The following is a 144,179-nucleotide window of genomic DNA, read 5'->3' as shown; positions in this document are numbered from 1 at the left end:
ACACAGTTTTGTTTTTATGAGCCTCTACTAACTGGTCGAGTTGGCCTTTTATGGTAAAAGTGCATTTTCAAGAATCATCATATTATACAATATTTGTACGCATCAAACTCAAATAAAACACAAACTGAATTTGTTTCTTTTATGGAAAATGAGCAATATATACAACCAGATATATTCATAAAAGATAATAAATTATAATTGTAAAAAAAAAAAATTGAAAAAAGTAATGTAAAGTGTTTTTCATAATAAAAAACAGACTTGCTCATCTTACTGTATATGCTGAATTGTCCTAACAGCAAATGTCTATATCCTGTGTTGGCCTAACTTGCTCATCTGTGTGCAACTTTGGGCTGAATGCCATGCATGAAAGGGGCTATATAAATTATTTTCACTCTGAGACTCATAAGGCAGTACTAGATGTAGTAATATTACCATGAATCTAGCTATTTATTTACCATATTTTATTGAAAAACATCTCTGAAACTCTGAAAAAGTAATATTGATAGTTTACCATAAAAGGCCAATTCGACCGATTGGTTGAGCATATTTTCAAAAAAATAATTACACCCTTGTTAAAACTTTTGTTGTGCATCAAGTTATCTAAATATGTTCAGTTAGTGCTCTGACACTATGTCAAAATTGATACCTTACAAAAGTTGACCAAAAAGAGTGATTTCTTCAGCAGTGATTTTTAGCATTGCCAACTTTCTCAGTGAAAGCTAGCTGAAAGGCTTTCTGTTCGAACCACCGTGACATCTGGAGGTTGTTTTGTGCATAACACGTCAACCAGATGGTAGAGATGGATCAGATGGAGTAAAACTTTTTATTTTTTTTCCAACGATATCAAGACACAAAATGTGCTCTACCAAATGGTGGCGCTGGCAGTTACAGTACTTCAGGGTTACTTTGGGAGCATTGAGACCCAAGGAACGTGAGGACCAGCAAGGACCAGTGTGAATATCAATATTATTTCCCTTTTTCGGCGGCCGGTGAGTCCCTTCTTTTTGGATATTTTTCTTCTTTTTAGCAGTGTTTCGGGTGACTTGGGTTATCTCTTTTGTGGAGTGACTTTGGACTTATTATTTTTGCTTTCATTGGGATTATTCAGCTGTATCATTAAGACTGCATTTTAAGTTGGACATTGCATGAGAATTACTCTAGTTATCATTTGTGTTTGTACTTTTGTTGGGGGTGTTGAATGTTTTTGGGCTAAATAAACTGTCTTGAGATGCCAGACCAACTCTGTCTAGATCACATGTGTCAAACTCAAGGCCCGGGGGCCAAATCAGGCCCGTGGTGGATTTCATTTCGGCCCGCAGGATAATTTTTTATTACTATTAGATCTGGCCCGCCGGTATATTGCACGCACACCTTCACTCCACCCTGAGGGTCTCCTCAGCTCAGAGCCTGAGCCCAAACATTGATGACCTTGCATCCAAGATGAGATGCCAAGTATCTGCTTGAACTAGCATCACAGAGCAGCAACACCTTCTGCACTTTCTCTCTCACGACAACAGGGCATGTTTGGTTTTTTCTTTGAGGGAAATTGTTTTATTGAAGCTGTTGTTGGCCTGTGGAAAAATGTAATCATAAGAAATGACTCCAGAAAAGCTGCTGATAGAGCCATAAGAAATGAATGCAACTGATTATTTAATGTTTAATGTTGTTTTTATAGGCAATCATTTAAGCTTTGTTAGTTCCAGGTTTAATATGTGCAATACGTTCATTTCAATAAGTTCTGCAATAAACATTGAACCAGTCCGGCCCTCGACTAGTACCGATCTTTTTATTTTTCCCCACTGTGTATTTGAGTTTGACACCCCTGGTCTAGGTTTTAGTTTGGGTTGGTACTTCACTATTTAGAGGACACACTACTCATATCAGCCCCTCTCTTAGCCAGGTTAAATAACCACAGTAGCTCCTGAACTTTTGCACTGGTAACTACTTTATATATATAAGCTGATTGTTACAATATTCTGTGATTAAATCTACTGTGAGTGACCTAGATGTGACAACAACAACCGTTGAGATATTATGCCCTTCGTTCTTAGTGTTTGACTTTTTAACATGCATACATCTTCTGCATTTCACATTTGTGACATAATTGACCACACAATTGATGACCTAAGCTCCATTCATAAAAAAATAATATCAAATAACATGAATCGTAGTGTGAAGTTAGAGTTAAGAAAGGCATGAAGACATCATTATGTGTCTACCAAATCCCTCTCTACCTAGTAGGGCACTACCTCAGTGCTTAGGGGCCTAGAGCTGGACCAACGTCACTCTGGTGCCGTCTGGCAGAACTGTCTGTGCTTATTCAGCAGCCAGAGACCCGTAAATCAATGATCCTTCAACTGTTAATCAATCACAACTCGCTGCTATTCTCATAAGACCACTGTAGCTTCATTACTGCTCAACAATTAACACTGCCAGGAGAGTGATTGGTACACTCAATGCCATGATTAATGTGCCTATAAAATGAATATAATTTAGATGTTAATTAATTACAGGATAGTCACTTAATTATAGGATAAGGTCCTAGTGTTGATTTCTCGTAACACATATCAACATGACTGACAGCAAGGAGGTGAGATCAGGAAGTTTATTCAGGATAAAGCAAAATCTACTCTCTTTTTTGGTGTATAACATTAACTGAGTATCGACAGGTGAAGTTGTCCATCTTTTTTTGTAGATGTTGCTATGCCTCTGCGAAAACTCAAACATCACAATAGTGCTGGATCTGTCCTTTTTTTCCTTCTAAATCTTGTTGAAGTCTGTCACAAATCAGTGAGCCTGGTAATTGCTATTTGTGCTCTCTCGTGCCGGGTATTGTACTATTTTCAATCTGTACACCTTTGGAAGCACTCCACTGTTGCACTATGGTTTCTTTTAGAAAACAGTTGTGTGTATAACCAAACGAATGTATGGCTCTAATTGAGATCATAATTAAAAAACTATTATCAAAGAATAGCAGGAAGCAGGCAAATGGGGAATTGTGTCCAAAAGATGAGATGATTCAAGACAAGATCACAGCACCTCCTACACAATGTGTCCCAAATGACACATTTACATGCATAATCCCTGCACTCTCCATCTGCTAGCGCTTAGCATTTCGTTATGAATGCTTTCTTTATTAGACAGTGTATTTATTTACAGCAGATCAGAATCAGAAGCAGGTTTATTACCAGGTAGGTTTACACGTACGAGGAATTTGACTTGATGTCATGTTGCATACATAAAAGTAACATTTAAAAAACACACATGGAGAACTATTTTAAGAAAACTATAATAACATTAAAAAAAAATCTAAATAAAGTAAAATATTACAATATTTACATACAAAATATAATGGAATAAAATCCGGCAGTAATAAAAAAACAGATATTGTGTGCATTAATGGAGCTTAGCATGACATTGAGACTTGAGAGTCAATGAAATAAATGGTGTATCTAATCAGCCGTCCGATGTCAACGTAACAAGTTTGGCTTTACCTTTTTTACTTTGGAATGAAGTCTGCGGAGGACAGCACGGTGGAGTCAATAAGTCTGGCTCTGTTTATATCGAGCATCCGGCCTCAGTTCGTTGGCACATTTGAAAACTGACATTTGCATATTTGCATCCCTGCTCTGCCAAAGAGCTAATCAGATGGGGACCTGTAGCCACGCTCCCAGAAAAACACTGAGCGTTCATTACATTTTAATACAACAACCTGCAACAACACATGTAAAGGCAAATGCCAAATAATACAACATCCATTGTGACCCAGAGCTGCTACATTCTGTTTTAATCCGGAGCAGAAATATGTTTCTTATTACAGATCTTTTAAATGCCACTTAAACATGCCAAAATACAAAAACTCGGACATATTAACATTTTCTGAATTTACATTTTGACCCTCTATTCCTAGAGGTTTGGGCAATTGGGCAGATTTTAAAGTCTTGAGTCATTGTTGAAACCAAAAATACAAAGCTGAGGCAACTTAAAGGTGGGGTAGGTAATTCACTTCAGAAACACTTGTTGTTATATTCCATGGAATGCTCTTAACATCCCGATAGCAATGAATATCTTAAATGCTTTGACAATAAATACATACAAATATGTAATCTGTGGAAGCTGTAGCGCTGTAAAAAGCACGACCAATCATTTGAGCCGGCCCGGCGAAAATAACTGGATGGCCTACCTGCCTGTCAGCCTTCCATCTGGGCGCGAACTTATCTCGTGCCCTCATTGGTCATATGCGCGTTCCTGTGTGTTGGAGGAGGGGCTCTGTAAGGAAGTCTGAAGGAAGAGGCAGACTTTTTTCGGTTGTGTACTTTCAAATTCTAGTGCACTCAAGCTGGTTTCTCCATTCTTACCTACCCTACCTTTAAAGGAGTACATTTGATACTCCTTGGATCTGTTTAGACAAAGAAACCTCCAAATATACCCGTCTTTACTTTAGCACTTCTTTAGGACATGAAATATTTAAGACTGAAATAAACAACAGTCAGTTAAAGTTGAAATATAATACATTCTTGGTATTGTTTGTCTCGAGTTACAAACCCAGAAGCCTCATCAGGGATGTGTTGGTGTTTTGACACCAGACAACAACATAAGCAAAGAATCCAATAGCTGTCATCAGATTTCAATCAAATGTTGAAATTGGTGCTCAAAACTGAGCCCCTAAAACCATGCACACAGATATGTCTGTTTGAAATATCACAAATTGCCTGAACTGCAATTCAATCGGATTCTTGTCGACCCGATTGTCCTTTTGTAATTATCTCTTTGATACATTTGGTTTTCAAGCCGTTGAGCTCCAAAACCACTGTACTTCATATCAACAATGCAACTCAATGGTCTTTTATCAGAAACTTCCTGACTAGTGAACCTGCTAAAAAAGAAAGGTTCAATCCGAATGTATGGGAACACTTTGTTTGGTCTAATGGTACGTCCACACGGCAGCATCGCGTTGAAGCTTGCCGGTGGGCGTGTCTGGACCAACAACCAATCACATTAATCTCCCGCCCCGGACACACAAGCACGCGGTTTGATTGGCTGGAGCTTGTAATGGCAGATGATTTGATTGGCTGGTGCTTCCGTCTACACTTGAAAAGTTGAACTTTTCGCAACTTTCGAAGCGAGCAACTGAGGCAAAGCGACGCAACGGAACCACAATGTAGTTCGGCAAAGCGTGACGTCACCCCATTCAAAATGGGAAGCGTCTCCGTTGAAGCACGCGACGCTGCCGTGTGGACGTACCGTAAGAGTAAACCACAAAGCATTTAAAAATCTAAACTTCTGGGATTCCAGAGAATTCCTAAAAGACTGTCAGCTGCTACAGACATGTTTTTCAAACTTACTGTGATTAAAAACATTTTAAAAGCAAATGTTGATGGTGTCCTACTAAATACAGTTTCAAGCATCTCACCAACCTCTTCAACCAATCCAATAATGCTAGAGATGATGGTTGAACAACTTGATGCCAATTTGACAAAAGAGAAATAACATTTGTAACGCCGATGAACTCTTATTCAGCCTTATTTATTAAACCAAGAATGCTCTCTTCAAATACGTTTAAGAGTTAATTCAGTGCAAATAACATTCACAGACAACAATAGAAACATAAATAAGGTGGTTTCGTTAAAGCTAAATCTAGAAATATGTCTAGGAAAAGTAATTCAGTTTATATAATATCAGAAATATAATGAATTTGTTTCTTATTATCTACCTACTCTTTCACCCATCCATCCAGACTGATCACACCTGTGGCCATAGCGATTACATTTATTCATGAAACATCATGTCGTCCATAGCAACGGAGATCAACCTTGCACTCTCAGCTTCGACTACCTACCAAAAGTCGCTCTCAGCTGTTTATGTGAAAAACTGTTGTGAGGAAAAATCTTTGTTTTAGGAACTGTTATATCCATTTAAGAGAACTCTATTGGAAAAGCAAACATCCTCTTCAGCAGCTTTTTTAGTTGAGTTCAACTTTGGTGTCCTTTCACGGAACAATAATAGGGACATAAGTGGTGAAAACACTTTATTTCGTATAAAGGAGAAATTGTTAGCTATATACCAAGAGATTCAAACCGTTTTCTATTTACTTCCCTTTAGCTAAAGCTGTTTTTGGAACTGTTTGTAACAAATTACCGGTCATTCTCAAAGTATCTATCAGTTCTGCTATGTGTTTGCATTGCCTATGCTGCGGGAAGTTTGCTCTGGCTATTGCTTTACAACAGGGCTCTGTGGAGATTGAACACCCTTTTATCCCTTAGCCTCAAGTCGCAATCAGATAATTGTTTCTCATAGCAACCATTTGAGACTGCAAAACCATGTAATCCCCAGAGCTGCTGTGATGGCGATACAATAGCTGGAGAGAAACTCTAAGGGTCTCATTGTTCGCTTGTTTCTGAGCAGGAACGCTTTTCAGAACTGCTTAGGTTAAGGAACAACAAGTACTTAATTCATAGTTAACTTTCACAAAAACACGTTTTTTCAGATTCTAAATGTTGCTGGGGTAGGACCAGATTGTGTCGAATTTTCCCGTTGCTATAGTAGCTTGAAATGGGTGAAGAGCATAGTTTTTATCATTCAGTAAGGGACCAGAAATCCTGCTTCTGTTTGAAATCCTGTTTTTACACAGAGCGTCCCCCTGGCATTCATCATCACTATATTACCTGTCAGCTCTCTGCCTCTCTCATGTCCCCCCCGATGCCATATGGGAATTTCTGTATGCATGTTCTTCTCTACCAAGACAGTGTTGTCCTGTGTGGGCTGCCTTAAAGATACAAGTGTAATACTGCTGCTGATGGAGCGCTGGTTGCAAGATGGCCAGCAATATGGTGGTGTTTCTAAGGAAGGAATACCTGAAATAAAGAAATAAATTAAATACCCTTTAGTTTGACCTTTGTAGACAGTAACTGTGAAATCAGAGCCATGGCATTTCAACTAAGCCAAATTATATTTAGAATTGAAATGACTAATTGCAATAGAGAGCTCCAATTCCCACCTCTCATTATTCATTTCAGCCAAATCATTACTCCGAGTAAAGAATTGATTGAAATACATCAAGGAGTGTTTTTTTTTGTGAGTCTTAGAAACAGCCTCAGTGATGCATTCTGTTTAGCATTCCCTCAGTGGCTCTGTTTTATGACTTTGGAGGGAAATAAATGCGAAGAGTTTTGCATTCAGGTGTGATTTTCCATCGGCCTTGTGCTATGGTGAAAGGGCTATCTTTAAACCAAGCAAAAATGGCTACTTTTCATATTTTTTTCTGTTTACAGTGTTGTTGTTCCCCATGGGTAATTGTTCAGGAGAGCTTTTTGTTGCAGCCCCATAATGCTTCTGAAAGCATAGCGGGACAAAAAGCTTTTTTTTTTCTTATTTAAAATTTAATTTTTTAAGGGGGAAAATGTGCTGACTACTTGCACAACACAATTTAAGGCATTAGCAAAGATAGGAAAACAGTACTGGCATAACAAATAGCTTGTTTTTAAATGTGTGTCATTGAATTTTACAAAGCAGTAAAACACAGTACTTTTGTAATTTACTCAATTAGTCTTTTTCATTTCAGATCTTTGAGAGTAAAACCTCCTTGTCAAATTGGATAGTGATTTCAAATCCACTTTTTTCTGTGGATCAGACAAGGCCACCGCCGGCAGGTGTTGGTCTGTCTGACAGCGATGATGAGGCGCATGTTCTCTTCACATGTCTCAGAGGTATCAGTCATGTTAGAGAAGAACTGCTGTCTGTCTGATGCCCCGGCCACACGAGGACGAAAACGGTCGTTTGCGTTACTGTTTAGTGTCATATAGACCGTTCGGCCACACGAGGACGACCGAATACGGCACTAAACGACTGCGTAAACGATAACGGGTCCCAAGGTGGATAGAACGGCATACGCAACGCTCTGGGGGGTCCAACGGCTCCGTGTGTACGCCCTATACGATCATTTTCTGATAATGATGAGGCAATAGCCCCGCCTCTCCCCACCTCTGCTGCTCACCCCCGCGTCAAAGTAAACTGCACACTGAATTCAGATTATTTATCTTTCTCTCGATATGGACCTAAACGCGAGTGAAGTCTAATCTGACAGGACGGAGACACGCAGCTCTGCTCACCTGCAGCTCCTCCCGCTGTGATGCGGCGGTGAACGGAGTAAAACACACACTTCATGTCCGATCATCACCCTTAGCTATTTTAATTACCTCTCAAACTACCTTACTAGATATAAATATGTTTATTTTTACTGTCGGCCGGGTCACTCATTACTGGATCAGCTGCTGCATGAGACAGACACTGGCGCGCTGTCTGAAGAGAGGGAGGAAAAAGAGAGGCTCCGTGTATTTTATTATTATATTATATAGATTCGTTATTCATTTGTTTTAAAGCTCAATAAATAACAAAGAAGACACTGGCACTTTTATAATTTTGTCGGAAGATTTAAACTTTAATTCACGTTGACTGGGGAAAAACTCTGCCCGATTCCCTCGGCCCCCACCGCGGAGAATAAACAGAAGGGCAACCATGACAACCATGCTTCTTCGCTGCTTTTGTGGAGGAAGTTACAGCGCCACGTACAGGCTCCTGCATATGTACTGCAGCTTCTCCAGCGGTTGGAGCTAAACGGAGCGGTCTCGTGTGGACGGACACTATCCGGATGACTATTGCGTGTGGACGGAAGCTTTTTTGCGATTGCGTTTGCGTTAATCCTATGCGTTTAGCCGTTTTCGTCCTCGTGTGGCCGGGGCATGAGTGAGAACCGTTCCAAGCCTGGAAGCTTTGGGCTCTGTGAGTTCTACAGACAGCTGATCTGCACCTGAGACAACTCAGATGGATGTTAATGAACTAGAAAAAAGACAGGAGTTCTACTTAGAGAGATAACATGTCCTCTTAATTACCTGTAGCTCAGGTCAGAATAATTTCATTGCCATTTATACACTGTAGCTTTGTGCATATGACAATAAAACCTTTGAATCTTTTAATCTATACACTGAAAATACTTGATTTGGATCAGTACAATTAAATGTTTATCAATAGGAAAAATATTTGAAATACAGTCCCAGCATGTTTACTTGGAATGACTCTTTTAATATGGTTGGTTGCACTTGCATTAACAAAAGTCTTTCTGCTAAAAAATGTATATACAATTGTGGTTTTAACACTTCATTCTGGTGTCACTAGTTGATATGTTGTGTGTCCATATGAACATTGCAGTGACATCTGGATTCATTTTCATAATTGGTCTACCTAAAAATGTACAGACTAAAGCCTGTTTTGACACTAATGAGATTACATATTAATACGAACCAAAGTCTTTAATTGTTAGCTTTCTTGGTGTCTGAAGGACCAGGAACAGTGAGAATGAGGGGAAACAGTGGAGAGCCGAACACATGCTTGTTAGGGACCAATTTTTACCTAAAAATCACTTTACGTTAATCTGTAATTTTGTGTTACCTGAAAACCGATAATTTACTGCAATCTGATATTTCAGTGGAAAACCAATCAAACACATTGTCAGCGAACATATGACAGAAACATTTAGTATCAACATAGTGTTAGCAGTGTTAGCAGTGTTAGTGTTAGCAGTAACAACATTTTTTTATGATTCCAAATTTGCAGTTGGAAATGTATTGTAGGCCACCATAGCTCAACACACTGACATTTAACAAAATATCTTCATCAGCACATGTACAATATTTAGAAAAAGTGCTCCAAATGCAAGAAGCACAACAGAACTAAACACAGGGTTGCCAACTTTGGGTACCTGGCTGGAGTGAGATTTTGATATCATGGGTTTAATTACACATATGCGCACTAAATGACTGCTATTGTGTCAGTAGCGGGACCTTAGCATATAGGATATATATACAATATATACAAATACACAATATTGGACACAGACTATAAAGGGCACAAAGTTTCATTCACTAATGAAAGTCAAACACGTTTGTTTCCACTGTTTTATTGTGTGCCTGTCGCGATAAGCAATTAATTGACTTGTCGTACGATAAATAAAAATGAACTCGATACATTTCCATTTACATGAGGATGTGACTAGCAGTTGGAAAGGATGTACTTGAATTATTATTATATATTATCATTATGTCAGTGGTCTAAAATGGTCATACAACGGTGCCGACAATATTATCGTTTATCGCAATAATTTACGTGAAAATGTATCCAACCAAATTAATTATCGTGAGAGGCCTATACATGAAACACACACACACACACAGACAAATCTACAGACTTACTCCAAACTGCCAAATATATTAATTAACACACTCTCACTCTCATATACTCTTTGACTCTATTTTGGCCTAGTATAGTGGTTTTCAAACTGTGGGGCGTGACCCCTGGTGGGTCGCGGAGGTACTGCACGGGGGTCGTGGGAAGATGTTGCCTTTTGCAACACCCTACTTATGTGAATAGGCTTTTTCTGCTGTTGCTGCCATCAAAACGAAATACAGATCAAAGCTGAATGAACTGAGAGGGGCAGTCTGAAAACAACAGCCCCGGTTTGAGAAGATCTGCGAGGGAAAGCAAGCACACACAAGTCATTGATGAGCTATGTGTGGAATAGGAATGGTAAAGTGATGTGATCGTTTGCAACCTGCAGTAGAAATAGTAGTTAATTCATATATTTTCCTTAAAGAAATTTGAATTTAAAAATCTACTACTCAGGGAAGAAGGCCAACCAGTTTTAATTAGGCCAAATTAATTCACAGTATCTTACAAGCACTTTTGTTCATGTGTAATCCATAATAAAATATAAAATTATAGTTGGATCTTTATATCTTCTTATTATCAGCAGAGAAAAATGTAATGTTTTTACACCAATATACAATGAATCCTACCAATATAGATGGGAACCGGGTTGGGGGGGGTCCCGAAAATATTTCCAATTACCCAAGGGGGGCCCGACTGAAAAAGTTTGGGAGGCCTAGTAGAACAATAAGCAGCAGACTTTTACTTTTTTATCATTTCTACTGGATCTTGGATCTTAGATCTGCGCATGCGCAATACGGTCGGGGATTAACCAACCAGCTCCCACTGCTCTGCTGTCTGTTAACGTTGTTAAGAGTGGTGGGGGCGGAGAGGGAGCGGATCGACAGCTTGAGCAGCTGTCAACTCAACATTGTAAATAACCAACCAAAAACGATCGCCGGTTCATCTTGTTTTTGGCGTGAGAATAGTTTGGGCAGCGTGAGAGTGTGAGATTGACAGTGAAAGCGTGTGTCACACCCCAGATGTGTGAGCGTTGGCAACCCTGCTAAACATGTTTTCAGGGAACATTAAAAGTGATGCACACGGCTTGTTGTTTTCATGATGTTGTCTTTCAGTTTGAAGTGGACCATTTGTCAGTAGTGTCGAAAACAAGTTAAAGGGCTTCCTAATTGTCATTTGAGCTATCAGAGCCAGCAAACAGGCCATTTGTAGGAGACAGGTATAAACTAGCAGGAGCCGAAGTACTTCTTCACATCAGGAACTAATGTGTCAGTTTGCCGGGTCACATTTCACACTGCCACACTGCAATTATCGTGTTGTACTGCTTGTACTGCAGGAACAGAGACAGACAGACCCGAAGAGACTGACTGAGAGGGAGTGATAAAGGAGGGGGAGGGAGTCTCTGGAGAGACACACATGGCAAAGGTACAGGTACAGCAGTTAAAATGATGTTTCATCACCTACACATTATCAGGCTTGGGGATTACATAATCAGGATACAAAAAAAAAGGTAATTACGACACGATAATACTTTAAAGGTCAGATCAAGTCTGAAATTTGACTTGCATCACAGTAGCTCCATAACATTCACATAGACAAATATCAAGACTCATGAAAAACAAACAACTGTATTCTCTTACATAAAATAAGACGTAATCAGATTACTGTTACATTGATTAAAATGTGGGATTACTAGCAGGATCACAACGTTACTAAAAATGTAAAAAGGGCATTTTGTGTTATTAATAAAATGAGCGTATATTGTCTAGCGCTCTTATACATTGTACGTGATAGGTTAAGGGGCGAGACATCTCTAAGCGGTTGACCAATCACAACAGAGCCAATGAGAGCAGACTGGGCTCTGGTTTCAGACAGAGGGTGAAAAGAGATGCTGCAGCACAGCAGGATGAGAAAAATAAAGAGCTTTTTGAACATTAAAACATGGAGACATGTCCCAGTAGAGACACTACATACAACTGAAATGAAACCTAAAATGAGCATACAGTAGTAGGGCCCCTTTAACTAGTAATTGTAAAATAATACATTTTTTAAAGCAACCCTGCGCATAATGCACGGTAAACAAAAGCTTCCACCATTCCTTTTTATACTGACAGGCTAGAAAGTAAAGCTATTTCTTTTTCAAGTGCATTCCTCAAACCACCTGCTTTCTGTCTACAGCTTGTAAAACACAACTCTATTATTAACTTCTCAAACCATACCTCACATGTAAAATGTATAAATTCAGCAAGAAATTTAAACTGTTCCTTAATGTTTGAACTCTGCTCTCTAATTTATACTGTGCCCTACTTTTGAGTGGGCTGTGATTTGTATCACTTACAAATAGCACCAGAGCAATATGTGATTTATATACAAAAAACATCTTGTGAGGAAAACGGTTCAAACACCGACCACCACACTGGGTTGTGAGATACAAACATTTGATCACAAGTGTGGAGGCTCTGAAAATGTTTATTCTGAGTTTTGTGTGGGTGAGATATTTGAAAACCACACTGCGAAAACGAGTTTTGTGTCGTGCTTGTGATTCATTCCAGGCGGGCATTTTCATTCAAATCTGCCTATTGAGGCACATTCAGATGCTAAAATGAATCTTTCTTGTTAACACAAAACAGCATGCAACCGTCATGAACATGTCAGTGAAAGAGATTTGGCCCCAGGAAAAAATATTCACAGGTGTTTAATTTGTCTGGAGTTGTGACAGGCCTGGGGAATGTATATTGCTTGTTCTGTGCCTGATGATAACATCGTATCTGAAGAACACTGTCAAATGATTATACTGTCAGAGATGTGATTTGTATAATATTGAAGTGTATTCAAGACAAAAGATTTGAGATGGCACAAAAACAATTGAGCTCTGCTTTGTCTGGAAGTCAACCTTTGGGAGAGTTCAGGGACAGATTTTGAAGCCCAGGGGTGTTTCTAAATCTCGAGGAAGGATGCTCCAGAGCCACTATTTCAAGTAATGTCCAGCATACTTGGAATTCTACCAAGCCCGGCGTACTTTGTTTGGAGAAATTTCGAGGCTGCACATGTTCCATTCTTCGTTTTCCGAGGCTAGGAAGTATTCTTGCCTCGCTTCTAAAGCAAGACGCTCGGAAGACATGTGCTACCAAGCAAGCGTACTCGACATTGAGAAACACCGCTTCCTTGGTGGGACATGAGGATCAGCCATCAGAGGCTAGGCAAGAATCCTTCCTGGCATTCGGAGAACGAAGAATGGAACAGGTTAGCAAGTGTGCAGGTGTGCGTCATATGAGAGCTTACATTTTCCGCCACAGATTTGGGGAAATTGGTCCGTGCGCAAAGCATTGTGGGGATTTTAAGACCGCGGAGTCTACACATGTGCAGCCTCGAAATTTCCCGCAACGAAGGACGCCGGCCTCGGTAGATTTCCAAGTATGCTGGACATTGGAACAGTCCTTCGGCGGGACTCTATGACGTAGCATCCTTGAAATAGTGGCTCTGGAGCATCCTTCCTCGACATTGAGAAACACGATCAGATTTGAGCCTTCCATCTTGATCAAAACATGCTCCTTTCTGAGTCTTATGTCTCTACTTTTTTCAGCAGTTTCCTCTTTTGTTCCCAGCAGTTAATAATGCAATGGGTTGCTTGTCATACCTTTTTTTTTTTTTTACCTGCAAGCTGAACAAACCAACATTTGGACATCAGATTCATTAAGTAAAAGTAAAAAGATTTGCTTTGCTATTCTGTTCTTTGCCATACAACTATTAAAGACAATTGGATATTGTATGCCTTTTTAGAAAACCTTTATTAGTCCCATATGTCTTGTTGTTTGAAGTAAATATGTCAGCACTGTTCTTGTTGTCCTTAATTTGAATCTTTATGGTTTATTGCACTTATGAGTCGCTTTGGACAAAAACATCAGCTGAATTCAATAGCACATAAGGAGGTTAAGAAAGTTTGAGCCATTTAGAGTTGGCACGTTTAAATTGCTACAACAAAACCAACCACATCACCACTGCTTTTAAAAGTAGATGGTCAGTGTTAACAGGTTATACTCTGCTTAAGTTCTCTTTCTGAAATAAGTGTGAGCAGCTTTGATCATCTCAAGCTGATCATTTTCATTCCTGGCTCAAATCTAGTTACACAATCTCTCTTTTGTATCCTCTGCTCACGATTCTGTCCACCCTCGCACAGATTTAATTGAGCTCTCACACATTTGGAAAAACTCATTTGTTTTGTTGCCAAATATTTTGTCGTCAGTGTCCTCTAGCACAACGACAAAGCATTGAGCAGGTTTTCATATGATGTGGTATCATTTGCTTTCAGGTGTGCATATACCTATAGATGTTTCTTTACCCCATTGTGTTCCACCCAATGCATATGTTTTGTCGAGCTGAAATTGCAGAGCTGTTCCTCTATTCCAGCTTTCACTCTTGTAAATGAATGTGCCTGGATCAGGAGGCTATCTGTCCCGGGCTCTGATGGGTAAGATTGTTGTCCGGGCCTGCCAATCTAATCCGGGCCATCTACTTGTTGTATAGGAAGAGTAATGAGCAGCTTCTTGGCGGATGCTGTGGGCATGCCAGAGGCAAATATGCCCTCCATGTGTCTCCTCAAGCATTATTACCGTGAAAAGTGAGACCCCAGAAGTGCCCGAGGGGTCGTTGACACAAGGGAATAGGATTGAGTTTGAGACACCAAACACAGTAGGAGGCTGTTACCGAAACATTGCTGTATTGTGACATTGTGCTGAGGAGTAACATCCAATGTATGAATGTTATCTTCTCCATTGTTGCAGATATGATATTTAAAATGTCATAAGGCAAGTTTATTTATATAGCACTTTTCAACACAAGGCATTTCAAAGTGCTTTACAAAAGTAAAAGACATTAAGAGCATACAACACATTAGAAACATTAAAAAGCAAAGATGATAAAACATGAATAACACAGGTACATGAATATAAGTTGCAGTGTAAGATGTGAATAGTTCAATTAAAAGTAGCGGCAAAAAGAAAGATTTAAAATAAAACATCCAAATGTTCAATAACCATGAAACATTAAAAGTATCACAGTTTTTAATTCCACAATCTCAATAATAGATTGTTTTGCCCAATACTGTATTGAAATGTAAAAGTCCCGTTTTACTAACGGATCTTCTTAAAGGTACAGTACCATGTAACGTTTAACCACGATTATTACATTACATTGCATTTAGCTGACGCTTTTATCCAAAGCGACGTACAATAAGTGCGTTCGACCAACAAAATACAAACTTGAAGAAAACAGAATCATATAAGTACATCAGGTTTCATAGAGCAAAACATTTCAAGTGCTACTCAACTGGCTTTAGAAAAGCCAGCCCTTTATTAGTATATAAGTGCTTTGTTAATAGTTCTATCGCTCGAAGTGGAGTCGTCTTATCTCTTTTCAGAGTATGTAGACACATGAGCAACCAAATGAAAGGATACACATTCCTGCTGACACTTTCAAGCGATTACCACTGAGCGAACCACAGCCACACAGTCCTGATGGAGCAGATTAGCTTCATGTGTGTGCGATATGTGAAAAGAACATACTGATGGAAATCTTAGCTTTGATTGTTTAATAAACATTGTTTAAATGGTTAAGCTTTGAATCTGAGTTTTCTTGGGCGTGTGTGTGTGAGTTCAATTGATGGAGAAACATAGGCGGAGAGGCTGATATTTCAACGACTATCAAACTATTTTATTACCTATTTCCTTAACTATTTCCGTAGTATCTTAATAATAGCAATACCATGAACAAAAAAATAAAGCACCAGGCGCTACACAGGGCTGGATTGTTAAAAACAGGTTGTAATACTTTTTTTGACGCAACTAACAATAACAACTAGCCTGCTAAACCACGGGAAATTAGATGTAATGATCCCTGGATATGATGCCTAATGTCTTCTGCACTCTTTTGCTATTGTAAGATGATCTAGTCTGCAATACAAGTGTAGAACCCATGAAAGTTCTGTTTTTGCACAGTGCACTCTACCGAGAACACTAGAAATCAATACAGAAATATCCTGTAGTTCATGCATCCAGCTAAGTCACTGTCACCTCCAATAACGGTGCAAGATGCATGTGTTATTGCAGCTGGGAAATCAGCTATCTCTGTCAATATAGCAGGAACTGAGGAATCAATTGCTTCCATCGACTTCCTTTACATTCACCACTGATTGGACATCGACAGAAGACGTGCCATTTTTTCTCTTTAAGATGGTGTGGGACACTGCATGTCAGTATGGTAGGAATATTAATTGAAACATCCTTTATTGAACATTCAAATAAATAGGGAATGTAAAATACACAGCATTGACTGGTTGTCACACATAATGTAATTGCATGACAGCTTGTTCTGCGAAAAAACCCGTAGAGAAAGACTCCGCAGATAGATATTAACATATAAAGATTGCGGCACTCCTACACACCCTCACACATGTAATAAAACCAGGAGCTCTCACAGTAAGATATGATGACAGAGCTGCAATCATGCGATCGTGGGAATATGTTTTGAATGCGCCGCCGGGGAGCCTGAGGTTGGATTTGACGTACGCTGGCTGTGATTGATTGTGTTGTTATTGCTAAGGACTCTCTTCCGGCTGCCTGCGGGACCCTTTTCGATCCATCCACTGTCTGTTTGTACTGCTGCTCATACATTTTACAGCCCGTGCTGGAACCTACTGGGAGCTTAAACAATTGCTGTATTGATGAATTTATCTCATACAAGGAAGAACACCACATCAGGCTGGCATGGGACCTTTCAACACACCAAAATGACAACTACCACTGGTCTTTTTATCAATATTATTTAAAACCGATAGATGGGAGGAAGTTGGATTGCCCTTTAAAGTGTTTTCATGCTTTATTCTGGTCCCTAAAAATTAAATAGATCATTTTATATGGGGAAGTTGAGCCAAGGTTTATGTTGTTTGCAAGGCATAACTTGTTTCATTGCCTTCCCTGTGGAGAAATAAATCTAAATCTGCAACATTAGAACCTTTTGGAATTTGCATAAGAGGCTTGTTCATTATAAAAGTAACCTTGCATCTAGCTGTAGGAAAGACAGGGAGCAGTGCTGCTGTGATGTAGGTGTTGTGTGTGAGTGAGGAAACAGAAGGGAGTTTACGGTGCGATGTGTGTGAGACTATTTATAGGTGCAGTGGGGGGATATTATGTTAGTCGGAGGATTATTGGTGTTATCAGTCTTGGGCTACTAACCTATATGAGATATCCGGGAAGATGTATTAAGTCATTAAAGTGAGCGTCCCTTAAACGGACACCATGCCGCACGAACCTCCTTAAAAAATCATCGCATCAGCAAGGTACTGGCAGTTTTTAAAGAATAACATTGCATGGGAAACATGTTTAATTCTGGACCAGGATCAGCTCCAGTCAACTGGGGGTTGGAGAAATTGAGTATTGAAATATTTATCAAAGCGTTGCATATTCAGCTGAGGGTCCTTTGTGCGTGCCCATGTGATCTTTCACAACACGTTTACAAATTAAATATTTATCGCATTTAAATAAAAAGGCAAGTAGCGGGGTCTCGTGAGTTGTAGTGTACGTGTGAGAGTGTGTGCATGAGGGGGGGAAGGACGAGTTGTGTGCTATGGGGGATGATGGGTGTGGAGTCCCGAGAGGAGGGGGTGTGTTGAGCCTGTCAGGATGGAGATACGAGACTCACCTCCCTATCTACTCATTCACACAGACGAATCAGACTTAACCAGTGCGCTGTGGCTTCTGAGGGGGCTGCAGCAGACAGAAACAGTGTGTGTGTAGAAGAAAATTACAGCATCAGGTCACACACACATATGTGGCTCGCTGACAACAAAAAACAAACACAGCATCACATTTGTGTTGACGTGTAATTTTTGGTGTTCAAAAGTAATAAAATACACCCTGTACATTTGTATCTGGTTGGTACTGTAATTAAAAACGGTAATCAATTGAGGAAAGAGATTTGCATTCCTAATTTTTAACAGATGACACATTTTTTACTTTCAGTGACAAAAAATACAACTTTTAGACCTATTAGAAACAGAAAAATACAAATTCAAGCAACATAGATATTAAAAAGGAGTTGGAAGCATTTATACTGGGGATAATAATTGAATAAAGGATAGTAAGGCAATTGTTGCTCCTGCTTTGCAGCACTGTAGCATAGCAACTGCAGTTGTCAAAAAGATTGTAAGCTTATATATATATGTACAGTTGCAAGAAAAAGTATGTGAACCCTTTGGATTCTCCACACATAGCGTTGTGTGTTCCTTCCAAACAACTCAACTTTGGTTTCATCTGTCCACAGAATATTTTGCCAGTGGATTGCTGTGGAACATCCAGGTGCTCTTTTGCAAACTTCAAATGTATAGCAATGTTTTTTCTGGACAGCAGTGGTGTCCTCCGTGGTGTCCTCCCATGAACTCCATTCTTGTTCAGTGTTTTACGTATCGTAGATTCGTCAACAGAGATGTTAGCATGTGCCAGAGATTTCTTTAAGTCTCTAGATGACACTCTAGGATTCTTCTTCACCTCATTGAGCATTCTGCGCTGTGCTCTTGAAGTCATCTTTACAGGACGGCCACTCCTAGGGAGAGTAGCAACAGTGCTGAACTTTCTCCATTTATAGACAATGTGTCTTACCGTGGACTGATGAACATCAAGGCTTTCAGAGATACTTTTGTAACCCTTTCCAGCTTTATGCAAGTCAACAATTCTTAATCGTAGGTCTTCTGAGAGCTCTTTTGTGCGAGGCATGGTTCACATCTGGCAATGCTTCTTAAGAATAGCAAATTCAAAACTGGTGTATTTTTTATAGGGCAGCTTTAACCAACACCTCCAATCTCGTCTCATTGATTGGACTCCAGGTTGGCTGACTCCTGACTCCAATTAGCTCTTGAAGAAGTCTTTAGCCTAGGGGTTCACATACCTTTTCCACCCTGCACTGTGAATGTTTACATGGTGTGTTCAATAACAACATGAAAACATATAATTGTTTGTGTGGTATTAGTTTAAGCAGACTGTGTTTGTCTATTGTTGTGAATTAGATGAAGATCAGAACACATTTTATGACCAACTTATGCAGAAATCCAGGTCATTCCAAAGGGTTCACATACTTTTTCTTGCAACTGTATGTACGTATACATGTATGTCTTGGTTGCGGGGGGCTCTTAATGCAGTGATGATCATGATTGGAGGTACTGAGTCACCATGGTGTCCTCCATTTGTTTGTAGATTCTAGTCTTGAAGTCTCAAATTTGGCGGTTTGAGCTCTATTGGGCTTCTTGGGGTTTTTCCCTTTCCTGTAGCATTGTATAGGTTTTTGAGCATTTAAATGGTCTGCAAAGGCTACAATCCTAAAGTTCCCTCCAGAGTTTCCTTCCCCAAGCTCTCCCCCTCCCACCATTAAAGTGTGAGTACCAAAACAAGGACTGTCTCTGTCACAAGCTATCCACGACTTGCATGTTCTTTATCATCTATTTCAGTCTAAAAAGGAGAACGATTTACAAAATGAACATTATGTTGTATTGAAGAAGACTAAAAACTAGCGGTTGAGACCATAAGCTCATCAGGACAATGTTTACTGAGGGCATACATCAAGTGAGAACTATGGTCATTTTCTCATAGACTTCTATTCAATTGGATGAATATAAAGAATGTTACGAATGTTAGATTTGTGTGCATGCCATCTTTATACATACGTACATATACTAGGGCTGCACGGTATTGAAAAAAACTGATTCAGCCGCGTTTTTTCTTTCTCGTTTTAATGCCATTGAACACGTCTTTTGATCAGATTGACAGCTACGGTGAGACGATCTCCCGTAAAAGCTCCGTAAAAGGTACGTGTTGTGATGTCTGTGTTTGCTTCCCCTGTTGCGAGATCGGATCGCTTAGATACTATACTTAAATAATCTGTGGAGTCTCAGCTTTAATCGGATATATTGTATGTGCAGTTTCGATAAGTAATAAGGGTATCTTTATTTTGAATTCTGTGCTAAAGTGCGTTAGCATTTTTAAAAAAAAAATGAATAAAACCGCACGTCCCTGCGGTGTGAATACCGCGCATGCGCATACCGCGGTTATCGCCATGACACGGTATATCGTTCAGCCCTAACATATACTGTACAGAGAGTAAGCACAACAGACCAACCTTTCTCCCCAAAGCAAGAAAAGCTTAAAAGAAATCCACTAATTCTCTTTCCTGGTACTTGCAATGGACCGACTGTAAGGTTGGTAGCAAAGTCAGCATATTGCCAACAATGCCAACAATACAATTCACACTCTTTCAATTTTCCAGCTAATTGCCTTTTACTAACAATAATCCCTCACAAAGCAAGAGTTGTGAAGACGTCTCGATATCTCATCCCCAAGCTAAATTAGAGCTTTATTAAAGAGTCTCTATAGCTATCAAGAACCAAGGACAAGTGCCTTGAGCATGTGGCAACTTGAATGAAAATGATTTAATTATGTCAATCGAGCCTACAATTAGTTTTTTCTTTCGTTGGCTACTTCCGTGCTCAAAATCAGAAAAATGAAATGTTCAAAATCCAACAACATTTGAGGAAGAGACAGCTACGATGTGACTGTGTGTTTTATGAACACTTCCAACCTTTACCAGGCCATTTGAACATTGTGTTCTGATTAGATTGTGTGTTCAGAGTTTCAGTGTTCAGTGATACAAACAAATACACTTATTACACACCTGTACCACACTCCACTTATAGTACACCAAATGTGTTTTATTACCACCTATGCTATATTTGTTTGATTACTTCAATAAGTGGAGATGTTCCATCCTGTATATGGAAGCATATGATCAAATATAGAAAGTCAACCTGAGAACGGAAACTATGTAAAAAAACACTATAAATGTGTGTGACAGCTCACCTGTGTGAAGTGTATTAAGGTACGCAATGTCATTTAAAGGTCCCATGTCATGGCCATTTCTACTCTCTGATCATAATTCCATTGTTGAGGTCTACTAAAATAGATTTATATTGTGCAATTTCCCAAACTCACGTTGGTTTCTCATACAGCATCTCTGTAAAGTATGTGTATTCACTCTCTGTCCTAAACGGCTTGTTGGAGCTCCTGCCCCCCCCCCCCCCCTCCCTGTGAGCCCAGTGTGCTCTGATTCATCGGGACGTTGCGAGGCTCGTTGGTGGTTTCCGGGTCGGCGATACAGCGAGAACAAGCTAAACTCATCCTGAGCACACACAAACACTCACAGCCGAAGTAAAAACAATAAGTGTGGCTTGATATTGAGAAAGAAAAAGGTTTATAACGCTGTGAGTCAATGGGTCTGCGGAGAGCATTTCTCCGCCATCCCAACTCGTCTATTACCAGCGTTCAGGGAGCTCTATGCAAGTCAATGGGGACTCCCTGTTAGTTGAAAATGGACGCTAAAAGTCCTGGTGTGTGAGGAGCTCCGCGGATTGGTCCATTTGGGCCAATCCGGTCATTTGTTGTTGATTTGGGTGTTCACACGTCACAGAACCCAGGAAGCAAACAATGGAAAAAGAGAAATCACCAACGAGGCGTTCTGGGGTAGCATAGACAGGTATTTTCTGTGTTAGAGTTTTACTCGCTACAGGGTGTACTTTGAGGGTTTGTGACTCTGCAGACCATTGACATGCATCAAAAGCTTCATAACACACAAGGGGACGGGTAATAACCGGAAAAGCATGACATGGGCCCTTTAAGAAAACAGGTCACAGGCCTTTTAAAATGTTTATTCCCAACCGTTATTTAAAAGGAATTTTATCTCTTTGATTTCAAATAACTGAAAATATCTCAAAGTTATCTCAACCTTGTGTTCTACTTGAGTTGTGAAAATGAAACCTGTCGATATGGCAATTGAAGCCACTTCACACAGTATCCAAGGCAAACCTCATATAAGACATAAAACTCAGCAAACACTTGTTTTGCTGGCCTTATCAATTGAGTACAGATATACAAGGATTCAATAAAACATAAATATTGTATAACATCATTTAAAAAACTATTTCTTAGCGTCTATTAATGTACGGTACCTTTTTAATTTGGACATGTTGAAGACAAATTCTTTCATCTAAATTCAGATTTTCCCCCATTAACATTCTTCCAATTAGGAGCCATAATACCTTAAGCTTGTAAAAAAAAAGGGAAAAATTCCTTCAAATCTAAACTCTTTGCTTTGTTAATGTGGGCTTGTTCAATATTTGCCCAGAATATAAAAAGCTAAGGGTCTTACAAGCATCTTCTAAAGATAGTTCCTCATCTATATCCTCCTTCGTAGTCTCATATTCAATTCTGAGGATTCATTAAACCCAAGGACGTTATACAAAGATGAAATCAAACCTTTGTTATAACATAACAATGTCCTGTGATATCTACATCTAATGAGGAAATTAGATATATATATATATGAATAGATTTTGACACAAGTATATTTAGGTCTTAAGTTGGAGATATGAAAAGAAAAAGTGTCTTAGGAATATCATAATTGGTTGATATTTCTACCAGTAAAATGTCAATAATTCACTATTCCCTGGTCTAAAATTAACATTACGCCAAATAGGACTGAAGCGTGAACAGGAGAAACATATTCAGTTATAACGTAAATGTAAATCAGATTCAATACAATAGTGTCATCTTCATTTTTTCCTCTCAGGTATTTGTGATCTGCTGAATACATGAATGAGTGAATACATGAATGAATACATGAATGAATGAGTGTAATGGTAAGCTTGACATTACCGAACGGTATTGCAAATCCATCGAAGCTGGAGGGCTTTCAGATGAAAAATAAAGCGATCAGTGTTGAGCTGCTCAGTTTCATCATTGAATGTTTGGGCATTTAAAGGTAGGGTAGGTAAGAATGGAGAAACCAGCTCGAGTGCGCTACAATTTGAAAGAACACAACTGAAAAAAATCTGCTCCTTCCTTCAGACTTCCTTACAGAGCCCCTCCTCCAACACACACGAACGCGCACATGACCAATGAGGGCACGAGATAAGTTTGTGCACGAGATGGAAGGCTGACAGGCAGGTAGGCCATCCTCAAACATGCTTTTTACAGCGCCACGGCTTCCACAGATGAAATATTTGTATGTATTTATTGTCAAAGCATTTAATATATTCATTGCTATCGGGATGTTAAGAGCATTCCATGGAATATAACAACAAGTCTTTCTCAAGTGAATTAACTACCCCACCTTTAAGGCCTCCTTGTTCAGACAGTAAAGATAACCAAGATAGTCTATTTTAGTAATAAATGTTCTTTTATCTACTAAACAAATACGAGGGAGGGGTAAGGGGCATATTTTGGAATACATAGCTAAAATATATGGCTGTACTATTACTGAGTTTCAGACATGCTTCAAAGTCAGTTAGGATCTACCAGTTCTGCCAAATGTTTTCCCAGTGACTCCCAGTATAACCTCCTTGTGTTTTTCTGTTTTCCCGCCAATACAACTCAGCTGCTGATCATCAACCTGATTAACATCTCTCACCTGCACCTGTATAAAAACTTGTACCTCACCTCCAGTTTAGTCTTGTTTTCATTCATGGTAAAATGCCAACTCAACGTTTGCTAGTTTTGCTTTTTCTCTTGATCTGGTTTCGCCCTAATTATATTGCATTACTTGTTAGACGCTTTTATCCAAAGCGACATACATACATTCAGCACTGTGGACAATCCCCACAGAAGCAATTTGGGGTGAAGTGTCTTGCCCAGGGACACAACGACATGCTGACTGCAGTGAGACTCGAACTTGCTATCCCCTGATTCAAAGTTCAGCGCACTAAGTTCAGCGCACTACTCCACTGAGCCACAGCCTCCTAAATCGCTTAAACTTGTGCTAACCAAAGATCTTATTTTAGGCTTTTTACCACAAACATGTTCAAAAAATGTTGACTTCATGACAAGTGGTCAAACGCTAGGTCATTTTTGGGCGTTAGGGTTAGCGCTCTAATTTCTGCACAACTCTTTTAGGACAACAGCAGCTGCACACAATGACACCATTCAGGAGGACTTGCAGTTACTTATTTACTGAAGTTAAAGTTAATAATAACAACAAGAGGTCTTGGAAGAAGGATTTTTTTTGGTTTGTCTGTTAACATCAACAGCTTTCATCGACTAAAATAGATTCAAATTGTCACAGTGTTTTTTGACGGCCTAGATGTTCATTTAACCAAAACCTGTAATAAAGGAAACGCCAGTAGGTTGACGAAAGATAATCAAAACTAACAAGGACAATTGTGACAGGATTCAGACCAAGAAAAAATTAGACAAGCACAGTGTACCTTCCTATAATAATAGTAACAATGTACCTTGTTAGACAAATCACAGCCTATTAGCTTGGCGAAGTTGCCATGTAGGCTCTGGATCCATAACACAACCCCCAGCAACTAAAGAGTCTAAAGAATCTTGAGCCATTAAGGGCAATGCAATGCACCATTATGTTAACCATTGCCACAGATAGGGTATAGGCTTTAAAAAGAATGAGTGAAACAAATATTGGAGACATAAACCTGTTTCGAGCTAATCAGGTAATGTTTGTGCATACAGAGTTGGCTCGCTCCAGCTTGCTGCTAAATTCCAAAGGCCAAATGTCAATGTGAGGAATTGTACTTAATGACACAACCTGGAGTCGGTTTAATTGCTTTAAAACACATTCAAAAGTCCAACAGCAGCAGGGACATGTTAATCCCAGCATGTTCAGGACACGTTCTTTCAACTGTGGCAAATATAATTTAGTTTCCGAACACAGTGCTCATTCAAGTCAGGCCTTGAAGTTACCTTGAAAGCATAACAAGTGTGGATTGTTCACTGTTTCCTGGGGTGAACTTGAAGGATGGGTCAGGGCGTGCTGTGAGAAGTCCAGCTGGCGAGAAAAAGACCCCGGTTCTGCTTTCACAATGGCACCGCGAGCCCACTGAGAGAGAGAGAGACATCAAAAATGAGCCAAACATAATTAGCATTGAAATAGTCAGCATGTGGGGGTGTTTTATGAGCAAAATAATACCTCATCATCATCAACAACAGCTATTACAACATGACAGAGTGGTTCTATTGATGAGTGTGGCCCAGCACGGAGCGCAGCATAAATCACTCCCTCTGAGGATGAAATTGGCCTTTTTTTCAAAGAATAATGCATGGTTACGTAAAAACTGTGTTAACTCGGGTACAAATTCTCTTCATATCTTTAAAGGTCTCCTATTATGCATCTCAGATATATAAAAATATATAAAAAACATGTGTTTTGCTCAAAACACCAAACAGATCATGCATTGTAGACATCTCTCATACCCCTCTATTTCAGGCCTGAAAATGGCTGATTCTGGGTCCTTAGCTTGAAAAAAAAAAAGAGGAGGGGGAGCTTGTGCCTGCTCAGAATTGTACCGGCTGCCGTGATTAAATGCCATATCACGTTCCAAACGACATCAAGGATTATTTCTGAAACAGTATGGAGCACCACAAGGTGAGTTCCGTTTTGTTTCCTGCTTTTTTACAGATACTCTCTCCATTACAGCAGTTAGCTCTGAGTGTTAGCGATGTTTGCTAATGTAAACAAAGACCATATTATGTCCAAAACCAACACACTCTCACTCCCTAAGCGTCCAGGAGCGACGTTTGGTCAGTGTCCGTGGCGTCCAGTTGTGACGCTCCTAGGCTCCTTCAGCGTCATAAAGGGACGCAAATAGCTTTCAACTGATTGCAATGTATTCCCATCTGCGGCGGGATTTGACGCTCATGGAAGCACGGCATTCGTTTGTGTCGGCTGCCCTTAAAGGCAATGTGAGCGTCCATTCCCATTGTCCATTAAGCCCCTGTCACACTGTCCCGAAATTGACACCCGATGGACACACAAATATGGAATTGTGAATTTCGCACGAAGATGGCCCCGAACCACACACGAAGGCAACATTTACATTACATTTAAGACATACAACTGCAACGAAAGTACCAAAAACAATTATGTTACAGTACTATGATACTGTACTGATATCTTCAGACTTTGTTCTTTACTTTATCCGTCGTTATATGTAGAAAATATTACGTTTTCTCCGTAATGTTGTTTCCATAACAACAACAACTTCCTGTCAACTGTCCTTCAAAATAATATATTATATCCTTTTTAGTTTCACAGAACACAAATTGGGTTATTTACATAATATATTTACATGATTTTGTTGTGCAATAAAAAAACCCGATGGACACACGATAAAGGAAATGTTCAAATTCGGCTGTGATCGTAGCAACATCGGGCCATTCGTGAGGGCATCTTAAGCCTTCGTATGACCGCCGGTGGAGTTTCTCAGGCTCCGGCAGCAACTTCGTGAGCGGTGGCAAAATCTTTGGCATGCCAAAAAATTGCCGAAGGACCTTGCGAAGGTTCATTTTCGTGTTGAATTCGTGTGTCAATTTTGCCCTTCGTAAGGCCATCGTGAGGGCATCTTGTTATCATCGGTGCCATCGGGCATTCGCCCCGATCAGAGTGAGGGTGAATGCACCGATGATAACACGAAGATGACACAATTTGACAAGATGCCCTCACGAGTGCCTTACGAAGTTGCCGCTCACGAAGTTGCTGCCGGAGCCTGAGAAACTCCACCGGCGGTCATTCGATGGCTTAAGATGCCCTCACGAATGGCCCGATGTTGCTACGATCACAGCCGAATTTGAACATTTCCTTTATCGTGTGTCCATCGGGTGTCAATTTCGGGACAGTGTGACAGGGGCTTAACGGAGAATTGTACACCCGGAAGTAAGTATTCCTCTTACTGTCGATTGAGTTTACAGTGATATCGGCACTACTCATCGACTAAAAAACACCAGATTATCCTTGTTAATTACACAACATTGATTGGTTTAAATTGTGTGCAATGCTTTTGTATTTTTCCCCTTCAATTCGGAGAAACAAATGTTTTTTCTGAGTAAAGGATGGCAGAAAACACTACACTACCCAGAATCCCCAGCTATCGTTTGGACTACACCATGTGCTCTGTTTGACAAACCCCGTGATAGTCCTCAAGCTCTGTGATTGGAGAGTGTGCTCCGAGGGTTACGCCGATTCTCGAACAGCACTTGAAATGGGATGGAACCACGTCAGACTGTCCAAAACTGGATTTGAACGGGTCCACCGCGTCCCCCCCTCCCCCACCCCGTCCCCAGAACTACACATGCTGGCTATTCTGTTTCGCAACATGCTCTCTATCTATGGCACGTCTCTACTGGGAGTTGTAGTTTTAAAAGACTGTGTACATCCCTGGAGGTTTAGGGGATAGGAAACACTCAAATGTAAAACATATAATTAATAAATGGGTACAAATTGCTTGTGCCCATAATGGGCAGCATTAATATATATATACACACATGCCAGCTAAGGTCAGAAGAGCTTTATTTAACAGCTGGTCTTATGTTTTTGACCCCTCCTGTTGTTAATAGATAACATTACATTACATTACATTCATTGATAAGCCTGAAACATGCACTTGTTAAGGTTCAGAGGCAAATTTTGCAAATATTGCAGTAGCCATCGATCAGCTTAAGATAAGATATACTTTATTGATCCCAAGTTAGAACATTTGCGTTACATCAGCATGTGTAACAGTTGTAAATATGCAGTGGTGTTTATTTGTAAATCATTTAGTATAATCACACAAATTCTGTGTTTTATATTTAACAATTCTGTGTTCTTTATGTATTGATTGTTCAATACCTGACAAGGCCGGAGATGAAATATCTACATACATCTTATAAGAGTATAATACATGATGTATAATATCAGTTAAAATAAGTGCTTCAACATAGTTAACATTGCTGGAGGTATGCACAAATATTGATAGATGTCTTGTAATGCACTATTGAGGAACCTGCGACCCAAGTTTTTCATTCAATGCAGAACTACACCATAGTTGTGTAGGCCTATATGATATGTCAATAAACCTTAGAAAATCTTGAAATCTTGAAAGGGATGTGCAAAATAGTCATTATATACAGTCTTTAGTGAACTATTAGTAGAGAATAACGAGTAATTAATATACTTTATAGGGATCCTATTAATATCTAATAATAAAAATAATGAAATTCAATAACATGCTTTAACCACTAGGTGTCCCTTTATATCAGCTGTGCACCTTTATGGTGTAAATACAGCCTATCTACCAATTGGATCAAATATAAAAGTCAGCCGAATTAGTGTTGATACTGCAAGGAGACGTATTGTCTGAAAAGAAATGTAAGATGTTGTTTAATTGCTGATATATTTATGATCCACGTCACGTTTTCAGTTCCTCATGTTTGTCTAGAAGTCTTCTCATCAGGGCTCTATAAATACAGAACTACGGCAGATATGTAATATTTAATGCAGCCGAACCGTGTATTACAATGCCGTTATGTGATGACTTTCAAAGAGAAAAGCAAGCACACTCGGAATAAAGTATTATTTTTTTTTTTTTAAAGTTTTCGGTCTGTTTCCGGTATTTGTTAATGACGATGTGCTGTGAGATGTGAGACTGGAATTGCACAGGGGAAAATAACGTAGGCTATCTTTAGATGCGGATTTTGTTAAACTAATATGTTTGCGCTGTGGACCAACACTATACATTGACGGGGAAGGGGGTAGCAATAAAGATAACACCATTAAACAGTCATACAACATAACAGAAATAATATCGATAGCAGCGTCCCTAGCAACCACCTTGGTAACAATGAAAACGTCGCGATTTCCTGAAGTAATCTTCGTAATAACTAGCAAACTAAAGATCATGTACATCCACTGCACACATAATCTGAAATAACAACTCATATTTCTCGCATCAAATGACATCAAAACGCATTTTAATGGCCAAACTAACTTTAAAATAGGCATTTTCCACCGAGAATAAAACGAAGTTCGGCCATGTTTTCTTTTTCTGCAGGGAGAAATTTGAAGATCACGTGACATAGACGCCAGCCATTGGAATGAATAGTGAAAAAAACGGGGTTTGTCATACAGAGCACATGGTGTAGTCCAAACGATAGCTGGGGATTCTGGGTAGTGTAGTGTCTTCTGCCAAAAAATACAAAAGCATTGCACACAATTTAAACCAATCAATGTTGTGTAATTAACAAGGATAATCTGGTGTTTTTTAGTCGATGAGTAGTGCAGATATCACTGTAAAATCAATCGACAGTAAGGGGAATACTTACTTCCGGGTGTACAATTCTCCGTTATCCAATGGGAATGGACGCTCACATTGCCTTTAAGGGCAGCCGACACAAACGAATGCCGTGCTTCCATGAGCGTCAAATCCCGCCGCAGATGGGAATACATTGCAATCAGTTGAAAGCTATTTGCGTCCCTTTATGACGCTGAAGGAGCCTAGGATCGTCACAACTGGACGCCACGGACACTGACCAAACGTCGTTATTGGACGCTTAGGGAGTGAGAGTGTGTTGGATAGGTACCCTTTAACTCTTTTGCTAATGCAGAGTCAGGCAAAGTTCTTGTTGACAAGGACAGCCTAGAAGGAATTGACCTCCAAGGAAGGGGAGTTGCAGAACAGCTCTGTCTGGAAAATGTAGCACTAGTTCATTAAAGGTTAATGGTGCATTGATGATAAGTTGCATCTGTCTCCTTTCTTCTGGACTAATGGCTCTCTGCTCGTATGGCGGCTCCTTTCAGATAGGATGGATGTTCCAGTGTTTTGGGTTCGGTGTAAAAGGGTTCGCTGGTGGCCAATGCAGCAATACAGTTCTCTGCAGGGAAACTTCGAGAGTTCTTCCAGAGGATTTACAACTCAAGGCACCTGTACTCTCGTCTCACAAGACAAGCCAGTAAATCCCCTTGTATTGCAGGGATAAATCTAAGACACTATGATGTGTTTATAACCCTGTGTCTCAGCTTGCTCAAGGCAATAGAGCTGGGTATCATAATGTTGCAATACTGAGACATTCTCGATCTGAAACAGATGTCTTAAAAAGGCAAAAGTAAGATTATAAACTTAAAAGTTGGCCTGCCTACTGGGCATAAGGCATGAGATGGGAGGCCGTGCCATTCATATTTCAGCAACTGCATTGGCAATGATTACAGAGAAAAATTGTGCAGTAAGAACTCAGATGGATTTCTAATATATAACTCATGGAAGCATTTTGTTATCTGGAGGTAGTTGGGGCCACTTCGCCATTTATTTCCAAGCATTTTAAAGTGGAAAGTGGTGATGGATAGGAGTTTATAGTGGTTATATATTAGCTCTGAAAGGTGACTGCAGTAACATTTCCGGCTATCTGCGAGTGTGATCCAACTTTTTTATCAAGGAGGATTATTTTGAAGGATTGTTTTTATAAAGATTGAATTATACATGGTTAATAACTCCAGCTGTAGATGTGTTAAACAATAAATGCTCTAATAAAATGCGGCAGCCAATAAAAGTATACCCAAAGGGCAATGCATTTATCCTTCTTTCTGCTAGATAACATGTATTAGTGTCATTCATTCGGGACTTCCATGGTTACCAATATTGTTTTATTTTTATGCAATTCACATGCCTGTTGGTGGATTTAAATGTTTGAATCAATGGTTGACATTCTACGGAAGAGGATTAAAGCCACATGTGATTTTTTTTGGAGATCTAGCAATCGACAACGCGAGGGCTATTTCCTTATAAAGTCTGTTTCATTCATTGTCTGTATTAATATTGCCTTGAATTAGTAGAATTAAAAAGAGATCTAACCAAAAGTCTGAGATAAAAGTCTGAATTCTAAGAAATTCTGACTTCATGCAATCATTAATCCAGAGTTTCGTGCTCTCCGAAGTAAAAAAGATGAATGAAAAAGTTACCCATGATGTTTTTCTAATGGATGAAACCTAATGTTTGTTGTCCACAGCTGATGTTGAATTGACTGGACTTCTTTTTGTGGATTGATATGACTGCACAGTCCCTTGACCCGGGCATGCTTAGCAACGGTTAGCTATTCTTAGCAGCGGTCTGCTAGTGGAAAAAGAACAGACCGCAGAAAGTATTCATCAAAGCTGTGTAATAATTTAAATTGATGTTGCCCCATGCATGATGGAGTGTAACTTCTGGAGGTGCCCCCATGTTTCAGAAAGCCTCAAGCTCCGGTGTCAAAAGGACAGATACAGGAAAACATTCATGCCAACTGCAATAACCCCAAATAACAGCTCACTTCTGTCTGGCAGAGAACTTACTGCATCATAACTTGTAAAGTGTGTATTGCACAAATCAGCTATTTGCAATTATAATGTATATTCAATCCAATGTGTTTTCTATTGTGAGTTTCCATATACTTGCTGTTAGTGTCAATTTTAATTTGTATAACATTTGTATCTTGTCTTTTAAAAATATGTGACTAAATAAAGTATATATCTATCTATCTTCACAGTTTTTTGTATTTACCTGGGGCTACTGTGAACTACTGTCTGGTGATTTTAAATATAAATGTTCATGAATCTACTGCAGCTAAAGAAATACAGCCTGTGGTCCAACTTTCTGGTCATTTGCAAACTTTATTTCTGTGGCCACGGGGCATAATCATTTTTGATTGCAAATCCTGCCCATCTTAAGCAAGCACACACACACACACACACACACACACACACACACACACACACACACACACACACACACACACACACACACACACACACACACACACACACACACACACACACACACACACACACACACACACACACACACACACACACACACACACACACACACACACACACACACACACACACACACAAATTCTCACTCCTTGCATTCTATTATAGTTAATCCACAAATCTACTGGCAAAAGTAGGACGTGTGTTGTGCAGTATGGAAAACAAAGTGACGTCTTTCAGGTTCATATTTTATTTTGTGCCTCTATTGTGACATTTGCAGACCATGTATGCATAAAAAGCTAACACACTACAGGAAAGGGAAAACCCCAAAAAGAATAATAAGGCCCCTTTTTAATTCTATAGAAAATCAGACATTGTGCAACATCAAATATCGTCCGACAAAGGATGTTTCCGACTGTGTGAATGGCAGTTGATCCAGGCTCATAACTTTAAGTCGAGTAGTAGAGTTACTTTCTGATATCAGGATACAGAGTTCCTCATGTCTCAGACATCCAATAATACCTCAAACACCGCCACCTATGCCAGGTTACGTTCACACATGGTTTCACTCCCAACCCTCCAAGTGCAATAACTAACTGTGCAATCTTTATCTTTGTATCACCATGCATTGATTTGTGTGATATTATTTGCACTGTGCCTCAATGTGACTCCTACTTTAAATAGCTTACGCACCACTGTCACCTTCCACAGTCTAATGCTGCTCACTCTTGGATTTTTCTGCACTAATTTGTACACATCTGAGTGTGTGTGTGTGTGTGTGTGTGTGTGTGTGTGTGTGTGTGTGTGTGTGTGTGTGTGTGTGTGTGTGTGTGTGTGTGTGTGTGTGTGTGTGTGTTTGGCAAGCTGCACAGTGTGCTCTGCCAACAGTTCAAATCTTGTGAACACTCTCCAGGCTTAGGCTTCTGCTGCCATCAATAATGGGATGTTGTCAATAATGGAAATTAGAGGGCTGGATTTACAGAACTCTTAAATTATGTAAGTATATTTTGAGCGAGTTAAGCTAAAATGCACAAATGGGAGTCCATGCTACGCTAATACAGCTCCATCAACGGTGCTGGGGCGGTCAACAAGGAGCCATTTGTGCTTAACGCCACACAGGATTTGTGTAGTACTTGTTTCCCCAATTATGTTATAATGATGATCATACTAACATACAATGAAGCGCTACATTGATGTGCTTAACTGAACCCGTGGGGATGTGGTCAGGGTAGATGGTGGGTGGCATTACGTTTCATTAATGCTACTGTTGCATATAAACACATTTTTCAGTGGGTTGCAGTGCTATATTGTGCTGTGTGCTAGTCTCTCTCCATGATAATGTGTGGAAATGTAAAGTAAAAACTTGGCTTGGGAACCCAAGGGTTGCTGGTTCGAGTCCTGATAAGACCAAAAACACACAATAGGAGTAAAATAATAAAACACTCATTTAAAGTATGATAAAAAGCACAATAACTAGAAACATAAAAACATATTCAAATGTCAAAATGTTATGTTCAACTAGTATCCATTTGTGCATGTCTATAGGTCCTGTTTTTTTATATGTGTGTATTTCGGCCCTATGACTTTAATGGTAAAATAACACCTGAGTGAAGAACTATATTTGCCCTCAGGGGTTAATAAATGTGATCTTAATCTCATTTGTACTTGTTTTTTTCTTATATAGTGTACAAGACAAGACATATTGATTGATTTTTGAGTTTTGGGTAACATGTTGGGTTTACACGGCCACTGATTACACTTTTGAACAATTCTACAATAACTCCAGAAAGTGTATTTGTAGTTGTTGCAAAGGCATTAGCAGAAGTATAATAATAAATACTAAGTTCGTCACCAGAATAATAAGTTCCCCTAATTTCTATACAAATCCTCAGTATTAAATCGCATAATAAGTCGTTTGTGCATGCCTTCCAGTACGAATCGTAGAAGTGTTTTCTGATTTGATGCTCCTATCAACAGGAAAGCGTTACCATCCACACATTTGAACCGATTTAACACTTCCACAGTGTGTTTTCACTTCAAGTAAAATGTCTTATTCAGCATTATGTTCTTCTCAGCTCCGCCCGTTCCTTTCACCACTTGTTCCGTAAAAAAAAAATAGCTCAGCCAAAATGCCCAACCCACAACTTTAAAAACAGCAAACAAAGCAATGTGTGAAGACATAGTTATAACTTCCACTTCTGTTATACAATCTATGATACTGCCTTTCTTATTTTCCCGACAGTTTATTTTCATACACGTCATTGTTCGTCAAATATTGCTTTATTTCGTGCCTCTACTGAGACATGTTAACATGCTTTAATGTTGTATTTTTGTTTCTACTCTTTTCATTTCTAGTTATGTGCAATGCCTTGTTTTTTTATAAAAAATCCCATTTTGGGATCAATAAAGTACATCCTAGTATCGGTTGGATGCTACAAAATCAGATGCTGTTGGTACCTGTACATGTGGTTAAATATGTAAATTGTAATCCCTGTACATTTTGCTGTATGATGTCCTTTTGTTGTTCTGTTGTTTATGTTTGAATGTCTTCTTGTGGAACCTACTGCTGCAGGTCTCCTTTGAAAAAGAGATAATTGATCTCAATGGGATTTTACCTTGATAAATAAAGGTTTTGAATTGAATTGAATCTATCTTATAAGCAGTCAAATGGAGGCGTTTCATGCAGTGGGGGAGGGTGTGGGAGAGAGGGAACTCTGGGATTTTAGCATTTGCAGACCATTTACAAGCACACAAACCTATAACACACTATAGGAAAGGGAAAACCCCAAAAAGTATAATAGGGCCTCTTGAAAGAATGCAATTTATTTTCATTTGCCATGCTAGAGGAATCAATAACAATGATTTTGTGTTTAGAAGAAAACTATTATAATTGATTTGAAATGCTAACAACAAGGAACTACGCTATCTTACATGTGTTCAGCTATGAGCAATGGTATTTTCCTCCTTGTGTCTATTAACCATATCAAATGTTATATTTTGCTGCATGTACCTTTTAAAGTTCGAAACAAATAATCTGAGGGGAATTTCTTGTTGTTTTTTAATTTATGATGTGCCATTTTGTAAAGCACTTTGAGCTGCACGTGTTGTATGAAAAGTGCTTTATAAATAAAGCTTTATTATTAATATTTTGTGATCTTGAACTGTTTGGTTGGAGCTTTACAGCATTCAAACACATGAATAGCCCTAATATGGGACACTATTGTTCCTTTGAGGCAGCCTCTGATATAACCACGGGAGCGTCAGGGTTACTGCTGAATGTTCCAGCTGCGCCCCGCTCAGTCACGGCTCCTTCGAGTTTCAATGTCCACTGGAAACGTTTCATAAGCAGAGCATCTGTGCTGCAGCCATATTTATAATGACGCTTGCCAACATTTGTCAGCATAAATACACATTTGCAGGTCATTCTGATGTGGTAACAGATTTGGAAACAGATGTTTTGTTGCTTCTAACCTTGTATCTCATCATACTAAACATCTACAAAGTCCATCTCACAGCACAGATGTTACCATTAATGTATTTTTTGTTTTTTGACAATGTTCTGATCGTACCCAACTGAAGCACCGACTGGCAGAAGTAATGGCAGAAGGTAAGGCAACATTTCCTCACATGAACAATGAGAGCTTGTGTCGTTTTTTTACTGTATCTTTGGAGGCCTACATGTCTCCCAAGGGACTTTATTCATCTGAACCAAAGTGAATCCATGGAGTAACCTCGCAACCAGTGATAAGACAAGTTATTTGGCAGCTAGTTGATAAGATTTGAGCTTTTGCCAGAGCTGTGTAAAGGAGCTTGTTCTAGTTTTAATTAATACCAGTGGACCTCCAAAGGCCTCTGAGTGATAAGTCACAGAAGACAGGCGCTTGCTCATCCATAAAGTTACAGAGGTCTGCATGCACCAGATAATTGTAACAGTGTTTTGGTAGACTACACAGTAATGTATAAAAGTTGTTGTTTTCTTTTAAGCATTGTTACACTGTTATCTTTTGATTAATAGTACAATGGAATACTTATTTTGGTAATTACTGCTAAGGCTAAACCATTTAGCAGTCGAGCTCTGCCTTTGGTCCTTGTTGGATCCATGTGGTCTCTTTACTGACAAATGTGCTGCTTCCAACACGTTCCATTAGCCAAGTCTTATTGAGATTAATGTTGTTGTGATGGTTATTACCTGTCCCATTTAACGGGCTCAGAGTGGACCACAGTGCAGGGGCAGTTTGGAAAGCAGTGCTAGATTTAAAAAGTCTGCAGGAAGTGTTGAGAGGCTGTTCGGTTGTTAACCCTGATACTGACCCTGACACCCACCGTGTGCCAAGATATGTTTCTACATTTCTCCATCAGTGAAAAGCCCTGTGGCAGAAGGAATACTTAGTTAGATTGCTCCTTTGTGTCCAGCTGTGCAATATTGTCTTGGCTGACTTTGGCCTAGATCAGTCGGCATTGCTCCAGGACAAAGTTTAAGAGTTGGTGTAATGACTGTCTGATCAGTTTTTCATTTTCTCTCCTTCTACAGTTGGACACCCAAATTGTACTTCTAATTAGAATGTTTTCAGTGACTGATTAGAAACAAGATAATGTAATTGCACCTCTGTTAGATAGCTGCCTTCTGCATCTCTGTACAAGAGAATGATGTATTACATTCTGGCAAGTTTCTCTTTAAAAATCGTGTTTTTCAAACTTTCTTGCTGAAGCTACATATACCGAGCGGAGCAGATATTGCTGATAAATAACTATTCTCTCAGCTTACTGAGAGCTGTGAGGCCTGGGGGCCAGCATGTGCCTTAATAGATGGGTAGTGATATACATAATATTTCAGTTTTGACAGCAAATCTGTTCTTAAGTTGCCGTGACAGCCACTCAAAATCATGCCAGAGAGCTATCAAATGGAATGGATTATTCCCTGCGTTCCTTGTCTACACACCAAAGTGAGCAGGGCATGACACAGTTCCTCTGGCAGTGGTTTGTGGGGTGGCATGCTGCCAAGGAACAAAGGCCCCAGCTTGGCAGGGCCATGTGACAGAACAACAGGAACATCTTTATAGAACTGGCAAAACTTTCAAAATCGTCCAGGTAAAGAAAAAAAAAGGCTGTGCACAGTCGGAGGCGCCGAAGATCGCGGTCTCGCTCCAATGTAAAAACACAGCTGCTTATTGTGCTCAACGCTGGAGTGAATCATACCAATTAATGTCCTCATGATCCTTCCTTCCTGGCAAATTTCGTTGAATGCCGCCATCGGTTCTCTCTCTCGAATCACTTACAGTACATTTCCGAATATCAGTGTATCAACATCTGCAGAAAAGACCATGTGTGATCACTAAAAGGCTCTCAGCTTCATGCACTATAAGATATCTCCCTAAGAGGTCCCTGCACTCTTTCTTACCATTCATGGAAATAAACATCCAATTCATACTGCTTTTCTATGCCGTATACACGATTTGACTATCATTGCCTGTACAAGACAATTTCATAAACACATAACAAGACTTCTGTTCAATTCAGTTAATTTTAAAGTTAATTGCCTGCATAAGAGATGTAGTTTGCAGACACGAATGGCACAAAACATCACTAGACTTCGAGCCATGAGCAGAGAAAAACATGGACCAAATGCGAGTCAGCTACATAAAAAAACTTGTTCATAACTCTTTCATTAAAAGTGCCTCATACTTGAAAAAGCAAGCACGGGCAACCACATTCCCGCATGTTTAAATGAAGCAGTCTACAAGATTCTTTTAGTGCCATATTAACACCTAAATTGGCACCCAGGGGCTGTCAGAGCAGAATATAGAGCATTAGCTTTCATCACCACCACCATGTTCTTTAAAGACTTGCTTACGCCATTAAAAATAACTGGCTGTTTTCACCAAGTTCCCCTCCTGTTAAGTTAGATTAGTGCTTTTAGGAGAAGGCTGCCAAAGACAGATGAAACGAGTCTATCACTATTCCTCTCCTGCATTCAGAAGTAGTGGAGTACAAATACCTCGTTACTGTACTTAAGTCCATTTTTCTGGTATCAATACTTTACTCCACTACTTATTTTTCTGACGACTTTCTGCTTTTTACATTTTTAACACAAATACCTGTACATTCTACTTCTTATATTTTCCAAAGGCTGGTTACTTTAGTGTTAATGTGTGTTTGGTGGCGTGATCATTATTATTTAGAGTCATTGCGTGCCTATTGATTTGAACACGATCCGTGTATCCATCATTTCCTGGTCTTCTCTAAAGAAGAGGGACCAATGGAAACGTTGTCATGTTGCCGTTGTTCAGCATGGAAACATTCATTAGCTAACAATGACATTATTGTTCTATTAATATAAAGGGAGGTCAGGTACTCTTTAAAACAGCTGCTAGTTATGGGTACTTTTTACTTAAGTACATTTCAAAGCCCATACTACTTTACTTTTACTTGAGTAAAGTAGTTTAGTCAGTACTTCTACTTTTACCAGAGTATTTTTAAACACGAGTATCTGTACTTCTACTTGAGTAAAGGATGTGTGTACTTTTGCCATCTCTGCCTGCAATGGTGCAGAAATGGCAACATTAGCCACAAATATGATACAAAATCTAAATATTAAATATATGCAAGCATGTGGAAAGAGCATAACCCATGGGAAAGGCAGTAATGAAACCAGTCAACATGAAAGAAAAGCCCTGACCCAGATACAGTGACATCTGTCAGTACATAGAACCCCAATATCTTAACCATAATGACCATATATAGCTCCCAGTTAAAAGTGATTTACAGCAATTACAGGGAAGCAGTTGATTGCAATTAAAATCGTAGATCTCTTAAGCAATGCTCATTAAAAAGTAACTTTGGTATGTTACAAACTGGAACCATGTTTCCCATGTGTTGTGAGACTAATGGGGACAACCATTTTTAAATTGGTCCAGTTAGAGCAAGAGTGCAGCATCCTCCAAACTGTAAGCAATGTAATCCTTTCTATGCACTGTGAATGTACATCCAATACAATTGCACTTAGAAGCTGAATGATTGTCATGGACAACACTATGATTATAGAAATGACCCTAAAGAGAGATGCAACTTTTTTTCTCTGGATTCAGTCTGTTTAAATGTGTTTAACCTAGTCTCAAAAAATATATAATTTTCTGATATAAGATAAGATGGACCTTTATTAATATAGTAATATAGTTTTGCAGACGTTTAGATGGAGGTTCTTATAATGGCGAAAAGATCTTAGGGCTCTAACCTCCTCTCTGTAGGTCGTCTGCTCACCCATAGGTGATCAGGCCCATTACAGACCTTACATCAGATAAGTTAATAATGAGTGGGTGCTATGAGTGGCCATGCAGTCCTACTTTAATTGCAGGAGAGGGCCGAGCACACAGCCCTGAGGGACTCCAATGTTGAGAGTTAGATTTGAGGATGTGATTGTTCCCCCTCTTCACAGGCTGGGTTAGGGTTAGGGTTCTTCTTGAGCCTTTGACCTAAGATTTTCATTGTCATAACTACACTGTAGCTATGTACACATGACAATAACATCCTTGAATCTTCTGGTCCTGGTTGGGAGAGGGCAGTGTTGAGGGCTCAAACAATTTGGCCCATAAGCAAATTGATATTAACTTGACCTGATGTATTATTTAAATAAAATGTTGAATATGTCTGATTTTAGTTTTACTTGAAACACTTTTATATGTCCCATCTCTGTAAAAGAATGCTCTTGTAAATCTCCATTACCCCGACAACCTGTTTTACAAGCCTGTGTGAAATGTTTCGCTCTGCATTACATCTTTACAAGCTCCCTCGGCTAATTCCACCTCCTGCCTGTAGTGATATAGTTTATAAAAGGCTGCTCGAAGGTGTAGTAGCTTATTATTTCCTGACAGTTTCATTTGTTCACATTTTATTTCCCTCTTGTTGCCTTCCTAACTTCCCAGCCTCTTGCTGCAGTTTGCACTTATTGATGATACAGCTTTTGATTGTCTTGATTCTGCAGCACTTCTCTAATTCAGTGATCTGAATTGAACTGAACTGAAGTTCAAGTGCAGGTCAGTAAATCCATCAATATTACTGAATCAGTGGTGAACATATTTTAGCCTAGAGTTTTAGAAAAGTAAGAAAATAAACTATTCTCATTGGCTCTGCTGTAGGCTGTTTGTAGTGAAATAATATTGTTGGAACAACTTGTAACAGAAATATAAGAAACACGTTTTATTACAATGAAAAGTGCAGTAACATGTTCAAATAATAATAAATCGGCATCTTAACTTCCTGATATGTTTCAGCATTTAAAAATAGACTAAATGTGCACAAGACAAAAAAGGTAAAACTCCCAAAAGAGTAATCCTTTTATATAAGTGTACTATTACAATTAGGCCTACAACACCTTACGTATTAATACCATAGTCATTGAGAAACTGTCAAAAAGACAGCTTAAACAAATGTAGCTCAAGCTAACTAGCTTAGCAAGAGAAGCGGTACCTGCTGTCTGAGTTTCTGACTGAAAAAGGCATGGATGTAAAGCAATACTATATTTCAACTTGTTACATATTCATAGGTCAGTCGGTACACTTCAAACCATTCTAGTGCCTTACAGTGTGGTAAGCTAATGTTAGCTAAGTGCTTTATAAAACCAACGGTCAAGCTAAACCATAAATGTCAGAGGTATACTTTTGCCATATTCAGCTGTTACAAATAAGCATGATGTACTCTACAGTAATTCAAAAATAACCGTTGGTCCGTGTAGCCATATCAGCCCATAAATTGAACATTTTCCTCATCCGAAGTTGTGTGAATCTGTGGTTGCGTAGGCTATATTTAATGGTTACTAATTTTATGTAGACATTAAGAATTCCTTAAGCTAACCACTTAGTGTTACCACATTAACATTTCATGGTTAGGACATGTTCAGCATCCATTGTAGGCAAATGCTGGCTTAGTAGTTATGGATAATTAATAACAATTAAGCTGTTTGTACAGTACAGTGTAATGTTTCACATTGCCTGATTTTCAACATGAGAATGATGTTGCTTGTCAGACCGTTGTTAATGCTGTGACATTTTTTCACATAAATAAAATAAATGGTAATAATCACATGATCAGCTCTAGGGACTTTTGTGTCCCAGTTGTATAATTTTGAATAGGCTGGTAGTTCATAAGCCTTGTTCCATGTACTTTTAAAGTCATGTGACAAGGTAAAAAACAGCTGGTTTAACAGCTGGTACTTCTGTATGTCTGCATTGGTTGCTTGGCATCTGCAAGGTGACAACAAGACACAAGAAAGAAAGCGTTTTAACAAATAACCAGTTGCGGCTCCAGAGTATTTTTGTTGGGTAATCTGTGGTAGGGCTAACCCATACAGTGGTGGGGCTCAAGTCAGTATTTGCAATGTAATTACATACACGCTCCCCTTGACAGTGAAACGCCACGCGTGAGGTTTAGATTATTTCCCTGTCTCAATCCAAATTGAAGTGTATGAAATAAAAAGGCACATTTGTCTTGTAGTAAATAAAAAGGGCGACCTGGAGCCAATCCTGCAATTTCCCCACAGGTGAAAGAGTTGACATGCTGAAAACCCAACCCCTGCAGGGGGTCTGGGGGGATTCTCCCCCAGGAGATTTTTTGAAATACTAACATAAAATACACATTCTGGTACTCTCTTGAGAAGAAAAAAACAAATCTATTTAAAAAAATGAATGCCATTTTCTTTTTTCAGAGACAAGAGGGAAGAGGCTGTGTGAATTACTTTACATTGTGGATAAGGGTGGATAGCCCCCATTGTTCTGTGTGTCAAAAAGAAAGACACACACCTATCAATCATCAAACCGTGGAGTCTCATTACGTGTTGATTTTCCATGTATTCACTTAAGGAAATTACAGCTTGCGCAGGTGATGCTGTGAATCACCTATTTCTTTGCTACAGCTGTACTTGAAGAACATATGCAAATTCACTGAGAACTAACAATGCACAACAAGGTTTAAGGGGAAGCGTCACTACTTCCAAACTGAAAAAATACAAAACACATAAGGGATGTATTTCCTAGAAATCGCAAAACCAATGTAAGAAAATGTAAAATCTGATGAAACTGCTGTCAGACTGAATAGCACTCAAAACACAGTATAACTCCGTAACTAATTACACATCTTGTCACTTGTTTGCCATTTCACAGTATATTGCAACACATAGCATCCGGATATAAGACAACAGACAATGTAGATTAAAAAACACAAAGCATTAGTAGCACAGGCTCCGGTTTAATGTGTGTGTGTGTGTGTGTGTGTGTGTGTGTGTGTGTGTGTGTGTGTGTGTGTGTGTGTGTGTGTGTGTGGGCGTTATCTATGGTCTGATATACAAAGTATTCTGTAACATTATTTGTTTATACTGTGGTATTATCAGCTTTTATGCTGTGATATTAATCATTTACTTAAGATCTGAGTAGGCCTACCTCGTCCATCATTGGTGAGTATGGGTTGTTTGGAGTGACCAATCAAATGAGGGAGCTATTGTCCATTCAGACTCTAGACTAAAGTCTTGTTCCTCTTTGTTTCAGCCCCCTTTGCTATATTGGCAGTGAGGGGGGGTTAATAACAATGATTGTGTTTCAGGCTTATTGTGGGCTAACTAACAACATTAAGTCTGGCTGAAACAACGGTTGATAGAATTGTACACTTCTGTCTCTGTATCCCATAAATTAGGTGAATAACCCCTCCCAAAAATGCATGTTCCAGAAGTCCGTACCTAATAAGATTTGGCAGAGCCACTAACGGGGAGAAAGAAGTGCATTATAATAACTACAATAATAGATTGTGTATTGCAGGTTGGCAGCACTTTGCCAAATGTTCTTGTTAAGATGCCAAGAAGCTGTCTTAGCTTCTGTTGGTTTGAACAATACTTGTCCACACTGAGAATAAACTGGGTAGGCGTAACAATATAGATGGTTAATCAAAACAGTGCTAATTTTATTGACTATTCTTACAAGTTTGTAATGCTTTGTATTAAAACATGCATTTGCAGAAGGAAGCTTGTTGAGGCATGAGTTTTCTCTGCAAAATGAAGAATTTCTGGTTTGGAAAATACTGTAAAATGATACAAGTAGTTGTACTTTTTAAATATGTAAGGGATTGATATTACTGATTCTGCTTTAACTGACTTTAAGAATGGAGGTAACCACAATCCAACATTTCCAATTTAAGTTGTTGTTCATTTGAGTTGCATTTAACATCGTGATATTAAACCAACTTCTTAAAAATAATGTCTTTAACATTGTCCACCTTTCTTGACACTAACCACAGTGTGACATTCAGGCCTACTTACATACTTTGAGTAAAGATTTGTTTTGTGTTGATGTCTTTTGTTTGCTCTGTTGAACCTGGACTTTAAACATATCATCATGTCACCAGAGATAAACCACCAAAGTACGCTTTTTTAAAAACTAACCAGTTTGTCCTTAGCCTTATATTGACTATAAAATATGTATACAAATATTACATGACAAAACTAATATCAGCTAGTGTCTCTTGTTCTTGTAACATTAGCCAAGTAGGTTTTATGTCAGTATTACGTTTGTATTCCTTACAATTATCCTACATTTTACGTAACATGTAGTTTAATTTACCCCCATTATTGCAATCTATCAAAATATAATTTTCTTCCTTAGTATTTGCATTGGATGGAGGCGTGTGGCGCAGGGTTCAAACCCCACTGCAGTCAGCATGTCGTTGTGTCCCTGGGCAAGACACTTCACCCCAAATTGTGATTGCCCACAGTATTGAGTATGTAAGTCGCTTTGGATAAAAGCGTCTAACATGTAATGTTATGTAATGTAATGGATGGGAATCATCATACAGTAAGTACAAATGTTGGTTTCTTGTTCTTAGTGTGTCTCTTTTCCGTCTTTCTGTCTCCACTTGTTCCACCTTTGACAAGTTCACTGTGAGGTGTTGCCCACTTGGCTTTTCTTTGCAGCACGGACCCAAAGTGCACCAATAAAACATAAAGTGTTATTCTCGCCAGTGGATGTTGTTTTACCTCCAACTTTAGAGAACTGGCAGTAACAACAATGAAAGAAATGCTGTGTGCTGCCAAGCCCGGAGATAAAAAACTCTCCGGATTCTCAGTCAAAGCTGTATTATATCTCTCCGGGAAGCACTGTACACCTTCAGGTGCATTTCATCCTTCAGATCACTTTCCTATTGTTTTCTTGCCCTTATCTCTTTCCTCCTGTGTCCTTCAGAAAAATAAGTATAAAAAGAGAGAAAATTGATAATAATTACTCATGTAACATTTTGTCAGGAGCTAGTCAGCTTGATGGGATTTAGTATTGTGTTAAATAGCAGCAAGTGTAAAGTTACCGAGCCGTCATCTCATTTTATCTGATTTTCATGTGTGTAGGCCCATTTCTGTCTTTAAGAATATAATGATGTGCATCTGCTACTATCTGTTTGCTATTTATATTTTGCACAGCAGAAAGAGTAACCCTAACCTTAACCCTTGGCAATGCTCAGCAGAGGAACCCAAGAGATGCAATTTGAATGAAGAATCTCCCCCATTGTTGTCAGAATCCTAACTCAGTCAAACCAAACACACTTCATTCAGACACAATCAGGGATTTTCAGTAATGTTTCTCCTTTTATCTGTGAAATGATGTGATTAAGATCTTGACCCATGGTTAAATATAGATTTTAACAGTACTACCAAGTTACCATGATCTTTGTTTTTGCACTTTCTATTTCCTGTTTTATTTTGTTTATGTGGCATGTCTGTTTTAACTTCATGTCTTAGTTTGTTTTCCCGCCTTTTTTTCTGTCATATCCTAATTCCTTTCACCTGTTCGCCATTAGCCCTGAAACGGATGGATTATACCGCCATTGCCTTGAAGCATTGGGAGTTTAAATTCTAATAATTTTGGGTCAGCATTCATACATAATTGTGAAAGGGTGTGCAGGCAAAAAATTAAATTAAACAATGTGCATATGTTTGTTGTTGTTGTTGTAAATATTTCTTTAAAAACACACTAAGCAGCACAACTAACATGCCCAGTTATATCTCTCAGTCTCCGCCCTCTACTGGACTCTATGGATACTACCTTATCATGCAAGCATTCACCTGCATCCCAGGGACATCACATGGCAGGCAGCGGCGGCGGCCTGTGATGAAGTAGGGTCGACCCTATATCATGTGAAGCCACCGAGCACCGGTCCCCGGGGGAACCGGGCTTGGAGCAAGGCTCGTGGACCAAGCTACTTATTCGGCCTTGCGGCCGAATAATCGCTCTGACCTGGTGAGGCGGGGGCATCTCTAGCAATGAGCGAGTAGCCCACACACCCGCCGCCATGATCATCATCCAGGGAGAGTACAGCCCTGGGCGGTGGACTTCCATGGACGCCGGACTCGGAAGGAATGGCGAACGTGAAATGGCACCGCCTCGGCCATATCCTGGTCCCCCAAACACTCGAAGCAAAGGTGGTGGGGATCGGCGCCCGCTATCTTTCTTTCTCTTTCTTCCTTTCTCTCAAAAAATACGTCTCGGACTCAGTGCTAGGCTATCACCTCCGCTCGCTGAAGAGTGGTGTAGGATGGTGACCAGGAGGCGAGGCCTCCTTTTATACGGAAGTGAGATGCGCACGCATTCAGGTAGGCCCGCCCCGGGGCCGGCTACGTCTATAGAAATCTCAGTAGGTGAATGCTTGCATAATAAGGTAGTACCCATAGAGTCCAGTAGAGGGCTCCGCCTGTGTTAATATAACAAGGGTTACAATACGTAACCCGGCGTTAGTAGCATCTTCAGGCAGCCATATATATTCTGAAAATAGCAATATGACACATGCAGTAATGACTTTTCCAAAACCACGCAAAGAAATCGAGAGTTGATAAAATGCCGGACTCTTCTCCGCCTTCATCAGAAGTTGAAATGTGACACTTAAAACGGAAAAGCATTGGCGTGATGATGTGACTAAACATTCTACTTTAAGGATTTTAAAACAGGTTGAAACACTTAAGATCTGACAGATAATTCCTTTGAAATGTACATCGTCTCCTCAACATTTAAATGCGTCAGAGTTCAGATTCAGATACAGACTCTCTACCCGGGTTGACTTACAGTGTCTTCCTCCAGGACACTTCAGCAGGTCTTCTGCTCTCAAACGCTTGTACGTGCACAATGTTTTCATTATTCATTTCCCCACCTTAGTTACCTGTAGGTGAAGCTGCATTATCTGCTGTGGCAGCCTCATATCGCTGCTGACCTTGAACTGTCATTTATTTCAAACACAACCCCCCCATCCTGCCCACCTCTCCACAACCAATAAGATACCAAATGACCTTAATTAATGGCATTTCACCTCCTCTGCATTTCCCATCAGTCTCTGTGAATCCCCCCCGGAGCTCTCATGTGCCCAGAAACATTAAATATTCATATCTCCATCATTTTAATATTTAAGTCAATCAAATGGATTGCACTAGATAGAACTAACATCAATTATCTTTGCAGAGATAGGGAGATTTATTTAGTGTGATGAGTGACAGGTGGGGAAACATAAGGCTGGATGTCTGCAGATCTCATTCTTCTTTCATTTTTTTTTTGACGACAATGAGTCTTTCAACTCTTCCTTTGGCTTGAAAGAAAATTCTTGGCACATGTGATGAGGAGTTTTGAGGAAGAGATATCCAGTCTTCACAAAAGGTGTCACAAAGTTGCTGACAACATCGGAATTACAAACTGTTTTGCTATCGAAAAGATTGTTGTGGATGAAATGTCTTAAAGAGCACACATTTTTTTTATGTTATGACAATGAGCTTCACATGTTGTAATGTTTTGGCTTCTGCTCTACAGCCTGAATTAAGGCTGTGTTGTTGCACATATTCAAAATCAAAGCCACACATTGAAATGATATGCGCTTCTTTTACATCGAGAGGATGTACGATATCTCCGTCGGGAAACATTTTTGTTCGATTTTAGCAGTTGACCCTGAAAAAGAATGGGCTCTTTCAATTATTCAGTATACTGATTCATTATATTGCTTATCCGATGTATTTAGTATCTGAACTGACTGGTTCACTTCCTTGTGGTAATAAATCAAGGATATACACAATATATGCTGGATTAAATCAGGATCCTGCAGTGATGATCCTAGGAGCTTAACTGTTCTTTACAGAAGCTTCCCAATGAACTTCATTTGTTTTCCTCCCCTGTGTATTGGAAAAGTTAAAAATTAATTCTCGGGATATTGAGAAAATATAAAATATTTCTGATCAAATACCTTTGAGTCGATATATAGCTTTAATTATTTGTGCTTTTGCAAAATATGTCCACTATTAGATATGATGACTAAGTAAAATCAGCTAAAAACTTTTCCTGGAAACAGGGAAAATACACTTTTAAAATATTATTAATAATCTAAAACAATAGCTTGTCTTGTATCACAATATAAAAATAATATTGGTACATTTCCAGGACCTAGTGTAAATGTGTCTCTTTTTGTGTGCATTTTAACATTTGTTTTGCTCCTGTGAAAAGCAATGCCTTTATTTCTTTTTGGCACGTACATATTTATTGTTGTAATAATGATTTTGATCACAAGAGGCTGTTGTGCATCACTTTCCCATTCTAAAGACGATCAAAAACGTTAATAACTCAGTCCTACATTCATGATGGAATAGAGAATGAGGGTTGTTTTTCTTAAAAGGAGGACTGCTAACAGTTTTAAGGTCACATGAAATATGTTTTAAACATGCATACATACTTGTAGCTCTGATTTGTAACATACAAGGTGGAGGCGTGTGGAACAGTGGGTTGTGCGTTGGTGTTCGGATCAGGGGAGCACAGGTTCAAACCCCACTGCAGTCAGCATGTCGTTGTGTCCCTGAGACACTTCACCCCAAATTGCTCCTGTGAGGATTGCCCACAGTATTGAGTATGTAAGTTGCTTTGGATAAAAGCGTCTAACAAGTGACATGTAATGTAATGTAATATAAGAATCACATATCATCAGTTCTTATGTTAATAAGCATTTGATTGAACACTGTTGCAAAATTACACTTAAAACTGTCTGTTGCAACATAGACAGGTTTTATCTGTGTAATTCTCTACCACATGTGTACCTACTGTACTATTAAGTGCAGTAGTGCTTCCCTCTCACTCTCTATCAGAGGTGGAAGAAGTACTTTTTTACACAAGTTATAGTATACTACAGTGTAAAAATACTCAGTTACAAGTGAACGCCCTGCATTTCAAGATCGTAATTAAGTAAAAGTACAAAAGTATTAGCATTAAAAAATACTTGAAGTACAAAAAGTAAATGTACTCATTATGCAGATTGGTCTATTTCAGCATTTTAAAATAATGTATTAAATTGTTGGTGCATTAATGTATTCATCCTTAAAGGTGGGGTAGGTAAGTTTGAGAAACCGGCTCGAGATACACTTTGTGTTATACTCCATGGAATGCTCTTTACATCCCGATAGCAATGAATATCTTAAGTGCTTTGACAAAAAATCCATAAAAAAATGTCATCTGTGGAAGCTGTAATAGTGGCGAAGTCACGCCCAACTACTTCCGCCCCTTGTTTCTGAAAAATTATGTATTGACATCGATGGAGAGAGAAAACGTATCTTTCAATCCCGTTTGAATTGTGCCATAAATTACACATATGATGTTTGTCAATCTTAAAAAATAATTTCCATGTCAAAAAAGTCACAGTTTGTCTTAAAACTATTTAAATATAAGACTATGAAAAATACGCAACTAGAAAGACTACAAATCCCAGAGTCGTGTACATTAACGTTACACATTACACTCGTGTTACTCACCGAAACCTTGTAAAGCCGGTCCCGCATGCTGGCTCTTACGGAACCGACTTACGGGACTTCGCCACTCTATAGAGAGGCGAAGTCCCTCCCCTTCCGGTGGACCTCCATGGGACCTTATTTTGAAAAAAATTATGTATTGAAGTCAATGGAGAGTGAAAGATTATCTTTCGATCCCGTTTGAAATGTGCCACGAATTACACATATGATGTTTGTCAATTTAAAAGATAATTTTGCAAGTCAAAAATAAATAAATGTGTCGTAAAACTGTGAAGTAACACATTTGTTTGTGTGAAACGCTCAATGAACTACATCTCTGGTCTCGCAGAACAACACACGTCACCAAGATGGCCGTCACTACTGTCTTGTCAATAAAACGATTGACTACCCTCACTATCACCACAAGGAAACACGTCCAGAAGAATGTCATGCAAAGCTGCCTGCCTGCCTTCCTTTGATTCTCTCTGAACTGCCTGGTATTTTTAATGTTTAATGTCAACCATTTGTGCAGATAGCATGAAGTACAAAAGATCGCCGATGCTAGCGTTAGCATTTCTCCCCCGGGCTTAAATGGTGTATTATAGAATGATCACACCGGTGACAGTACTCTTCAAAGGGTTCACGAAATATGACTACTATTCTTACTGTTTAACATTTTGGGTTACTTAATGTTACTTCATATTAAGGCTAATGACAAGGCTGTAATGCTAACTAACGTGCTAGCTACTAGCTAACTTGATCCAGCCACTCCTGGTCCTTTCATCAGACGGGAAGCGAAAGAACGAGCAAGACCCATTGCTGGTATGATAACAACCTGGTACTAAGCACACAGGCATCTTGTTAAAGTTATCTTATCTTAGCCAGCGCTGATCTTATCTCTTAGTGGAGGAAAACAATTGTGACATCACTTACGCGACTCTGGGATTTGTAGTCTTTCTAGTTGATTATTTTTCATAGTCTTATATTTCAACAGTTTTACGACAAACTATGACTTTTTTGACATGGAAATTATTTTTTAAGATTGACAAACATCATATGTGTAATTCATGGCACAATTCAAACGGGATCGAAAGATACGTTTTCTCTCTCCATTGACTTCAATACATTATTTTTCAGAAATAAGGTCCCATGGACCGGAAGTAGATGGGCGTGACGTCGCCACTCTATAGAGGGGCGAAGTCCCTCCCATCTACTTCCGGTCCATTCTACATCTAATAAAAATACCGTTGATGTTTTTATTTGATTTTTAAAAGCCTCTCTTTTTCTCGAATGCATCACTTTTTACTCATTATCTCCCCTTCTTTCATTCATCAGCAGAAGCTGCAAATCAGAACGCAATACTGCAAAATCCCCTGCATCAATTAACCACAAAAACACTTTAAAACTAAGATGAGATCGTTTGGTTATTGTGAAAAATAATCAGGTGTTGTTCATTTTCATAATGTCCTCCCAAGCATTTTCTCTTTATATTTCAATTTTTTTATACACCTCATGAATAAAATCCCTATAAATCAAATTCCCTCTTGGTTTCTGCTTTTAATATCGACATATATCCGGGAGATCAAGTGGTCTCTCCTCTAGCAGAGGAATGGCAGGTGCCCATAGGCTGGTGGCGCATTACTGTGCTGCGATGGGTGTTTTTTTGTTCACGCGTCACCAGTAGGCGCTTCTTCCTGCGTACAAAGAGAGCAGAGCCCGGGGATGCGCACAATGTGAGAGTCTCTCCGGTCAGAGGCTGTCCTCTCTGCTTCTTCTTGCCAACATCTTGTGGAGTGTAATACCGGAGCATCCCGGGTGCAGCGCGGATCAATCCCAACTCCCTGACTCTGTGTGGGATTTACCGAGGAAGGGGCTGCAGTCAGTCCCATCCTCCAGGACCGAGAGGCGCACTTTACGGAGCAGAATTAAGAGCATACCGGAGCCTCTCCTCTGGACCAGAGTTACTGAGAGAAATGTCATCCGCTCACTAGAGCCACACTAAAACTGACACTGGAATACAATCAAAGCAGTTTAATGGAGAGGAACAACTAGAACAAGTAAGTATGCTTTTTTTTGTCATTCCCTGCATGAACTTTATTTGAAAATGTGTTGCAAATCCAATTTAATTTGCATAATAAAATAACCCCTGTGGTTTTATCTAATGATCTACATTGGGCAGTGTGTGCATGCTGATCGTGGGCACACATGCATGCTGCTGATAAATGCATTTCTACTCTAGTCCCAAATGGTTTGCTTGGTCCTACTGGGATTATACTGTTGGGGCTCATTTCCCTCATCTAGGACAAAGTCCATATGGTGCCGCTCTGCTCAGGAAAAGCTCTCTGTAACTTGTTTTAAGGCAATTATTCCCACAGAGGAATAGTCTATGTTTTAAGATTCCTACCCAAATTGTGATTTAACGTTTATAGTATTCAGATATTTCCAGTTTTTAAGTAAATCTCCAAGGGTGATGTTGCAGCCTAGTGTTATTTAATGAAATAGCTCAGCTCCATTCATGCAATTTCGCCTGGAAAAGCTCATATTTGGCCACCAGTGGTCTCTATACTTTTCCCCCCTCCCCACCCAGACTGCAAAAAGGACAGACCCAGCAACAGAAAAAAAAAAAAAAATGCTTCAAAGTATCCTTCAGCACAGAGATGGTAATCACTCTCTGCTCATGTTTATTTATAGATCCCTCACAAATATTGTTTAGCAAATGAGAGATGAAACGTGTCTTTGAAGAAATGCAGTGAATTATTCTATAAGGTTGTGCGGGGATGAGTTTGTGGCACCATTTGCTACGGAAAACCCTTTTGATTTGAACCTGAGTGGCAATTACACCGCACTGCCAGATTATTTTTCAACAGAGGTTGTGAAATGGGTTGAATATAATAAAAAAAGAAATGTAAAGAGCCTGCGTGAGTGTCTCCTGCTCCTCATGCTTGACCTCCAGTCATGGCTGTGTCTGGGATGAGGATCCAGGGGATGTGCCTGGCTGATGATAGGGTTGAGAAATGGATCGCTGCTCCCCTCTCCTTTAAGTGCACTTACTCTCCTGCCCCTGCGTTAGGCAGTAGCTGAGGGATGCAGCCGTGTTTAACATAGGACGGATTCACTGGGGGAGTCCGGCTGTTTTCCAGGGGTTATTTTTCCACATGAAAATACACAGCTGTCTCCAGAGCGTCTAGCCCAGATGTTTATCCATACGTGGTAAAAATGAAGTAAAAAAGACGTTAAAAGTTAAATGACAGCTTTCTTGCATTGTGTGAAAACCCTAATATTTGAGCGTAATGTTTCGGCCACATAACTCAGGAGGTACAGCTGGATGGAAAGGTCGTTGGTTCACTTTATAAGTATATAAGCAATATGTGAGTTATGCTGACTTGTATATGAAAAAGTGCTTTGAGGGGACTGGAAAAGCGTTATGTAAATGCAGTCCACTTAATGTCCCTGCTTCTCTCTGGAGTGAATAAAGCGGTTTATTCGCCATGTATTCATCGCTGTCCCCCGGCATTCAGACGTGACCTTAGTCACAGTTGTAATCATGCTTCCTTATTCATACATGCGTCAGAAGAAACATGTGTGAAGTGGCTCCTTGCTTTTCTTTAGCTTGCCTGAAACATGTAGGAAACCTCTCAGGAGAGAATATGCACACAGTTCTTTCATCAATGTTAATGTAACAGCTGGTTGGGTTGCAATTACATGAGAAGCCTTTCTGATTGAAATGAGCCATGGAAACATCTTATTATCACCTAAGATAATGCAAAGCTATGACGCAACCAATACCCAACAACACTTTTCATCTCACAATTTCGCTGCATCCTAAACCGTGAAATTCAGATATTAAACCCTGCCTTTATTTCCTAATGACTTCGCTAATTTCCTTTTTGATCCACCCTGGCTCATGTGTCAAAAACCAGGTCTGCCGTTACTCTGAGTGAATTAGGTGGCATCAGTGCACAGCTGATTGTGAATTCTTCATTCATTGGCGAAAGCACAGAGCAGCTGTGTATTCAGATGGAGTCGGTCCCCGGGTGGCGGATCCTCTCTCCCAGGTTCTCTTGCTGAGTGATTTAATGAAGATGGCAGCAGAAAGTCATAAAGACAATGAGTTAGTGGGAATGAATGCATCACATACGGTAGTGAAGTCATACCCTTTGTGCCACTGCTGTGCAATTTTGACAGGTTTTTTGTGTGTGCAGGATCTCATATATCTTGATGACCCAACTCTGTTTTGTGATCTGAATACAAAAACCTTGAGCCTGCACACCCCTGTGATACAAACCCTCCTCTGCTCCATCTCTTATTGGATTCTTTTTGCAATTACGGTGCCCTCCGGAGGGGGTGAAATGGATGCCTTTAACCACCTTTCCTATCAATTATGTGCCAAACAACAGCCCCGCTAACCAAGAAGTCATCTCATTTACTCCAGAATGCGTTTAGCCAATGACTTCCATTAGATTTAGCTTCTGCGGAGGTGAAAGTGTGATGCCTCATTACATTTGGCGGAGCAATCTTTTGCTCATCATTTCGAGGGAGAAAGAAAATGCCATCTCACCTTCATCGTCCCACGAAACCCCGGAGGGAGTTGTTTTCTCTGCGAACAGAGTTTTTTTGGGTGGGGGGATTTTTGCTAAAGCTTCGGCTTATGCAGTTCCTCAAGGTTTGACACTAGTGCAGCTTTTTTGAAGGTCAGAAGTGATACAATTCTCTGAGCTCAGAAATGGATTTTGGAGCATCATGAGACTCTTAAGCTCTCCTGCGAGAGCCACTGAAATAATTGTCAAGGCAAGGGTGACCCTTCTTACACAATGGTTGGGAGAAAAATGGCATTCCTTTTGGCCTTTTAATGAACCGTTAATGCTGACACGAATCAGCTATGATGGAAAACGCTCACAAATGAAAATGTCACTGCATGTTTTACAGGCTGCAGAATGAAGCTGTGCTCAGGGGCAAACATCCTTCATATCAGCAGAGACACTGTGCCATGAACTGTGTAACAGCCAACTTGCAAGGAAGGTATTTCCAAGAGATTTTCTTCTTAGGATCTTGAGGCTTCTTGGAGTGATTTGGGATGACGAAGTCGGATCCTAGCAGAAACGAATGGCAGTTAATATACTCCTCTCAAACTGAAAAATGCAGCACACATTTTTCTTTTTTCTGCTCTGGTAGAATTTCAATCCGTGTAATCCAATGTGATGGGGTTTTAGAGTGGCAAAACGCCCCAGAAATGTTGAAAGACACCAGGAAATCCACTCTAAATCTCTCTGTGCCTGCAATTACACCAGATGAGGAACAATTACCGGCGCCATGAGGGTCAAATAGTCTCCATTAAGTTGTGATCAGGCAAATGTAGATTCTACTGTGTCTGCTCAGCACCACCAAGCTGCTTCGTACTCAGCGATTATCTAGTCATTCTTTTCACATCAGACCACAGCCACAATCCTTCAGCCGCAAGTTTGTGAAACAAGTGAGTGGTTTAATATTTTCAAGAATTCTAAAGATAGCCCTCTGTTAATCCGCATAACAGACTTGTGTTGTAAGGGGTCGGGATGAATTCTTAATCCTGAGAGGCGTATCAGTTTCTACTTACTGTGATGTAGGTCAGGGCTTGAGCAAAGCCCCTCCTGTGCCACCGATACCACAGTTACAGTCTTATGGCAATCCCTTTGACCTCCTTATATGGAAAGTTTAATGGCCATTTAGGTCATTGATCACCAGTTAGATTGGATATCTGATGCGGCAATTATTGGATGATCAATCTTTGGGTGTAAGACCACGTGGCAGTAAAGTTGATGGGGGTGGCAGATATATGCAAGGATAACATCTTCTAACATGAACTTATATCAAGATGTATTGAAATTGTAGTATAAAGATTGCAATGTATGTTTTTGGATAGAATTAGCATTGGCGATTAGTGACAGACTAATACAACCAGTGGTACTCCAACAATTAAATATAATGTTTCCACAATGAAAGGGAACTCAGGAGGGTTAGATTCAAAATCGGTGCGTCAGAGGCCGAGATGTCCTCACTTGTTTCGGCCAAGCTTCAAAACCACTGGATACACACTTCCCATAATGCAACCATTAGCATACTTTCTACTCCACACCAACAGCATGTCAAGCAATAATGTATTTGGTTTTGTATATTTGCCTGGCCTCGCAGCCTCACCCGAGCAAAAAGCTAACGTTGATGCAATGCAATTGCGCTTTTACATCATGGACAAATATACTCACCTTTATCCAAGGTTTTTCCATCTGTTGTGTGGAATAAAAAATGCTTAAATTAAACATATAACAGGCTCAAACTGTCAAAACTACCAAAATAAGTAACTGCAATGTATACTTAAAGAGGCCCTATTATGATTTTTGGGGTTTACCCTTTCCTGTAATATTATATCGCGCTTCTATTGGCTAGCGCTTCGACCACTGTTACAGGATTGGCTAAGGGGCGGGACATCTCAAAGCGGTTGACCAATCACAACAGAGCTGGCCAGCTAACCAATCAGAGCAGACTAGGCTCAGAGGGTGAAAAGAGGTGCTGCAGCACAGGCAGTATGAGAAAAATAAAGAGCTTTTTGAACATTAAAACATGTGGACATGTCACAGTAGAGACACTACATACAAATATGAAGCTGAAAATGTGCATAATAGGGCCCCTTTAATTTCAAAATTAAACATGTGAATCTCCCAAAAATAAACCGTCTATTGTCTCAGATACGTTTTTGATGGCCTGAATTGTAAATTGATCTTGGTGTGTAAAATGGTGGGTGTTCCCATCTAAACCTTGTTTGAATTAAAGGTTTACAAAGAACAGTAAATATAATTATTTCAGCCAACAGTAATAGCAGACAAGGAAATACACCGTGTTGTTTTAGTATGTGGCCTTCTTATAGTTCTGTTGACGTTAGGACATCATGTGTGCATACTAAAATAAATACAATCAGTGTGCTTACATAAAGTCGCCCACTGAAGCTTTTGTTAAAGTATGAAGTGGCATTTTGTAGATTGCTGAAACACAGTCTGCCGGCTCCTATTAATAGTAAAATATGAAGAGTATCTTTTGAGGTCACTCCCTTCCTCACTTCCCTTTTAAAGCTGAACATTGAGCTTGTTAGGCGAGATGAAAACATTCCCATTTAGCAGCTGTTTATTCTTCTCTGCCACCTTTAAAAACACATAATCTTCAGGTTCCTGTCTGCTGTTCCCTTCTCAAGATTCACTTTCTCTTCCCTTTGAATATCTCCCGAATAATAAGAACCTATTATGTAACTTAGCAGTGCTATAATAATGTGTTTTTCCTAATGAATGCATGTCGTATTTGGATCAAAATGTCATATTCTAATCACATCCATAATTACTTTCCCTTCAGATTAAAATTATTGTATTCAAGGGAGGACATTCCAGTCGCAAGCAATTGGATGAGAGTCTTATTAGCCCTCGGCAACTCAAGATGATGTTTCCATGGAAACAAATTGTTCTGCTATCAATCACCGGATGCCTTGCAGGTAAGATATTTGAACACTTATTATATTTCACTCTCACTGCACTTGTTTGTGTCAGGACAACGTCTCTCCTAATAAACGTGTTCCATATTCATTACCATATTATTTTGCTTTTTTTTAAATGTCACAAACAAAAATAAGTCAGTAAGATTAAAGACTTCAGTTTAGAAATCAAGTTTCAGGAATAATTGAAGATCCTTAAATGGGATAGAAATGTAAATAAAACTGCTCCAAAAGATCAACCTTAATCATATTTAATATATCAAACAACCTGGTTATTTATACACTCTTTCATCCTTATTTTTCATATTGTATGACAGTATGGACTCAAGCATCACCATCTACAATGAATGATAGTGAAATAAAGGATCAAAGCATGTCCGTTGGCACCGTCACATCTTAAAAAGACACATTCTGCTTATTTTTTGAGAGCTACTTACTTTTTTTTTGTTTTCTTAATTTAGCTTTGAGATATATTTAAAGTCAAGCCCCAGAGCCTATTTCCACATATATCAAAGACAAGAGCATAACAGTGAATTGCAACCTTAGATACACCACACTGTCGATAGATGTAGAAAAACAGTGTTGTCAATGTTACAACCCATTACCGACTAAAATCTCATTTGTTTCAGATATAAAATACTTTACAACAAAGGTTAAGTGCCGGCTAAAAGCAGACAGCGGTACCCATTTCTGCTAATTAAGTCTAAATTACCACAGTGTATTAACGACACTGCAAACTGTATATTTAAATGACACTTTTCAAGCTAAAGCCTATCGAGGGATAAGAGTTGAAAGATAGCATTAGCTATACATTCCCCGAGCAGAACATCAGTGTCATTGTCTGTTTTAGCACTTTGTTGAATTGCATCGACCTATAAGTAAAATAGGGTTCAATTTAAAGAACATTTCTGTCTCCTGTAGCAATGTTTATGAATTGAAGAGTTTCATTCATTAGTGAGTAGGACACAGAATCAGAACGGTAACTAAATAATCTTTCTCGACCAAAAAGGTTGCACTGATTAAGTCGCAGTCATTAAATAAGCAGCGTTCGAGCATGATGTCCTTCACCGCTCTCGTCCTGCTTCACTTTTTACGGCACGCTGTCAGGCATGACCGAGAGTCCGATCCCATTCCTGTTTATGGCCTATAGTCCAGATCATTATCAGGATCCATGCAATGAATCCAGTCCCCTGCATTTTAGCACAATCCCCCTGCCGCCATGTCTCACTCTGCCCTTGTGTGGCCACCTGGGATTCGAGTGGGAGAGACACTCCAGCAGAATGTCAACCCTTGTTTCCAATGACATTGTAAATCCCAATGAATGGTATTCAAATTGGCTCATGGGTAATTCACGCCCAGTACTCAAGGGAGGCAGATCCAAGCGGGCTCACCTTCCTGGCAGACGAGTGTCTTGAACAGGGGCCTATAAGTGCCGGTTCTTACTCAGTGTTGTGATGGAAACCCTTGAAAATCACTACAGCTGATAATAACAATCATTGTGATGTCTGAAGTGACATGCTCTATATTCTGGGAGACAACGAAATACAATTACACCTTACATGTTAGGCTGCATGGCGTCTGCTCCAGATTCACACAACAGACATTTGAATACTCTCCTGCTTTGATTTGTGCATATCTATTCATTTGGTTTCAACCTCTTATTGAAGCACAATTACAGGTAAAGACTAGGCTACACTAATATTACAATTAGTGTACTTTTACTAGAATTCCAGTGTTAGCTGAGTCCGATTATGTCAGATGTGTTTGACAAATATTTCCGATAACTCTAGAGCAGTGACCATCAACTGGCGGCCCGTGGGCCACGCCAGACATTCGCACGACGGGGGTGACAGTGGCGTTAGTGCGTTCGCCCCCTACTAATTTTTGTTTTATACAACGTCTCGTGAGTAATGTGCAGTACCGGAGTCCAACAGAGAGCCCCCCCCCCCCCCCCCCCCCCCCCCGGTCAACAACTTCAAAATTCTGGGCTATATAAAAATCGCTGGCCTGTGAAAGTGTCTATTGGATAAATGTTGGCACTTGGACAAATGTAGTTGGTGATCCCTGCTCTAGAGCATTGTTTACATTACATTACATTTAATTTAGCTGAGACTCCAAATCAACTTACAATAGGTGGGTTCAACCATGAGGAAGCAAATACAAAAACAAGCATCCTGCAGGCACTTTAGCTATCAATAAGCAGCCATTGAGGCGCATTAGCTTCAATTTACGCCAAACCTTTCTAAGTGCTTTGTACAGAAGAGAGATTTTCTATCATAATATTTTTTTGATTGGCTGAGAAACAGAAACAGTTGGTTTTCAGTGTGCGAGGAAAGATGTGTAGTCTTTCTGCTGTACTGATTTCAATGGGGAGCTCGTTCCACCATTTTGGATCAAATGGGTAATTCTCGCCCAGTAAAGACCAACATTCTACATACAATTTTCTGAATTCATGGCATGATTTAATTTAAAGAAATTATGATTGATCCATAATTGTTTTCGTCTAATTATTAAAAAAACACTGCGATCAAAGGGAAACTAACTAAAAGAAGATCTGATGAAAGGAGAAGGATATATTTATTTTTGATGACAGATAGACAAAGCTTTACTCGAAGCTTCTTTGATCATTTACAAATGTTTAAATGTGAGTTGTCCACCCCAAATTAAATGTTTCTTTTTCTCTTGTTTGGTTTTCACACCATGTTCCAACATTTTATATATATATTTTTTAAAGTAACTTTTTTTTTTAAATTCATTGTATGATATAATTTAAAGAAATAATCATTGATCCATAATTGGTGTTGTTTAACAATTTAAAGAACACTGTGGTCAAAGGGAAACTAACAAAAAGAAGACCTGATGAAATAGGAAGGAGTTTTTTATTTATGATGACAGACCGACAAAGCTTTATTCGAAGCTTGTTAAACCAAACGTGTGTGGCTGAATTGATTTTATGTCATTCTAGTTCTTTATTATACCATATGTTTTTTAATGTGAGTGTTTCAGAATGACCCAAAATGTAATATTTGTTTTCCTGTTTGGTTTTCCGCTCCATTTTCTGATCAACCAAACCAAGATCGTCACAGGATTTGTTTCCATCTTGTGTTCATAGTGAAATATGTTTTGATTCCTGGACATATTACCACCGGTTATAACCCACGTGTAGAACTGCTAGCCACATGCTGCAATCTGTTAGCAGTAGGATATTAATTAGACCTACTCCGGCCGTCTGTTGGCTCTGCTTTCATTTAGCACCAGATTGTGTTCCACATCCTTTCCTTTTAAGCTGCTGGCAGATGAGTGCATCCTTATGGCCTCAATTAACCGGTGCATTGGAAGTATGACATAGATGTTCTGAAAATAGATTGTTCCGCTTTATTCATCATCCCTGTCACTAGCAGAGAGTAGTTAATTACTGAGGAAGTTTGTGAAAAAGGGCTTTCTGCAATTTTTGGTAGATTTGAGAGCCCAGCTTAAGTCCTCAACTATTATTATCTATCATTATGGCAAGTAATTTAGGGCTGCAACTAACCATTTTCTTTTCATTATCAATCATTCTGCAGACTTTTTTCTCATTTAATAAGGGAACAAATGTCCATCCCAGTTCCTTAAAGTCTAAGGTGATGTCTTTAAATGTATTAGTTTGTCAGTCCGCAGATATTCAGTATTCAAAGTAGGATAATCTCCATATTTGAGGCTCCTAAAAGTACATTTTCAAACAATCTTTGCATTAACGAAAACAATTGTCGACTATCAGATTTGTTGGCCATTATTTCACTTTCATTCGGCAATAATTAAATAATTGTTGTGAGCTTTGTTTAACTGCCTTAAACCTTTTCAACCCCCTTATCCAACTGATTATTCAAACATAGTAAAACATTATATCAGAATACCTTTATTAGTCCCACGGAGGGGACATTTGCGTAGTTACAGCAGGAAAAAGAGCCACAGACAGCTTGATGTTACATATGTTAAATATATGACGTGCATTAAAAAAAAGTACTAAGTTATGATATAATAAAAAATAGAAAGTTACATAATTTAAAAAAATTAAAATACACATCCTGTAACAGTTCTTAGGATTTACACAGTTACTAACGGCATCTATAAATATTGCACATCTAGCACATATTGCACATAGGTGGTTGGTATTTAACAGCAGCAAGACATGTTTGCAGTATTTTTTACTTACTTGTATTTTTACATGTGAGTTTTGAAGCAGGGAGATTATTTATATCGGACAGTAGGAACAATATGATGATTTATCACCATTGTCATTGTTTTTTACTTCACTATTCCACTATCACGTTCAACAAAACCAACACAAATAAATATATATATATATATATATATATATATATATATATATATGTCACATGAGCCGTTAATAAGTCAAAGTCAACTTTATTGTCAATATTTCAGTTTGTGTGTACAGACAGAGAGATCGAAATACCGTTTCCCACAATCTCGAATACGTAAATACAAATATGTATAAAATATGTATATCCTATATATACACAATCAACAGACACATTTACACATATGCACACATTAAGATAAACATAACTAACAAGGGTAAGTGGGATTAGCTCATTTCAATGCAGGATAAGTAAAGGGTTTGGATTGTCCTAATGCATTCATTTGCTTGTCTTTTGAAAGACATATTTAGTATAATGACAAAGTAATATACTTTGAATTGCTGTATTTCTGCAAGATTAACAATGTGTCCTCACAGTGTCCGTGTTTCTTCCAGTATCTCCCATAAGGTCAAAAAGACAATTTATCTGGCTTGAACTACCATAGACATTCTCCCCTCTCCCCAGCCTGTACAGAGGATGTCATATTACAAGGGCCAAGATGGAGGACGGAGCCTACTGACCTCATTTTGCCGATCGACTCCCCGGACCAGCAGGCTACCATCACATGCGAGGCAGAGGGGAGCCCTCCTCCGCAGTACAGGTAAATTACCACATCAAAGTTACATTTCCCACAAGCCTCGACTCATACCTGCTTTGGCTCCACATTGGTTTCACAGGGTGGAAATCCATCGCTGCTTAATTGCTTGTGAATCTTCATTGCTTTGCTTCCACGGAAATCAAAGGGTGTACCGATAACGTTGATAGCGATTGATTTGTTTAAGAACAACTGGACATAAATGCTCGAGAGATTATGCACCATCTAATGAAAAGTCAGGCATCAAAGAGCTTAATTGAGCATCCATTCCTAATTGAAAGAAAAAGCTTATCTATCTCAGTTGAAGTCATGGAGGCGCCACTGGGTTTGATGAATATGCCAACACCTCAGATGTGAGAGAGGTTAACTTTATTAATGATAAGATTCAAGCCACAGAACGGCTTAAGATGATTTGTAATATGGTGAGCGGCTTAAGAAAATCATTAGGAGAGAAAAGGAGATTCAAGCTACTCATTTGCACCGCAGATCCTTTGATATCTCCCCGGCTATTCCCCCGACGGGGCAGAGAGACTGCCTGAAAATGGCAGCTGGCTGTGTTTTTTATTTTTTGTGTGGTGTTGGATTGTGTTTCGGAGCTTGGTCAGCACCATGTAGATGCCCCGCCAGCAGGGGAGAGAGGCAATAACCTTGTGAGTGACATTCTGTTAAATGCTTACATTTCCTATACTGCGTCTGCTCTGAAAACACGGTCCAGGCGCAGCATCAGGGGGTATCATTATACTTGTTGTGCAACCGGAGCTATCTCAGTATAGTCAGCCGAAACCATCACTTGCATTATTTTACTCGCAACCAAAGAATATTCTCTTTCAGGCTCTCTGGGCAGCAGAAGGCTGCTTTTAGCACAGATAAAGGACCTAATGCTGCATTATTTACCTAGCATCAAACGACAGGCTTTAGAGACTAGCGAGATAACATATTGATCCTTTGTCCATCCCTCCTCTGTTGATCTTTCTATTTGTTTCCCATTATATATTTATTTGTTTAAAGGAATTTTCCTGACTAAAGATGTTGAGAGTTAAACGGCTTGTAAGTTCCTTGAGACAAAATATGTGATTTGTAACATTTGATTATTTTGTCTTGACTTCAATTAATTTGCTTTGAATTTAGAAGCACAAGTACCAGATGGATGTGTCAGGAGTAGGAGTCCCAAACAAAGTTAAAATACTGAAAAACAAAAGCTTTTCTAAAAATGACATTGTCATTAACGTTTTAAAGGAAATATATGTTGTCCTTTATTACGTTTCTTCACTATGTTTCACAAATATTCAAAGTCTGTGTTCATTGGTAAACCCAAAGTCAAAAGTAACATACAAAAATTACCCAACTAAGTAATTTAATTTAGCCTTTTTTAATCTTTATTTTTGTATACCCGTGAACATAGTCAATGAGCAAAATATCTTTCTCCCTAAATGTACAATGCAGTTTAATGTATGGTAACATAATCGTGTACAAAAAAGGGTAGGTATGTGTAAGCATTGATTGGCCAATATATGTGACCCGCTCTATCGAAATCAGTCGGAAGTCGCAACGGCTCATTTAAAAAATAAACGTGGATTTGCGTAAAAAAAGTAATTTTTCGGGGTTTGGGTGTTTTGTTTGATTTTAAATAAACAAAGTCTTGGCTTTCAGAATATGAAACTTTTATTTCCAAAATCACACGATAAATACATGTTTGAAGCTTGTAAAGGGAAGATGACAGCTCTCCACTCTTCTGTTCCTCAGCGCCGCCCCCCTCCCTCCGGCTGACATTATGAATGTAAGAGTATAGTAATCATAGATAACACGGCAGGGTCCGTTACAGTTTGTTTTCATCTGGTTTCAAATAAACAAAGTCTTGGCTTTCAGAATATTAAATTAAATTGTTTCGGCAAATTCAGATGATAAATACAACTTTGAAGCTTGTAACGGCATAATTACAAGCGGAGAACGGAGTAATTTAACGTCACAGCAGGCATAACAACAGCCGGTGTTTCTCGTGAGTGTTTTCCCCAGGAAACAAACACAATACACACAAATGCAAAAATACACAAACACACATATATATATATATATATATATACACACACACACACACTCGCGAGCTTCCCCCAGACCAGTAATCCAAACCAAAATATCTTCCCTCCGTAGTATTTTGTTCATTTGCTAACCGCTAATAATCAATCAGATCGATCCAGAAAAGAGAAAACTTTGAAGGCCTTTTTCTCAAAATGATGACTCGGTGACAGTCATTATATAATGCGACATATTTTGCTTAATATTTGAAGTACAACAACAATCCTGATATCATCAGAAAGCTAGGAATCTCCTATTTCCAGCAGTGTATACAACTCAAAAAGTGTCTTCGGGTCAATGCGACTGATTTCGATGGAACCGGTCACATATTAGACATGTTACTTTACAAGGCAAATTGTCAAACGTGGACAAAAAAACAATCTGCTACAACTAAGTTCTTTGATTTTAAATCGTAAATAATGTGAAGCAGTCAGTATTGCTCTGTTTTTATATAAAGCTGTTGCTTCACTTCATCCCGCTCCTCTCATGCACATCTAGTGTGGCTCCTATTTCCATTTTGAATGTGTCCTAAGAGCTGTAGTAATGGGATCCCACTAACTTTCCAACATTCTGGAGCACTCGTCTTTCATCTAGGTCAACTCACTGTATGCTATCAGTTATGAATAGACAAATCTGAAGCCAGGTTTAAAAGGAAGCATTGAGTGAGCAAACTCTCGGCACGAATGATAGACATTTCTGATAATGCTTTTAAAAGACACTACATTTCTACCCTTAATCTCACTTTGAGGTAAAGAGTCATATCTTTTCTGCTTTATTTGGGTTGCATCAGTTTTTCTGACGCTGATCGTCCTTGACTTGTTTCACTCCGAGCGAGGAGAGGACATTTTCATCCAGATGATAAAATAGAGAGAATAAATATCCGTGACAATTTATTTCACCAACGCTGAAATTAAAACCTCAAAATGTCCTGTGCTGAAAAAAACGGCCTGTAGGAATTTGTCATGCTGTGACTTTCACCACACTCTGCAAACTATGGGCCTAGACCCTGCAAATGAACAGTATTTGTTTAATTAGATATGCCAAACGAGAGGGTATTACATTCAGAGCTCCACACTTAATTTCCTCAGTTACTGCAGCTATTAGGAAAAAAAATCATCCATTTCGTTTTAATATCCATAGAAAAAATTAGGTCACACACTATTGAATTTTCCAGAGAAGATGCCGTTAACCCTTTGGTGCCAAAGAAGCGTTGAGGACATCAGTTCTCTAGCAGAAGGGTGTTACAGAAACACTGTATTTCCTACAGTGATAATGGATATTAAAATCATTCATTAGATTTTATCTGGATGAATTGGCTAAATATAGGCAAGGCCAGTTTATTATAACAGTTTTCAACACAAAGGCAATTCAAAGTGCTTTACAAAAATGAAAGACATTAAGAGCATACAACACATTAGAAACATTGTGTGCACCTATCATGCTATTTTAAGGTTATGGGTCTCAGATATATAAAAAAACATGTCTATGATGTGTTTTACTCAAAATACAAACAGATCATGCATTTTAGACATCCCTCTATTCCAGCCCTGTTAGAGAAACGCAGATTTTGAGTCCTTAGCTTGAAAAAAAAGCTAATGCCTGATCAGAATTCTACCAGAGATAAAGTTACATTCTGCTGTGATAATTCCGCCATCCTGTTCTAAACCACACCAACGATTATTTCTGAAACAGTATGGAGCTCAAATGCTTTTTCTCTTGCAGGTTTACCACAAGGTGAGTTCTTTTTTTATTTCCTGTTTTTTAAACACATGTGCTCTACATTACATTACATTACATTTAGCTGACGCTTTTATCCAAAGCGACTTACAATAAGTGCGTTCGACCAACAAAATACAAACTTGAAGAAAACAGAATCATATAAGTACATCAGGTTTCATAGAGCAAAAACATTTCAAGTGCTACTCAACTGGCTTTAGATAAGCCAGCCCTTTATTAGTATATAAGTGCTTTGTTAATAGTTCTATCGCTCGAAGTGGAGTCGAAAGAGATGAGTATTCAGTCTGCGCCGGAAGGTGTGCAAGCTATCTGCTGTCCTGATGTCAATGGGGAGCTCATTCCACCATCTTGGAGCCAGGATAGCAAACCCACGTGTTTTTGCTGATGGGAACTTGGGTCCCCTTCGCAGCGAGGGTGCAGCGAGCCGTTTGGTTGATGCAGAGCGGAGTGCACGTGCTGGGTGTACAGTTTAACCATGTCCTGGATGTAGGAAGGGCCAGATCCATTCGCAGCATGGTACGCAAGTACCATTGTCTTGAAGTGGATTCTAGCAGTTACCGGAAGCCAGTGAAGGGAGCGGAGGAGCGGAGTGGTGTGGGAGAATTTAGGAAGGTTGAAGACCAGACGAGCCGCTGCATTCTGGATGAGCTGCAGAGGTCGGATGGCACATGCAGGTAGACCAGCCAGGAGGGAGTTACAGTAGTCTAGGCGTGAGATGACGAGAGCCTGGACCAGAACCTGCGTCGCTTTCTGGGTCAGCTGGGGACGCATCCTCCTGATGTTGTAAAGCGTGTATCTGCAGCAGCGGGTTGTAGCAGTTATGTTTGCAGTGAAGGACAGGTTGTTATCTAGGGTCACACCCAGATTCCTTGCAGTCTGAGTCGGGGAAACAACAGAGGTGCCGATGTTGATTGTTAGGTCAAGAGTGGGACAATCTTTTCCCGGAAGGAAAAGCAGTTCAGTCTTGTCAAGGTTGAGCTTGAGGTGATGATCAGACATCCACTGAGAGATGTCAGCTAGACAAGCAGAGATGCGTGCGACGACCTGGGTCTCTGAGCGGGGAAAGGACAGAATTAATTGGGTGTCGTCAGCGTAGCAGTGGTATGAAAAATCATGCGGGCTAATGACTGATCCGAGCAAGTTTGTGTACAAGGAGAAGAGGAGGGGACCAAGAACAGAGCCCTGAGGGACCCCTATAGTTAATTGACAAGGGTCGGACTCGGACCCTCTCCAAGTAACCCTGTAGGTGCGGTCTTTGAGGTATGAGGTGAGGAGGGAAAGTGCAGAGCCTGAAACTCCAAGTGCTTGGAGAGTGTGAAGGAGGATCTGATGATTCACCGTGTCGAATGCAGCAGACGGGTCCAAAAGGATGATGACTGAGGAGAGGGAGGCTGCTTTAGCAGTGTGCAGTTCCTCAGTGACAGCAAGGAGGGCAGTTTCTGTGGAGTGACCTGCCTTGAAACCAGACTGGTGCGGATCCAGAAGGTTGTTCTGATGGAGATAGCAGGAGAGTTGTCTAAAGACAGCGCGTTCAAGTGTTTTAGACAGGAACGGGAGGAGAGAGACAGGCCTGTAGTTTATAACATCTGACGGGTTGAGAGTGGGTTTCTTTAGGAGAGGGTTTACTCTTGCCTCCTTGAGACTGTTTGGAAAGTGACCAGAAGTTAGAGAAGTGTTGATGAAATGGGTGAGAAACGGTAGAATATCAGGAGCGATAGTCTGAAGGAGGTTTGAAGGGATAGGGTCCAGAGGACAGAGGTAGAGGTAATGAGGGTAAGAACCTCACTTGGAGAGAGAGGGGAAAAGGAGGTCAGTGTGTGGGTGAAAGGAGGGTCTGGTGACCCAGCGGTGAGTAAAGGTGAGTCAGAAAAAGAAGAGCGAATATCATCAACCTTTTTTTCAAAGTGTTTAACAAAGTCGCTTGACAGAAGGGAGGAGGGGGAAGGGGCTTTGGGGGGGTCCAGGAGTGAGGAGAAGATGGAAAATAGTTTTTTGGGATTGGAATAGGAAGATTGGATCTTATCTTGAAAGAAAGGGCTTTTTGCCTGAGAGATCGAAGCAGAGAAAGAGGAGAGGAGAGCCTGATAGGTTAGGAGGTCGTCACGGTGTTTGGATTTCCACCATTTCCGCTCTGCTGCCCGAAGGACGGTTCTATTAGCACGCAGTGCATCATTTAGCCAGGGAGCAGGAGGGGACTGACGATCCTGCCGAGATGTGAGAGGACAGAGAAAGTCCAGAGAGGATGAGAGAGTAGAGTTTCTGCAGCAGAGTTTGGAGGTAGGAGTTGGAACGAGTCAGAGGAAGGGAGGGCTGAGAGCACCGATGAGGCAAAGGTAGAGGGGGAGAGGGAACGAAGGTTACGGCGGACAGGTGCAGGATGGGAAGAGATTAGTTTGTTATGTTTGGAAAGGGGTAGAGAGAATGAAATGAAGAAGTGATCGGATGTGTGGAGCGGGTTTACAGTGAGGTTAGAAGTAGAGCAGTTCCTTGAGAATATGAGATCAAGGACATTGCCAGCTTTATGAGTTGGTGGGGATGGAGACAGTGAGAAAGCAAAGGCGGTTAAAAGAGATGTTAGTTCAGATATCTTCCCTGTCTGGAGGTTGAAGTCTCCGAGAAGTACAGCGGGAGGGGATGTGTGAGAGGAGATTATCTAATTCCTCCAAGAAGTCCCCCATGGCGCCTGGTGGACGGTAGAGAACAACAATGGTTAATTGTATAGGATAGGATTACTGTGACGGCATGGAATTCAAAGGTGGAAGGAGTGAAGTTAGGTAGCTTGAAGAGGGAAAAGCTCCATTTGGGAGAGAGCAGGAGACCAGTGCCACCTCCTCTGCCAGTGGGTCTAGGTGTATGGGAGAAGGAATATGCTGTGGAGAGAGCTGCTGGGCTGGATGTGTTGGATGGAGTAATCCAGGTCTCAGTGAGAGCAAGGAAATCCAGGGTCTGCAGGGAGGCGTAGCCAGAGATGAAGTCAGCCTTAGGAACAGCTGACTGGCAATTCCACAGGCCACCTGAAACTAGATGTTGGATCTCAGTGGAGCATACATGTGGGATAGACGAGAGCAGGCCGGTTATATCGATTACGAGATACACGGGGCCAGTGATAATTGCGAGAAGACACATGAACAGGAATGGAGAAAATACACATGATTATAGCATGAGGGGCTAAACAACCAAAGAAAAATAAAACACCAGTGATACTTAGCTCAATCAGAGTAGGATTTGCCTCCTCTTTGCCTCCTGCAGGACTCTAATGTCTTAGCCTGTCTGACGCTGGAGCTGAAGCTCCAGGAAAGTGCTACCTAAAATGGACACCTGATTGCTGAGTTCTCACAGCTGTGGGGCAACGTCCCTTTAATTAGTTAACTCTCTGCAGCTGGTGGCCCTCAAAAAGAAATCTAGACTGGCTTCCTCCTGATTTGTTATTGTCTTTTAAGTCAATTACATTAAACCCTAAGTTATAAAGTTATGAGTTTAACCCTTAATACAGTTACACCTACTCAATAAAGCTCTAGTATTCTACAAATGTTTAAATCAAAGTTAACCCTAGCAGTCAGTTAGTTCACTTTTAAGGTTTCAGTCAAATTACTTGTCCCAAGTTTCTGCCTGACAGATACTGTAGCGGTTTTGAGATTTAAAATCACAATTTCAGTCAGATCAACTACAGAGCATTGATACAGAGTACACACACTGAAACAGAGAAGTCTAAAAACAGAATGATACTCACACAATTCTAGAAGTCTCCAGTAGCTTTCCTGTCAAAATCGAGTTGCACACTCTACAGTACAGGTTAGCTCTGAGTGTTAGTTAGCAAGGCTTGCTAATGTAAACAAAGACCATATTACGTCCAAAACCGGCAGGCATTGTTTCTCATAGCAACTCTCTGTGGGTCCTCCATCCGAAATTACGTCATATCAGCAGCAAATCTGTATCCGTTTTTTAAAATGTGGGTACCGAGGAAAAAATAAAGGGTTTTATTTTCTGACGCTGCGTGAGTTCCCCGACGCACCGGGGACACATGTATAAAAGACATCACAAAGTGCATTTTGCATGATAGGTCCCCTTTAAAAAGCAAAGATAATAAAACATGAATAATACAGGTACATGAATAACAGTTACAGTGCAGTATAAGATATGAATAGTTCAATTAAAATTAGCGGCAAAAATAAAAGTATTCAGCCTGGATTTAAAAGTAGTAAGTGGACCTGCAGGTTTCTGGGAGTTTTGTTACCCGAACCCATCGCTGACCTTTTATTCCACTTTAAATGTTAATCTATAACGCGCTATCGAAATCAGTCGGAAGTCGCAACGGCTCATTTCAAAATAAACGTGGATTTGCGTAAAAAAAGTAATTTTTCGGGGTTTGGGTGTTTTGTTTGATTTTAAATAAACAAAGTCTTGGCTTTCAGAATATGAAACTTTTATTTCCAAAATCACACGATAAATACATGTTTGAAGCTTGTAAAGGGAAGAAGACAGCTCTCCACTCTGCTGTTCCTCAGCGCCTCCCCCCTCCCTCCGGCTGACATTATGAATGTAAGGTGTATAGTAATCATAGATAACACGGCAGGGTCCGTTACAGTTTGTTTTCATCTGGTTTCAAATAAACAAAGTCTTGGCTTTCAGAATATTAAACTTGTTTCGGCAAATTCAGATGATAAATACAGCTTTGAAGCTTGTAACGGCATAATTACAAGCGGAGAACGGAGTAACTTCACGTCACAGCAGGCATAACAACAGCCGGTGTTTCTCGTGAGGGTTTTCCCCGGGAAACAAACACAATACACACAGACGCAAAAATACACAAACACACACACGTATACACACGCTCACTCGCGAGCTTCCCCCAGACCAGTAATCCAAACGGAAATATTTTTTTATCAGATCGATGGATTCCAGAGAAGAGGAAACTTTGAAGACATTTTTCTCAAAATGATGACTCGGTGACAGTCATTATATAATGTGACGTATTTTGTTGGAGTACAACAATAATCCTGATATCGTTAGAAAGCTAGGAATCTCCTCTTTCCAACAGTGTATACAACTCAAAATGTGTCTTCCGGTCAATGCGACTGATTTCGATAGAGCAGGTCACATATATTCTCATTGTCTGCAAACTTCTTGAACATACCCAGACATATTAGGTAGTTAAAATAATGTTCTGTTAATCTAACTGACTTCCCTTTGTATGGTTCTCACATCCAAGCCCATTGATTCGTACTGAAGACATACATATTTAAACATGGAAATAAGAATTAACGCTCAGTGATTTCCTTTAACAACTGTCTTTTTTAGCAAACATATCACAAACAGGGGTAAATTGGTGCTTTTTTTAGGGAGTTATTTCAGTAGTGGATTAATACAAATTGGTTGCTCAAGTGAGTATCAAGAGTAGAAGGATGGTGAATGTGGGTTGAGTCAAAATAAACTACAGTGCTCATGTTCAAAGTAATAATCAAAATCACCCAGTGTAATATTGTGACTCATTGATGTGGTTTTTAACATCATGGCTCGAGCACAGATGAGTTTGCAGTCAGAAACAACACACTTGTGCTTTGCCTGATGTGAAAAATAGCTTATGACAAGAAACATTGTCTAGCTTTACAAAGATAATCGAGTTAGGGTTAGGGTTGGGTTACGTGCTGTCAGAAAAGCAATTGCCGTCTCAGATTGCAATGTGCTCTAACTAATTTATACATGTATTATTTGATTGTTTGAGAACTGCCATTGTTTGCTGGAAGAGGATATTTTGTTCATTTAAATCAACATTTGTATATTATCCACAATACACTCTGCTGGTTCTCCATAATGAAGATGGAAAAAAGAAAAGACTGTTAATGTTCTTTCGTGATACTTCTCAACAATGACAGAATAGCTTGATCACGATTGGCATTTGTTTACAACTGTTGGACCGCTCATGAATATAGCGTGAACACAAAGGGAACGCGGGACAAATACGACGATGTTATCAAATTAGTTGAATTGGAACAAAGCAAACGAACTGAACTGAATCTGGAAAAAGCTCTTACAGATACAAGCAGGATTTGACAGGAAAAACAATATGTAAAATCACCTAGCTCTAAATCGTTACCAGCAACTGTGTCAGAGACTGTCAAGAACTTGAAAGGCTTTACAGACTGGTGCTCAAAAATCACACATGGAAAAATCCATCATAGAAAAAGCACCGGCAGATCGGGATGTGATGCAGACTGGCATTTTGGAAGATGCCGGGTACCACTAACTGAAAGAGCCATACAGACTATAAACACCTAACATCTTAAACGTAACAAATCATCATATAATTGCTCCTGTAATACTGAAAACTATTTAACATTGATATAGAGGTGGATGAGTCATTAAATAGGCTGTCTGACAGGTTTGAATATCCCATCCAATTGGTTTAAATGTTAAAGTAGAGAGAGAGAGAAAATTAGAATATAAGGTTGTCAATTGTGGTTATGCTCATAACCCTTTTTACTGCTTAGCTTCATATGGTCTGGATTTGTTTCCAACACTTGGATGCTCTCCTGCACCTCGCCCACTCGCTGACACCATGAATATATGAACAGGAACCCTGACAGTTCTTCAGTTGACAAATAGTCCGGTGTAGCGCCAGAGCACACTCCAGGGCTCAGAGCCGTGCTTTATGAATACACCTGTCACTGTGTTTACTATGAATCTGCTGTAACACAGGATCAAGGGCACAGCAGTGATTGGAAAGCGGGGAATAAAAAAGTACTCTGGCTGGTGTCTGCTATCATGTAATGTGACTTCAGGCAGATGTATGACTCTACCTTTTGTTTACGGGTTTGGTTCAGGGTAACGGGGACATAAATAGAAAATGGGACGGCGTTATTGGAAGATTTCTTTTGTTATGAAAGAGCCAGATATCAGGGCTGAATGTAGAAATTGTTTCAAGTCAAATCGATTTTATGTTTTGGAGGTTTACTTGTCTTTTTAGTGGGTGAGAAAATTCTATGATTCTTGGGCTTATGAGATCATTTCAAAACCAAAGGGATAAACTGGATGAAGGCAGCCATGGGGGCTAAAAATAAAGACAATTTGTCAAATACACAAGCTTGCTCAGAGGCCCTATGCTTCAAACTATGATGTTCTAGATACCTCTAGTTAATTTCTGCTCATTACATGCATCGGGTCTTTCAGAATAAACATGGAAATGTAGTTTCCAGCTTGTTTAATGCATACAATCTTTAAAAAAATGTAAGTTTTAAGTTTACTTATGCAACATGACTTGGTTAGGTTAGGCAAAACACATCTTTACAAGGCTTAAGAAGAGAGCTTTTGGATTACATTAAAGGTGGGGTAGGTACGTTTCAGAAACCGGCTCGAGTGCACTCAAATGTGAAAGTACACAGCTGAAAAGAATCCGCCCCTTCCTTCAGACTTCCTTACAGAGCACCTCCTCCAACACACATGAACGCGCACATGACTTAGGTTGGCTATATAGTTCAGGGGAATTGTAAACCATACAAAACAGATAATTACCTGTCCAAGAGAAAAAGAGCGACCACGGCGTCAGATTTCAACTCGGTGTGTATGGGGGTTATTCCCTATCTTTATTCAAGAGCGTGGTATTTAAATTTGAGAGCATACTTTATTGATTTCCTTCACTCAAACCCTGTCATCGCACCAAAGACAAACCAAAGAGTAACCGCCCTTACGGGACGCTGTAATAAGTAAAGCGAACGCACCCGCAAGGACACCTGGCCTCCTATTGGTTGAGGGATTTTGACAGGATTGTTGCACAAAAGTTTCAAGCGGGCACAGAATAAATCTGAGAGCAGAAAAAATCTGTAAACAGCAATATATCTGAGTGCAAGCGTACAGTTTGAGCAGAAGCAGAGCAAATCTAAGTGCAAGCAGGCACTATTTGAGTGCGAGGACAGGGTTTGAGGGAAATAAATGCATAAAGTATGCTCTCAAATTTAAATACCACGCTCTTGAATAAAGATAGGGAATAACCCCCATAGGTGTGTTCCATCAGTAGTCGCCATCGTTGAAAAGCAACTCCGATATTGACTCTGGTTTGAATTATCCTAGTTTCCACTTTGTTTTGTTCTTAATTTGCTCCGTCACATTATTTCTTTTGCCACCAGTAGACGATGTTGAACCTAACTCTGCCATGGTGAAAGTGGCCGCCTGTTGCTGGCGAGTCATTGAAGTACTGCTGCAATGCACGCCCAATGAGGGCACGAGATACATTTGTGCGTGCAGACAGGGCGGCAATCCAATCCGTTTAGCCGGGCCGGCTTTTTACAGTATTACGGCTTCCACAGATGACATTTTTTAATGGATTTTTTGTCAAAGTACTTCAGATATTCATTGCTATCGGGATGTTAAGAGCATTCCATGGAATATAACAAAAAGTGTATCTCGAGCCGGTTTCTCAAACTTAATGCCTTTAAGTGTTTAGTTAGGGTTAGTGTTAAATTGTGGTTTAATCTAGGGCTGCTCGATTATGGCAAAAATCATAATCTCGATTATTTGTGTCAATAATTTTATTTAGAGAATATTTGGAGAATTTTTTTTTTAACGGTATGTTTTTAACAGTTGATTACCCTGAACTTTAAGTATAATTCAACTGAAAAACCAAAAAAAAAAATAATAAAAAATAATCGTTTTATTTCGATTACGTTGTTTTCGTAATCGTTGCAAGCCATAATCGTAATCACGATTAAAATATGATTTAATTGAGCAGCCCTAGTTTAATCCAAAACAGGATGAAAGGGTTAGTGTTTGTTACATAGAATAACTGTTTATAACTAAATTAGGATTAGGGTTAACGTTTGGTTTCACAGAGGACATGAAGAGAGGTCTCCTGGGCAAAAATATGTTGTTTCTTTGTTCATTTCATCATCCCTTCCCACCTTCCCAAAGCTCTCTATAACGTTGGTACATTTGTATCATAGTCCAAGGGGCACTGACCGAGCCTTTTTGTATGACGAGTGGGGAGGGAGATATGTCTGGATATATGGTCTTTGAATTATTTACTCTGTCGGCCTTTGACGACTATGCTTTTATTTATTAATTTGACTTTTACTATGAGTAAAAGCATAATATTTCCTGGCTATAAATTGTAGTTGTAAATGGTGTTATATCTGCTGTTCACATAATATGGCTCTGCACATGTACTATATTTATGGCATCATGTCAGTAATTGCTAACCATTTTAAAGCTGGAACACAGGCGCACAAACCCACACACACACACTCCGGTGGTTTTAGGAATATTTATCGTGTAACATTTGGCTTGAAAGCCAAATGGACATCAATTTATTAAAAACGGAACAGCAATAACCTACTGAACGTAATTGTACAGAGTACCCCGGTTATCAGTTGGATTTCCATTATCAGCTCAGAGATATGTGTGTGTGGGTATGTGTGGTCACTCTGTGGGTGTCTGCCTGAAGGAAAGCAGGTGAGCCAGTGCTGCAGTACAGTCCCTGGTCTATTTGATGAGTAGACCTCTTGCTAAATGTATGTGAACCTCAAGGTCACCGGGAGTTCATTCAGAGCACGCTCAGATCAGCCCGCGCCTGCAGCACCGCAGCACTCTGTTCTCCGGGATCTACTGTAAGCTCCCTCCACCTGATGTGGTGTTCGATGGAGTATATGATTCAGTTGTGGCTGTGCTAACAGTACGACCTCCGCTCCGCCTGAGTCACCTTCTGTTACTTACTTATGCAGTCTGTGTTGGAGAGAGGGAATTATACAGTACACAAAGATACCAGTAAAGAACGCAGAGAGACAATCTTGCCTATGCCTAAAGTCAGGGGATGGTCACTTCTCCTCTTCTTACTTCCAGCTCCTTTTCTTGGACCACAGCCATCTTTGAACTTAGCCTTTCTTTTACACATTTCGGCACATTTTTGTGTTGACAAAATCAGGCCACATGAGGAATAAATGGCCCTAATAGCCTCTAATCCCTTTGCAAACCATGCCTGTCTTGCATTGTTGTGATGCTATCAAGGTCACAAAATCTCTCCACAGTCATGCACCCACAGAAACACCCTCTGCTCAGACCACACCCACAACTTGACCTTCATTTTGATACACACCTGTATGTGTTGGTGTCTGCGTTTGGCATGGACGAAATGCTATCATGGTCACAAAATCCTCCCAAAGACACACACACACATGCGCTGACACACAGGTCAGAACAATAACAGCATGGCAAGCACTGCTGGAAGATTCTGCTATGATTGATTACGCTCATTAGCAGTAGGCTGGACACAGGTAGAAAACTGCTTATTGATTTTTGTTATAGTTGTTTGAGCTGAATTTCTTGATAATATATGAGTAGGGTTTTGTATTGTGTTTTTTTGGTTGGTGACCCCTTCAAATAAAGCAACCAAACATAGATGTTCCTCCTCTGATAGATGTTTGATGAAGCCCTCTTGGGCTTTTGGGGGTTTTAGTGCATGTAAATGGTCTGCAAAGTCTACATTTCCAAAGTTCCCTCCAAAGGGAGTTTCTCTCCCACACACTCCCCTACCTGAAACGCTTCGATTGGACTCCTTTGTTTAATTCTGTAACATAACAACCTCACTATAAAACACTCATGCTTAAATTGTACGTGATAGGCTAAGGGGCGGGACATCTCTAAGCGGTTGACCAATCACAACAGAGCCGGCTAGCTAACCAATCAGAGCAGTGCATTTAAATGATTGCAAAAAGTGATGTTCAGTCAGTATAGAGTGGCGAAGTCACGCCCATCTACTTCCGCCCCATGGGACCTTCTTTCTGAAAAATTATGTATTGAAGTCAATGGGGAGAGAAAGATTATCTTTCGATCCCGTTTGAATTGTTCCACGAATTACACATATGATGTTTGTCAATCTTAAAAAATAATTTCCATGTCAAAAAAGTCACAGTTTGTCTTAAAACTGTTGAAATATAAGACTATGAAAAATACGCAACAAGAAAGACTACAAATCCCAGAGTCGCGTACATTAACGTTACACATTACACTCGTGTTACTCACCGAAACCTTGTAAAGCCGGTCCCGCATGCTGGCTCTTACGGAACCGACTAACTCCCCTTGTGTGTACGTACAGCTCTCAACATGCCCAGACTTGGAGTGATTTTGACCTCTTTTAATACTTTTCACTTCATTCTGAAAGAAAGAAGTGAAATGTGCCAACGTGACGGCCATCTTGGTGTTGGTGACGTGTGCAAGACCAGAGTTGTAGTTCATTGAGTGCTTCACACAAAACAAATGTGTTGCTTCACAGTTTTACGGCACATTTCAATTTTTTTGACTTGCAAAATTATCTTTTAAATTGACAAACATCATATGTGTAATTTGTTGCACAATTCAAACGGGATCAAAAGATAATCTTTCTCTCTCCATTGACTTCAATACATGATTTTTCCCAAAATAAGGTCCCATGGAAGGGGAGGGACTTCGCCTCTCTATAGTATTACAGCTAATTGAATATTTACTCAGTCAATTTTACAACAGTTGTAAGCCATTAATTAGAACAACATGATTTTCTGTTTTGGAAAATCCCTCTGTAGCATAGGGCTGCTCAATTATGACAAACATCATAATCTCGATTATTTGGGTCAATAATTGATATCACGATTATTAAAAACGATTATCCATTGACTTTGAAAACATCCATTTATTTAAAAAAAATTGTTTAACAGTATGTTTTGAATATGATTAATTGAGCAGCCCTAACTGTAGCATTACACTTTAATTCATTAGACTCCTTTAAATAAATAGTATTTACGACCTATAAACATTGACTTGACTTGATGGTTTACTATGCTTCATAATTAACATGTATAATCACAGACGACTCACTCATGCTGTTGGCTTATTCATAAGGAGGTCATTCACAAAGTAGGGCTGCAGAATAAATCATGGTGCTGTGTTTTGATGGTGGAAAAACATTTCAAACTGTTTGAAGAGGAACCGGCAAATTTGAACATATGCTCACAATTCAAACAGACTGCCAAAAGGCCGTAAAATAACACACCATTGAGAAGGCTGCATTTCTCACTAGTGTTTCTGTTTGGTCCCTTCGGTATAAAGGGATTACAGCCAGCTGCATTTCTCAAGACGCTTTGTTCTGTACAGTGCGTTGTGCTGATGTGTCTTCATGTTTGCTGAGTGCAAAGGCTCACATCTCTTCACACACCTGTCAATGTCACAAAGTGGGAAATTACTAGAGCGGATTTCTTTTGTTTGTTCTCGATTTGCTGGTAATGACAAGCAGTGACATGGCTGCCATTCAAAAGTCAACATGATTATTTGTATTGTGTAGATTACATAGGGTAAAACAATAGCTATTACCAGGACGTTTCTCCATTTAATTACGTACATTAAGACAATTGTGTTACAAGTTTAATAAATTGTAAGCATATTAGACATTATATTATGTGCTTATTTGCATTCATTTGCCAAAATAATAAATCTGATCATTGGATAAAGCCAGGTTCAAATGTCTTGTTTCATTTTGTTGACATGGAATCAAAGGTTTTTACAGAGGGATTTTGGGATAGTGTTAGGAGGTTTTTTATCACTCCATAAATCTGAAAATACTCAACAGCCATAAATATAACATCTATTTCTGACATGTATTTTTGGGAATAAATCAGGCCATGAATGATATATGAACAACTCCCTCTGTAAAAACAACTCCAGAATATAGAAAGTAATGCAATTGTGTTGTGTTGTTGTGTTGTGTATGTGTGTTGTGTGTTGTGTTGTGTTGTGTGTTGTGTGTTGTACTGTAAGTATAAGTAAAGTGGACATTTCTGGCTCAGCATGTGATAAAAACAGCCTCTAAAGATATGTACAGTTAAATAATAATTGTTGGTGTATAATATTTTCTAAAATGTTATTTAAAAAAAAGCTTAATGAGGCATTATACATGGCTAACTTCGGGTACATTTAGGAGAAATCTGAAGACACCAGTCGACAAAATTGGTGAAATATAAACTTACATGTGTATTTTGGTTGTTTTCTTTTCACTAGTGTGAACGAGTTCATGTTAGGGATGCCCAAACTCTCAAAAGGATATGTTTTAGCCTGTAGTGGTGCACTTTAATGCTAACCATATAGCATTGGAGGATGAACCCCTCTTTATTGGTCACACATGTTCATGCAAATATCACACACAGTGAAATGTAGTCTCTGCTTTTAACCCATCCTAGTACTAGGAGCATAAGCCGCTGTTGCACATGGTTCCCCCTGTCCTCTAATAGCAGGTAGTCTCAGGTGTTTCTGCAGACAGAGGAGGGAGGTGGTCTACTGATTGCGTCCGTGGTGCAGAGACACCATCACACCCCACCAGCTGTCTACACCAATGCTGTGTGATCTATACAGGCTGCCCACCTTCCTCTCCCATTAGGCTCAATCATGCTGGGTGGCTGAAAGTCTAACTAGCTTCCCTCCTTTTCCATTTAACCTCCTCCTCTCTCACACACAATAATCCTCCCTGTTAGCACTGAGTGAGGAAACAGGCAAGAGTACAATGCCTTAAAATGTAATCTTCAAGTTGATGTTTTAATACAAATGTTTTCGTTTGTATTTCTTAGAAACACGAGAAGTAGTTAGTAATATTGTTGTTGGAACAGTGACACAATCAGTCAGATTTGGCGGTGAATTTTAGATGAATAATGCAAGCTACGAGATGAAAGACAGCTTCATCTTTTGTAGTCTGTCAGGGCGAGCCATGACGGGCTTTATGACAGCATGAAGTATCATTCTAACAGCCTGTTAGTTTGCCCGGGAGAGGAAGAAATGATATTGATTTTTTTTCTTTATCGTTGGAAATGTCATTTTGCAGTCCTGTCACAAAGGCACATACAGTATTCTTTCAAAAAGCTTTAAGAAACTTGAAAGGTTGTTTGTATCTGACTTAATGTTCTGAGATAAAGTTCTGTTACCTCCATGTTGTGTACATATCACTCCGTTTGCAACACAATGAAATATGTTGCTGCCAAGCCGACAGACTGTAGATTTCAGTGAATAATGTATAAAGTGTTTCCATTGTTCAGCAAGAACATTATTCAAGTGTTTTGTCTCTGTTGGTAGCGTGTGATTAATAGTCGTCACTTTCTGAACAGCGCTCTCATGACAAAGTGTCTTGTGACCTTTCCGTGAAGGAAATGGTCTGTCGACAACGCAATATGAAGGTGTCAGAAAGCAATAAGTCAGAAACACAAAAGCACAAACATGAACTAATTAGAAAGCACTCAGAGAGCACATAACTCTGCAGAGGCTTCACAGTCCTTCAAATTTGAAATTTGAATTCAACAAAATGCTAAGGGATTCTTAATATGGATCTGATCTGCATCAACATTTGCATACACATATACAATCATTGGATGCAATTGACTTCTGTTTTCATTTTTTATTCAAAGAGCAGGAATGTATGAATAGATTTAGGGTCTTATGCTAGTTGCTCTGTGAGGCTGTACGTTGGCAAACTTGTGCCTTGAGCTAAAAGCTAACGCCCTCATGCTAACATCCTCATAATGGAAACGCAAACATGCAGATTTTTTGTGGATACCGTATATTGTTTACCTTGTTAACAAGTTTTGTGTTTAAGCTTTACATATTGAAAATGTTTTCCTTCACTACATTTACGCAGCTACAATCATCACTTTTCATATAAAGATTTTGCCAGAGCCCCTTTGACTAGATAGCAGATCATTGTAATTTAAGGATTTGAGGACCTTTTTAAATTCAAATAATAACACTACCTTAACTCAAGTTATATTTTGAAGGGTTTGAAACGTTTGGGAATCCCTAAAGATGTTCATCCTGAGCGGGACATACATGTTTGTACTGATTTTCCTTTATGCAGTTACACTAAAAACTACAAATCTGAATCTCATGGTTGCCCCTGCAGATCTTAGGAACTGATAATTGAAACATTTGAAATACTGTTATGGTGCTAAGTAAAAACGATAACCAAAGTCATTAGAAAGTACCTTTTGAGCACTATTGCTATCTGAACCAAACTGCGTGGTAACCCATCCAACAGTTGCTAAGATATTTCCGACCAACAGATCGACAGTGCGATGCCTTCAGGGTGTCTACAAAAAGCAACCATTTTGAAAAAGCTTCTTCTCACTAAACGATGACACATTCTTTTGTTAAAAAACCAAAACAATGGAATCTGTTTGCACATATTCTACTAGCAGAAATACAAACCGGACAAAAAACATGGCGTCGCGAGTGAATGTAAATAACATTGAGATGAAATAAAAACCTACTTCACCATGTGAGTGGGAGAAAAGTGAATATTCACCAACGCAGATTTGCTCAGTTTTGGTATTTTTCCTACATTAGTAAAAAACAAAATCATTCAATGGATGGAAACGTTAAACATGGAGTTACAGCTGTTCACAATATCAATACATTTAGTTTTTGTCCTAACATGCTATAAGGGACACATGCTACATTCAGATTTCTCTTTCACCAATACAGGAACCCTCTCTTATTACTGACCTTTTATCTTCTCAGCAGGATTTGACCGATTGAATCGATCTCTGTGATAAACACTGAGTGTGCATCTCCAGGGGGCTCAGCTACTGATTGTGTTTGCGTTTTTCCAGATGGTCACTAAACGGAACACTCATTGATCTGGGGAATGACTACCGGCGTCACATGTCTGGGGGCAGCCTGATCATTAGCAACCTGGACAAGAACCAAGACATCGGGGTATACCAGTGCACAGCCTTCAACACGTGGGGGTCCATCCTCAGCCGCAGAGCCAGCCTGCACTTTGCATGTAAGTCATCTTATTCTTGGCTCGACATTTAAGGACATCCTGGCGTCTCTTTGTATCTGCTGACATGTGTTGTTACCCAGGCTTTTTTTAAAGATATTTTTTCATTTACTATTCCAATTTCTCATTTAGCCTGAGAATAGATTTTTCATGTTAATCGAATTATATGTCAGAATCAACAACCCGCGTCTGACTGCCTCTGAACTCCATTGATTCTCATTAGTGGGTCCAACTCTGACAGCATCTATGCTTGGTCCAATATTGACTCATATTTTGCCAAGTAATACACCAGCGAGCTCCTGTGATCCAGACTTTAAAGGAGACAAACTCAAATAATCCTTGAGAAGTGTTTGCATCTCTGTAATCACCATCCACCCCTCCATGAATAATGTATACAGCAGATTTTGAGTGGATCAGAAAGGCTGTGTGCTGCCCTGTCAGCCTGCTGCTCCAAATACAAAAGGCCTGGTGGAGAGAGATGCTGTGGAGCTCCTACCTATCACACTGTACAAGCACATCTCCTCTCTTGAACAGGCCTGCTGACTATTGATCATGTCCCAAGGATAGAGAGCATTAACTTCCTCTCAGGAGATGGACAGCCATTACCCCTATAGCTAGTAATGAATCTCACTTGTGGGACTGGGTGAGGAGCAGAGCTGCTTGACATTTATTGTCTTGCCTAATGCGCAGTGAGGGAGGTCTAGAAGATCAGCATGGTTGATACTCTGCTTTTCTGTGTAACGAGGCCATGCCCTAACATAGAAATGTCATGCCTTTGCTGCTTTGTTTGCCTTCAAAGTTCAACTGCTTCAACTGTATGCTCACATTTCTTATGACAGCTAACTATAAAAACATGCGAAATATTGCTTAGAATGAAACACAAAATTGCATTTGCTACCAAAAACAGATACCTGCATATAAATGATAATATTAATCAGAAGCACAGTCCACAAATTGATGTTAAAACTAAAGAAAAATAACTAACTTGCATTTCAGTCAATGCGGTTTGTATATTTTTCTCTCTAAACAAACCGGGTTTCCTGCATTGAACCAATGATGTGAAGATCATAATCTTGGCCCTGGGAAAATCAGGTGTCATATCAACTAGTGTTTCAAAATTTAAATATTATGTGGAAAAATGCTTTTAGGCCAAAGGGGACTGTTTGTGTAGTAATAATTATAATTCCTTACATTTATTATAGCGCTTTTCCAGATGCTCAAAGCGCTTTACAAATACACATTACACATATCATACATGCAATGGTCATGTACTGTGGACAATACCCACAGGAGCAAGTTCAGGTGAAGTGTCTTGCCCAAGGACACAACGGCTTTACAGACGCAGCAGCGGACATTGCGCCACACCGTCCATCTTCACGCCTCGAAGTCATCGAGGCGCTTTTACAAGTACACATTAGTATCATACATGTACTACCCAAAGGAGCAAATCCGGGTGAAGTGTCTTGCCCAAGGACACAACGGCCTGACGCAGTGGCGGGTTTTCGAACTGAAGTTCCCCAGCACCCCTTGATCTGATGATCAGATGCACAGACCACTGCGCCACCCGTCCCGAGTACCATGATTAGCCACTTGGGTTGTTAGTTTCAACGCAGTTTGGAGCTCTCTCAAAGAGACAAAGTGTAGCATTATGCGGCATCTTGCAGTTGCAGATTGAACCCAACTGAATACTCCCTCACACCCCTCACTTTACAAGTCTGTGATAAAGAGCTGCCCATTAAGAAAAACATCATAATGCTCAGAGCCTATTCTTATCATTTCAAAATGGTTAACGTTTTTTTCCGAACGCTTCAGTGGCCTTAAGGTGACATAAAAATTAATCAAAAACCTTATCTAGAGCCAGTGCACATTTAAGGTAACTAGTGTTACACTTGTCTCTCGCAGGGGCAAACCTGCAAAATAACGACACATCAGCTGATTGAGTTAACCTCAGCTCAATAAAGCACTTTCAGCTCACTCTATGGCTCTCATTTGTGTCATCTCCAGCCACAGTTGGCAGTTTAGTGATTACACCTCGAACAGCACCAAACAACATCCTGATACAGTAAGTAACTAACTGGTGATCATAGTCAAACTTTTTAGGAGCCAGATATTTGAAGAGATGGTAGAGACCAAATTTAGAGCTAAAACACAGTTCTTATTAGACTTAGATTTGTCAGATTGCCATAGCCTACGACGTTATACTTTTGCATGTGATATTAAGCAACAGCGTGCAAACACCATTGCTGTTGTGTTGACAGGTTTGATCTGCTGCTAATTTGTTGTCAAACTAATTATAAATGACTATTTAACCCGTCTGTTGGCTTGTCTGCAATCCGCTAGGAGAGCTGACCACAACGTTTTATTGTAATGATGTTGTCCATTTAACAATTCTCAGCAATTACTTTTTTTTTAACGATAGGAACACAAGCCACCGATGCAACACCAAAAGCCCCAGGTTTAATCAACCGTGTATACAGTATAGGGTTAAAACATACATACACTGTGGCTGCTGTTTTGTTTTGCTCCTAAAGGTAAAAGTACCTTTGTTCAAGAACACTGCTGGAAACAATATATAAAAGGGAATGTCTACACAGTGACGCCATTGCCCAGACCAATTATCTTCCAGCTATAATGGCTGTTCTGTGTTCTCTAGGCCAGTCATTCTTTCGTGGCAAAGACGGATTCTGCTTACAAAGGAATCACTGCAGCTACAGTGGGTTTGGCCTCTCACAGTTACAGTGTGTGGTCAGTTCACTCCACTAAAGCCCATTATTCTTCTGCTCAGAGGCCAGAGTTGACAGAAGTGTATTCCCTCCAGGTCTGAGCCCAGCTACATCTCCGAACCTCTTCAGTACCGTTTGGCACAATATTGGGAAAGTGGTCATCCTTTCCTTGTCCACAAAGTCATTTTCAGTAGCTCTTTGATTCACCTCCCGCTGTTTCCAAGTCCTGTTATAATTATCAACTGCTGGTATGCCTCGTTGCTCTCACTTCAGCACTGCTTCTTAGAATCATAAACATCTTTGGGAGATGGACTCCGTATTTACTAAGGCAGCCTGGTGAGATCAGAAGGACATTGCCTGTGTGTGTATTTTGAAGTGGGCCGGCTCCTCCTGTGGCCTCCATGGTGTCCTGCCGTGACTTGGCTCTGTTTGAATCCACTGCGGTCATCGGAGAGCTGCTCATTAATCTTACCAACACTCTGTCCCACTTCCCTCCATAATCTTCCTCCTCCTAATTTCCCTTATCGGTCACACTGACTTTCTTTTGTTTGTGTTTGGAAGGCTTACTCAAGGCTGTTAGCCAGAGGGTGCAGACAGAGTACAGAGCGGACTGCGGTAGCTTCCCTCCATCAGTCATGAAGCCAGGGGTGGTTTATCATCCCAGGTTTTGAGTTGTCTGCCAGCAACCGCTCATTCATTTGCAAGGGGATGGATTGTGCTGAGAGTATTGATGGTGGGGCTAATACTTTTAAGTAAGAGATTACACCACATTTAATAATGATGTTACTTATTGCTGTTGGCACTGCAAACCGTCATTTGTCATGCAGACTCCCCGGTGTGTTCTCAGTCCAAAACGCCCCCCTCCCAACTGCTTATTTTATCCGATTCAGCCTAATCTTTTTACTGTGTTGTGGTGGTGCAGGGTAAACATCACAACGTCAGGTCAGCAGGGGCGCTGCCAGGGATTTTGGGCCCCATGAAAAGATATCACTCTGGTTACTTAAACATTTTTTTCTTAATGTTCTAAAATAGTTTGGGCCCCTGTCAGTCACGGGCCCTTAGAATCGTCCTAACTTTTCACCCCCTTACGGCGCCCCTGCAAGTCAGCCTATTTCATCAGCACCCAAGATGACTTTGAAAGTGTCAAAGGCTGTCATGAGGTGTCTGGGGGCAATCAATGATGCCCTGTTAAAGCCCCAGTTCTCAAAATGTAACATCAAAAAGAGAACTCAGTCAGTCAGTAAAGGGAATCTGGGAAAACGTATGTCTTATATCAGAGCTATATTCTTTTCAAAGAAACTTGAGAATACAAACTTTCTACACTGTAGACTTTCTGGCTGTCTGACACCCTGCTTTTTTCTCGGCTGCAGTCTAATTTCGATTTTATTTGACTCATCAGATCTTGACAACTTCAAAACTCTAACAGTGAGGAACGCTGTGAACGTCCGCGAGGGCCAAGGAGTGGTTCTGTTATGTGGACCTCCTACATATTCTGGAGGTAAGTTGTTTTCTCTCTGGGTATGCAGCTTTTGTGCCCTTTTATCCTTAATCATGATTCATGAAATATATAATTCCCTTCATCGTTTCACATAGCAACCTTTGATCAGGGATTACTTCCTCACTCCTAATTCAATCTGTTTTAACACCCATTATAAGTACACATGCTGCCTATAATCTCCCCCTTATATAATGTATACTGAACTACTGTGCAAATCCTTTCGTGGGTGTTTCTTTCCTTATCCTGTATATGTTTCTCATTAGAGCGGTGTGTTTCCAAATTAGTCTTCATATGTGCTTATTGAGTTTCTGGCTGTGAGTTAGATGAGAAGATATCTATCCGTTAAATGGGTCATTCCAGAATTGGAGGACAATTTAGACACCAACATTTTTGAAAATGTAACCTTTTATTTTATAATTTTTGTTTATGTATTTAGGAAAAACAGATAATAAACCATCAAAAAAAGTGATTTGCCCAGCTAAGGCATCAAATGTATATTTTCCAATGAAGAATTACCCCTGTTACTCTAATTATAGTAACAGGGTTGAAAGTAACAGGGTTGAAAATCAATGCTAATTTGAGCTTTAACCTCAGGAATTATTTAAATGAAAGGAACTTTGAAATGAATATGCTTTATTCTGATAATATGAGTAACAGGGTTGAGTGGGTCAGAGTGCCACACTCTTTTAAGACTGAAAAGATTGTAAAAATATGAAAAATAAAAGAGAGGACTTAGGTTTGGTCTACCCATGGCAAAATTACTGTTATTTAAAATATGTTTATGATTTTAACAAATACCATTACAAGAGACATATATCAATAGAATAATACCGAAAAAAGTAAATAAAATCCCTATTTTAAATGTTATATTTCACATGCAAGTTGGTCACCAAGAAGCGGGGACAAGAGAAAAATGCCATTTTAGGCGGTGTTCGAGAGCTATTTGATAATTTAAATAATATTTTGAAACCACTTTTTCTACAACTTTATATACATTTTGTCTCAAGACAAGTATGTTTAACACAAAAAGTGCATGTTTTAGCATTTTGGGCATGGATTATTAGATTTTGTATATGGGGGACATGAAATGTCCTCCAATTCTGGAATGACCCAAATATCAAGCTACGGCCAGCAGCCAGTTAGCTTAGCTTAGCGTAGGCTGTCAATGTCTGCATACCAGTCCTACCAGGCCTACTTCCACTTATTTTAAAACAAGATATTTATAGTTATCTCTAAAATTACGTGAACAACCTTATACCTATAGTCGAGATTAGCAACCTTCAGACAGAGCCCGGTAAACTGTTTCTGTAATTAGGAAGCTAAAGGCAGCAATGGGTTAGCTTAGCGTAGCCTGACAATATCTGCATACCATTGTGTGTACTACTTCCAGTTGAATAAGAGTGATTTTAAAATGATATATTTATAGTCTTTAAAGTTACACAAACAGACTTTTCAAAGTAGAACCTGTTATTTTACATTTCGTTTTATTGTGTCGAGGAACGATAGGCGAGCTTAGCAACCTTCAGACAGAGCCCAGCTAGCTGTTTCTTGTTATGTGAACCAGCTGCTGGCTGTATCCATATATTTAAGCACCTCAACACATTCAAAAACATTTTCTTATTGTTCAACTGAGAAGCTCAAAATGGATTCTTTAAATAAGAGGGCTGAATAGGAGATAAAGACGCAGAGTAGGTATGGACAATGGCTGCTGCCTAGCTTGTCTCCCTCTTGATACTGTAGCTTGCACATTGAAACAACCAATTCCTTCACAAGAGAACAGTTTAGCGCAGAGCATTGTACAGCTGGTCTATGGGATAATGGGTCAGAGGACTCGGTGTGAAATACAGTTTGACAGCTTTCCTCTGACATGGGCTTATATGCGGTTGGCTGCTGTAACCGTAGCGCTATTGTGTTTTTCTTACATTTTCAGAAGTGAATGAAAAGTAGTGCAGTGCAAGCCCTTCTTCCTTCTCTCGCCCCGTCACTCCCCCTCTGGGTTTCCTCTCCCTCTCTTCCCATTCTCTACATTTTTTCTCTCTTGTAAATTGAAGGCATGCATTTTTCTTCATAACCTTGAACTTCACTGTACCTTATCCAACACCTCTTTAAAAATAATCTGGTTTCTCAATGTGTTGACTCAGAATGGCTTTGTTCCCCGTCCGCATTCATTATTACATCACCCCCAACTGCTAAATTAAATACAATATTGTCACAAGCAATTGGGTCCCCTTAGTGCTCCTTTTCAGAGTTTTGTTTACTCCAAGGTCTTTTTAAGCACATGGGTCACTTTTTTTCTTCTGTTGCAGAAAAAGCCCCTGTGTTGTGTTTTCTTTTGACTTACTGCTTACAGTTCTATCACTGCTCATTACAGCCGCGTAGTTCAGATGGAGGTTATGCTGACTCCTAAATGTGTGGGTCCTGCTTGCCTAATCAGAAGGAGCTTTGTATCTGCATCACTGCTCCCAGCTCGGACGCTCCATCCCATCCGAAGCCGTCCCTGGGGGGGGGGGGGGGGGGCGTTGGAAATGATTGACAGTCATTGCATTCACCTTTGACCCGGAGCCCCTCACCTCCCGTGTGGTAGATTACACTGAGCATCTCCTGGCTCTTGCAGATCTGTGCAGTGTGCGTTTTTCAAAATGACACAGTAATTCATCATGGCAGGTTCCTCTTTTCTTATGGTGGACCTGCAGCTTGTGAAGGCGCATCACAGCATGTTCGTAATTCCATACGTCAATCTTTTCAACCCTCAATCCATCCGTCTATTCGTTTGTGCCTCCCATGAACCAGACCATGTCACTCGGGGAATGCAGGCCATGTGTCAGGGGAGGGCCACTGACGCGCTGTAATCCATTTTGTTTCGCTTCCTTTCCTTGGGTCTCACATTGCTTCTGCACCAATAGATATTGCATTTGCCATGCCTTGGTATCTCTTCCCAAGAAAACTGAGATAAGGGTAAAACAGTTTAGTGATATGCTAAAAAATGTAGGCCAAACTTGGGTATCTTCTTTCGGTTCAACTGTCCCAGCTATAGAGATCTAAAACTCTATGTGTGGTATCAGTTTTAAAAGAGCAATGACAGCAGAAAACCTCAGCTCTAAGCTAAATTGTATTTCTTTCCATTCCAGAGCTGACATTTGCGTGGATCTTCAATGAATACCCGTACTTTGTCCAGCAAGACAGCAGGCGATTCATCTCTCAAGAGACCGGGAGTCTGTACATCGCTAAAGTGGAGACCTCAGATGTTGGCAACTACACCTGTGTGGTTAACAACACTGTCTCGAAGGAGAAGGTGCTCAGCTCTCCAACACCACTGGTCCTCAGAAGTGATGGTAAATGACTTAAATATAAATAATTCATTTAAGATCTTAGAACAGGATACAATTTTAGAAGCTTTCTGGTTTCCGTTTGTTGTCCAAGTTGTATTGATCAATTACGTTTGAGCAGGCTTTCATTGAATACAGGCAAACAGTTCATATTGAGGGTAAAATAGATGGAACACTGACTGAAATGCAATATCTGAGCTTTTGCATCCGAGGGTATTTACAATTATTCAGCCTTTTATTAGCTTGAAATTACTTGCCTTGTGTCGTAGACGCCATATTTCAACAACACATCCATTCTGAACTTGCTTATCGGACTGCAAGAATTCAGCATTGAAAACCCCCTACAATTCTCGGAGCCGAGGGGTTCAGATATTGCATTTTTATTTTAGTGTAATTTTCTAATTGTGGGTCAAAAGAGTTCCATTACATTGGCAAGTAGCTGTCAGTGACGTCAAGGTTAAAATGGACTGTTTATTGTTTCGTTTTTACGGACCTCTAGGTCACAATTTATTATAAAGGAACATTTAAATTGTGATTATATTTTATAAAGGCCTGAATTGATGCACTAAACAAGATAAGATTGTACCAATCACAAAAGCTTCTTGTTTCAAATGAACAGAACAAAATGATATAATGGCAAACTAAAAGATAGCTACAGATCAGTATTTTATTTAACAGTGACAGTTATCAATATAGACAGCAAAATCAATGGTTTTGAGTTTCATTTACATCAGCTTGAAATGGCATTACTAATTCAGGAACCCTAACCTGAAAATAGTTCTCTCTTAAATTGTGATTTCAACATCGGTGGAGTTAATTGCTCAACCTGATGTATTACAGTTGTTGCTTTTAATATATTTCAACAACAAGGTAGGACCTGCTTCTCTACCAGGCAAGTATTTTCCCTGATGTGTTCCCTGAATCTTTTATAAGCCACCTCTGATTTTCCTGCTCTTCACCAGCCCTTTGGGGGTCACTTTTGCTCTGCATGCATAAAGACTTCTGTGTTAGCTGTCCCATGCTGTTACTGCTCTCGCTTTGATCCAACACGTGTATAATCTGCGCCGTTAATCATTGATGTAAAAAGCTTGTCGTCTGTTGTCTCACTTTTGTAGGAGTAATGGGTGAATATGAACCCAAAATAGAGGTTCATTTCCCTGATTCGGTTCCAGCTGCGAAGGAATCGGTGGTGAAACTAGAATGCTTCGCTCTGGGAAAGTAAGTGAATCTCATTGTGTGTGCGACATAAGCTGTAGGCTCATTCATGCATGAATAAGCGCTACTCAAGAGGATTTAAGGATGCACAAGCGTAACATTACTCATTCTTAGATTCATCAATTCTTACGTGACACGGCAAGGGAGTAGAAATCAAAGTTCCTTAAAGAGCTTCTTAATCAGAGTAATCACAGTTAGATTTTTGGAGAACAATAACTGACAAGACACTCAGTTTGATCATTGAGACTGACAGTTGCCATCATGGGAATCTTTTTTGATCGTCTTTTTCGCAGCCCTGTCCCAGAAATAAGCTGGAGGAGAACCAGCGGCATCCCTTTCCCCAGCAAAGTGAAAATGAAGAATTCAAACGCCGTCCTTGAAATCCCCAATTTACAGCAGGAAGACGCTGGGACGTACGAATGTATGGCAGAGAATCGGCGAGGAAAAAACGCTGCACGGGGTCGTATCTCATTCCATGGTGAGTGAACCATTTTAAATTGACGCAGGGAGAATGAATTTGGGTGTGTATGTACAGGAAACATGGACGTCCCCTGCAGTTTTAATCTTGTTTGTTTGACAGAAAACCTATTTGTCTAAGACGTGCGGGGCATAATGTTACCATGACATTTCTGTACATGCTATGGATCCACACTCTAAAAAGTAAAAAGTGTATATTAGATTACAGGCCGCAAATTTCCAATCAATATTCAAATCTATTTACCAGCATGTGTTCCTCATTAGGCTGATAATCCACTTTGAAGGCTGCATTAATGGCTTCATAATTTCTGATACCACTCTTGACTAATCCACTGCTGCTATAATTAAAACACATGTTTGAAAAGGTAATCCTCTCATTTATTTCAAGCTAAACCTCACTGGCTCCAGACAATGACGGACACAGCTCTGTCCATCGAAGAAAACCTCTTTTGGGAGTGCAAGGCGAATGGAAAGCCCAAACCGTCCTACAGCTGGCTGAAGAATGGGGAGCAAGTGATGGCTGAGGTATGGAGATATGAGACTATTATACAAATTGGTGACAAGTGAAGGGAAATCAAATTGAGGCAACATAATGATGCATATATTTCCATTCCAATTAGTTACACTGAATCAAAAATGCACACGGTTTGAAATATGAATGGTACACCGACCATGCACTGGTAAATGCATGTGCTGTGTCAAAAAATTGCTTTTGATAGATAGAATCAACCTCTCATCCATTTCCCACTTGCTAGGGAGAAATACTGTTCATGAAATTTGAGGGGTACTCCACATTTTAGTGCTGCTTGCATAATGGGGCAGACAGATTTAGAAGAGGCAGAGGCAGTCTGACATTTAGGGCCCATTCACACCTGCTATTAACATATTATCTGTATATCTTATGCGGATTATGACAGCTAATTTACAAGCCTTTGCTCTTACACTTAATACCATTTATGTTGATTCTAGTGGCCTGATTTCTATATGCATTCATTTTAAAGAGGACCTATTATGCTAATTTCAGGTTCATATTTGTATTTAGTTTTTCTACTGTGACATGTCTCCATGCTTTAATGTTCAAAAAGCTCTTTATTTTTCTCATGCAGCACCTCTTTTCACCCTGTGTCTGTAACCAGAGCCCAGTCTGCTCTGATTGGCTAGCTGGCCGGCTCTGTTGTGATTAGTCAATTGCTTAGAGATGTCCCGCCCCTTAGCCTATCACGTACAATTTGTTGGAGCGCCAGCCAATAGAAGTGCGAGTGTGACTATGCGCAAAAATAAAAACAAAACAAAAACGCAAAGAAACGACTTGGTTAGGATAAGTTAAAAGATGATGGTTTGGCTTAAAATCAATACATTTGGTAGTCATTCACTTATGGAACTTTACTTTCAGTTTCCTCCCCTCCGCTACCGACCTCTTAAACAAGGCCTGCCCCCCCCCCCCCCCACTGACACTTTACCTCTGCCACATCATAGACTATATGCATTACATTAATGCACACAATGGTCATACTCCTTTCTGCACATATTCTTATTTCACATTCTAAAATTCATTCATAGCATTCTATTTCCATGTAAATGACTGCTTTATTTAATTTTGTATTGCTATTTAACTGTATTTTATTACGGTGTAAAAGATTTTTAGTTTTATATTAGATTTCTTGTTTTTTTATATTTTATGTATGCACCGTGACATCAAGTCAAATTCCTAGTATGTGCAAACCTACCTGGCAATAAACCTGTTTCTGATTCTGATGAATCTATCTATTTAATTATACATATGTTTGGATTCAAGGCATACGATAATAATAATAATAATGGATTACATTTTTTAATTAGAGCGCTTTTACAGGTGCTCAAAGTGCTTTATAATTACATATTACACATATTAGACATGTAAATGTCAATACTGTGGACATTACCCACCGGAGCAAATGATAAGGCATGTTTCTTTGATGTATTTTACTTATACTGCCTGTAGAGAATTGTGTTTGTGTTAAAGACATGTGTAGACCAACCAAGTCAAATAATAAAAACTAATATTACAAAAAAAATAAGCTCCCATGTCTGAAAATCATAAATGATCCAGCTGTAGAAATTACTATAGGTGAAAAAGGACTCTTTCTAATCAAACGCCTGACATTTCTAACCTCAGTTTTTCTAATAACCATTTATTTATCAACCCCATGGCCCACAAAAATACTATGTATATCTATTATCACCCCTGTATGTGTAAAATCACTGTACTACCTCATTCAATTAGCCACTGAAGCAAAAACGTGCAAATAATTTATTATCTGTTGAAGTGTTAGATTACATTCACTGTGAAGGTTATAGCCTTACTGTATTTATGTGTAAGGTGACTTAGTACCTCACTAATAAGCTCCAACTTTCTCTCCATGCATCTATAATCAACCCTCCTGTTGTCTTCGGGTCAAATCTGACCGATTTACAACTTTCATCATTCATAACTTTTTTGTTTACATTCCATTGCATTAAGGCTTTATGATATCCTTCACAGTAGACATTTGAACATATACACACACATACACACACACACACCATGTGTCACTTCAGGGGACATTACATTGACTTACATGCATTTCCTGGAGACTTATCCTAACCTTAACCATAACCAACACATGCCTAACCCTTACCCTAAACCTAACCAAGTCTTCACCATAAAATTAATGATTCCCCTTATGGGGACCTCCAATTTGTCCCCATAAGGGAAGCGAGTCCCCACACGTGACTGTGTAAACAGATTTAGGTCCCCACAAGTATAGTAATGCAAGGCCACACACACCCCGCTCTTATGTGCCCATCCCCCCACATGGATCACACCTGGCACACGCATTACATGTTCAGTGTCTATTCTTTGTATATTTACTGCAGTTTTTCATGTATACCAGTAGTCTGATACAATATGTACAGTTTGAAAGGGTGTTAAATGAAATTGGGTGATTAATGGTTTTTGTGTTAATGTAATAGCAGTTAAAACAGGACTGGTCCAATTTTACCGCGAACACCAAAGTAAGGGGGGGAAACGAAGACAATAGGAGGGTTAAGATATCAGCATAAGAAGCCTCCCCAACTGCAGCCTTTCGGATCTCTGACTAGCTCATTGGGCCAAAATCAATCATCAAGTCATCATCGGAGCAGTCATGATAGTTTTTCCAACTGAACAGTCACGGAAAATAAATGGCTTTTTAATATGCTGCTGGTGCTGTTGTCAACATTGCTTATTTTCTGTGTATCTAAGATGCAGGTTAGCAGTTCCCACCAGTGCCTCATCATCTCTTCCCCTATTCCAAGATGAACACTGGCGCAATGCTTTTTTTGTTCTCTCTTTCTCCTCTCCTGCTGTCCTCCTCCCTTCATGGTGCACCATTAATTGCTGCATCGCTTTTGGTCATAATAAGTATGCCTTGCAATGGATATGCAGATGATGTCTCTCTTTCCTCCTCAGGGCCGGGTACAAATCGAAAACGGGGCCCTCTCCATGGCTGCTTTAAACCTGTCCGATTCAGGGATGTATCAGTGTGTGGCTGAAAACAAACATGGCATTATTTATTCCAGTGCCCAACTAATGGTGTTAGGTAAGATTGCATTCCTCCCTCTGCTTTTATCCTGCTTATCTGTCCGTGCGTTTGATCATCTCCTAAGATATACACCAGGATCCTGCTATCTCCTCACCAATCAGTCTGCAGACTCATTTGATGTCATTTTGGGCTCTGCCAGCAGAAAATATGAATCTGATGGAGCGTCTCATTTTACTTTAGCTCGTTTCATCATATTGATTTGGATACTACAAACGCATTACTTTGTGGCATTGCACATGCTTTCTCATGTAGATGGGGTATTGATTTATTTGCAAAGCTTTGATGACTTCCAACTGACTGGCTCGATGACAAATCAATTTTCTGTCCTGATGCATGTGATGACACTTGGGGGTCCAAATGATGGCTGACAAAATGTGATGATGAGTGTGGGCAACAGCCAAAAGCTGTGCAGGCTGGAAGCATGCGGAGGGTGGATTATGTGATAAAGCATTGAAGGGTGGGGTGGCAGGTCGGTCCATTTAGCCTTGAGCCAAAAAGGCATTTCTGCTGAGTTCACGCTGAGGTTTTGAGCCGCTCTCACTAAGAGCTGAAAGGAAGTCGATGTCGATACGGCACGGCTGATCTGCAAAGGTACAGGTTGCCTATAGTTTTTAATCTTACACCTTTCTCTGCCTCCCAACACACAGCTTCACCTCCCAGTTTCTCCAAAAGTCCATTAAGGGCCCTGCTAAAAGCCCGCTCAGGAAGTGAAGTCACTCTGGAATGCAAGCCCGAGGCCTCACCCCCAGCAATTAGCCTGTGGAAGAAAGGGAATGAGATCCTGCAGAGAAGCGAAAGGTAGGATACAAGTCCAAATGCATATCCCTCAGCTTTTATCACATTCACTGCAAAACGACTTGTTTGAATTGTATATTTGGTTTTGTGCAGATGCATAAAAGGGAAGGCTAATGGGGGGAATGAGAGCAGAGCACCCACCAAGAAAATTGCAAATGGCTAATATGCTGCGTGCACCCTCGTGTGCAAATAGTGTGAGGGATGACGATGCCAGCTGGTCATATCCACACTGCATGCATGAAATGTTTGAGACCATAAAAGATTAGCAAATGCAGGCATGCTGAAGATAAAAGCTTTTAAATAGAGACAAAGAGACAGCTCACTAGACTACAAACTCTGTGCAGACATTATGCCGCCAATGAGCAAACTTAAGGCACCACTTAAGTGGTTGAAAGTGGTGCTTCATTTTCTTTGTTGTTGAGCTACTGAAAGTGTTTCACACAATACCCAAGCACCAATTAAAAGGTGAAGAAATCAAAAAATATCAGAGGCAAGACATGACACATTATTAGCAATCCACAAGCAGAACTTTCATCATTGGAGGAAGAAGAAAAGCGGTGACTAAACCTTCAACACACACACACTGAGGATTTGTAACACAAACACACACACACACACACACACAAGCAGGCAGGGCACACTGAATAAGAACAACAGAAACAGACATCTCAGCCCACAGAGGAAATTCTAAACATTGAATCACGCCAATACTGCTTATACAAAAGGAGGTCTGAAAGCAACAATATAAGCAAAGCGTCTTGTCAAAACAACACTGAGGCTCCAGATGGGAAGCTGCATCTATAGCTGCAGAAAATTGGTAAAATTCCCAAGCTGACTGACATTTAGCACACTGTATGTGAAGCCCACATGGTGTTTCAAGGTGCACACTGGACGTATGCAGATACTGGATAGGAAGTGTTTTCTCACAGGCAGTCATGCTGTAAATCTGAGCCTTGCTTATATCATTGTATAGACACTGTCTCCCAAAACAACATACATACATCTGTTCTACTGTATTTAACATTATGAAACAGTGGCAGTGCTCATGTGACCTTTCTACTAAGCACTATGAAACAGAACTATTTGGATATGTTTAAGAAATGCAAATAATTGGTGAAGTTATGGGAAAGAAGCATGACTTCCTTCAGAATAACAATATGATTTAGTACTTTTTACTTTTGTTTCAAGAGGGACACAAACATAGTTACCTGGGTGAAGCGCACCAATTATGGCGTAGCACCCTGCCAAACATAAACAATTACCAAGTATACACGTTTGAACTCTTAACAGTAGTGAACCAATGGAGAACTTTGCATTATTATATTTATATTATAATATTATATTTAAGTTGACAACCCAATACATGGTGATTATGATAATTCAACTAAAGTTAATGTACCTTTTTGTCTTGATCACTCTTTGTTGGTCACTAAATAAACGCAGTGTACTTTTTTGCCGGACAATAATTGCCTTCTCTCTAGTCATATAGTAATAGAGATATATTGGGTTCCCAGCATGAAAGCTTCCTCTCTGACCTTAGCAACATAAAGCCTGTGAAGCGCACTTTATTTATTCATTGAGTTATTCAGTGTTGCTGTTTGTAAAATATTTCTTCATTTAGTAATGTGTCCCAGCGTTTAGCCCGCCACTGAGTGAGGGCGATGGGTCACTCTGCCTGCTGCGTCAAAGAATTTCATTTTCCTGAGCTTTAGTGGGGGGCTTTAAAGCAGCATTAGGGTCATAGTGCTTCAGAGGCTTTCAATCTTTTTGGTCAAGAATACACAAAGAATACAAAAAATAATAATACAGACAGATGCAATTCAAACGGTAAACTCTGCACCTTAGTCCATACAGTAAAATCTGTTCTGCCTTCTTCAGGATTACTTTGCTTCCCAACGGGACTTTAAAGATCGCCAATGTTACCCGACGGGATGCAGCCATCTACACGTGCATCACTAAGAATCAGTTTGGGACAGCAAGCACAAGTGGGAGGCTGCTCATCACCGGTGAGTCTTTTCTCCTTTGTTGATGTAACTATGCTGTGCGTATGTGCTTTCTATTCAAGCACATTGATAACAATGGGTAGATTTTCCTTTCAAGGTTGAAGGTTACTTGAAACAATGGGTTCTTGATTTCAAACTGAAAGGACAAAGGCAGCTTCATGTTATTTACAATCAACAGTTGGGTCTAAAAGGTCAAATGACAAGCCTTATTAGTAGATTTTATTATAAGCCTTCTATTTCTTCCAAAATACAACTGCTGACCATATCAGCTTGGACAATATCTCCAAATGAAGTAGCACTTGAAGAAGAATATGTTATGATCTGTAAGATCGCAGAAAAGGTAGGACCCAAATGCAGACTACAAAAACGGAAAAAAGGTTAGAAACAAAAAGCTAGCTTTATTTAAAAAACAAAACATGGCATGAATCAAAACGGTAGCTCAGGAAAACAATAACACAAAAACTGACCGTGAAAAACATGGAGGAAGACCAGAGAGAAAAACATGAAATGAACCCACAAGGAAACACAGGAAAAGACAAGACTAAATACAGGGAGGGGTAATCAAGGAACAAGAAACAGCTGGGTGAAGGAGGGAGAAACACAAGGGCAACAGGTGAACACAATCAGACAATTAGACACACCAGGGAAACTAACGACAGGGAGGAAAACACAGGGAGAGGGACCAGACAAGAAACAAGGAGAAAAACATGAAACAGGGAGAACAGAACAGCAAAATAAACCCACACCTAGACATACAAAACTAAAAACGTGACATAACAAGAATCGTGACAGAATATGTAAATACCACTTGCGTGTCTGTACACAAACATTTGTATTTTCTGCCATTAGTTGCCTAACACAATCAATTTGCTAGCACCCATGAAGCTAACAAATTAGCATACAGTATCATGTTCGTTTAAGCTAGTATTTGTTCAGGGGGGTTAAGGGTTGGACTATTTATATCAATGGTCATTCAGTGTTGTAACCAGGAAATGGGTCTCAACAAATAAATAGTCCAACATATGCTCCCTATAAAACATTGTATTGCTTGCTGTTGGAGCCAGGCTAGCTGCTGTTCGCCCTTTCTCCAATATTTTTGCCAAGCTAAGTTAGCCGGCTTCTGGCAGTAGCTTTCAATATTACCTACAGACGTTAGAGTATGATCTCCTTATCTAACTCAAGAAAATAAATATGCCTATTCCAAAACTTTCTTTCACTTATAGAATGCATTTGAAAGCGGCATAAATCACATTATGCTTAAGCAGTGCTCTTATATCATATTAATATTCTTTGCAAAAAAGATTGAAGCTTAAAGGTCTAGAGAAAAGTTAGCAGTTAACATGTAGGTGAACTGGCAACAAAAGAGCAGCATTGTTTTTGTAATGCAGACATTCAGCCGAATATTATATATACCATCTACTCTTTTGAGATACCAAGTCTACTCTTTCTACATCCCTATGCACGGTTTCAGCTTTTAAATGAATCCAAAGCTTTTCCAGCCTCACTGTACCTGGTTTTGGTTGAACAGACATGATTGGACAATTCTTATCGAGGCCGGAGTTAAGCAAACGTTATTCAAAACTAAAGGTCAATGATTTCTTGCCAATCTATGGCTTGATAATGTCCTCATTTATAGTCATGTAAATTGCATGTGTAACGTTAAAAGCCAAGGTTATTATCAAATTAAAATGTCTGGTATGCATTATGCAAAACAACATTTAAATAAGCAGCAAAACATTATCCTTGATTTAGTTAAAGGTCGTGTCACCACATTTATAATTTCGATGACATAACACGTCCACGTAGTCCTCGCGATTAATCTATTGTGTGTAGCCACCTGACCAATTTTTCTCATTAGCTTCTATTCTTCTTATACACTGACAGCTGAACCATTTAATGTCATGGAATTTAATTACTGTGACCTTTCCTCAACACACAACGAGGCCTCCAATCCACCATAGCCACCAGTGGGAATGCGCTCCCATCTCTGTTATCCCGCTTCAAACATTTTCCCGTCAAATTGATGCCCGAACATAAAGTGTGAACCTGATATGTCATAAAATGTTGCTAATGGACAGGCCTGGAATTTAAGTGCTTATTAAAAATCAGGAAAAGCACACATCCGTGGGTAATTTAATGATGGTGACTTGATTTAGCCGTGAATTGAAGTGAGATGGCAGTTGCCGAGGTCACGGTGGTGTTAAAGGTTCCCGTGGCAGCCATATTAACATGCGTACTCTGTCGTCTGTTGTCTGCCCAGAGCCCACCAGGATCACCATGAGGCCTACTAACATGGGAGATTATTGTTGGCGAGAGCATCGTGTTACCCTGCCAGATTGCCTGCGATCCAGCTCTGGATGTTTCTTTCTCGTGGGCATTCAACGGCCAGCTCATCGACTTCCAGCGAGACAGCGATCATTTCGAAAGAGTGGGCGGGGTGAGTCATCACAAACATTAAACACAGCTACGTTCGGGCTATTTGGGGATTAATTGAGACATACTGTGTTATATGCAAGGTTATGCTCTGTTGCCCTGCCTAGGTCTTCTTAGACACCAAGCAGTAATTTGTTTTGCCAAGACTGGTCCATTAGAACAGTTTCACAGTGGTCAGCAGCAGATAGTATATAAAAAAAAGACAGAAACATATCAGTTCAATTCCTTCAAACCCTGTCCTGTTAAAGCATTAAAGAACAGCACTGTTGGGTCAGTAATCAGGGATATATTGTTTAACGCCATTTCAGTCCTACAAAGAGTCTTAATTTATTACATCTTTATTCTTTTCATCCCTTAAACTTCCAGTTCTCCTTCATCAAGGGAGAACATGTTCTTATCACCTTCCTCTGCTTTAATTTAATTTGCATACCTATTTGTGAATCGTAAGCCCGGAAATAATTGAGTAATGAGCCGGCAGCAGGCATGGCACCAGAAAATGTCCATCTGAAATCCTCATTCCCTGATATAATAACAAATGACAACTCTTTGTCGGATATGTGTTCCTTTTGATGAAGGTTGAAGTAAATTGTTCGGAGTTTGTCACGCTTGAAATGACTGTGAACACGGTGCCATTTATCATCCAAGGTCAGCAGTCCAATCCCTGCCGTTCGTGTTAAAGGTTGCCCTCATGTGTTGTGGACATGCCAAATTCATATCTTTATGAATGCAAATGGCAATTACTAATGACATTGAACCGTGCACATAAATATAATGAGATATATTTTTTATAGAATCTGTTTCCCCTGTCCAGAGAGATTACCAGCCCCCGCTCAACAGCTTCTGATGAATTAATTAACATAATTAAAGCAAATCTGCCTCATCACTTCCTTCCTGCCAAGGTAGGACGCCTTGCTTTCGAGCATAAGCTCCCAGGTTGGCCAGGTGGTGGCTGGCATTAGAGAGAGAATCAGACATGGCAGAGTGGCGTGTAAACCCTGTCAGGTGAATGCAAAGAAAATGAAAGGAAAGTTGGGAAAAGAAAAGAGAGTAGGAGAGGTCTCTTTAGCCCGTGGCCGCGTAGAAGTGCCATTCGACTCGGCTCCTCTGTGTCAGGTGGTGGTGGTGGAGGTGGAGAACCACAGGCGTTCCTTTGCAGGTGCTGCATCTGGGAGCTATGATCACTACCCGGGCTGATGAAATCTGCTCTGACAGCAGAAAGTATACCTGGCGCATCCCCAGGTCACTCGTTGAAAGAACAACAGTCTTCTCTTCACAGGCTGACATGTTTTGTGAAAAGACCACTTCAATTGTCGGGTTTCAGTAGGTTGATTTCCACACGGTCAAAATGGGTTAATGTGTTAACACAAAAATGAAAGTCACTTCCACCAAAGGACCAAAACCAACAATGAATTCATCCTACCAAATGCTCCTTATACAGGGAGGGTCTAGGTATTATTTAAAAAAGTAAAAAAGCCATTACCCAGTCATGTGATTCCAATAGCAATAGAGTACCTACTATCTTACTATTGAATGCCTTGTTTGTTCTTTATTCACCAAAGTGAAAGTAAGTAAAGTAGTTCTTGACCGTTCTTGACCTCTATTTGTATACATCTTGAAAGTGTTTAAATTATTTAAATATAATGAAATAACCCAACTTTTGGTGACTGGAGAAGAATGTAAACTGAATGCAAGTTTGTTAATGCGGTCGATATTTTAAAGTGACTGACAATTTAATTATGAGAATGTAGTCCTTTATTTGGATCAGTGAGTTTTTCAGTGGTTGTCTTTGGTTGCCAAGCTAACACATATTAGGCGCATTCACACTGCGGTACTTTTCCCACAAAGGTTCATGAGAACTTAGTTCATGAGAACTCTTTAGTTCTCATGAACTAAATACAGATTGCGTTCACACCGGAATAAATCCCTGAGGGTGGATTAGGCAAATGAAGCCGCTGACGTCACTTGTTCTTCTTCTGCTTTGGGTTTACTGGCAGGCCGCAAACCACTTCACGGCGTATACTGCCGCCCAAAGTCCCCGGCCGGAAGTCCCCGGAGTTGGGGACTGGCTTCAGTAGAAACTGCTGGGACTCCCGGCAGCTTCTACTGAAGCCTTCCGAGTAAATCGCCAGAACGCCGACACCTCCTCATCTCCACCACTCCCATGTTTTATTTTGTGTTGCCATAAGTTAGTCTCTCTGCGTTTCTGCGCTGGGCTAATGCTAATGCTAATAATGCTAATGTGAGGATAATAAAATGGCGGCTTCACAAAACTTTTTGGGAGTTTTACGGGGCGTGGTTTGCAATCCGCCCAGCCAATCAGAAATATAGCTCTTTTCTCACAAGAGAGCCGCTCGAAAGTCCCTGCTCTCTAGCAGGGACTTTCGTGGGGGTAAAAAGGTTCACATGAACTAATTTTAGTACCGGCTCTTTTTGGTGTGAACGCGATAAAAGAGTTCACATGAACTAAGTTCACATGAACCTTTGTGGGAAAAGTACCACAGCGTGAATGCGCCTATTGCTATAGGTAGACATGTGTTAAAGTGTTATTTATTACCCTAAATTTGGTTTGGCAACAAAAGGTTTTGCCCTGTTCATCTCAATTATTGATTTTGTAAGGGACAACCCAACCGGGGTCATAACAAGATTTGTTTGAGGATTTCAAGCCTAACAATTCCTTTTTTGTGTGTGTGCTGTTTCTTCATTACAATTGGGACACTCAGCATGGGCACTGTTGTTTTTTAAGATTAATATCACATACAATGTACTACTGCTGTAGGTAATAAAGTAGACATAAGAGCACCGAATGTGCTAATTCGAAGCTTAAAATAGTCCAGAAAAAATGAAGAAAACTCTACTAAAGAAGAACAATAGTTTAACTACAGTGTCCGTCTGTTACAGGATATTATTTTGCCTTGAAACATTTATTATATACAGTGATGTTTAAAGAAATAACAAAAATGAAAGTCTTCAGTGTAAATCAACGAGCTTGGGGCTGAGTAGCACAAACAGGGTAGCAAATATATTAAGTATTAAGTAGACATTCAAGGGCACTGTTGGTTTTTAGTCTTTTAATGAGATTTGTTGACAATAAGGAAATATAGAAAACCCTTCTTACCCTTTGAAATTGTATGGCTTTGCATCCATAAATAATAGAAATCTCCGTAACCAGATGAAATAGATACTAATATTATTCCTGATGTTTTATTATGTTCTCTCTTGGCCGAAACATGCATCCAACGTATGTTAAAACATATTTGCTTGGTGTTATACTCATATCTTGCTTGAGCATAATGTTATTACAGAGCAATTAGGATTGTCTTTCCAATTAACTGTTTGTTCTGTGTGTCCTAGCTACTAGCTGTTTGTAGGGGTTTGGGGGGGGGGAGCTGGTTGGTCAGGTAGCGCCTGAAGGACAGCCAAAAGCATTATTTGTGCCGAGTACATCTGCCATGTCTGTTGTTGGTGTTTGAAGAGATGCAAACAGCAGCAGCCTGGAGACTATGTGATTGTGGAAAGCATAATAAATGTTTCAAAGGTCCTAGAGCCAAAATCTATGTGATGAAATAACACTGCTTCTCTTACTTAGCCTTATTTTTTTATTCAACGATCATATTCCTTTCCAGAGTATATCAGGGGATCTAATGGTTCGTAACATCCAGCTGAACCACGGAGGAAAATATGTCTGCGTTATTGACACTGATGTGGAAAGCCTGTCCACCTCTGCCATCTTAGTTGTGAAAGGTAAGATAACCACTTGAGTTAAAAGCATGTTTTTATCAAGCATTTTATATTTTTCTGTAAATCACGAGACATTTAACCCTTAGATGCATAAGTGGGTCTTTTTTGACCCGGTGAGGTGGTTTTCTTGAAGTATCTTTGTAATTACATTTTTTTATTATTTCATATTCCAGCTATTCCTCAAAAAACATGTTTTGGATATCATGCCATTCAAATTTTAAATGTAAATGTTATCAAATCAAATCAAGTTTTATTATATAGCACATTTATAAACGATTTTTGGTCGAGCCAAAGTGCTGTACATATAATAAAAATAGCCTACAGTAGAGACACTTTACAGCAAATACAACAGCACAGATTGTTCAGAATATCAGTATGAGAAAAACGACACCCTCTGTCCTTAGACCCTCACATCGTACAAGGAAAAACGTTTTTTTATTATTTCATATTCCAGCTATACTCAAAAAACATGTTTTGGATATCATGCCATTCAAATTTTAAATGTAAATGTTATACATTTTAAGAAATTGTAGTTTTCGTATTACTACCCCAAGCTTCCATAAGTGGGTCAAAAATGACCCGCATGCATTTTCTATGGAATTTCGTTTTTTTTTTAAAATGTAAAATAAATGTCTAAAATTATAAATAGTGAAAAATTCAATATAAAATATTTCTAGTGTGAACCCAAATATAATAAAAAATATTATACAACTGATTTTTTTAACCAAAATGGCATAAAAAACACATATTATTCTAATATGGGTCCTTTTTGACCCACTTATGGAAGAGTGTAGGGTCCAGTCACTCGTGCATCTAAGGGTTAAGCATATAAGTATATTCAAAGAGAAAGAAGTTTTGATAGATTGGAAAAACCTTTAGGCTTTCATTTAAGATACAGTGCGGAAAATAGACGAATGCTACCTCTGTCAGTCATGTCAGCTTCTGTTTACATTATATATGTGCTGCTGGATTTAAAATGAATGATAGACACACACTAACACTGACATGTGTGTGAGTAGCTTGTTAATATGTGTTTGGGGAATCTGGCTCACTGCACTGGGCTTATCTCCGGTGATTTACGTTGGTATTCATGTCCTTAACAAACTGTAATAGTGGTCCCAGGTGCTTTGAGACGGCAATGGTTATCACGGAAAATGACTATAATTGGCTCATTTACACATCGGCAAAATATCATGGAAAGCATTTAAATAATTGAACAGTTGAGCAAACAACAGCAACATAGTAAAGCTATAGCGCTTAACAGTCACAGACACTCGCTTCTCTCTTCCCCCTCTCTGTATTCTTTTATTGTTCTCTCTAGTGTCTTCTCCAATCTAGCCCCTCTTTCCTTTTCTCATAAATGATCCCATCCAGTGTCTCTTTCCACTGCTGGCGATCCCAGTAATGACTTTGTAGCGCGGCACATCACACACGCAGTGAATGAAAAGTCCCCGCATGCACACACCAAGGACGTAGCCCTTAATTAAAGCTACCACGGAGGCCTTGATATGTAACAAGGTGCACACGTCTTAGTGGGTTTGATGAGGGGAGGCTTCTTGGAATGGGTGATCACCTGAAATTCACCCTCTTTAATGTATGATTGATTCAGGTCCGCCAGGTCCTCCAGACAAGGTGTCGGTGGTGGAGATCACAGACAGCACTGCCCAGCTCTCCTGGACTCCAGGAAGGGACAATGGCAGCCCCATCACCGGCTACATCATCCAGGCCAGGACTCCTTTCACTGTGGGCTGGCAGGTTGTGGATACAGGTACCATGAAAAGGGTTCTTGTAGATGTAAGGTACTTTGATCTCCCTTGGGGAAACAGGTTTTCATTTGTGACCAGAGGTGGGAAGTAGTGGAGAACAAATACTTTGTTACTGTACATCTTTCTGGTACTTTACTCCACTACTTATTTTTCTAACGACTTGAACACAAATACCTGAACTTTCTACTTCTCACATTCTCCAAACAGCTGGTTCCTTTAGTTTGAATGTGTGTTTGGTGGCGTGGTCATTATTCTTTAGAGTCATTGCGTGCCTATTGATTTGAACACGATCCGTGTATCCATCATTTCCTGGTATTCTCTAAAGAAGAGGGACCAATGGAAACGTTGTCATGTTGCCGTTGTTCAGCATGGAAACATTCATTAGCTCATAATGACATTATTGTTCTATTAATATAAAGGGAGGTCAGGTACTCTTTAAAACAGCTGCTAGTTATGGGTACTTTTTACTCAAGTACATTTCAAAGCCCTTACTTCTTACTGGGTAAAGAAGTCAGTACTTCTACTTTTACCAGAGTATTTTTAAACACAAGTATCTGTACTTCTATTTGAGTAAAGGATGTGAGTACTTTTGCCATCTGTGTGTGACAATATATTTTTTGAAAGAACTAATTTCCTGTTCGCAGTGCCGGAGGAAGTCAACGGGAACATGCTGACGGCCACGGTGTCCGGTCTGAACGCCTGGGTGGAGTACGAGTTCAGGGTAGTGGCTCGCAATACCGTGGGCCTCGGAGAGCCTAGTCCAGCCTCGGCCATGACCAGGACAGAGGATACCAGTATGTGAAATATTACACTTCATGCATACACCCAAATTCAAAGGTCTTATTGTCATATGCACAAAGCAACAGTGTAGAAAGGGCAATGAAATTCTTCTGACCTGAGCTCCTCCAACAATGAAACATGATAAAAGATGATAAAGGAATGTAGTGATTTTAAAATGATGACTTACCATTGACAAATCTGACTCTTCCCTTGATTTCCCTATGGATTCAAAGATATCTTCAACCATAGAACTCCACTCATTTGTAATCATAAGTTTACATGGATAACACACTGCCAAGTTTCCAATTGCCTGCTGAAAATAAAAGTTTTGGACCGTGAGGAAAGGAAATGAGAACTCATCATGAGGATTGCTGATACCTTACAAATCAACCTAATTGGATACATTTGGTATCAGTCTAAGCATATTCCCTTTGGCTATTTCGAATGAGCCATTATTGTGAGCATAGCATTTTCCGTTTAAGACTTTTTCTTTGAATAATTCTGAGCGTTCTATTTTACGTATTTACTGCTCTTTCACAAACTTTGTCTGAAGGTTTTCTTTTATTGAAGAAGTCTAGAGCCCTTATATCTGCGCAGGAAAGCTTTACGTTGAGTGTTTTGCTTTGTGGAGAGGTAGTTATATAAATGGTTTAGCTGAATCAATGGGTGTCAAGTGTTGGTCACTTCCTTTTATTTTGCCTCCATTTGTCAAGGTAAGTGGTAAATGGACTGCACTTATGTTACGCTTTTCGTTACAATTGGCCTCTTATATACTAACACACACATTCCAATGGGGATGGGGCTGCCATGCAAACCCCTGGCCTGGCTAGCACAAGCAATTTGGGATTCAGAGTCCCGCCCAAGGCCACTTCCATGTGTAGACATGATGAGTCAGGGGTCAAACTGACTAATCTGTGAGAAGTGGACAAGCCAAGCGTTAGTGAGAGCATGAGACAGAGTTTGAAAACACGAGTGTTAGCAGCCAAGGGAGGACTCTAAAAAGGATAAAGGTATCCTAATGAAGTTTGGATAGAAATCCGAGTTCTCAGTTCCTAAGCTACTACGGCAATGGCCAACATTACATTGGTAGGATATCAGATAGGTCTCAAAATGCTTCAACACCCATTTGCTGGTACAACACATTACATGTGATGCTCCACTTACGATAGGATCCTCCCCACCTACACATTGCAGTGCACAAACAGCTGAGTAGGAATGGGAATGAAGTGGGTTGAGTTGAGTGTCATCTGCAAAATACTACATATCTGGCTTCGTGTTTATGCATGGTGACATTTAGGCAATATCACTGAAGTGCACATCCTTGTGTTCGACACGAGTCAGGGATTTGTTGGCTGTAAAATAGAAAACGGTATCTGCAGCAGGCAGCCTTGTCATGAGGCTTCAAGTGTAGTTGATGCTTGTCGTGGGGCTTTGTAAACTGCGTTCTAATTGCTCTCCTCTGGGTTTTACCTCTCAGTTCCTGATACAGCTCCCACTGATGTCGGAGGTGGAGGCGGCACAAAGTCTGAATTAGTGATAACATGGGAGGTAAGTCATCTGTCACATTTTACTGTTCTATCCATCGCCGGGTAATGGTTTTGCTTAATTGTGCAGAATTGAACAGAGCAATTTTATGGCCCACATTATAGCAAGCCACCTCTCCTCCGGGCTCAGCCACCGAGTGCAAGAGAGCACTTGCTCTGAAGAGTTTTGCACTTTAGCCACAATTACATGGCCATGCAGGAGGAAAAGATAAGGCGGAAGGTGATTGCTGAGTGTTTCTGGGTGGTAACCGAGAACCGGGCTGTGTCTAATCCCAGAAGACCTTGTGGAGGTGCAGCGCAGAGACGGGCCTGTCTGTTTCTCTGTCTGTATGCGTTTTAATATCACTATAGTTTTGTGTTTTGCTCCCAGCCTGTTCCCGAGGAGCTGCAGAACGGAGAGGGCTTTGGGTACATCATCGCCTTCAGACCCGTGGGCACAGTCACCTGGACCCGGGCGGTGATCTCCACTCCCGGCGTGTATCGTTACGACTTCCGCAACGACACCATCCCAGCGTTCTCGCCATTTGACGTGAAAGTGGGGGCGTTCAACAACCAAGGGGAGGGGCCCTTCAGCTCTATCGCCACCGTGTTCTCGGCAGAGGAAGGTACGTGAAGACTTCACAGCCCGGCAGCAGAGTGATGCTTAAATAAGCTATAATCTCTCTCCTTACAACTACGACCTTGAATCGTAGTGATGAGGAGATATTTCTTTTTCCACTGCGGTTATTTCCCTCCCCCTCTAAGCTAGAAATGTCAACTTGATATTAGTTATCATGCTGGTAGATTACAGGAAATCCTAGCAGACACTTACCACACGGCGCTGTCAGGGAGGTATTCTGTTAATTGAATTTGCTAGGCAGATAGTCTTCCCTTATGTCAGTCATAGATCCCATTAAAAAGAGAAAGGGGGGGGAATAGCTTCTCAGTGAAACGACTGGTCTGTTCTGTGCCTTTCCTCGTATTGCTGATAATGTGTGTGATGGTGTTGGACGAATGTCTGGGATTCTTACCCACACTGTATATTTCACAGTCCCCGGTGTGCCTCCTAAGAGGGTAAGGACCAGGATTGTGTCTGCGGTGCAAATTGAAGTGATCTGGGAAGCTCTTCCTGCGATATCGGAAAGAGTGCTCGGATATGAGGTACGTCGGAAAATCACTCTCTCCCTTTTTAAAAAACATGATAATTGACCTTCTCTTTGCTGCGTGACTATCAGATCATAACCATTCTTTCTTTTTCTTTCTTGTAATATTCTACTAATTCTTCTCATGTAGCTCTGCAAGGATTTTGTTTTAAATGTAATAATATAATTAAGTGACCCTGAAACGGTGGTGCGTCAACAGCAAAAAACCCACAAGAGGACAATAAGATAAAAAACATCATCCTTTTAAGAATTCAAAGAGGATTTGCTGCCCCCCCCCTCATCTCCCCATCTCCCACCGGGGCTCTTTCAATATCTGTCACCTCTGGCCCTCCGCACAAAGCTCTCCAGTTGCCATGGCTGTGTCCACTTTGTCCTTTCAGAAAAGAGCTTGTTTCTCCCAACGCGGTATTGAAGAGGATTTAAGCCTTTGAATCTCAATAGGCCACCAACACTATGGAGCTGTGCATCGTGCATATACATCGCTTAGCCTTTCACTTCCAGTTGAATGTAATCATCATAATTACAGCTTACGTTACCGTAAACCTAATAGTAGCGGTAGGGCTTTTCATATAGAACTTTAATTGAAAATAAATTGGAAATACAATCATTTAATGCAACTGAATAGTATCCCTGAGGGCGGACTTCACATTTCAATTTAATTATTAATTGACTTACCTATTCACTTAATAGTAGACACATTGAATATTGAAGATGACCCAAAGCGAGCGGCAAATTAGTTTGTTTGGTTTATTAAATATCGCTTTACCGGCAACCCTTAATTGGAGGCCTGAAGGAAAGCAAACTCTGTATCTTACCCAGAGCATACTCAGAAGTCTGAATCAAGATGTATCCATAACCTATCGATTTTTCTCAGGCAAAAGCACAAGCTGAGGTTGTTTTAATGGACAAAACAGGCAATAATCATGTATTTTGCTTTCTGGGTCAGTTATCATATGACCCTCTAATGCCCTCTAATATGGTGGTTGGGAGGTTGTGCATTAGTAATTGAGACTATGAAAAATGCATTGCTCATCATTACTCACTGCCTTCCCTTCAATTCCCTTCCGTAATATATAGCGTTTCATATTTCACGATTGAATATGAATAAAAAAAATCCAGTGAAATGCACCACAAAGAATTGACTGTTGCCCATGATTGTGACTTTTTTTCGTCAAACAGGTCATGTACTGGGAAGACGACACCAAGCCTGACACTATTGGCAAAGTGCGCATATCTGGAAACTATACGCTGGTTAACATTACGGGGCTGAAAGGAAACACAGTCTACTACCTCTGTGTGGCTGCATTCAATACGGGCGGCCCTGGGCCACAGTCTGCGTCCATCAACACCACCACAAAGAAACCACGTGAGTCCTTCACCGACAGCCATTTCAATTACTTCCAAATGGTCCTCTTCATGAACCATGTCCCCCTCTCGGATGACGTCGTACTGTCCTCGACGTGACAGGCATAGCATTCCTTCAGCTCCGTCTGGTCTATCAATGTGTTGAGTGGAACATTCCTACCGTGACACAAGCGATGTACAAGATGTATCATCTAAGAAAACGGCTGTGCATAGATTCTTCAAATTTAGGGATAAGAGCTTTCTGCAATATGAAGGAAAAAGAAACCGGTGATTCCTGACACCAGGATAGTAAAGTTAAGGATAGAAGAAATACATATGTGGTGGCCTAAGACTGACTCACTGGTTGTAGATTGTAGTTCTAAGCCTGCCATTGACTTTAGTCATGCACCATTCTCCTCCGTTTATGCTATCTCCGCTACCAGTTTGTAATGGCACTGCTTAGCTGAGCATAAGACGATTGTGATTGGTTCAAAGATATAGAAACTTAATGAAAATACTTTTGATCATAAAGATAGAACCCAAGCCAAAGGCATAACACATAATAATAATGGGGGAAGTTAGACCTTTCTTCAGCGCTGTCACAATACTTCCCCAAACCAGATGTTTCCAAATTTGTATTTAAAGATTTCTATCCGGCAATACAAGAAAACAAATGTAGAAAAAACAGCAGGATTTAGAAACATTTGAGCAGAAATACAGATATGCAAATAGGTTTTGCCTCTTAATGCTTAGAGGGTAAACAATTGGACTCTACGGCAGGACTAGCAGCTAGCTGGAATACAGAAAGAGTTAGCCAGCAACAATATATGCAACACAGGGATGGACTTCAAAGACAAATACAGAAATGGACTTCAAACAGAAAACTAATAAATAATTAAGGTTTAACACAATGCTAATTTAGCACATTTCTTCTGTATTTGGTTGTGTTTTCTCACTTTGCCTTGCTTTACATGTTGTCAATTTGCATGTGTTTTCTAAGTTAAAGTGTGTTGACTTCTCAGGGCCGCTGTTGAATTCAGTCTGTCTTTATTAGGCGCTCTGCTGCAGCCTGAATGTATTATGCAAACAAATCTGAACAATGTTCTACGTGCATGCATTGAAAACAGTTAAGCTGCAGAATATCCTGTCATATATTTATACCCCTTTATCTTGTTCTAGCTCCAGATCGGGCTCCTCTCAACATACAATGGACCATGATTGGCTCCACACTTACGATGCACTGGGATCCTGTCGTTGCTTTTGAGACAGAGTCAAAGGTCACTGGATACTTGGTGGGTCTCAATTCGATGCAAATCTCTAATGTATCTCTTGAATCAGGTGCTTTTGCATTAGCTCATTTTTCTGCGTCACCCTCTCTCGGCTCAGGTCCTGCTGAAAAGACATCGCAACAATGACATCAGCACTATCTCCACCAACAAGACCACTGTGGAGCTCAGCCTCTCATCCTATGACAACTATCTCATTCAGATCAAGACCATGAGTGAGGGCGGCGAAGGTGTGGGCAGCGAACCCATCCACATCCATAAATTAAGTGAGTTGACTGATGTGTTCCTCTATTTCACATCATTTCCCTTTTGATCCCTGATATAACTGCGGATCCAATAATTCAGAGAACATTTCATTTGGCTTCATCGCCTCCATTTCCAACCATGTGTAATAGACTTATTTGGAGTACAAGAAAAGCGACCTTTTTAGAAATGCGTGCGCGGAGTCATCTATCTCTGCCATTGGGTTATTATTCCTTGTTGACTGGCTGCACAGCGCTGATGCATATAAAGCAGTTCTGTGCTCCCATCCCGCTGCTCTGCAAAAATTGTAAGGCGGCTCCGTTTGCTGCTCTTTGATATGATACCAACTTTATCTTCCTGTGGTAGTTAAGAAGCCTTTCCTATTGAAAGTCAGTAATAATGTAGATATGGGAAAAAGTCACAGTTGGACATTTGATTTATGATGACTTGTCAGAGATTTTGAGGATAGCACGGAAGAGTTTTGTTCATTTGATTTGGGCACAGATGGAAAAAGTACACACATCCTTTACTCAAGTAGAAGTACAGATACTCATGTTTAAAAATACTCTGGTAAAAGTAGAAGTAGAAGTACTGACTAAACTTCTTTGCTCAAGTCAAAGTAAAGAGGTCTTTGAAGTGTACTTCAGTAAAAAGTACCCATAACTAGCAGCTGCTTTAAAGAGTACCTGACCTCCCTTTATATTAATAGAACAATAATGTCATTGTTATCTAATGAATGTTTCCATGCTGAACAACGGCAACATGACAATGTTTCCATTGGTCCCTCTTCTTTAGAGAAGACCAGGAAATGATGGATACATGGATCGTGTTCAAATCAATAGGCACGCAATGACTCTAAAGAATAATGATCACGCATCAAACACACATTCAGACTAAAGGAACCAGCTGTTTGGAAAATGAGAGAAGTAGAAAGTACAGGTATTTGTGTTCAACATGTAAGAAGTAGAAAGTACAGGTATTTGAGTTCAACATGTAAGAAGTAGAAAGTACAGGTATTTGAGTTCAACATGTAAGAAGTAGAAAGTACAGGTATTTGAGTTCAACATGTAAGAAGTAGAAAGTACAGGTATTTGTGTTCAACATGTAAGAAGTAGAAAGTACAGGTATTTGGGTTCAACATGTAAGAAGTAGAAAGTACAGGTATTTGGGTTCAACATGTAAGAAGTAGAAAGTACAAGTATTTGTGTTCAACATGTAAAAAGTAGAAAGTATAGGTATTTGAGTTCAACATGTGAGAAGTAGAAAGTACAGGTATTTGAGTTCAACATGTAAGAAGTAGAAAGTACAGGTATTTGAGTTCAACATGTAAGAAGTAGAAAGTACAGGTATTTGTGTTCAACATGTAAGAAGTAGAAAGTACAGGTATTTGTGTTCAACATGTAAGAAGTAGAAAGTACAGGTATTTGTGTTCAACATGTAAGAAGTAGAAAGTACAGGTATTTGAGTTCAACATGTAAGAAGTAGAAAGTACAGGTATTTGTGTTCAAAGTGTAAGAAGTAGAAAGTACAGGTATTTGTGTTCAACATGTAAGAAGTAGAAAGTACAGGTATTTGTGTTCAACATGTAAGAAGTAGAAAGTACAGGTATTTGTGTTCAACATGTAAGAAGTAGAAAGTACAGGTATTTGTGTTCAACATGTAAGAAGTAGAAAGTACAGGTATTTGTGTTCAACATGTAAGAAGTAGAAAGTACAGGTATTTGTGTTCAAAGTGTAAGAAGTAGAAAGTACAGGTATTTGTGTTCAACATGTAAGAAGTAGAAAGTACAGGTATTTGTGTTCAACATGTAAGAAGTAGAAAGTACAGGTATTTGTGTTCAACATGTAAGAAGTAGAAAGTACAGGTATTTGTGTTCAAAGTGTAAGAAGTAGAAAGTACAGGTATTTGTGTTCAACATGTAAGAAGTAGAAAGTACAGGTATTTGAGTTAAACATGTAAGAAGTAGAAAGTACAGGTATTTGTGTTCAACATGTAAGAAGTAGAAAGTACAGGTATTTGGGTTCAACATGTGAGAAGTAGAAAGTACAGGTATTTGTGTTCAACATGTAAGAAGTAGAAAGTACAGGTATTTGTGTTCAACATGTAAGAAGTAGAAAGTACAGGTATTTGTGTTCAACATGTAAGAAGTAGAAAGTACAGGTATTTGTGTTCAACATGTAAGAAGTAGAAAGTACAGGTATTTGTGTTCAACATGTGAGAAGTAGAAAGTACAGGTATTTGGGTTCAACATGTAAGAAGTAGAAAGTACAGGTATTTGTGTTCAACATGTAAGAAGTAGAAAGTACAGGTATTTGTGTTCAACATGTGAGAAGTAGAAAGTACAGGTATTTGTGTTCAACATGTAAGAAGTAGAAAGTACAGGTATTTGTGTTCAACATGTAAGAAGTAGAAAGTACAGGTATTTGTGTTCAACATGTAAGAAGTAGAAAGTACAAGTATTTGAGTTCAACATGTAAGAAGTAGAAAGTACAGGTATTTGAGTTCAACATGTAAGAAGTAGAAAGTACAGGTATTTGTGTTCAACATGTAAGAAGTAGAAAGTACAGGTATTTGAGTTCAACATGTAAGAAGTAGAAAGTACAGGTATTTATGTTCAACATGTAAGAAGTAGAAAGTACAGGTATTTGTGTTCAACATGTAAGAAGTAGAAAGTACAAGTATTTGAGTTCAACATGTAAGAAGTAGAAAGTACAGGTATTTGAGTTCAACATGTAAGAAGTAGAAAGTACAGGTATTTGAGTTCAACATGTAAGAAGTAGAAAGTACAGGTATTTGTGTTCAACATGTAAGAAGTAGAAAGTACAGGTATTTGAGTTCAACATGTAAGAAGTAGAAAGTACAGGTATTTGAGTTCAACATGTAAGAAGTAGAAAGTTCAGGTATTTGTGTTCAAAGTGTAAGAAGTAGAAAGTACAGGTATTTGGGTTCAAAGTGTAAGAAGTAGAAAGTACAGGTATTTGTGTTCAAAGTGTAAGAAGTAGAAAGTACAGGTATTTGGGTTCAAAGTGTAAGAAGTAGAAAGTACAGGTATTTGTGTTCAACATGTAAGAAGTAGAAAGTACAGGTATTTGTGTTCAACATGTAAGAAGTAGAAAGTACAGGTATTTGTGTTCAACATGTAAGAAGTAGAAAGTACAAGTATTTGAGTTCAACATGTGAGAAGTAGAAAGTACAGGTATTTGTGTTCAACATGTAAGAAGTAGAAAGTACAGGTATTTGAGTTCAACATGTAAGAAGTAGAAAGTACAGGTATTTGTGTTCAACATGTAAGAAGTAGAAAGTACAGGTATTTGTGTTCAACATGTAAGAAGTAGAAAGTACAGGTATTTGTGTTCAACATGTAAGAAGTAGAAAGTACAGGTATTTGAGTTCAACATGTAAGAAGTAGAAAGTACAGGTATTTGTGTTCAAAGTGTAAGAAGTAGAAAGTACAGGTATTTGTGTTCAACATGTAAGAAGTAGAAAGTACAGGTATTTGTGTTCAACATGTAAGAAGTAGAAAGTACAGGTATTTGTGTTCAACATGTAAGAAGTAGAAAGTACAGGTATTTGTGTTCAACATGTAAGAAGTAGAAAGTACAGGTATTTGTGTTCAACATGTAAGAAGTAGAAAGTATAGGTATTTGTGTTCAACATGTAAGAAGTAGAAAGTACAGGTATTTGTGTTCAACATGTAAGAAGTAGAAAGTACAGGTATTTGGGTTCAACATGTAAAAAGTAGAAAGTACAGGTATTTGGGTTCAACATGTAAGAAGTAGAAAGTACAGGTATTTGTGTTCAAAGTGTAAGAAGTAGAAAGTACAGGTATTTGGGTTCAAAGTGTAAGAAGTAGAAAGTACAGGTATTTGTGTTCAACGTGTAAGAAGTAGAAAGTACAGGTATTTGTGTTCAAAGTGTAAGAAGTAGAAAGTACAGGTATTTGTGTTCAACATGTAAGAAGTAGAAAGTACAGGTATTTGTGTTCAACATGTAAGAAGTAGAAAGTACAGGTATTTGTGTTCAACATGTAAGAAGTAGAAAGTACAAGTATTTGAGTTCAACATGTAAGAAGTAGAAAGTACAGGTATTTGAGTTCAACATGTAAGAAGTAGAAAGTACAGGTATTTGTGTTCAACATGTAAGAAGTAGAAAGTACAGGTATTTGAGTTCAACATGTAAGAAGTAGAAAGTACAGGTATTTATGTTCAACATGTAAGAAGTAGAAAGTACAGGTATTTGTGTTCAACATGTAAGAAGTAGAAAGTACAAGTATTTGAGTTCAACATGTAAGAAGTAGAAAGTACAGGTATTTGAGTTCAACATGTAAGAAGTAGAAAGTACAGGTATTTGTGTTCAACATGTAAGAAGTAGAAAGTACAGGTATTTGAGTTCAACATGTAAGAAGTAGAAAGTACAGGTATTTGAGTTCAACATGTAAGAAGTAGAAAGTACAGGTATTTGTGTTCAACATGTAAGAAGTAGAAAGTTCAGGTATTTGTGTTCAAAGTGTAAGAAGTAGAAAGTACAGGTATTTGGGTTCAAAGTGTAAGAAGTAGAAAGTACAGGTATTTGTGTTCAAAGTGTAAGAAGTAGAAAGTACAGGTATTTGGGTTCAAAGTGTAAGAAGTAGAAAGTACAGGTATTTGTGTTCAAAGTGTAAGAAGTAGAAAGTACAGGTATTTGTGTTCAACGTGTAAGAAGTAGAAAGTACAGGTATTTGTGTTCAAAGTGTAAGAAGTAGAAAGTACAGGTATTTGTGTTCAACATGTAAGAAGTAGAAAGTACAGGTATTTGTGTTCAACATGTAAGAAGTAGAAAGTACAGGTATTTGTGTTCAACATGTAAGAAGTAGAAAGTACAAGTATTTGAGTTCAACATGTGAGAAGTAGAAAGTACAGGTATTTGTGTTCAACATGTAAGAAGTAGAAAGTACAGGTATTTGAGTTCAACATGTAAGAAGTAGAAAGTACAGGTATTTGTGTTCAACATGTAAGAAGTAGAAAGTACAGGTATTTGAGTTCAACATGTAAGAAGTAGAAAGTACAGGTATTTATGTTCAACATGTAAGAAGTAGAAAGTACAGGTATTTGTGTTCAACATGTAAGAAGTAGAAAGTACAAGTATTTGAGTTCAACATGTAAGAAGTAGAAAGTACAGGTATTTGAGTTCAACATGTAAGAAGTAGAAAGTACAGGTATTTGAGTTCAACATGTAAGAAGTAGAAAGTACAGGTATTTGTGTTCAACATGTAAGAAGTAGAAAGTACAGGTATTTGAGTTCAACATGTAAGAAGTAGAAAGTTCAGGTATTTGTGTTCAAAGTGTAAGAAGTAGAAAGTACAGGTATTTGGGTTCAACATGTAAAAAGTAGAAAGTACAGGTATTTGAGTTCAACATGTAAGAAGTAGAAAGTACAGGTATTTGTGTTCAACATGTAAGAAGTAGAAAGTACAGGTATTTGAGTTCAACATGTAAGAAGTAGAAAGTTCAGGTATTTGTGTTCAAAGTGTAAGAAGTAGAAAGTACAGGTATTTGGGTTCAACATGTAAAAAGTAGAAAGTACAGGTATTTGTGTTCAAAGTGTAAGAAGTAGAAAGTACAGGTATTTGTGTTCAAAGTGTAAGAAGTAGAAAGTACAGGTATTTGTGTTCAACGTGTAAGAAGTAGAAAGTACAGGTATTTGTGTTCAACATGTAAGAAGTAGAAAGTACAGGTATTTGTGTTCAACATGTAAGAAGTAGAAAGTACAAGTATTTGAGTTCAACATGTAAGAAGTAGAAAGTACAGGTATTTGTGTTCAACATGTGAGAAGTAGAAAGTACAGGTATTTGAGTTCAACATGTAAGAAGTAGAAAGTACAGGTATTTGTGTTCAACATGTAAGAAGTAGAAAGTACAGGTATTTGTGTTCAAAGTGTAAGAAGTAGAAAGTACAGGTATTTGTGTTCAACATGTAAGAAGTAGAAAGTACAAGTATTTGTGTTCAAAGTGTAAGAAGTAGAAAGTACAGGTATTTGTGTTCAACGTGTAAGAAGTAGAAAGTACAGGTATTTGTGTTCAAAGTGTAAGAAGTAGAAAGTACAGGTATTTGAGTTCAACATGTGAGAAGTAGAAAGTACAGGTATTTGAGTTCAACATGTAAGAAGTAGAAAGTACAGGTATTTGTGTTCAACATGTAAGAAGTCAAAGTAAAAAGTCGTCAGAAAAAGAAGTAGTGGAGAAATGTGTACTTAAGTACAGTAACGAAGTATTTGTTCTCCACTTCTTCCCACCTCTGGATTTGAGGGGTATTCTGCTTTTTTCACGAGCTGCTCTGCTGGTTTTTGGTTGCAGGCATGGGAGCGCGAGGCTCAGGAGCGACTCGCCTCAGCCCATTGGTCCTCTCTTCAGTCCTCATCAGCGCACTGCTCTGCTCCGCCTGGTGATGTCTGATCAGAGCCTTCGGAGCGCCTTCCCTCCCCCTCCATCCCTTTCTCTGGACTGGCACAAGGCCCGGACTTCAGTGGCAGAACTGGGAAAGACTGGACAACACTGGACTCCGCCAATCTCTTAAAGGGACCACGCCACTTTGTTTTGAAGGGCCATCACACAGAGACGTGAAGATGTTGCGTGCATGATATCTTTCAGTATTTCTTACAGCGTCATAAGTGCCACCGTGCTCTAGGTTTCATTTTAGAAGTTATGATGTCCACATGACTTATCTTCTTAGTATCTTTGTAGATACTAATGCCTTAAAACCCATTGTACACAGAACGTCCATACCAAAGTAGGTGACAGGCTGCTTGTTTGGTGGTTTCTTTAACCCTATATACTCAGAAGAATGTGTGTTAAAATCCAAATTCTCTACAGACGATTAATCTATATTCATTGGGTTCATTCTTATATTACTGTCTCAATAATCTTAAATTTAACCTGTTCCATTGACAGAACATCAGCTAATATCCTTATCACATGCAGCTTTTGCCAAAAGAAACATCTATTACAGGCTTAACAAATTTCCAGGCGTTGACATATATATGAAGGATGCATAGCAAATTGATCAACTGTGCCTCAAACCCTCTTATCTCTGCATACTGAGATAATATTAGGTCTGTTCGAGAGCTGTGCAGTCTCCGGAGCTTAAGGCCCTCTCCACAGTACCCTGATAGATCTTGGCATGTTGCCATCTCGTGCTCCTCTAAATAATAAATGCCTATCACACTCCTCACCCGCAGTCTAGCTAAAACGCTGGGATTGCAGGAGATAGAGACCTGCGGTATTACTATGTCAAGCATATCCCAAGTGAACTGTTCCTCCTCTACATTTAGATGACCTGTGTTCTAAATACGTATATCATATCATGGAACATGTTCCATCTATACCCCAGATGACCAGCTGACGCAGTGCACAATAGACTAAAGGATAACAGTGCCTTCACTAGAGCTCACTAGTCACTCACCCACCCACCCACTCACTTCTTTCTTCTTCTCCTTTGGGAAAGATTCATGTTGCAGAAGAGGCATTGTTTGCTTTTCCTTCTGAAGAAGTTAGTTCAGAAGGACCGAAAACTCAGAATGTACATTAACCCATTATTAGAAAGAGTCTGTTGATTAAATTACACAAAAATTGTTGACGCTTTAGGAAAGCTGCGATGGATTGAGATATATGGCGGAAATGTTGGTCCAAGTATATGTTCTACGGTATAATAAAAGTTTGACTCCATCCTAAACATAATTTCTGAGCTATTAAGGCATCAGAATAATGGATGCGGATATCAGACAGAGTGCCCTGACTGGAAATGGAGCAAAATACATAGTTGTAATTTTACCCCCGCCCCATCACCGCCTATTGGACACATACCAGACTGAAGAGTAACTAAAGAGCATTGCTGCGCTGCTGAGTGAACTACTTTTCATGCCATTTTGTCACGTGGATGAGTCTGTCAAAAGCCACCCAAGAAAGAGCCGAGGTGTGATTACTGGGGTCCTGAAGAAGTTCACGAGGATGTGAAAGGATCAGTTGAACTGCTACACATTACTGTGCCTTTGCCGAACATGGGGCTGTGTACGGTCATTAGCTTGGAGTCTGTCGTCGTCTGTTTTTTGCACTCTCTTTCCCCCTACTTCCTCAAAGTCGAATGAAAGCACAAGGAATTGATGCAAGGTGACTGGATGTCTTCACTTAGCCGTCTGAGCAGGTGTGCAGACCCCAGAGGCCTCGTAAAAAAAGTCCAAACGGCCGACGTAATCAGGCTGTCCTATCTGCTCCTTGAATGGTTTCATAAAGCTCTGCGCTCTTTGATTAGACTGCTGCAGACCAGTCAATGGGATATTGATTTTCCTGCCCCATTATTACAGCTGTCACAATTCAGCTGCTTGACTGACTGATGGTCTCGTTTCTATTGCACTCGTTCTGTTGTGTTACTGTCACTGATGTATCAGCACTATCCCTATTTCATAAGGCAATCTTCTTTTGTTGTGTTTTGCTTTTTTCTTTCACTAGACATTTCACTGTATTAGCTAGGTTTTCAAGTATTTTGTAGTGTAGTGGTAGATTTGGAGCAGTAACCTGAAACTGATTGGCTGGTTGATTTTTTTTAAAGTTATATATCAAAATACTGCTGTATCAGTCTTTCCAATAGCGTAAAAGCCTAGTCACACCAGCATTAGAAGGACCATTGTCTTGGATTTAGGGTGATCTATTAGCAGCAAAGGAATTTGATATTCACTATTAATTATACAATAATGTTTAGTTATCCTAAACTAATGATGCATTTACACTGCATGATACACAGCAGAGCAGCACAGTTCTATACAGTGGATCTTTTTAGTTTTTCAATTAGCAAAAGTTGTAGATATACTTTATACCGGGTATGTATTACTTTATTGGTACCACCTCGCTTGTGTGTTCAAAGGGAGCTGAATGGATACCTAAAAGTGCTGTTTAAAATCCAGGAGACTTGTTTGGTCGCAATATCTTCTCCTTTGGGGTCGTTTTCTTTAGTTCGAGTGGCTTTTTGCCACTAAATCCTACACACTGGTCCTCTTAAACAGCAAACCTCTTTGGCAAAATAGGTTCGTTTGAATGGAATTGCAGCAATCAGCGGATGCACATTTGGCAAAGTAAATTTGTAAATTTCGATTTAGGTTTCATCTGTGTGCTGTTAAACATTACCTAGCCCTTTTGACAAGCCAGATTATTCGAAATGGAGAAAGCTAAAGTGTCTTTTTTGCCCTGTTGCATTAATAATTTAACATTAAACCCATTCTCTGTCAGAATTGGGACTTGGGACAAGTTATGAAACTGGGTTTGATGGTATAAAAATATAGTATCTTTGGAATAAAATGTGGGAAATAAGCATCAGTAAAGCAAGCTAACTAGCTTGGGGAGTTTACTTTAATGATAGAGAACAAAGACTGACTGGCATGTTTCCCACTGTCATGTTTTACCGTTGGCTCAACAGCTACAGTATCTCAAGCACTATCTTCTGTGCGTAGCTATTCTAACAAAGCCCATTTCAAAAAGACGTGCAGGTCAATATCGCTGTGACACTTTCTGGTGTGACCGGGCCACAAATAAGCTTGTGTGTGTGCAAATACCTGATCCGAGTGATGTTAATATTTCCGTAAATATCCAAATAAGGTAACTTCATTGGAAGATGGCAGATTCCTATTCACAGTGTTAAAATGTGTAACTGTTTCACTACACTTTCATAATTTTTACATAGCCTAATGTTTCTTACCTCTGCTCTTGCTCGCACAGAAAATCAAAACTACAGTTTCTTGTGCTTTAATAAATACTACAAAGTAAAATCTAGAAAGTGATCAGAGCCATCAGCTTGAAGTGTATTGATCACAGAACAACTACATATCTATTTATATCCACAAGGTCTGTTTGGTTAGATTGGTTTCTGTGGTTTTTATTGCTAGAAAAGAGTGTACCTGGTGCAGTGTAAATAGCTTGCATATATTTTTTAAACATGGCCATCAAAGACAACCTTACTGCTTTTATATAGTGTGTTTTCCGACCTTAATACTGCTGTATTAATCAATGATCTCTGTGAGATACTGACATGTAGAGTGGCATTTTCATATTGAAAAGTAACTGTTTTGTCTTGTATACTAAAATTGTGCATGTTGATCATTGTTTGTGAATTTGTGTTGGATTTTTTTCTAAAACTATAACTTAATAAAAATGTTTATTCCAGCCAATGGGATGTCTGCCTGTGTCTGCCTTACCACCCAACCTGTTTTGGTAGTTACAGAACAAATGTTGTCTATTTAAGACATCAATTTATTTACAAGAACTGTGCTTCTAATTTTAAGAACGAAAACATACATGTTTTTTCTACAGGTCAAAATCTTAACATGTTTCTGTGAAGAAATCACACTTAAAATCAATAGCATGACCCAGTGTTAAAGGTCCCATGTCATGGCCATTTCTACGGATCATATTTCCATTGTTGAGGTCTACTAGAATAGATTTAAATTGTGCAATTTTCCAAACTCACATTGGTTTCTCAAACAGCATCTCTGTAAAGTATGTGTATTCACTCTCTGTCCTAAACGGCTTGTTGGAGCTCCTGCCCCCCCCCACTCCCCCTCCCTGTGAGCCCACTGTGCTCTGATTGGTCGGGACGTTGCGAGGCTCGTTGCTGGTTTCTGGTGTCGGCGATACAGCGAGAACAAGCAAAACTCATCCTGAGCACACACAAACACTCACAGCAGAAGTAAAAACAATAAGTGTGGCTTGATACTGAGAAAGAAAAAGGTTTATAACGCTGTGAGTCAATGGGTCTGCGGAGAGCATTTCTCCGCAATCCCAACTCGTCTATGACCAGCGTTCAGGGAGCTCTTTGCAAGTCAATGGGGACTCCCTGTTAGTTAGCCAAGGGATCCTGGTGTGTGAGGTGCTCTGCGGATTGGTCCAGTTGGGCCAATCCGGTCATTTGTTGTTGATTTGGGTGTTCACACGTCACAGAACCCAGGAAGCAAACAATGGAAACTGAGAAATCTCCAACGAGGCGTTCTGGGGCAGCATAGACAGGTATTTTCTGTGTTAGAGTTTTACTCGCTACAGGGTGTACTTTGAGGGGTTTTGACTCTGCAGACCGTTTACATGCATAAAAACCTTTATAGCCAGGGCTGCACATAACTGGTGCGCAGGTGCGCATGCGCACCTCCGCCAAAAAAAGAGCACCGGGTCATTTGTAACAAAGCGCATTTGCGTACCAACATTGAGAGAGGGAGAGAGAGAAGGGAGAAGAGAAAAGAGAAAATAGAGGAGAGAGAGAGAGAAGAGAGAGAGAGAGGAGAGAGAGAGAGAGAAAGATATTTGCGAGTTGCATATGAACCATGATATGAACTCAGGGCCGGCCCGTAGCTCTGGCTAGATGTTCGCCTAGGGCGCCAGATCTGTGGAGGCGCTGCGCTGGTAGTTCTGGGAGGGAAAAAAACATTTTGACCGTTGGTGCTCATCCTAATTTTCGGCCTTGATGTAACAATATTCATAATTAAGTAAATGTAACTCCCTTTTCACCCCGGTTACACGTTTCATTTGCCCTGTATGATGGGCGCTGTAAGTGATGAAAGTGGGGGATGTTGGCTTATCTGGCGCCCGCAGCTCACAGTCCAAAGCGAGTGAGCGAGGGAGGGTGCACTGATACCAGCGCTGTTGTTATTCAAATCTGGTGCCGTGCTAGCTGCTCTAACGGATATAGGAAGAAGATGTTTCTACAATGATGTGGAGGGAGAGTCCTCTCCAGTCAGACTGATAACTACAGCTCAGTGAGGTAAAGGACTCTTGAGTGTTTAGATAGTTCACTTTAGTCTAAGTTCAAACGGTTTGGTCACAATTTATGTAAACACATATTTCCAAGGCACTCCTTTATAATTATTGGGATAAACAGGTTTTAAATCATTCCAATGTATACTATAGGACAGTAACCAAAAATATCCTTTAAAACTGGAGAGATAAAAAAAATGCATATATAAATAAATGTTAAGGTAAAATAAGATATGAATGAACAACACAGATCAAATAAGTTACATTCATTTGTTATTGGCTATGGTAGGTTATTGGTTATGTTCATATACTTATTTGATTACATCCACTTGTCTAAGATGACAACAGAGACTTTCAACCCAAACCCAGCTGTTGACTTGTGGATGCAAGCAACTAATCGCAGACTCAACCAGAGAGAAAGAAGTAGGCCTACATCATCAGCTACCATGTCTGACAGAGAGGAAGACAGTGAGGAGAACAGTCAGGAGGGTAGTGATGACAGCTTGTAGGATTACTGGTCGTGCTAATGTTGTCTTGTGTTCACCTCTGCATGTGTGTTCTGTGTTCACCTCTGCATGTGTGTTCAGTGCCGTGTGTCTGGCAAATAAAGACCCCCTCAAAAGTTACGGTTTATTTAATGTTAAGGATGAGCACCAAGCAACATCTCCAGGTGCTCCTTTGAGAACCAGGGCAAAGAAGTGATGTGCACCCCTGTTTATAGCACACAAGGGGATGGGTAATAACCGGAAAAGCATGACATGGGCTCTTTAAGTACTCCTAACAACATTTTAATGCAGTATATAGTGCGAACTATAGATCTATAGACCTGGCAGTTGAATTATTCATGACAGGTCATTGCCAGGGCTTTAGAGATATCAAGAGAAATCCAATGTGCAAATGAGATGTATTAACTTTACCAGTAATGGTGACATCATATAAATACTTGATTGAAGTAAAGGTGCAAGTTTATGTAATCGGAGGCAGCCTCTGCTTGTGTGGCTCACACATCAATGGCAAAGCACGGCGTTTGAGAGAGCGAGATCTAAACAGGATTACTTTATGCCAAAGCAGTTTGTAGAGTGAAAGAAGTGTTTCAGAACATAATCACCCGATTCATCAAAGGACAGCTTTGCTCTGCTTCTCCACTGTGCATTTTACCCATCATTAGCCCCACACAGGCACAGTATCTGTGAAGAGGAGATGTTTCTCTATTTCTGACCAGAGGTTGTCTGTAAGTTACACACTGTGTGATTCCAACTATCAAATGTAAGAAATATCTGCTCTTTGGCTTTCACCCCTTGCTGGCCTCCTTGTTTGGTTTTACAGTATCTTTGAAGATCTATGATGCATGCAACAACCACTGAATGTCCTGTTAATGAGACACATATGAAAGCATTTCTTTAATGATCAGTGTTCTTGTGCTTGTTGTTTATACTTAAGTTAATTAATGTCCTTCAGTGCGGGGAAATTGTTTTTAAAATACGATGAATAATACGATGAATAGCACAACAGGAGGGCTGTTTCATAAGCTCCAATTTATACTCATTTAAAAGGATTTGAAAAAGGAAGATCACTTAACGTTTTGTCTCACCAATGTTATTATTATTACATTATTACATTGCATTTAGCTGACGCTTTTATCCAAAGCGACGTACAATAAGTACATTCGACCAGGAAGACACAACCTTGAAGAAAACAGAATCATAAAGTACATCAGGTTTCATAGAGCCAAAACATTTCAAGTGCTACTCAACTGGCTTTAGAAAAGCCAGTCCTTTATTAGTATATAAGTGCTTTGTTAATAATTCTATCGCTCGAAGTGGAGTCGAAAGAGATGAGTTTTCAGTCTGCGCCGGAAGATGTGCAAGCCATCTGCTGTCCTGATGTCAATGGGGAGCTCATTCCACCATCTTGGAGCCAGGATAGCAAACCCACGTGTTTTTGCCGATGGGAACTTGGGTCCCCCCTGTAGCAGCAGTAATTGCTCTGTAGTAGCAATGGAAGCATTATCTGCGTATTGTGAGTTCAGTCAGACAACTTACGTGTTTCTTTAATGTTTATTAGAAGCAGCATATAGTTGAGTTTGGCGTCTAGGCTCGGGCCTCATCACTCCACAGATACACATAGCACCATGAGTGATGATTAAATAACTAACCCCCCGAGCCTACAGGTGGAAGCTGGGGTGGTGGTGGGGCAGCAAGCAGCAGCGACGTAGAGGTAGCTGCAGCAATAGCAGCAGCAAGCAATGCATGGAGAGAGATCTGGCAGGTTAGATAGAGTGGCATATTAAGGAGACTCTGTTTGGTTGGTTGTAGAGTGGCACGGGGGCGTTATGTATGAATGCAGCACAAGTGCTCGAGTTGACTGCCTGAACTAGCTCGCAGGCTTCGCCCCATTTATTTACAGAACAGATTAAGCCGGTTCAAGTGGAGATCTTTATGAATAAAAGTTGCTTTATGCTTTTCTTATTTATTCCACAACACCTGTTATAATCTAATACAATTGTGAAAATGTAGCAAACCTTAATTTCCAAGCTGGACGAAGCACTCACATTTCAAACATCCACATTTTCATCATGGTTTGTATATGGGTTTTGAAATTAAAGGATTTCGGCCTTCTCACACAGAAGTTCTGATGTGCTGTGCGAGGTGATTATAAAAGTCAATATAAATGTGCATTTAAGTGCCAACAAAAATTCAGAAATGTTACATTTTTCATAAAAGATATGAACAGTTTGACTTTCCTCCCATGCAATCGCTAGTTACTTAAAAGGATTTAAAAGATTGATCAAAATGAGAGAAAAATCTAAGCATTCCTGGTTTATCGCAAAGGCCATCGACCTTTCACTAACTAAACGTTTCTCTTGTATCCCGGTCGTCAGCTAAATAAGCCACACCTGGGCCGGGTGTGGTTTGAGATATAAAGCTCAAAATATTTGCACACACACTCTTCCTTCTGACACACTGGGTGTTTCTCAATGTCGAGGAGGCTTGCTTGGTAGCACATGTACCTCCGAGTCAGTTGCTTCAGAAGCTAGGCAATAATCCTTCCGGGGCCCCTTCTCACTTCTCTTATTTTTCATTTCCTCGCTCCTCGGTCTCGGTCTCACCGGAAGTTGATTTGTCTGCGCCATCTTGAGTACCGTCCCAATGGCCTTATTTCTGCCAGAGGATCGAGGACCGAGGAGCGAGGAGCGATAATGGAGGAGCTATAACCGAGGAACCACCAGACCATCCTCCGATGAAATCCTCAGATACTCGCCCCGCCCCCTTACTGTGTATCGTTCACTGATTGGACGATGCAGGGCATGCACTGATCTCATACTTCTTGACATGAGAGCAGTTTCCCAGCGGAGTGAAGAAAATACATGAACCTCACGAGAGTCACTCCTCAGTTTATACCGTGTTTTGTTTCAATTCCTGTTTCATTTAGTTACAAATATGTGATATATCTGAACAACAAAGTGGTCAAAAATCATTTTATTCATTTATTGGAAACATTTTCATGATCGCTTTTTTCGTTTTACATTTTCATGTATTGTCATTTCCATTCAGTCAGTCATTAAGTGCTATTAAAATGTTAATATGCTACATATCCACACAAACACACAAAGTGTGCAATCCAATGAATGTTAATCTAACTGGGTTTTGATAGATAACATATCTCTTTTTCTTCTCTCAATTATTTTATTTCTATTGTGCACTCTAATCAATATTAATCAAACTATTGTTCGTTTATACATTTTAAGAATGGCGTTTATCTTTTTTGAAAATGAGTTCTTATTTTATTTCATGTATTTGGGTCTACAACAGATGATACAAATGTTAGTGTCAGTAAATGTGTACTAACAGAGGCGGGTGTGTGTGGAAATAACGGGGACAGAGCTGCTGTCAGACGATCAGCTGTGCAGCGTCATCACAAACGGACGTCGCTTCACGTGACGCTCCGGAGGAAAGGACGTCCCATTGCTCTTAAAACTCATTTCCCTGCTTCTCGTGGTTTCCTTGCGTCTCTCCATGCTTCCCTGGTGGGAGGGACTAGACGCAGGGAAACAACGCAAGTGAGGGACGCAAGGAATCCATTTAACCGAAGTGAGAAGGACCCCTAGCCTCGGAAAACGAAGAATTGTGGAACCGGTGTGCAGTTGTGCGTCATATGTGAGGCCCCGCCTTAAATGGAGCGCGATTTCCGCCAAAGATTTGGAAATTGGTCTGTGCGCAAAGCATTGTGGGGATTTTAAGACCGCGGAGTCTACACATGTGTAGCCTCGAAATTTTCCGCAACGAAATACGCCGACCTCGGTAGAATTCCAAGTATCCTGGACATTGGAACAGTCCTTCGGCGGCACTCGATGCTTGAAATAGTGGCTCTGGAGCAGCTTTCCTCGACATTGAGAAACACCCTCTGTTTTCACGCACCCTTTCAGACTAACATGAATGATTACTGGCGTTCATTTTTCTAATTTTGACATCATCGGGTATTCCAATTTTGTCACAGCCCTTTGAGCTACGCTAAGCTAACCTTCCACTTGCTCCCCCTTATTAGACATAATTGGGAGCAGTATCAATGTCCCATAATCCTTAGCAAGAAACACATGAGTCTGATATGTCTCAAATTCAGGCCTATTTTATATCAATGTATGATTAAGTCCCAATTTGTCCTAATATAGTATTTTTATTTTAAATACAGTGAAAAGAAAAGGGTGAAATGTATGTTTAGGAAGCTCATGGTGATGATCGCTGTTATTAACAATACTGCCAATCTCCAAAGGACTTGGAACGATAATATGTGAAAATTCATCAAAATCAGCATGTTTTTGATCCTCAGTCTTAGGATCAGGTCATATTTGTCACAAGGTCTCTTTTTTTAATGGACACAGCATTAGCATTATAATTGTAATACACAGAGACCAGATATCATATGTTCTTTTACTGTAGTTACATTTTAATTTGTATGTTTGTGTCATCATGTGACAATGGCTTGAAAATGGTATCAAAATAAGCATTGTTTGATATACCATTATGATACTTGAAGGTGTCACATACTTTGTGGGGATATAGTAAGTCAAAATAATCTTGAATTTAGACTTCTTAATTAGGAATATCTTTAGGAGGTGACTTAAGGTGCAGATGAAAGGTTTCTGTCACCGTGAGTTTTCTATTCATGTATTTCTTTGTCCCTGGGCTCTTAGAGATGCTCGATCAGTGTTCACTAATTAGGAGGGCGCCTTTTTTTGCAGACGACATGGGACACAAGAGGGAGGTTTGGAAATTAATAACTGAGGTTTTATTAATGAGGGGGTATCTGCTCTGTTTGGCCAGAGAACAATATGAGAATGAGCGATCTGACGCAAGCTCTATCCATCACTCTCAAACTGTGTGGGGACACCAGCGGAGCAAAGCTTTTAGAGGAAATCTTTAACGTGGGCACAAGATAACAAAAGAAAATTATCGTCTGATATATGCACCTCAAAAAATATTGTTAAAAGGCTAATCTAATGCATTCAGTTTGAAAGGACCGATATTAATTGCTCTACTAAGAGCTCCTGAATGGCATCACCTCATTGTGCTATGTACACCCCCAACGAGCACTCAGTCTTCAGAAACCTTTGCCAAATATTTTCTTTTTCCTGATTTTTTAATGACTAAAAAAATCATGTGGCTAAATGATATTTAATGTGGTGTTCATACTTCGTTAGCAGGTTCTAAATTAGGAAAAGTAAGAAACGTGCATTTTATGAATTTGTTGTGATATTTTACACTTCAACTATGCTTTTAGTTCATTAAAAACTTTAAAAGACATATTGTTGTAACCATCTAGCAGCTCTGTGAACCTGTACTTGTGACACTAACGCTAAATGCTAACATCAGCATGCGAACATTAGCACCATTGCTATATTTCATACTGATATTCAGCATGTCTATCATGTTCATTTATCTGGTGTTTTCCAATTAGCGCTAAACAAATGTTATCTAAAGGCTGACTGGCATCTGCCAGTGGCACTAGATGGCAGTCTGAATAGTGAATATTTATACAAAGTCATAATAATTCAATCTAATATTTGTGAAGTACTCAACAAACATAATTAACACAGCTTTTGTTCAACAATTCTCATTATCAATCTGTATGTAGGCTATCAGCTTGAGAGAAAACAAAACCATAATACAAAGTGTTTGCTTTTGTATAAAGTAAATAGAATATGAAATCAACCTGATTAAAAGAGAGCGGCGGTGTTGGGTTGATATATTGCACAGGAAGAGGAAGATCACTGGTGCAGTTGCAATATTTGTTTGGTTGAAGGAATGCATTAACAAACATTGTGAATAATCCATGAACTTAAAGGTCCCATGTCATGGCCATTTCTACCGATCATAACTCCATTGTTGAGGTCTACTAGAATATATTTATATTCTGCAATTTTCCAAACTCACATTGGTTTCTCATACAGCATCTCTGTATAGTATGTGTATTCACTCTCTGTCCTACATGGCTTGTTGGAGCTCCTGCCCCCCCCTCCCTGTGAGCCCACTGTGCTCTGATGAGTCCACCACCGTTACAGCGGAACATCAGTGTTTATGTGTTACAATGGCGTTTGCAACCAGAAAATGACACCAGTAATGACAAACAGATCAAGGTCTGGGTGCCACGTGTTGATGGGACGTTGCGCGGCTCGCTGCTGCGAGGAGCGGACAGTGTGAGCTGGGTGCATTTCCTGCTTGCTGCGTGGGATCTGCGAGACAGCGAGACATCGCGAATGGACGCGGGAAGAGGGGGGATGCAGCACCCCCATCTGCGAGGCTCCACTAGCACCCGCAACCCCCCACACCCCCAAACGCGGCGCACCTACAGTGTAAGCGGGCCACAGTTTAGCCGCTGCGAGGCTCCACTAGCATCTCCCCCCCCAGCGCGTCACAGTTTCGCCGCTGAGAGAGTGTGTGTGTGTGTGTGTGTGTGTGTGTGTGTGTGTGTGTGTGAGGAGCTGTACCCAGGAGGTAAACAATGGAAAAAGAGAAATCTCCAACGAGGCGTTCTGGGAAAGCATAGACAGGTCTCTTCTGTGTTAGAGTTGTACTCGCTACAGGGTGTACTTTGAGGGTTTGTGACTCTGCAGACCGTTTACATGCATAAAAACCTTAACACACGGGTAATAACCGGAAAAGCAGGACAAGGGATCTTTAATATGTTTTTGGTGTCTTCAATCTTCAATAAATATTGAAAGTGTTGTAAAAAATTAGGTTTCATTAACACTTAAGAAGTGGCACATACCTCAAATTTGAACAATGAGTTTTCAATGTAGACAAGATCATAAAATGTCAGTGCCAAACTTGTACAATGTGTTCCAGTCCAATCCAGTGTGGTCAATGTGCTTTGACTCACCGAGTGGCTCCATCCAAACCACCTCAAGCAGATCTCACTGAACTTCAAGGATAAATGCAAGGCTCCATCGAGGAGGAAGTTGCTCAGGCGAGGACGGTGAGGAGACAGAGGCTGTGTGCTGGAGGTTTCTTGGGTATAGACTTAATAAGCACTGGCAATTTCAGCAGAGACACACGGGACCACCATGGCGAAGTAGGACATTACCTTTTCTCTTCAAACAGGTTGAAGTTGTGAAGTATTGATGTGGGAAAGTGTAACGAAATCTTTGAACATTTCCTTCGGTTTCCAGATCAAGATTGATTAAAGTGTGCCAGGAAAAGACTGGTACTCAATAGAAGTCTTTCTATCGGTGAGGGTCAGGCTAGACAGGCAGGTTTCTAACTAGATGCTGGTACTAGTGCTATATACTTTAAATCCAAGGACCAGCGGGGGAAATCTAAGGCCGGGAAATTGAATGAGGAATGTTTTCCCTCCCTCAACGCCATCGAGTTCTGCTCTTGTTATAGACACTTAACCCCCGTTTGTCCTTGTGGTGCTGCGATGTGGCCGAGAGCAGAGGACTGTGCTGGGCAGCTCATGGCTGGAAATGTAACTGAGTGAGTAGGAAGCATGGCATCCACCATCTCTACACAGATAAGGGATGATCAATTAGAAAAACAAGGTTAGCATCTGCTTCTGAATGCTCCCAGCGTTTTAATCTCAAAGGGTGACCTAGATCAGATCATTTGGGATTTTCAAGCTTCATAATGTAGACACACAATGACTTGGATGTTAAAGGGATTAAAAAGAAGTCCCTGCCTCGTACTTCTATGTATTTCTAAATAGTGTTGATAGCTCATATTTAGATTGAAAGTGTATTGCCCAACACATGATCCACACTGTTCTTAGTTAAAGAGGAAACTTTGTTAAGGATAGGCAACAATTGCAGGGTTAGGGTTAGAACATGTACACCACAAAATAACACTATTTAAGTAATTATCTTCCATATATTATTCATCCTCAATGGTAAAACACTACATTTATTTTTTTAAAGGGGTAAGCACATACTAGGGGTGTCCAAACTTTTTTCACGAGGGCCACATACAGAAAAATATACGAAGGGCTGGGCCGCCCACTAGAGGTGAGGTATATTGCCTCATAAGTTAGAAAAATTAATCAAATGTAGGTAAATTATGCTTAATACTTGAATATGCTTAAAGCCCACGTCACACTGACACCCGATGGACACACGAATATGGAATTGTGAATTTCGCACGAAGATGGCCCCGAACCACACACGAAGGCAAGGCAAGGCAAGTTTATTTATATAGCACCTTTCAACACAAGGCAATTCAAGGTGCTTTACAAAAATGAAAGACATTCAGACAAAGGCATTTAAAAACAGTAAAAGATAATAAAAGAAACATTAAAAGAAAAAATGCATGAATAAAAAGTTACAGTGCAGTTTAAGATATGAATAGTTCACACAGAAGTTCCACTTTACTGATGAACACAACGGCTCAGTTTCAATTAAAATTAAAAGCAGCGACAAAAAGAAAAGTCTTCAGCCTGGATTTAAAAGTAGTCAGAGTTGCAGCGGACCTGCAGGTTTCTGGGAGTTTGTTCCAGATATTTGGAGCATAATAACTGAACGCTGCTTCTCCATGTTTAGTTCTGACTCTGGGGACAGAAAGCTGACCAGTCCCTGAAGACCTGAGAGATCTGGATGGTTCATAATTTAGCAGGAGGTCAGAAATGTATTTTGGGCCTAAACCATTCAAAGATTTATAAACCAGCAGCAGTATTTTGAAATCTATTCTTTGACACACAGGAAGCCAGTGTAAAGACTTCAGAACAGGAGTGATGTAATCCACTTTCTTAGTGTTAGTGAGGACTCGAGCAGCGGCGTTCTGAATCAGCTGCAGCTTTCTAATATATTTTTTAGTGAGACCTGCGAAGACACCATTGCAGTAGTCGAGTCTACTGAAGATAAAAGCATGGACAAGTTTTTCCAAATCCTGCTGTGACATTAGTCTTTTAATCCTAGATATGTTCTTTAGGTGATAGTAGGCTGATTTAGTAATTGTTTTAATGTGACTGTTGAAACTCAGGTCAGAGTCCATGACTACACCTAGATTTCTGGCTTTATCTGTTGTTTTGAACATTGCAGACTGAAGCTCAGCCCTAACTTTTATACGTTCTGCCTTGGCTCAAAAAACCATTACCTCAGTTTTGTCTTTGTTTAATTGGAGAAAGTTCTGACACATCCAGTCATTTATTTGTTTACAACATTTACATTACATTTAAGACATACAACTGCAACGAAAGTAACAAAAACAATTATGTTAAAGTACTACGATACTGTACTGATATTTTCAGACTTTGTTCTTTACTTTATCCGTCTTTATATGTTGAAGATATTAAGTTTTCTCCGTCATGTTGCTTCCATAGCATATACAACTTCCTGTCAACTCGCCTTCAAAATAATATGTTATATCCTTTCCAGTTTCACAGAACACAAATTGGGTTATTTACATAATATGTTTACATGATTTTGTTGTGCAATAAAACAACCAGATGGACACATGATAAAGGAAATGTTCAAATTCGGCTCTAATCGTAGCAACATCGGGCCATTCGTGAGGGCATCTTAAGCCATCGTATGACCGCCGGTGGAGTTTCTCAGGCTCCGGCAGCAACTTTGTGAGCGGTGGCAACATCTTTGGCATGCCAAAAAATTGCTGAAGGACCTTGCGAAGGTTAATTTTCGTGTTGAATTCGTGTGTCAATTTTGCCCTTCGTAAGGCCATCGTGAGGGCATCTTGTCAAATCGTCTTTACTTCGTGTTATCATTGGTGCCATCGGCATTCGCCCCGATCAGAGCGAGGGCGAATGCCCGATGGCACCGATGATAACACGAAGATGACACGATTTGAGAAGATGCCCTCACGAGTGCCTTACGAAGTTGCCGCCGGAGCCTAAGAAACTCCACCGGCGGTCATACGATGGCTTTAGATGCCCTCACGAATGGCTCGATGTTGTTACGATCAAAGCCGAATTTGAACATTTATTTTATCGTGTGTCCATCGGGTGTCAATTTCGGGACAGTGTGACGCAGGCTTTAACAAAAACAACAGCCTACATCAAAGCTCTCCATAAGGTTTCATTTATTTCATTAGCAGCTCATTCTTTAAAACAGGAGCCTCATGCTCATCAAAAGAGGAAATACTGTAGGAAGGTTTATTTCTTATGAAAATAAGTTATTGGGTTTTTTTGTATCAATTTAGATTTGATAGAAAATGTTTTCAAAGTTAATTGACTGCATTTGTTTGAAAAGTGGGCTTCTTAACACATGAATACTGTGTAATATCTGTTTTCATCTATATTTAAGAAGTACAATACAAGACAAGCACAAGTTTCATTTGTGTCGCGTACTCCATTGACATTTTTGAATTTTCTGAGGGCCGATTCAAAATGTAGTTTGGACACCCCTGCTATAGACCAACAAAAGTATATACTTAATAAAAACAGCTCTATACCAGTTAAGGATACATTTATGAAATCTGATCAGCAAAGGGAAAACAATATGCTAAGAATAAAAACTGAATTGTGAAATTGTGGATCGAAGCCAATTCAGCCTTTCTTATTAGCTGCTAATCTTAGTTATCCGTCAATAACTAGAATTGTATTTCTTGCCAGTAAATATACATGGCGTTTTTTTTAATATATGTTGTGCTCTTCAGTTTCACTGGATATTTAGACCTCTTCTTTGTTGTAAAAATAGAAGGAGGGTTCTCGTGCTACATTTGAGTATGGACTTGCTCTTCAACAGGAGAGAGATACAAACAGAAATAAATGTCAAGCTTTTGACCAAAATCATCCCTAACCTTCTCCACTACAACAACTTCACATACTAGACACAAGAGACCCTTGTTTCTAAAACATCATTGTCTTTGTTCATTTCACCTCAATGACCTGCTTCATCTTCACTTGACATTTCTTGTCTCTCTGAATTGCATCCTTGTCTTTTCTCTCTTGTTGTGACTGGAGTTATTGAGCATTGCCTAAGTGTCTAAGTGTAGTCATCTTTCCAGGTCAGGGAGGAAGTGGACTTCGCTGAGTAACATTCTCCATATATATTGTACACGATATTGACACTTTACATGTTCTCCTTGCTGTATTGCCAACACATTCTCACTCCCAACTCAGCCTATGTTGACGTTATGACTCAGGGTCCCTGTCGTCACTTTCCAACGCAAGGGGGGCCCTTTAGCGTTGAGTTTCAACTATCTGGGAGTCCCATTGACTTGCATAGAGCTCCCTGAACGTTGGTAAAAGACGAGTTGGGATCGCGGCGAAATGCTCTCCGCAGATCCATTCTCACAGCGTTTATCAACCTTTTTCTTACTCAATATCAAGCCAAACTTATTGTGTTTACTTCTTTATTTTAATTGAATAATGTAGGGATTTTGTTGCCGTCAGTTATGAGGAGTCGCGGCTCAGAATACTGAAATCTGTATTGTTTCATCGTTTTTTCCTTCTAATTTTGTATTATTTTCTCAACAATAACACATCATTATCCTTGTGTTTATTTATTTGTTTGATTAATAAACACAAGTTGGAGTCCGTCAGGACCGAGGGTCGGAGCAGCTCATAGTAGTTGCTTTAGAGAATTTTACACCCGGAAGTAAGTATTCGCTTGACAAACCCTGTGATCAGGGCCGCCCCTCCCTACAGGCCAATCACGCAGGCTGCATGGGGCCCCGCCTTGCACAGGGGGCCCCGCCCAGAGGGCCTCAGCTGCTGTGCGCAGTTCTCCGCTCAGTTCTCCGCCACCCCCCCGCGAGAGTGAGAGGTGACAAGGGGAGCACGTGTGTAACCCGACACCGTTGCAATATCGACATCTGACCAATCACGGCTTTGATACGGCCACTAGTGCAGGTGAAGAGATGTCGGTGAAAAGACAGTTTCAGTCCGGAGCAAGCAAGAGGGGAAAAAAAACGAAAACATGAAGAAACTAGAGCATCACTCGAAGGTTGGCTATTGTATGAGTCAAATGTACAATTTACGAATGTTGTATAAGTCAAATTGCCAATTGCCATATTAAAAAATCAGCTGCAATTCACGACATGAAGAAGGCAGTCTCCACATAGCATATAGGCTAATGGAGATGCAGTTATTTCCAGCATTCATTATTTAACATTCATTCAAGTATGTTATGCCTTTTATCTGCTGATGTACAGGAGGAGGAGAGATACACTGTCTGTCTAGTTGGCTTACATAACAGTTCAAGTTTACAGCCTAAAAAACATGAAGAATGTTTTCCCCTTTTATTCATTGTTATGTCAATTTGCACATTTCATGGTGATGCTCAGCCTCTCCCCTTAAGGCAAGGCAATGCAAGTTTATTTATATAGCACCTTTCAACACAAGGCAATTCAAGGTGCTTTACAAAAATGAAAGACATTCAGACAAAGGCATTTAAAAACTGTAAAAGATAATAAAATAAACATTAAAAGAAAAAATACATGAATAAAAAGTACATGAATAAAAAGTCAACTTTTACTCCTAACAGTCATCATCATGTCAACAACAACACAGAGAAATACTGATAGAAATGTGTGTGTAGTTGTTGTAACATTGCTGACAGAGGGAACTACATTTGAATACAGATTTAAGAAATATCAGTTTTTGAGCATGTCATAAGCATGTTTTGTCTTGACTATATTACAACTATATTATAATAAAATAATATATTTATATTATTGAATTGATTATGATTATTATTAGTAGAAGTAGTTTATTTGCATTAATTATGTTTTAATCTTTTTGAGGCTAGTATTTGGCAGGAAATGCAGACGTACCTGTAAACGCATGCTGAACGACATACATGCACATTTACCATTTACCTCACTGTATACAAAGTAACTGTGTTGATAATAATAATAAACAGGAATTATATTTGCAAAGTAGCCTACTTTGTTTCCAAAAACAACTGTCGGTTGGGGGGGGGGCCTCATCTCACAATGTCGCTTGGGGCCCCAAGTTGGCCAGGGGCGGCCCTGCCTGTGATAGTCCTCAAGCTCTGTGATTGGTTGTTTGAGTGTGCGCCGAGGGTTACGCCGAACGCCGAACAGCACTTTGAAATGGGATGGAACCACGGCAGACTGTCCAAAACTGGATTTGAACGGGTCCACCCCCTCCCCCACCCAGTCCCCAGAACTACACATGCTGGCTATTTTGTGTTTCGCAACATGTTCTATGGCACGTCTCTATTGGGAATTAAGACGTTTTCATATTTCCCATAATAAGAAGTTGCCAGTATTAAACTATACATCCCTGGAGGTTTAGGGGATAGGAAACACTCACATTTAAAACATATAATTAATAAATGGGTGAAAATTGCTTGTGCCCATAATGGGCAGCATTAATATACCCACATGACAGCTAAGGTCAGAAGAGCTTTATTTAACAGCTGGTCTTATGTCTGTGACCCCTCCTGTTGTTCATTGATAAGCCTGAAACATGCACTTGTCAAGGTTCAGAGGCAAATGTTGCAAATATGGCAGTAGCCATCGATCATCTTAAGATAATATATACTTTATTGATCCCAAGTTGGAAACATTTGCGTTACATCAGCATGTGTAACAGTTGTAAATATGCAGTGGTGTTTATTTGTAAATCATTTAGTATAATCACACAAATTCTGTGTTTTATATTTAATAATCTGTGTTCTTTATTTATTGAATGTTCAATACCTGACAAGGTCGGAGATGAAAAACTTGGGTCGCAGGTTCCTCAACATGCAGTGCATTACAAGACATCTGTCTGTCAATATGTGTGTATACCTCCACCATTAAACTGTCGTATTCTGCACATTTCTTATACTATCTACATACATCTTATAAGAGTGTTACGGACTCTGCCTTCTACCTGCTCATTAATCTGTCTGTGAGTGTTTTCAGCTTTGTGTGTTCTACAGTATGTGCGGTTGCCTTCACGTCATTGGCTGCCATCTTCTGGTCCGTCCCCGAAGATTGTGATTGGAGCACGCCGGGCCCGACGCACCCCAATCCCAGCGCACACCTTCGATGAGACGACTACAAAGCCAGTCGACGGTGATCATTCGGGAGGCTCTGTTGTGGGAGAGTTAAGCCTCTCGCCTTAACGGTGGTTAACTCGGTGATATTAGATTTGTCTTGGTTAGCTTAGCATCATTTTGGACTGTTGTTTGTGTCAATCGCTGTCTTTGCTCAGTTCCTTTATTAGTTTGTACCACTGTGATAGTGAGGGGTATTTAGTTTATGATGTATATTTCTTTGTCGTTCGAATAGGCTCATTTTGTTAGAGTCCTCCTTCTGTTTGCTCCTTAGTTTAGCCTGCGCCCTTTTAGCCCCTTTTGTTTGCTTGCCTTTTTGTTTAACTTGTGTGTAAATAAATACTTGTAACTTTACCAATTCCAACTGGTGTATGTCACTTTCCCCTACCCTAGAAGGGGGACGTAACAAAGAAAATATCAGTTAAAATAAGTGCTTCAACATACAGTAGTTAACATAGCAGGAAAGCAATATATTAGTACTTTGTCAGGCTTAATATTTATACCCCCAAAGCTTTTTTCTTATTCAAAATAAGACCTTAACCCAAAGTATTCTTTAATGTTTAAATAAAGCCTTATTAGTTTGTCTGTCTGTGTCTCCTATTAATATCTAATAATTAGGGCTGTCGGTTGATTAAAATATTTAAATCGCGATTAATAGCATGATTGTCCATAGTTAATCGCGATTAATCGCAAATTAATCGCACATTTTGTATCTCTTCTAAATGTACCTTAGAGGGATATTTTTCAAATTTGTAATACTCTTATCAACATATGAATAAATATGCTTTATATGTGTGTTTATTATCATTTGAACAATGACAAATATTCTAATGAATATTAAACACAACAACCTCTGAACATTACAAATATTCGCCTCAATTCAACCTGGAACCTCTCTCATACAATATAGTGTGTGTGTGTGTGTGTGTGTGTGTGTGTGTGTGTTTGTGGTGTGTGTGTGTGTGTGTGTGTGTGTGTGGTGTGTGTGTGTGTGTGGTGTGTGTGTGTGTGTGTGTGTGTGTGTGTGGTGTGTGTGTGTGTGTGTGTGTGTGTGTGTGTGTGTGTGTGTGTGTGTGTGTGTGTGTGTGTGTGTGTGTGGAGAGACTGTGATGGATCGTTGGAGCTATGTGCAGCTCAAGGCATATGCTCGAACGGGAGCTACCTGGACGCTGTAATCATGTTGTGCGCACTATCCGTGCTGAGTGTGCTGACTTTTCGTACAATGTCCCACTGTCTGGCTGCCTGCATAAAGTCAAGTGCTCGGCGAAATGTCGCTCCTCTGTTTTCATTGAAACAGCACCTTATGCTAACAACAGCAATACACGTAAGGTATGCCTCGCTCGCTCGCGCCACACATACACACACCCTCCCGGTCCTCCCGATGGCCAGTCGGTGCCTGCCGGTGAACGTGGAAGTGTGGTCTGCCACAAGCGGGCGGCAGGAGCGGGGCTGTCAGCATCAGCTAGTAGAATGTATTTTAAACTCGATGCTCTCTGAAACTACGGGGCGGCCGAGGACAAAAAGTACACATGCGTTAATCACGTTAAAATAATTAGTGGCGTTATTTTTTTTTTGCGTTAACGCGTTATTAACGCGTTATTGACAGCCCTACTAATAATACAAATAATACATTTCAATAACGTGCTTTAACCACCAGGAGTCCCTTTCTATCAGCTATGCACCGTTATGGTGCACAGCCTATCTACCAATTGGATCAAATATAAAAGTCAGCCAAATTAGTATTGATACTGCAAGGAGAAGTATATTGTAAAGAGAAATTGAAGATGTTGTTTAATTGCTGATATATTTATGATCCACGTCACATATTCAGTTTCAACGGCAGTTCTTCCTGTTTGTCTAGAAGTCTTCTCATCGGGGCTCTATAAATAAAGAACTACGGCAGATGTGTAATATTTAATGCAGCCGAACCATGTATTACAATGCCGTTATGTGATGACTTCCAAAGAGAAAAGCAAGCACACTCGGAATAAAGTTTTTTTTTTTTTTTTTTTTTAATGTTTTCGGATTTCACATCACATAAACACCATATCCCAGCGTGCATTGCGGCTAAACCATCCAATCACAGAGCTTGAGGACTCATCACGGGGTTTGAGCAAAGCGGAGAGAATACTTACTTCCGGGTGTAAAATTCTATTAAGCAACTACTATGAGCTGCTCCGACCCTCGGTCCTGACGGACTCCAAAAGTCCGACATTATACAATCAAACAAATAAATAAACACAAGGATAATTGTGTGTTATTGTTGAGTAAATAACAGTGTGTGGTTTAGAAAATAATACAAAATTAGAAGGAAAAAATGATGAAACAATACAGATTTCAGTATTCTGAGCCGCTACTCTCCCCATAACTGACGGCAACAAAAGTCCTACATTATTCAATAAAAAAAAAGAAGTAAACACAATAAGTGTGGTTTGATATTGAGTTAGATAAAGGTTGATAAACGCTGTGAGAATGGATCTGCGGAGAGCATTTCGCCGCGATCCCAACTCGTCTATTACCAACGTTCAGGGAGCTCTATGCAAGTCAATGGGACTCCCTGATAGTTGAAACTCGACGCTAAAGGCCCCCCCCTTGTGTTGGAAAGTGACGACAGGGACCCTGACATAACGTCAACATAGGCCGAGTTGGGAGTGAGAATGTGTTGGTATAGCTGCTCCTGTCTATTCTGTATTTCTTACGGATGTTTTTAACACAGCGTTTCCCCGTCTGCATCAAGATTCTTAGGGGAGAGAAGGACGTGTATTCATTTTGAGGCAGACTTGTGATAGATAAAAAGCCCTATTATGTTTTGGGGGGTTTTCCCTTAACTGTAGTGCACTGGTCACCAACACGTCGATCGTGAGCTACCGGTAGCTCACGGGCAGCTTTTCAGTAGCTCGTAAAGAGACTGTGTAAAGAACATCCGACGACAATAAATGCACTTGTGTCGCTGCGGCTCAGACACACATGCAGGGGCATTTCCTGGACCTGGAAACATTCGGGGCTTAGCCCACAGTTCATTAAGGTACATTAAGGTACGTTAAGGTACCGGGCGCTACAGTGGAAATATCTACTGCAACACTCCCCACACGCACAAACACAGTACAGCTCACGGCATATAGGTGTAAGCAGGGGTAAAGTGCTATTTTTTACAAGTGGGGGGCGGACCTAACCTCCTCTAGGGGGGTCCTCACCTCCTATAGGGGGGTCCTCACCTCCTCTAGGGGGGTCCGGGGGCATGCTCTCCCGGGAAGATTTTTTTTAAATATTGAAGTTAAAAGCATCAATCTGGTGCCCTTTGAGAGCAAAATGAAGAGATATGGATACATATTTCAACACCCATATGAAACAGAACAGTTTACTTTAGTGTATGTCAAAATAACATAAATATGTGTTTTTCTGGCGAAGCAAATGTTGTAGAGTCGTTTGAATGTGAATCTTTCATCAGGACCTTAGGTGAGAAAAATAATTAGTTGTTGAATTATTAATCAGTTTCTTCAGCAATAATCGCTGTAAAAGTGTTAGTCCTCTGAGTCTGGATTCATTATCGCTCTACAGTGGATGATCAGAATCTGATCAATGATGACATGTATAGCCGCATGTCATCATTTCAGCGCTGGTTGTCTTGGTGGTGCCCAGCAAACAATATGGGCTTCGTAAATAATTGGACAGCCTTCTGGGGAAAACCTGGTCTGATTAAGAGAGACGGCATTCATCCTACTTTGGAAGGTGCAAATCTCATTTCGGCAAACATTTCAGGGCTTTGTGGACTTAATCCATGACAAACTGGAGTTGAGACCAGGAGGCGGAGTCGCAGTCTTATACGCTTCTCTGCGCTCTCTCCTAGGCAGTCATCCATAGGAATCCCGAACCCAATAAAATACCCAATATTAACGGTGTGTGTGTCTGCCCAAGGACAAGTTAAGGTAAAACCTAATAGAGGTGTCATACATAATAACCTAATAAAAGTAAATGTAACAACTACTACAGTGCAACAAAACAGGAAGATTAAATGTGGTCTCTTAAACATAAGATCTGTAGCATCTAAAGCAATATTGGTAAATGATTTAATATCAGATTATAATATTGATATATGCTGTCTCACTGAAACTTGGTTGAGACATGAAGAATATGTCAGCATAAATGAGGCCACTCCACCCAGCCATATCAATACTCATATTGCCCGAGGCACGGGCCGAGGAGGTGGAGTTGCAGCAATCTTTGACTCAAGTTTACTTATCAATACTAAACCAAAATTAAATTATACCTCCTTTGAAAGTCTCGTTTTTAGTCTTACGCATCCGACCTGGAAAACTTTGCAGCCAATCTTATTTGTTACAGTGTACCGTGCACCAGGTCCTTATTCAGAATTCTTATCAGAATTCTCTGAGTTTTTATCAACCTTGGTTCTTAAAACAGATAAAGTAATTATCGTAGGTGACTTTAATATTCATGTTGACGATGATAAAAATAGCCTTACTGTTGCATTTAACTCTATATTAGATTCTGTTGGTTTCTGTCAGAGTGTAAATAAACCAACCCACTGCTATAATCACACTCTCGACCTTGTTCTGACTTATGGTATTGAAATTGAGCAACTATTAGTCGAACCGCATAATCCTGCTTATCTGACCATTTCTTAGTAACTTTTGAAGTACTGTTACTAGACTACAAAGTATTAGTCAAAAGCTCCTGCAGCAGAAACCTATCTGTTAGTGCTATAGCCAAATGTAAGGAAGAGATTCCACCAATACTTAACTCGATAGCATGTCTGCATGTAAGGGAGGAAACTTATACAAAATGTACACCACCCCAAATTGATCATGTTGTTGATAGTGCTACAGATGCGCTGCGAATAAAATTAGACTCTGTTGCTCCTTTGAAAAAGAAGAAAATAAAACAACATAGATTAGCTCCATGGCATAATGCCGAAACCCGCAAAATAAAGCAAAAGTCGAGACAACTTGAAAGGATATGGCGTTCCACTAAACTTGAAGAATCGCGTTTAATTTGGCATATTACTCTCAATGAATATAAGAAAGTACTGCGTAAAGCGAGAGCAGCTTACTACTCTTCATTAATAGATGAGAATAAGAATAATGCAAGATTTATTTTCAGCACTGTAGCCAGGCTGACAGAGAGCCACAGCTCGATTGAGCCTTCTATTCCCATAGCACTCAGTAGTAATGATTTGATGTGCTTTTTTAACGATAAAATTGTTACTCTTAGAAACAAAATTAATGACCTCTTGCCTTTGACCAGTATAGTGTTATCAACAGCTCCCGGAAACGTAAGTTCTAATATTACACTAGATAGTAAACTAGAATGCTTTTCAGCCATAAACCTTGAACAATTAAATTCAATGATTCTCTCTTCTAAACCATCAATGTGTATGTTAGACCCAATTCCAACTAAGCTGTTGAAGGAAGTTTTTCCATTAATTAGCACTTCTTTATTAAATATTATGAATATGTTTTTATTATCAGGCTATGTTCCACAATCATTCAAAGTAGCAGTGATAAAACCGCTTCTTAAAAAGCACAACCTCGATCCAGAGGTTTTAGCCAATTATAGACCTATTTCTAATCTTCCGTTCCTCTCAAAAAGTCTTGAGAAAGCGGTCACAAAACAGTTGTGTGATTACTTAAAAAACAATGATTTATTTGAAGATTTTCAGTCTGGCTTTAGAACACATCATAGCACAGAGACAGCTCTGGTTAAAGTCACAAATGACATTCTAATAGTCTCTATTCTTGTTTTGCTCGATCTCAGTGCTGCATTTGATACTATCGATCATGATATCTTATTGCAAAGACTAGAGCACTTAGTTGACATACAGGGAACTGCTTTAGGCTGGTTTAGGTCCTATCTATCTGAACGCTCTCAGTTTGTACGTGTCAATGATGAATCTTCCACGCAAACCAAAGTTAGCCATGGAGTGCCACAGGGCTCAGTGCTCGGACCTATTTTGTTCACATTATATATGCTTCCGTTAGGCAATATTATAAGGAATCATTCTGTACATTTTCATTGTTATGCGGATGATACTCAACTATATTTATCAATCAAGCCTGATGAAATTAATCATCTAAATAAAATTCAAGACTGCCTTAAGGACTTAAAAACGTGGATGACCTTAAACTTTTTGATGTTAAACACGACCAAAACTGAAGTTATTGTACTTGGCCCGAAGAATCTACGAAACAAATTATCTAAGGATATACTAACCATGGATGGCATTAATTTGGCCTCCAGTGAGACTGTAAGGAATCTTGGTGTTATATTTGATCAGGATTTATCCTTTAACGCCCACATAAAATCAATTTCAAGGACCGCCTACTTCCATCTACGTAACATTGCAAAAAATCAGGCATATCTTGCCTCAAAACGATGCAGAGAAACTAGTCCATGCATTTGTTAATTCAAGGCTGGATTATTGTAACTCTTTATTATCAGGGTGTACCAAGAAGTCAGTCAAGTCGCTTCAGCTGATTCAAAATGCTGCGGCTCGTGTACTAACCAGAGTTAGGAAAAGGGACCACATTACTCCTGTTCTGGCTGCCTTACACTGGCTCCCTATTGAACACAGGATATAATTTAAAATTCTTCTTCTCGCCTACAAAGCCCTTAATGGGCAGGCGCCATCTTACCTTAAAGAACTCATTATACCCTACTGTCCTACTAGGGCATTGCGTTCCAAGAATGCAGGGTTGTTGGTTGTTCCTAGAGTCTCTAAAAGTACAATGGGAGCCAGAGCCTTTTCTTATCAAGCTCCACATTTGTGGAATCAGCTTCCAGTTTGTGTTCGGGCGGCAGACACCCTATCCGTTTTTAAGAGTGCGCTTAAGACCTTCCTTTTTGATAAAGCTTATAGTTAGGGCTGATTAGATTCAGCCCCTAGTTTTGCTGATATAGGCTTAGTTTGTCGGGGGACATCTTACTTCTTCCTTCTCTCTGTCTATACCTGTGTACTCTCATGTTCCGATTAACCCAGCTTCCCCACATGTCTTTCTTTTTGGTGTCTGTATACGCCGGGATCCGGAGACATGGATGATCCTGCGCTCCTGTCCTGCATCGCGAGCCCTGGATCTTGAGTCGTGGCTGTGGTCCTGGATCATAGGTCCTGGATGGATATCGTGGATTCATCTTCCTATTATACACACATGCATTTCCAAATATTTGGATTGCCTATGTTGCAAATGTATTATCTTTTCAATTTACACACGGCATCTATTGCACGTCTGTCCGTCCTGGGAGAGGGATCCCTCCTCTGTTGCTCTCCCTGAGGTTTCTCCCATGTTCCCTTTAAACTGTGGGTTTTCTTCTGAAGTTTTTCCTTGTACGATGTGAGGGTCTAAGGACAGAGGGTCTAAGGACAGAGGGTCTAAGGACAGAGGTTGTCGTATTGTCA

General features: G+C 39.8%; 1 protein-coding gene across 1 annotated transcript; it reads left to right on the top strand.

Annotated features, from left to right (window-relative positions):
• The first annotated feature begins 50,322 nt into the window (after window positions 1-50,322).
• Window positions 50,323-120,384, top strand: LOC117535491 (contactin-3-like). The gene is given in 24 exon segments (XM_034200007.1): window positions 50,323-50,646; window positions 55,964-56,099; window positions 60,923-61,058; window positions 80,465-80,640; window positions 84,760-84,858; window positions 87,987-88,190; window positions 89,300-89,402; window positions 89,693-89,877; window positions 90,265-90,401; window positions 93,346-93,475; window positions 94,126-94,276; window positions 96,152-96,279; window positions 98,537-98,571; window positions 98,573-98,713; window positions 102,333-102,450; window positions 104,057-104,215; window positions 104,858-105,007; window positions 106,471-106,541; window positions 106,908-107,142; window positions 107,568-107,677; window positions 108,859-109,045; window positions 110,203-110,315; window positions 110,410-110,575; window positions 116,884-120,384. Coding segments are annotated over 23 exon segments (3,081 nt in total). The 5' UTR covers window positions 50,323-50,646; window positions 55,964-56,044; the 3' UTR covers window positions 116,976-120,384.
• The last annotated feature ends 23,795 nt before the right edge of the window (window positions 120,385-144,179 follow it).

The sequence above is a fragment of the Gymnodraco acuticeps genome, unplaced genomic scaffold (genome assembly GCF_902827175.1).
Source record: "Gymnodraco acuticeps unplaced genomic scaffold, fGymAcu1.1, whole genome shotgun sequence".
Taxonomy (NCBI): Eukaryota; Metazoa; Chordata; class Actinopteri; order Perciformes; family Bathydraconidae; genus Gymnodraco; species Gymnodraco acuticeps.
Note: the sequence above shows the minus strand (reverse complement) of the source record. Positions and strands in the feature narration are given on the sequence as shown.